This window comes from Larus michahellis, chromosome 19 (assembly GCF_964199755.1).
Source record: "Larus michahellis chromosome 19, bLarMic1.1, whole genome shotgun sequence".
NCBI lineage: Eukaryota > Metazoa > Chordata > Aves > Charadriiformes > Laridae > Larus > Larus michahellis.
In genome coordinates, this window is record NC_133914.1 from 22,943 (window position 1) to 134,672 (window position 111,730).

Here is a 111,730-nt window from a genome sequence, read left to right on the forward strand (position 1 = left end):
AATTTTACCATCTAACAAGTAGTGAAGAGTGAGAGCGACCCTTGCTAGAAAAAGCATCATCTGCTCCTCCCATTGCATCAACGGTGTGTCCAGGGGAGCAGTTAGAGAGAGGTGAGACAGAAAAAAAATAAACATCAGACTTATCTCTACGGGAAAGTGGCTTATTCAATGCAATGGTAACATTATTATTAAAATTTATGTACTTGAGTGTCCTTCAAAACAAAAAAAATACAAACCCAGACACAATCTGTTACTACGGGGTCGTTCCTCATTTCTAGCGAGAGCGTGTGCACTAACGACCTTCTGCCAGAACCCCTTTCTGGATGGGAGCGAATAACAAAACAGAACCAGATTCTAGGAGAAAACTTCCTCAAAAACATCTTCCCCTGTGAAATAAGTTATTTATTGTAAACTGCTGGCAATTTAAAGTCATATTGATAATCTCGCTTTGACTTTTTACACCACAGCGCTACTTGCGTCCCAAAATACAGAAAGCAACAAAAAAGCATGGAATTACAAGTCACGTGTTTCCTGAACCTGCATAAAGCACCCTAATTAACATCTCAGTAGCTAGAACAAAAACGAGTTTATACACATAAACTCATATTTTACAATATCTGTAAAAATGAGAAAATCTTCTTTATTTCAATGCCTCACGCCCATATAGACAGGTTTTATTCTATTTTTAAACACACATTCCCCCCATGAATTTTCAGGCATTTTTGGGGGGGACCCAGTGTGACACCCCACACACCCCCTCCGGAAAAGGTCGTCTTTTGACTTAGAAATACCATCTGGAGTACAATTGCCGCCTGACATCAAAAAGAAACCAAACTACACAAACATGACACCCCACACAAAGCGGCTTTAACATCTCGGAGACGCAGTCTGCGTCACTACTGCGGAACAGCCCCTCCCACACAGCTCTGCTCATCCCAAAAAACCCCTTAATTAAAGAGCTGCCCACACCACCTGCTGGTGGCTCCTTGATGGGAGTTGACTGTGCCACCTTGGCCTCAACAGTCTCGTTCCGTCAACGTATTACCCATAGAGTCCTGCTGCTCTTCCCCCTGCCCCTGACTCTACGCGACCGGGCAGAGCAGCTTCGAGCCCAACACGCACAAGCACAGACCAACGCTACACACAACGCCACAAACAACGCACCTCGCGGATCAGAGAAAACTCCCAGCAAGAAGGATGACACCCCGACGACGTAAGGGATTGTCAGGCAAGAAGACCTGCGGGCCCATGGCGGTGACGTGAGAAGGCTCGAGGGAAAGCCCAGGAAATGACGACAACGCAACGGCCCGGGACAACGAGTGACTCTCAGACTGAGGAGGTGTATGCGCGGGAAGCCGGTCTTCAAGACCGAAGAACTTAAGGATGCAGGGAAGAAGTCGCAGTCACTGAAAAGGGGTGGCTAGAGAACAGGGCTGCTCCCGCAGCCAGGAACAACGCCGCAGATGAGGACCGTCCAGAAACTTCTGAGTTTCTAAAGACCCAGCCACGCTTTAAGCTTATGATGCAAGAAAAGCAGCCCCCGACTGGGGCAATGCCAATGGGGACAGGCATTTGAGGCTCTAGGGATGGTGCCTGAAGTACAGACCGCGCTCCTCAAGTGGAAAGAGGACACTGAGTCCCAAGGAAGGTTTAAGACACAGAAAACACACCACACAAACAACACAACAGACGCGGGCCAGAACTGCCCTGCCCAGCACACGCTACCTTTGTGCTGAAGAGTAACCCGCCCCCTTTACCTGCGCAGAGGACACTGCTCCTGGATACGCCTCTGCTCTACCCTGACTTGAAAACTCCTCCCTGAAACTGCCAACCTTGGCCCCCTCCAGCGCCTGTCCCTCTACTTCGCTTTCGGAGGGCCAGTGGCCTGAATTCATCCTTGACGAAAAAAACCCACAACAAACAGCTAACTGAGGCGTTCCTGCAGTCACCACGTTCCTCTTCATCGGCAAAACAAAGAGAAAGCACAGCTCCAGCAGCGACCGCCATGACAGTAGATGTCAACCTCTTCCACAACACCCTCGTCCTCAGAGGTGCCACGGCAATCCGCTCACCTGCGTCGCGTCGATTCCAGAGTCGGAGGCTGCCGCAACAATTATTTATGGCACCGATGATACCAACAAACACAAAATTACCATTGCGTTTCTGCGACATCACCAGTCCCGCACTCCTCCTCCACACCGTCCAGCTCGCCTCAACTGCAAGAGACTAGAACAGACCGGACCCCGTCGACACCCAGATCCAAAGGCAAAACCGACACGACAGAGACTGACGAACCCAGTTTGCTGCCAGCTGCAAACACGCGAGGGACACCGTGGCACTCCGCGGGCAATGGGGGAAGGTGACGAGCCACGCCACACCCTGAGCGACGCTACGCCTTACGTCCCTGCTGCTTTCTTGAGAAACGCTAGTGCCATATGCAGCCGCATACAAAACGCTCGCCGTAACCCCTACAAGATAATCTCGTCGTCAGCCCAATTAAGAGAAACAATATCAGCAATTCACACAGCCTACTGCAAAACCGGTGAAAAACCCACAGTTCCATCTTCAAAGAAGTCAGGAATTCTAGGAAAACGCGGTGCTCCTAGAACAAAGCAAAGCAAAGCACGCTGTTAAACCATCCGGGCACCCCCCAAACACACATCACGAAGTCACTGACCTGAGAAAAAGGAAACAAAAAAGCAGCAGACCAGCCAACTTTCTGCCGTACAGGCGGCTGGAGGTTTACTGCTCCCGAAGGCCTCAGCTCAGCCCTTCTCACCCCCGCCCCCCGAAACGCCAAAACGCGCCTCCCCAGACAGCTGAGCCCGCCCCAGAGCTGCCGCCAACCGAAGGCCCAGCAGAGCACCGACCCCCCGGGGCCCAGCAGCAGAACGAGCTCCTGAGCCCGGGCGGGGGCTCACGTACCCCGGGCCCCGCCCACCGCCCTCGGGCCCCGCCCACCGCCCTTCCCACAATCCCCTGGGAAAGGGGCAGGGCCGACCCCCAGGAGACGCGAAGGCGGCCGCAGGAGCAGCAGCTGCTTTTCCCCTGCCTTAAGTTCCCCGCAGGCGAAGCACCACCCCTTTTTCTGTCCCTTTGGGACTCACCTCTGGTGATTCTCTCACCGCCTTGGGTTGATTTCTGTCCAGTCGTTGCTGTGGAGAAGAGAGTTCCGCAGGGGTCGCTTTGTTTTTGCGATCTTCGGATATTTTTGTGGTTAACTGTTCATCGCGCTTTGCGGTCTGGGAAGAGTGCTGGAATCATGGGATTCCCAGAAGACTGATGGGCATTTCCGGGCTCCCGGAGGACTAAAGTACCACGGAGACGCGCGTCGGCTGCCTGAGGGGGCCCCTGGAGGACTAAACTGCCATAGAGACGCACGTCGGCTGCCTGAGGGGGCCCCTGGAGGACTAAACTGCCATAGAGACGCGTGCCAGCTGACTGAGGGGGCACTTCCGAGTTTCTGGAGGACTAAACTGCCATAGAGACGCGCGTCGGCTGACTGAGGGGGCACTTCCGAGTTTCTGGAGGACTAAACTGCCATAGAGACGCGCGTCGGCTGACTGAGGGGGCACTTCCGGGTTCACGGAGGACTAAAGTGCCATAGAGACGCGCGTCGGCTGACTGAGAGGGCACTTCCGGGTTTCTGGAGGACTAAAGTGCCATAGAGATGCGCGTCGGCTGACTGAGGGGGCACTTCCGGGGTCCTGGAGGACTAAAATGCCATAGAGATGCGCGTCGGCTGACTGAAGGGACCCCTGGAGGACTAAACTGCCATAGAGACGCGCATCGGCTGACTGAGGGGGCACTTCCGGGTTCCCGGAGGACTAAACTGCCATAGAGACGCGCGTCGGCTGACTGAAGGGACCCCTGGAGGACTAAAGTGCGATAGAGACGCGCGTCGGCTGACTGAGGGGGCACTTCCGGGGTCCTTGAGGACCGCGGGGCCATGGAGATGGACGCCCGGAAAAATGCCGGGCACCGCCGGGGGCGCGTTAACGCGTTAAGAGCCGATTACTGGAGGGCCGACGGCCGCTCTCGGGGCCGGGCGGGCGGCACCGATGCCGCTCCAGGCGGCGCGGAGCTCGCCGGTGCCCCGGCGGTCCCGGTTCGGCCTCCAGCCGCCGCTCTCTCGGGACAGGCGCCGGACCGGGCAGCCGCGAAGCCGCGCATGCGCACGAGCTGCGGAGCCGAGGGGCGGGGCCGAGGGGCGCGGGGGGCGTGGCCGGGGCTGCCAGGGGCGGGGCCGGGGAGGGCGGGAGGCGGGGCCACAGCGCACGCGCCGCTCCCCCCGCCCCCCCCCCCCCCGCAGGACCCGCCCTCGGTCCCGCCGCTCCCCCGCGCCGCCGCCGCCCGCGGCCCCTCAGCGCTGCCGGGCCCCGCGGCCTCTCTGCAGCCGCCGCCGCCGCGCCCCGGACCCGCCCAGCGCGGCCTTGCCCCCCGCAACCAGCCCCGGGGACGCGGCATCGCCCCGCGTGGGGCGGCGGGGCCGGAGGGGGGGGGGGGCGGGGGGGGCCTCGTCCGCCGGAACGGGAGAATCGGGGATTTGGGCCTTTTCCCGCATGAATTATGGGGGTTTTTTCCCCATTTTTTTTTTTGTTTTCCTTTCCGGCTGCACGAGCCCAGCTGCAGCCCCGGCCCCCGCAGTCGCGCCGCCCTTTACACAAACGTTAATCTGTGTTTTATACATATATTATATCTGTATTTTACACAAACGTTACATCTATATTTTACACAAACGCTGTATCTGTATTTTACACAAACGTTATATCTGTAATTTCTGTTTTCTGTTCACTCTTACGCGGAGAATCTGCCTAAACACGTACGTCCGCGCAGGCCGCCGGCTCACCCGTCTGTTCTGACACTAAAACCTTTCTGTAAATGCATTTTTTAAGTACTTTTATATTCTGGAACCTTTTGTGTAACGCAGAAGCACAGAATCAGCGAGTCCTCAGAGACGGAGGTTTTTATTTTGAACTTATTTCACACCCACCAACGAATATTATTTCTCAATACACACATTCCTTACGTATAAATGAGAGATTTCGGTCTGTCCCGACGCCTCACGCCCGCAGTTAAAGGTTTTCCCATTTTTTTAACGCATCCCGAGAATTAGAGAGAATTAGAGAAATAGAGCCACGGCCCTACCGGAAAATGCTTCGCAGGCTGGCGCGGTGGCGCCAGGTGGGCACCGGTGGTGCCGAGGCTGACGGCCGCCGCAAAGCCCGCAGCCCCACGGGCTGTGGGGCCACGCGAGCGGCTGCCAAAGAGCTTTCCAACGAGGCACGGCTTTCCCTCCTGGCTCTTCGGGCGTGGGAGCTGTCGCCAGAGCCGCGGTCCTACCGGAAAATGCTTCGCAGGCTGGCGCGGCGGCGCCACGTGGGCGACGGTGTCGCCGAGGCTGACGGCCGCCGGAAAGCCCGCAGCCCCACGGGCTGTGGGGCCACGCGAGCGGCTGCCAAAGAGCTTTCCAACGAGGCACGGCTTTCCCTCCTGGCTCTTCGGGCGTGGGAGCTGTGGCCAGAGCCGCAGCCCTACCGGAAAATGCTTCAGGGGCTGGCGCGGCGGCGCCAGGTGGGCGCCGGTGGCGCCGAGGCTGACGGCCGCCGCAAAGCCCGCAGCCCCACGGACTGTGGGGCCACGCGAGCGGCTGCCAAAGAGCTTTCCAACGAGGCACGGCTTTCCCTCCTGGCTCTTCGGGCGTGGGAGCTGTGGCCAGAGCCGCGGCCCTACCGGAAAATGCTTCGGGGGCTGGCGCGGCGGGGCCAGGTGGGTGCCGGTGGCGCCGAGGCTGACGGCCGCCGGAAAGCCCGCAGCCCCACGGGTTGTGGGGCCACGCGAGCGGCTGCCAAAGAGCTTTCCAACGAGGCACGGCTTTCCCTCCTGGCTCTTTGGGCGTGGGAGCTGTGGCCAGAGCAGCGGCCCTACCGGAAAATGCTTCGCAGGCTGGCGCAGCGGCACCACGTGGGCGCCGGTGGCGCCGAGGCTGACGGCCGCCGCAAAGCCCGCAGCCCCACGGGCTGTGGGGCCACGCGAGCGGCTGCCAAAGAGCTTTCCAACGAGGCACGGCTTTCCCTCCTGGCTCTTCGGGCGTGGGAGCTGTCGCCAGAGCCGCGGCCCTACCGGAAAATGCTTCGGGGGCTGGCACGGCGGCGCCAGGTGGGCGCCGGTGGCGCCGAGGCTGACGGCCGCCGGAAAGCCCGCAGCCCCACGGGCTGTGGGGCCACGCGAGCGGCTGCCAAAGAGATTTCCAACGAGGCACGGCTTTCCCTGCTGGCTCTTCGGGCGTGGGAGCTGTCGCCAGAGCCGCGGCCCTACCGGAAAATGCTTCGCAGGCTGGCGCAGCGGCGCCAGGTGGGCGCCGGTGGCGCTGAGGCTGACGGCCGCCGGAAAGCCCGCAGCCCCACGGGCTGTGGGGCTACGCGAGCGTCTGCCAAAGAGATTTCCAACGAGGCACGGCTTTCCCTCCTGGCTCTTCGGGCGTGGGAGCTGTGGCCAGAGCCGCGGCCCTACGGGAAAATGCTTCGCAGGCTGGCGCGGCGGCGCCACGTGGGCGCCCGTGGCGCCTAGGCTGACGGCCGCCGGAAAGCCCGCAGCCCCACGGTGTGTGGGGCCACGCGAGCGGCTGCCAAAGAGCTTTCCAACGAGGCACGGCTTTCCCTCCTGGCTCTTTGGGCGTGGGAGCTGTGGCCAGAGCCGCGGCCCTACCGGAAAATGCTTCGCAGGCTGGCGCGGCGGCGCCAGGTGGGCGCCGGTGGCGCCGAGGCTGACGGCCGCCGGAAAGCCCGCAGCCCCACGGGCTGTGGGGCCACGCGAGTGGCTGCCAAAGAGCTTTCCAACGAGGCACAGCTTTCCCTCCTGGCTCTTCGGGCGTGGGAGCTGTGGCCAGAGCCGCGGCCCTACCGGAAAATGCTTCGCAGGCTGGCGCAGCGGCGCCAGATGGGCGCCGGTGGCGCCGAGGCTGACGGCCGCCGGAAAGCCCGCAGCCCCACGGGCTGTGGGGCCACGCGAGCGGCTGCCAAAGAGCTTTCCAACGTGGCACGGCTTTCCCTCCTGGCTCTTCAGGCGTGGGAGCTGTGGCCAGAGCAGCGGCCCTACCGGAAAATGCTTCGCAGGCTGGCGCAGCGGCACCACGTGGGCGCCGGTGGCGCCGAGGCTGACGGCCGCCGCAAAGCCCGCAGCCCCACGGGCTGTGGGGCCTCGCGAGCGGCTGCCAAAGAGCTTTCCAATGAGGCACGGCTTTCCCTCCTTGCTCTTCGGGCATGGGAGCTGTGGCCAGAGACGCGGCCCTACCGGAAAATGCTTCGCAGGCTGGCGCGGCGGCGCCACGTGGGCGCCGGTGGCGCCGAGGCTGACGGCCGCCAGAAAGCCCGCAGCCCCACGGGCTGTGGGGCCACGCGAGCGGCTGCCAAAGAGCTTTCCAATGAGGCACAGCTTTCCCTCCTGGCTCTTCGGGGGTGGGAGCTGTGGCCAGAGCTGCGGCCCTACCGGAAAATGCTTCGCAGGCTGGCGCGGCGGCGCCAAGGATGACGGCCGCCAGAAAGCCCGCAGCCCCGCGGGCTGTGGGGCCACGCGAGCGGCTGCCAAAGAGCTTTCCAACGAGGCACGGCTTTCCCTCCTCGCTCTTCGGGCGTGGGAGCTGTGGCCAGAGCCGCGGCCCTACCGGAAAATGTTTCGCAGGCTGGCGCGGCGGCGCCACGTGGGCGCCGGTGGCGCCGAGGCTGACGGCCGCCGCAAAGCCCGCAGCCCCACGGGCTGTGGGGCCACGCGAGCGGCTGCCAAAGAGCTTTCCAACGAGGCACGGCTTTCCCTCCTGGCTCTTCGGGCGTGGGAGCTGTCGCCAGAGCCGCGGCCCTACCGGAAAATGCTTCGGGGGCTGGCACGGCGGCGCCAGGTGGGCGCCGGTGGCGCCGAGGCTGACGGCCGCCGGAAAGCCCGCAGCCCCACGGGCTGTGGGGCCACGCGAGCGGCTGCCAAAGAGATTTCCAACGAGGCACGGCTTTCCCTGCTGGCTCTTCGGGCGTGGGAGCTGTCGCCAGAGCCGCGGCCCTACCGGAAAATGCTTCGCAGGCTGGCGCAGCGGCGCCAGGTGGGCGCCGGTGGCGCTGAGGCTGACGGCCGCCGGAAAGCCCGCAGCCCCACGGGCTGTGGGGCTACGCGAGCGTCTGCCAAAGAGATTTCCAACGAGGCACGGCTTTCCCTCCTGGCTCTTCGGGCGTGGGAGCTGTGGCCAGAGCCGCGGCCCTACGGGAAAATGCTTCGCAGGCTGGCGCGGCGGCGCCACGTGGGCGCCCGTGGCGCCTAGGCTGACGGCCGCCGGAAAGCCCGCAGCCCCACGGTGTGTGGGGCCACGCGAGCGGCTGCCAAAGAGCTTTCCAACGAGGCACGGCTTTCCCTCCTGGCTCTTTGGGCGTGGGAGCTGTGGCCAGAGCCGCAGCCCTACCGGAAAATGCTTCGCAGGCTGGCGCGGCGGCGCCAGGTGGGCGCCGGTGGCGCCGAGGCTGACGGCCGCCGGAAAGCCCGCAGCCCCACGGGCTGTGGGGCCACGCGAGTGGCTGCCAAAGAGCTTTCCAACGAGGCACAGCTTTCCCTCCTGGCTCTTCGGGCGTGGGAGCTGTGGCCAGAGCCGCGGCCCTACCGGAAAATGCTTCGCAGGCTGGCGCAGCGGCGCCAGATGGGCGCCGGTGGCGCCGAGGCTGACGGCCGCCGGAAAGCCCGCAGCCCCACGGGCTGTGGGGCCACGCGAGCGGCTGCCAAAGAGCTTTCCAACGTGGCACGGCTTTCCCTCCTGGCTCTTCAGGCGTGGGAGCTGTGGCCAGAGCCGCGGCCCTACCGGAAAATGCTTCGCAGGCTGGCGCGGCAGCGCCAGGTGGGCGCCGGTGGCGCCGAGGCTGACGGCCGCCGCAAAGCGCGCAGCCCCACGGGCTGTGGGGCCACGCGAGTAGCTGCCAAAGAGCTTTCCAACGAGGCACGGCTTTCCCTCCTGGCTCTTCGGGGGTGGGAGCTGTGGCCAGAGCCGCGGCCCTACCAGAAAATGCTTCGCAGGCTGGCGCGGCGGCGCTAGGTGGGCGCCGGTGGGGCCGAGGCTGACGGCCACCGCAAAGCCCGCAGCCCCACGGGCTGTGGGGCCACGCGAGCGGCTGCCAAAGAGCTTTCCAACGAGGCACGGCTTTCCCTCCTGGCTCTTCGGGCGTGGGAGCTGTGGCCAGAGCCGCAGCCCTACCGGAAAATGCTTCGCAGGCTGGTGCGGCGGTGCCACGTGGGCGCCGGTGGCGCTGAGGCTGACGGCCGCCGCAAAGCCCGCAGCCCCATGGGCTGTGGGGCCACGCGAGCGGCTGCCAAAGAGCTTTCCAACGAGGCACGGCTTTCCCTCCTGGCTCTTCGGGCGTGGGAGCTGTGGCCAGAGCCGCGGCCCTACCGCAAAATGCTTCGGGGGCTGGCGCGGCGGCGCCAGGTGGGCGCCGGTGGCGCAGAGGCTGACGGCCGCCGCAAAGCCCGCAGCCCCACGGGCTGTGGGGCCACGCGAGCGGCTGCCAAAGAGCTTTCCAACGAGGCACGGCTTTCCCTCCTGGCTCTTCGGGCGTGGGAGCTGTCGCCAGAGCCGCGGCCCTACCGGAAAATGCTTCGCAGGCTGGTGCGGCGGCGCCAGGTGGGCGCCGGTGGCGCCGAGGCTGACGGCCGCCGGAAAGCCCGCAGCCCCACGGGCTGTGGGACCACGCGAGCGCCTGCCAAAGAGCTTTCCAATGAGGCACGGCTTTCCCTCCTGGCTCTTTGGGCGTGGGAGCTGTGGCCAGAGCCGCGGCCCTACCGGAAAATGCTTCGCAGGCTGGCGCAGCGGCGCCAGGTGGGCGCCGGTGGCGCCGAGGCTGACGGCTGACAGAAAGCCCGCAGCCCCACGGGCTGTGGGGCCACGCGAGCGGCTGCCAAAGAGCTTTCCAACGAGGCACGGCTTTCCCTCCTGGCTCTTTGGGCATGGGAGCTGTGGCCAGAGCCGCGGCCCTACCGGAAAATGCTTCGCAGGCTGGCGCGGCGGAGCCAGGTGGGCGCCGGTGGCGCTGAGGCTGACGGCCGCCGCAAAGCCCGCAGCCCCACGGGCTGTGGGGCCACGCGAGCGGCTGCCAAAGAGATTTCCAACGAGGCACGGCTTTCCCTCCTGGCTCTTTGGGCGTGGGAGCTGTGGCCAGAGCCGCGGCCCTACCGGAAAATGCTTCGCAGGCTGGCGCAGCGGCGCCAGGTGGGCGCCGGTGGCGCCGAGGCTGACGGCTGACAGAAAGCCCGCAGCCCCACGGGCTGTGGGGCCACGTGAGTGGCTGCCAAAGAGATTTCCAACGAGGCACGGCTTTCCCTCCTGGCTCTTTGGGCGTGGGAGCTGTCGCCAGAGCCGCGGCCCTACCGGAAAATGCTTTGCAGGCTGGCGCGGCGGTGCCAGGTGGGCGCCGGTGGCGCTGAGGCTGACGGCCGCCGCAAAGCCCGCAGCCCCACGGGCTGTGGGACCACGCGAGCGCCTGCCAAAGAGCTTTCCAATGAGGCACGGCTTTCCCTCCTGGCTCTTTGGGCGTGGGAGCTGTGGCCAGAGCCGCGGCCCTACCGGAAAATGCTTCGCAGGCTGGCGCAGCGGCGCCAGGTGGGCGCCGGTGGCGCTGAGGCTGACGGCCGCCGCAAAGCCCGCAGCCCCACGGGCTGTGGGGCCACGTGAGTGGCTGCCAAAGAGCTTTCCAATGAGGCACGGCTTTCCCTCCTGGCTCTTTGGGCGTGGGAGCTGTCGCCAGAGCCGCGGCCCTACCGGAAAATGCTTTGCAGGCTGGCGCGGCGGTGCCAGCTGGGCGCCGGTGGCGCTGAGGCTGACGGCCGCCGCAAAGCCCGCAGCCCCACGGGCTGTGGGGCCACGCGAGCGGCTGCCAAAGAGATTTCCAACGAGGCACGGCTTTCCCTCCTGGCTCTTCGAGCATGGGAGCTGTGGCCAGAGCCGCGGCCCTACCGGAAAATGCTTCGCAGGCTGGCGCGGCGGCGCCACGTGCGCGCCGGTGGCGCTGAGGCTGACGGCCGCCAGAAAGACCGCAGCCCCACGGGGTGTGGGGCCACGCGAGCGGCTGCCAAAGAGCTTTCCAATGAGGCACGGCTTTCCCTCCTGGCTCTTCGGGCGTGGGAGCTGTGGCCAGAGCCGCGGCCCTACCGCAAAATGCTTCGCAGGCTGGCGCGGCGGCGCCAGGTGAGCGCCGGTGGCGCAGAGGCTGACGGCAGCCGGAAAGCCCGCAGCCCCACGGTCTTTGGGGCCACGCGAGCGGCTGCCAAAGAGCTTTCCAACGAGGCACAGCTTTCCCTCCTGGCTCTTTGGGCGTGGGAGCTGTCGCCAGAGCCGCGGCCCTACCGGAAAATGCTTCGCAGGCTGGCGCGGCAGCGCCAGGTGGGCGCCTATGGCGCCGAGGCTGACGGCCACCGCAAAGCCCGCAGCCCCACGGGGTGTGGGGCCACGTGAGCGGCTGCCAAAGAGCTTTGCAACGAGGCACGGCTTTCCCTGCTGGCTCTTCGGGCGTGGGAGCTGTGGCCAGAGCCGCGGCCCTACCGGAAAATGCTTCGCAGGCTGGTGCGGCGGTGCCACGTGGGCGCCGGTGGCGCTGAGGCTGACGGCCGCCGCAAAGCCCGCAGCCCCATGGGCTGTGGGGCCACGCGAGCGGCTGCCAAAGAGCTTTCCAACGAGGCACGGCTTTCCCTCCTGGCTCTTCGGGCGTGGGAGCTGTGGCCAGAGCCGCGGCCCTACCGCAAAATGCTTCGGGGGCTGGCGCGGCGGCGCCAGGTGGGCGCCGGTGGCGCAGAGGCTGACGGCCGCCGCAAAGCCCGCAGCCCCACGGGCTGTGGGGCCACGCGAGCGGCTGCCAAAGAGCTTTCCAACGAGGCACGGCTTTCCCTCCTGGCTCTTCGGGCGTGGGAGCTGTCGCCAGAGCCGCGGCCCTACCGGAAAATGCTTCGCAGGCTGGGGCGGCGGCGCCAGGTGGGCGCCGGTGGCGCCGAGGCTGACGGCCGCCGGAAAGCCCGCAGCCCCACGGGCTGTGGGACCACGCGAGCGCCTGCCAAAGAGCTTTCCAATGAGGCACGGCTTTCCCTCCTGGCTCTTTGGGCGTGGGAGCTGTGGCCAGAGCCGCGGCCCTACCGGAAAATGCTTCGCAGGCTGGCGCAGCGGCGCCAGGTGGGCGCCGGTGGCGCCGAGGCTGACGGCTGACAGAAAGCCCGCAGCCCCACGGGCTGTGGGGCCACGCGAGCGGCTGCCAAAGAGCTTTCCAACGAGGCACGGCTTTCCCTCCTGGCTCTTTGGGCATGGGAGCTGTGGCCAGAGCCGCGGCCCTACCGGAAAATGCTTCGCAGGCTGGCGCGGCGGAGCCAGGTGGGCGCCGGTGGCGCTGAGGCTGACGGCCGCCGCAAAGCCCGCAGCCCCACGGGCTGTGGGGCCACGCGAGCGGCTGCCAAAGAGATTTCCAACGAGGCACGGCTTTCCCTCCTGGCTCTTTGGGCGTGGGAGCTGTGGCCAGAGCCGCGGCCCTACCGGAAAATGCTTCGCAGGCTGGCGCAGCGGCGCCAGGTGGGCGCCGGTGGCGCCGAGGCTGACGGCTGACAGAAAGCCCGCAGCCCCACGGGCTGTGGGGCCACGTGAGTGGCTGCCAAAGAGATTTCCAACGAGGCACGGCTTTCCCTCCTGGCTCTTTGGGCGTGGGAGCTGTCGCCAGAGCCGCGGCCCTACCGGAAAATGCTTTGCAGGCTGGCGCGGCGGTGCCAGGTGGGCGCCGGTGGCGCTGAGGCTGACGGCCGCCGCAAAGCCCGCAGCCCCACGGGCTGTGGGACCACGCGAGCGCCTGCCAAAGAGCTTTCCAATGAGGCACGGCTTTCCCTCCTGGCTCTTTGGGCGTGGGAGCTGTGGCCAGAGCCGCGGCCCTACCGGAAAATGCTTCGCAGGCTGGCGCAGCGGCGCCAGGTGGGCGCCGGTGGCGCTGAGGCTGACGGCCGCCGCAAAGCCCGCAGCCCCACGGGCTGTGGGGCCACGTGAGTGGCTGCCAAAGAGCTTTCCAATGAGGCACGGCTTTCCCTCCTGGCTCTTTGGGCGTGGGAGCTGTCGCCAGAGCCGCGGCCCTACCGGAAAATGCTTTGCAGGCTGGCGCGGCGGTGCCAGCTGGGCGCCGGTGGCGCTGAGGCTGACGGCCGCCGCAAAGCCCGCAGCCCCACGGGCTGTGGGGCCACGCGAGCGGCTGCCAAAGAGATTTCCAACGAGGCACGGCTTTCCCTCCTGGCTCTTCGAGCATGGGAGCTGTGGCCAGAGCCGCGGCCCTACCGGAAAATGCTTCGCAGGCTGGCGCGGCGGCGCCACGTGCGCGCCGGTGGCGCTGAGGCTGACGGCCGCCAGAAAGACCGCAGCCCCACGGGGTGTGGGGCCACGCGAGCGGCTGCCAAAGAGCTTTCCAATGAGGCACGGCTTTCCCTCCTGGCTCTTCGGGCGTGGGAGCTGTGGCCAGAGCCGCGGCCCTACCGCAAAATGCTTCGCAGGCTGGCGCGGCGGCGCCAGGTGAGCGCCGGTGGCGCAGAGGCTGACGGCAGCCGGAAAGCCCGCAGCCCCACGGTCTTTGGGGCCACGCGAGCGGCTGCCAAAGAGCTTTCCAACGAGGCACGGCTTTCCCTCCTGGCTCTTTGGGCGTGGGAGCTGTCGCCAGAGCCGCGGCCCTACCGGAAAATGCTTCGCAGGCTGGCGCGGCAGCGCCAGGTGGGCGCCTATGGCGCCGAGGCTGACGGCCACCGCAAAGCCCGCAGCCCCACGGGGTGTGGGGCCACGTGAGCGGCTGCCAAAGAGCTTTCCAACGAGGCACGGCTTTCCCTGCTGGCTCTTCGGGCGTGGGAGCTGTGGCCAGAGCCGCGGCCCTACCGGAAAATGCTTCGCCGGCTGGCGCGGCGGCGCCACGTGGGCGCCTGTCGCGCTGAGGCTGACGGCCGCCGGAAAGCCCGCAGCCCCACGGGCTGTGGGGCCACGCGAGCGGCTGCCAAAGAGCTTTCCAACGAGGCACGGCTTTCCCTCCTGGCTCTTCGGGCGTGGGAGCTGTGGCCAGAGCCGCGGCCCTACCGGAAAATGCTTCGCCGGCTGGCGCGGCGGCGCCACGTGGGCGCCTGTCGCGCTGAGGCTGACGGCCGCCGGAAAGCCCGCAGCCCCACGGGCTGTGGGGCCACGCGAGCGGCTGCCAAAGAGCTTTCCAACGAGGCACGGCTTTCCCTCCTGGCTCTTCGGGCGTGGGAGCTGTGGCCAGAGCCGCGGCCCTACCGGAAAATGCTTCGCAGGCTGGCGCGGCGGCGCCACGTGCGCGCCGGTGGCGCTGAGGCTGACGGCCGCCAGAAAGACCGCAGACCCACGGGCTGTGGGGCCACGCGAGCGGCTGCCAAAGAGCTTTCCAACGAGGCACGGCTTTCCCTCCTGGCTCTTCGGGCGTGGGAGCTGTCGCCAGAGCCGCGGCCCTACCGCAAAATGCTTCGCAGGCTGGCGCGGCAGCGCCACGTGGGCGCCGGTGGCGCAGAGGCTGACGGCCGCCGCAAAGCCCGCAGCCCCACGGTCTTTGGGGCCACGTGAGCGGCTGCCAAAGAGCTTTCCAACGAGGCACAGCTTTCCCTCCTGGCTCTTCGGGGCGTGGGAGCTGTGGCCAGAGCCGCGGCCCTACCGGAAAATGCTTCGCAGGCTGGCGCGGCAGCGCCAGGTGGGCGCCTATGGCGCCGAGGCTGACGGCCGCTGGAAAGCCCGCAGCCCCACGGGCTGTGGGGCCACGCGAGCGGCTGCCAAAGAGCTTTCCAACGAGGCACGGCTTTCCCTCCTGGCTCTTCGGGCGTGGGAGCTGTCGCCAGAGCCGCGGCCCTACCGGAAAATGCTTCGCAGGCTGGCGCGGCAGCGCCAGGTGGGCGCCGGTGGCGCCGAGGCTGACGGCCGCCGCAAAGCCCGCAGCCCCACGGGCTGTGGGGCCACGCGAGCGGCTGCCAAAGAGCTTTCCAACGAGGCACGGCTTTCCCTCCTGGCTCTTCGGGCGTGGGAGCTGTGGCCAGAGCCGCGGCCCTACCGCAAAATGCTTCGCAGGCTGGCGCGGCGGCGCCACGTGGGTGCCGGTGGCGCCGAGGCTGACGGCCGCCGCAAAGCCCTCAGCCCCACGGGCTGTGGGGCCACGTGAGCGGCTGCCAAAGAGCTTTCCAACGAGGCACGGCTTTCCCTCCTGGCTCTTCGGGCGTGGGAGCTGTCGCCAGAGCCGCGGCCCTACCGGAAAATGCTTGGCAGGCTGCGGCGGCGGCGCCACGTGGGCGCCGGTGGCGCCGAGGCTGACGGCCGCCGCAAAGCCCGCAGCCCCACGGGCTGTGGGGCCACGCGAGCGGCTGCCAAAGAGCTTTCCAACGAGGCACGGCTTTCCCTCCTGGCTCTTCGGGCGTGGGAGCTGTCGCCAGAGCCGCGGCCCTACCGGAAAATGCTTCGCAGGCTGGCACGGCAGCGCCAGATGTGCGCCGGTGGCGCAGAGGCTGACGGCCGCCAGAAAGCCCGCAGCCCCACGGGCTGTGGGGCCACGTGAGCGGCTGCCAAAGAGCTTTCCAACGAGGCACGGCTTTCCCTGCTGGCTCTTCAGGCGTGGGAGCTGTGGCCAGAGCCGCGGCCCTACCAGAAAATGCTTCGCAGGCTGGCGCAGCGGCGCCAGGTGTTCGCCGGTGGGGCCGAGGCTGACGGCCGCCGCAAAGCCCGCAGCCCCACGGGCTGTGGGGCCATGCGAGCGGCTGCCAAAGAGCTTTCCAACGAGGCACGGCTTTCCCTCCTGGCTCTTCGGGCGTGGGAGCTGTGGCCAGAGCCGCGGCCCTACCGGAAAATGCTTCACAGGCTGGCGCGGCGGCGCCTGGTGGGCGCCGGTGGCGCCGAGGCTGACGGCCGCCGCAAAGCCCGCAGCCCCACGGGCTGTGGGGCCACGCGAGCGGCTGCCAAAGAGCTTTCCAACGAGGCACGGCTTTCCCTCCTGGCTCTTCGGGCGTGGGAGCTGTGGCCAGAGACGCGGCCCTACCACAAAATGCTTCGCAGGCTGGCGCGGCGGCACCACGTGGGCGCCAGTGGTGCCGAGGCTGACGGCCACCGGAAAGCCCGCAGCCCCACGGGCTGTGGGGCCACGCGAGCGGCTGCCAAAGAGCTTTCCAACGAGGCACGGCTTTCCCTCCTGGCTCTTCGGGCGTGGGAGCTGTGGCCAGAGCCGCGGCCCTACCGGAAAATGCTTCGCAGGCTGGCGCGGCGGAGCCAGGTGGGCGCCTGTGGCGCTGAGGCTGACGGCCGCCGCAAAGCCCGCAGCCCCACGGGCTGTGGGGCCACGCGAGCGGCTGCCAAAGAGCTTTCCAACGAGGCACAGCTTTCCCTCCTGGCTCTTCGGGCGTGGGAGCTGTCGCCAGAGCCGCGGCCCTACCGGAAAATGCTTCGCAGGCTGGCGCGGCGGCGCCAGGTGGGCGCCGGTGGCGCCGAGGCTGACGGCCGCCGCAAAGCCCTCAGCCCCACGGGCTGTGGGGCCACGTGAGCGGCTGCCAAAGAGCTTTCCAACGAGGCACGGCTTTCCCTCCTGGCTCTTTGGGCGTGGGAGCTGTGGCCAGAGCCGCGGCCCTACCGGAAAATGCTTCGCAGGCTGGCACAGCGGCGCCAGGTGGGCGCCGGTGGCACCGAGGCTGAGGGCCGCCGGAAAGCCCGCAGCCCCACGGGCTGTGGGGCCACGCGAGCGGCTGCCAAAGAGCTTTCCAACGAGGCACGGCTTTCCCTCCTGGCTCTTCGGGCGTGGGAACTGTCGCCAGAGCTGCGGCCCTACCCGAAAATGGTTCGGAGGCTGGTGTGACGGCGCCACTTCGGCGCCGGTGGCGCTGAGGCTGACGGCCGGAAGGCTGGGGAAACTGCTGGGGCTCTGTTTTATCGTCGTATATGGGGGAGTGACCTTGCCATTCTCTGGCAAGGTCCTCAGTGCTTCGCGCGCCAACTCTGCAGACTGTTGTAAGATAGTGACATCTAGCCGTGTTTGTAGCTGAGCATCAGTGAAAGGACCTGTTCCTGATAACATCTCCATAGTCGCCAACCGTAACGGATCCCCCTCTGCTCTACTCAAATTTGCTACAACCACACGTTGTACACCATCCTCCCACCTTGATCTCCACATTAGTTCTTGCATTGGTGTGAGGATAAGGGACATCAGTGTCCGGCTATCAAAAGGAGTCATAATATTAGTAGTGAAAATATTGTTAAGAAACAACTGAGTGTAGGGAGAATTAAGACCAAAGTCATGCACCGATTTTCTCGCTTCCTTTACGATCGGCCAAGGAAGACCCTCCCACCTACTGGGATTCTTTCGACCTCCCGTAGTTCCCCCCAGTATCACCGGAAATGCTGTTCATAACATTACACCCTCTATCAAGGCATTTTGAATAATTCCTTTCCAATGCAATCGCGGATCTGGCAGCTCCCCTGAGCCCGTGGTCACACCCCCCAACTCTCCTCCCGCGTTCCCGTTACCGGCACCCCAATGCCCTCGTGTATTCGGCAGCTCCCCTGAGCCCGCAGTTGCACCCCCCAACTCCCCTCCCACGCTCCCATTACCGCCACCCCAAGCCCCCCCGCTTTCACCCCTCAGTCACCTCTCCATATTTCGTATCGCTTGCTCCTCCTCTAGTTTCCATCGATTCTGCCGTTCTCTCTCTAGCTGTTCCAATTTCTGTTGCAGCGTTTTTGCCTCCACGCATGCACCTTGCAGCAGTTCTTGTTCAGCAGGAGAGAGGGGTGACGGTGGAAGCGGCGAGTACAATGATGGATCAAAAGGTTGTCTGGGGCGCACATCAACACGCTGCCGTGGAGACTTAGGTGGACCTTTGTAAAGCCCAGTTCTAGGATTGTACCATTCTGGTGGAGGTGCCGTTGGTCTCACTTCCAAGGGTGGTGGTAGTGGCCTGGGAACGTCCTCCTCCATCGGTTCTTCTTTCTCTGGAACTTCCTCAGGTGGAGCAGAGGGGATCGGCAGGGGATCTTCCCAAACCTTCGGACCTGGTCTGTTCGATCCTCCCCCCGTGGGTTGTAATGCTGCAAAAGCCCCGGCCGTCGCAGCTCGCTCTGCTTCTATATCTTGTAAGGTCGAATACACCAACTGCCACGTTGTTGCTAACGGTGATGCCTCTTTATCTCCGTTGCTTATCACTTCCCACAGTTTTTCCCCAACAGCCTCCTATATTTCTGGTCTAAAAGCTGTCTGGGGCTCTGGTGCAAATCCGCTCTCTCTGCACCAGGTTAACAGCCTTCTGAGCATACGCTCATCATATTTCACCCCTCTTTTAGAGAGGATATGCAGGAGAAGTTTTAACATAACCCCTTTTTCTTTTGTTACTTGCTGCCCCATCTCCTGCCCCAGCTGCTCACCTCTCTCTGGGTGTCCGTGGCCACGTTGTCTGTTTCCTCTATTCCGGATTGCCGCCCAATCCGCCCGGTCTCAGTCCAGCTGAGCCATCCTCCAGCCGGTGGATCTCCTTCTGGGTCTTCCGCCCCTCGAAGACTACAAGGCTACAAGGCTCAGTGCCCAAAGGCAGCAGGACAGAGGGACAAAAGGGAAGAAAAAAGAAAAAAAAACACAAGAGAGAGAAATAAAGGAGACAGACGGGGACCAGGGGAGAGAGGTGGAAGTAACCAGCAGGATAAGACGAGACAACACACAGGAGCAGGGGAAAAGAAATATGATCAAGAAATACAAAATAGAAACAGGGACCCTGGCAGAAGTACACATTGAAAGAAAATTTTGAGAAGCAACAGGGTACAAGAAACATAAGCAAGAAAGTGACAGGCAGATGCAGAAAAAAAATGAAAAAAGTTACAGTGTGCTGAAAATAGAGGGGAGAATTGGGAATTATAGGCAGGGAGATGTCTAGGAGGAGATATAGACACTAAATTTTGAAAGGCATAGGATATGAGAATCCTAACAGAGACTTAAAAGTTAGGTATGCAGAAGTGCATAGAAAGAGATCGAGTAAGAGAATTATGAAAAGCGACAGGCTACAAGAACATGGGAAAGAAATTAAAATTAATTCGGGGAGACAGAGAGAGGGAAAAGTAGCAAGAAAATTTTAAAACGAACTGGGTTCAACAAACCTAACCAAGAATTTAAAAGAAAGGGATGGAAAGAGAGAAATAAAGTTTCAAAAGAGATTGGGTAAGAGAAACATAGTCAAGCATTAAAACACAAGGACACAAAGCTTAATAGAAGTAATCTGTGGTGGATTGACCTTGGCTGGCCCCTGGGTACCCACCCAGCCTCTCCATCATTGCCCTTCCTCAACGAGACAAGGGGAGAAGTTAAAATAAAAAAGCTTGTAGGTTGAGACAAGGACAAAGAGATTGCTCATAGTCACAAGAACAACAGACTCAACTTGGGGAAATTCACTTATTGTCAATCAAATAACAAGAAATAAGAACGAATTTAAAAAAAAAAAAAACCTTCCCACCACCTCTCTCTTTTTCTGGGATCATCTTCACTCATGACTTCTCTACATCGTACCCCCGGACAATGGAGGTGTCAGGGAGTCGGGATTGTGGTCAGTTCATCTCGCATTGTCTCTGCTGCTGCTTCCTCCTCACACTCTTTTTCCACTCCAACAGCAGGGCCGACACGTGTTGCAGGGACTCTCTGCTCCACTCCTGGCCAGTGTTGCTGATGGGCTCAGCTTTGACCAGCAGCAGGTCCCCCTCTGAGCTGGCTGTGCCCAACATGAGGGGAGCTTCTGGTGTCTTCTCACAGAACCCACCCCTGCAGCCCCTGCCCCCCACAACTCAGCCAACAAAACCTTGTCACTTAAACCCAATGCAATAGCAATCTACTACAGGGCAGAGAAGGGGTGGGGGGGTGGGGGGGAAAAACAGGGAAAGGGAGCCACAGGGGAAAGAAAACAGCTATGGGCTATGGATCAGACAGGAGGAAGCAACAGGGAGCGAGACAGAGAGAGAACTATGAAGGCAAAAATTGGCTATGGGACAGATCTTTTAATACGATAACATCCTTTATATAATATAGTAGATACAGGTTTTTGTTTTTAACTCCTTTTTATATACATACACTCATATTTTTCAATATGTATAAAAATGAGAAATTGTTCTTTATTTCAATGCCTCATACCCATATATACAGCTTTTATTTTATTTTTTTAAACACACATTCCCCACATGAATTTTCAGGCATTTTTGGGGCTGTGAACTGCATCTTTTAGGGGGAACCCCATGGACACGCACACACCCTCAAAAAGGTCTTGTTTTGCCTTAGAAATACCATCTGGAGTACAATTACAGTCTGACAAAAAAAAAAAAACACACAACATACAAATATTACACCCCACACAAAGCAGCCTTAGCATCTTCGTGATGCAGTTTGCTTCACTACTGCTGAACAGCCCCTCCCACATAGCTCTGCTCATCCCAAAACAACCCCATTAATTAAAGAGCTGCCCACACAACCTGCTGATGGCTACTTGATGGGAGCTGACTGTACCACCTTTGCCTCAACAGCCTAGGTAGATCAACAAACTAACCATAGACTCCTATTGATGTTCCACCTACCCCAGAGTTTACATGACCGGGCAGAGCAGCTCCGAGCCAAACACACACAAGCACAGACCGACATTACACAGAACACTACAAACAATGCACCTCACAAATGAGGGAAAACTCTCAGCAAGAAGGATGACACCAACATAAGTGACTGTCAGGCAAGAAGACCTGCAAGACCACAATGGTGACACAAGAAGGCTCTAGGGAAACCCCAATAAATGAGTACAATGTAATGGTCCAGGAAAACAAGTGACTCAAACTGAGATGTACGTGCAGGAAGCCTGGCTTCAAGACCTAAGAACTTAAGGATGCAGGGAAGAAGTCCCAGTCACTGAAAATGGATGGCTAGAGAACAGAGCTGCTCACGCAGCCAGGAACAATGCTGCAGTTGAGGACCACCCAGAAACTTCCCAGATGCAAGGCCGATCCACTGTTTAAGCTTATAATGCAAGAAAAGTGGGGCCTGACTGGGGCAGTGCCAGTGAGTACTGGCATTCAAGACTCTTGGGATGGTGTCTGAAGTACAGGCTGTGCTCCTCAAGTGTAAAGAGAGCATCGAGACCCAAGGAAGGTTTAGGACACAGAAGACAGACCACACAAACAACACAACAGATGCAGGCTGGAACCGCCCTGCCTGGCTTATGCTAGCATTGTGCTGAAGACTAATCCGCTCCCTTTACCTGCCCAAAGGGGATGGCTCCAGGACAGCCCTCTGCCCTTCTCTAACTTTAAGATGCCTCCCTGCAAATCACAAACTTTTCCCCTTCCAGCCCCTCCCCAGCCCTGGCCACTAAACTTAGCTTTCAGAGGGCTGGAGGTCTTAAATCCAATGTCGACAGAAAAAAAAAAAAAAAAACCACAGCACATCAACTATCTGGGACATTCCTATAGTCACCAGGTTCATCATCTACAATTAAAGAAAACCAAACAGTGACAGCAGGAAGTTTCAGAGAGGCCATCGCCAACCTCTTCCACAATTTCCCCTTCCTCAAAAGCACAATGGGATTCCACTCACCTGCTCCTTCCAGAGTCAAATGCTGTGGCCATCATTGCTTGAGATACCAAGAAACAAAATTTCTGTTGCACATGTGAGAAATCACCAGCCACAAGCTCCTCCTCACTGCTGCCTCGGCTCACCTCTAATGCTCATCCACTTCCAAAGATGGCTCACAGGGCACCTGCAAAACCAGAAGATAAATAATTAACCAGGTTGCCGTATAATACTTCACTATTAAGACACCAATGTGGCCCACAACCGCCTCACCTTCTCAGCATGCGGCTTAGTCCCTCTGAGCCTGCGTCCTGCACCTGAAAAAAAAAAAAGCCAACCAAAAGACATATGCTGACATACTGCCCGACACCTCAGCCTGCCTACAGCCATTCCTGTCTCCTGCTCATTTACCCTGGCCTCTCGCCCACCTGCCCTCCATGGTTTTGGGCTGCTGCTTTGAGGCTTACAGACTACCTGTAAAACAGACACAAAGGACACTAAAAGCTTCACCCACAATATAACATCTGAGAAGAATTGCTGCTTCAGCCCACTATTCATTGACCACCTTGCCCAAGAGTCACATCCGGTGCCAATATCCTGCTTTACTCATCACTTCATACCTTCAAAATGAAAAAAAAACGCCCACACCCCACCACCAAGCCATAACATAATGACATAGCCACCAGTCACATCTTCCCTCCAGCACCGTGAGCTGACCCACCTTCTTACAGGGTCCCGCTTGCCTTCTCCATGACTCTTTGGTGCACATCTTGTCCCTCTGCATCTGAAAAAAAAAAAAATCAGTAAACAAGTCACCCAGATGCTGATCAGTAGCTGAACTATTCCAGGGGTCTTGTTTCCATTTAGGAATATCATCTAGGCTCCAACTACAGCCTGCCATTAAAAAAAATTGGACCAAGCGTTAATCCCCACATATACAAGCCTTAACACCTTCAATCTGCTTCACTACTGCCAAACAGGCCCTCCCAGGAGGCTCCAATCATCCCCATAAAACACTATGGAAATGACTGTCCCTGCCAATGGCTGCTTGATCCCAGATGACTGTACAACCTTTGGCTAAACAGTCTTGGCAGATCAACATATTACCCATAGACTGTTATTGCTGTTCCACCTACCCCTGACTCTACACCCCCAGGCAGGGCAGCTCCACGCCAAACACACCCACGTGCAGCCCAACACCACACAGCACTATAGACAACAACGTGACTCCAAGATGAGAGAAAACTCTCCACAAGAAGAATGACTTTCAGACAAGAGACGCTGTTGGGCAAGAAGACCGATGGCCACAGCACAGACGTGAGGAGGCTCTGTGGCAAAGTCCTAAAAATCATAAAAGAGTCAAATGTAACAGCCCATTCCAAGAAGTTCCTGTCCAAATGGAGATGACATATGTGCAGGAAGCCTGGCTTCAAGACCTGAGAATGTAAGGATGCAGGGAAGAAATCCCAGTTCATAAAAGCAGATGGCTAGAGCTGCTATAGCTCAGAGAACAGAGCTGCTCATGCAGCCATGAACGATGCTGCAGAAGAGGACCATCCAGAAACTTCCAAGAGGCAAGTCCGATCTGCACTTTAAAATTGTTATGCAAGAAGTGCCCATTGGGCGCTCTGCCAATTAGCACAGGCATTCGAGACTCTACAGGGGCTGCCCAAGGCACATGCTGTGCCCCTTGAGTGCAAAGAGAAACGAGGATATCAAAACCTAAGGAAAGTCCAAGACACAGAAGACAGAGCACACAAACTACACAACAACAGACACAGGCCAGAACTGCCCTGCCCAGCACACACTAGCTTTGTGCTGAAGAGTAACCCACTCCCTTTACCTACTCAGAGGAGACTCCTCCTGGATAGCCCTCTGCTCTACCCTGACTTGAAAACTCCTCCCTGAAACTGTCAACCTTGGCCCCCCTCCAGCACCTGTGCCTCTACTTAGTTTTCAGACAGCCAGGGGTCTGAATTCATCTTTGACAAAAAACCCACAACAAACAGCTAACTGATGTGTTCCTGCAGTCACCAGGTTCCTCTTCATCTGTAAAACAAAAAGAAACCATGGCTCCAGCAGTGACCACCCTGATAGTAGAGGCCAACCTCTTCTACAGCACCCTCCTCCTCAGAGGTGCCATGGCAATCCGCTCACCTGTTTCACGCTGATTCCAGAGTCAGAGGCTGCAGCAACAATTATTTGTGACACCTAAGATACCAACAAACACAAAATTACCATTGCATTTCTGTGAAATCACCAGTCCCATGCTCTTCCTCAATACTATCCAGCTCACCTCAAATGCAAGGGACTAGAACAGACCAGACCCTCTTGACACCCAAATCCAAATGCAAAACCGGTATGACAAAGACTGATGAACCTGCCTCCATTTCCTAGCCAACCCCCAGCACCAAAACTTTTAGAAACCTCTTCTCCTCAACTGTCAGGGAAGGACCCCTGCTTCTTCTTGACAGCTCCCATTCTATGTTTGCAACCCTGAAACCCCTGTGTCAGCCACTCCTCAGGAGCTGCTCTTCTGAGCCATGCCCTGTGTTCAGCAGGCACCTCCTATCTTCTGTCTTCCCACAGACTCTGGGCTCTGCTATAGACCCACAAAATAAGTAATGCCCTGACATGATCTATGAGGGGCCTGCTGCAAGCTGCAAAAACTCTAGGGACACCACGGCACTATTTGGGCAATGGGGAAAGGTGATGAGCCATGCCATACCCTGAATGACACTATGCCTTACATCCCTGCTGCTTTCTTGAGAAGTGCTGAAGTACAATATGCAGATGCATACAAAATCCTCACCCTAACCCCTACAACATAATCTCATCATCAACCCAATTAAGAGAAACAAGATCAGCAACTCACACAGCATACTGCAAAACCGGTGGAAAAAAACCACAGGCCCATCTTCAATAAAGTCAGGAATTCTAGGAAAATGCAGCACTCCTAGAATAAAGAAAAGCACACAATTAAACCATCTGGACATCCCCTAAACACTCATCACAAAGTTACTGACCTGAAAAAAAAGGAAACAAAAAAGCTGCATACCAGTCAACTTTCTACTATACAGGTGGCAGGATGTGTACTGGTCCTGAAGGTCTTAACTCAGCCTTCTTACCTCTGCCTCCCTAAATACCAAAACATGCCCGCCCCAAAGCTGCAGCCAAGTGAAGGACCGGCAGAGCACTGACCCCAGAGGAGCCCAGCAGCAGAACAAGCTCCTGAGCCGAGCCTGTGGCTCATATACCCCGGGCCCCGCCCACTGCCATCGGGCCCCGCCCACCGCCCTTCCCACAATCCCCTGGAGAAAGGGGCGGGGACAACGCCCCAGAAGACAAAAAGGTGGCCACAGGAGCAGCAGCTCCTTTTCTTATGCCTTAAGTTCCCAGCAGGCAAAGCAACAGCCATTTTTATTTCTATTAGGCACTTGCCTCTGGTGATTCTCTTACCGCTGTTAAGTTCTGTCTACTTGTTGCTGTAGAGAAGAGAGTTCTGCAGGCATTACATTATTTTTGCGATCTTCAGATATTTTCGTGGTTAATTGTTAATTGCGTTTTATGGTTTTAGAAGAGTGCTGGAAGCAGGTGATTTCCAGAAGACTGATGAGCACTTCCTGGATCCTGGAGGACTAAATCGCCATGGAGAGGCGCCTCGGCCGACTGAGGGGCATCCTGGAGGACTAAAGTGCCATAGAGAGGCGCGTGGGAGGACTGAGAGGGTTCCTGGAGGACTAAAGTGCTATAGAGACACGCGTGGGAGGACTGAGCGGGCACTTCCGGGCTCCTGGAGGACTAAAGTGCCATAGAGAGGCGCGTCGGCTGACTGAGCGGCGCCCTGGAGGACTGAAGTGCCATAGAGAGGCGCGTCGGCTGACTGAGCGGCGCCCTGGAGGACTGAAGTGCCATAGAGAGGCGCGTCGGCGGACTGAGCGGCCTCCTGGAGGACTGAAGTGCCATAGAGAGGCGCGTCGGCTGACTGAGCGGCCTCCTGGAGGACTGAAGTGCCATAGAGAGGCGCGTCGGCTGACTGAGCGGCGCCCTGGAGGACTGAAGTGCCATAGAGAGGCGCGTCGGCGGACTGAGCGGCATCTTGGAGGACTAAAGTGCCATAGAGAGGCGCGTCGGCTGACTGAGCGGCCTCCTGGAGGACTGAAGTGCCATAGAGAGGCGCGTCGGCTGACTGAGCGGCGTCCTGGAGGACTAAAGTGCCATAGAGAGGCGCGTCGGCTGACTGAGCGGCATCTTGGAGGACTAAAGTGCCATAGAGAGGCGCGTCGGCTGACTGAGCGGCGTCCTGGAGGACTGAAGTGCCATAGAGAGGCGCGTCGGCTGACTGAGCGGCGTCCTGGAGGACTGAAGTGCCATAGAGACGCGGGTCGGCTGACTGAGCGGCGCACTGGAGGACTAAAGTGCCATAGAGAGGCGCGTCGGCGGACTGAGGGGCCATGGAAATGGACACCCGGAAAACTGCCGGGCACAGACGGGGGCGCGGTAATGCGTAGGAGCCGATACTGGAGCGCCGACGGCCGCTCTCGAGGCCGGGCGGGCTGCACCGATCCCGCTCAAGGCGGCGGGCAGCTCGGCGGAGTCCCGGCGGTCCTGGTTCGCCCTCCGGCCGCGGCGCTCTGGAGCCCGGTCTGCGCGAAGCCGCGCATGCGCACGAGCTGCGGAAGCAACGCACAGCGCCGCCGCGGGCGGGGCCACAGCGCACGGAGGAGCGCACACCTGCAGGACCCGCCTCCAGCCGCCGGGCGGCAGCACCCCCTTAATGATTTGCACATTATATAGGGAATTTATATCACCTGTTTCACTTATATAGAAAATCTGCTTAGACTTATACATTAACATTTATGATACAGAATATCTATTTAGACTGTCTGCTTACACATCTATTTTGACACTAATATCTCTTTATAAATACATTTTTTAAAATATTTGTATATTCTAGGATCTTTTGTATAACACAGAAGCACAGAATCATAGAATCCTTAGACATAGAGGTTTTTATTTTGAACTTATTTTACATACATAACATTATTTCTCAATATATACTTTTCTCATATATAAATGAGAGACTGTTCTCTATTTCAATGCCTCACGCCCATAGTTACAGGTTTTCACCTTTTTTAATGCATCCCCAGATTTTCAGACGTTTTGGGGCTGTGAACCACCTCTTTTGGGAGACCCTCACATAACCCCACGTCCCCCACTCACCTGCTCCTCCGCTGCATCATCGCTGCCCCAATGACATCGAGGTACCCCCAAATGACATCATCGCAACCCTGAGACACACAGACATCCTTCTATTCACCCCAAAAAAATGCCCAAAACACCCAGACCCAGGGCTGGCCCCTTCCCCTCAGGGAGGCTCCGCCACCGGCTGCAAACCTGGGCTGGGGCATCTCTCGAGCAGCACGAGGCGCCTACGACGAGGCACCTGGAAAACAAAAATCCCCAATTATAGCTCAGCATTTTAAAAAATAGCCCGGAAGGGAGTAGAGGAATTCCGTCAGAGGGACAGGACAGGAGCTGAGCTACAGGAGGATTCTGGGGACGCAGCTCAGCTCCAAACACAGCACAGCCTGCAAAAGCCAGCGCCAGCTCAACTCTTGAAGTCAGGATTAAGTCTAATTGCTACCATTTTGAATACATTCTTAGTGCAACAGTAAACCTTCTCACTGGTGTTGGGAAATGCCTTGTCCCTTCCCTTTTGTTGAAAAGGTGAGTGTTAGGTTTATATACACCAAATAAAAACACTTACGCTATAAAAGTATTTGACTTTGCTCTGGCACTAATTTCACTTGCACAGCTGTGAATTGATACCATAACACTCTCCCTCTCCAAAGTATATAGTTATAATTGGACTACAAGGTTTTCTGTGTGTTACGCAATGAGGAGGGACATCTGGCCAGTGGCACTGCCTGAGAGAGATGCCACTGGGCTGCCGGGGAAACGCGCCACTGAAAGCCAGACAGAAATAAAGTACTTCAGAGCACGCCGTCTAAATATTGGGGAGGGGGGTGGGGGGGGTGGAACCTGTTACATTCAGTTGCCTCTTTTTAAAGCTTTAGAGCAAATACCTTCCTCCATCGCCAGGGCACCTTGTGGCACTTCATCTCCCTTCCCCTCTCTCGTCCCATCAAAGCCCCTGTCGGTCTCTGCTCCGCAGCTCCTTTATCCTCCTCTCCGCATCCAGGGGGTCCCTGCTCGGTTCCTCTCTCACTCACTCATCTCCCCTTTGCTGAGATGCTCTGTCGGGCTCCGGTGCTCCCAGAGCATTTGGCAGGAGCTAGTGTCCCCTGGGTGGGGGAAGCAGGTGTCATGGGGGTCCCAGTGGGATGTGGGGGGGACCAGGGGGGACTCCAGGGGGTCCCAGAGGGTTCTGGGGTGTCCTGGGGGGAGCCAGGGGACTCTGGAGTGTTCTGGGGGGTGTGTGTGAGGGTCCCAGGGGGAACGTAGTGGGTCCCAGAAGGCTCCAGAGAGTCCTGGGGGAATATGAGGGGTCCATGGGGTCCTGGAGGGCTCCGGGCAGGGGGGGAGGGGGTGTAGAAGGGTTCCAGGGGGCTCCAGGGGATCCTGGAAGGCACCGGGGGCGCTCTCAGGAGGTGTGGGTGGTCCCAACGGGATGTGGCAGGTAGCGGGGGGTGCTCCAGGGGGTCTCAGAGGTCTCTGGGGCATCCTGGGGGCTTTGGGGGGGATCTGTGGGGTGCTGAAGAGGGTGTGGGAGGATCCCAGGGAATGTGGGGGGTCCCCATGAGGGTCCCAGAGAGCCCTGGTGAAAGACAAAGGGTCCCAGGGGATCCTGGAGGACTCTGAGGGGCTCTCATGGGGTTGGCAGGAGGTCACAGAAGGGTCCCAGGGGGATGTGGGAGATACCAGGGGTGGGCTCCAGTGGGTTCCAGAGGGCTCTGGGGGGCTCTAGGGGATCCTAGAGCAGGTGTCAGGGCGACCCAGAGGTCTCCAGGGGATCCTGGAGTGCTTGGAGGGGTACCAGAAGTCTCCAGGGAGCCATGGGGGGAACATGAGGGGTCCCAGGAGATCCCAGGGGGCTCCCAGGGGCTGTGGGGGGGTCCCACAGAGATGTACGGGGTACTGGGGGGAGCTCCCAGAAGGCTCTGGGGGATCCAGAGGGGCTCAGGGAGGTCCTGAAGGTTGTGGGGGAGGGTCCCAGCAGTCCTGGAGGCCTCTGGGGGGCAAGAGGGTGGTCCCAGGACAGTCCCAGGGGGACGTGGGGGGGTACTGCGGAGGAGCTCCAGGGGGTCCCAGAGGGCTCTGGGGTTTCCTGGGGGGCTCCAGGGGGGATCTGTGGGGCCCTGGAAGGGGTGTGGGATGGTCCTAGAGGGGTCCTGGGGGGGATTGTGAGGGGTCCCAGGAGGCTTCAGGGAGCCCCAGGGGGAACACGAGACGTCCTAGAGGGTCCCGGATAGTCCCAGAGGGATCCTGGGAGAACATGAAGGGTCACAGGGTGTCCTGCAGAGCTCTCAGCGGGGGCAGGGGGTCCCAGGAGATCCTAGGGGGTCCCAGGAGATCCTAGGGGGTCTCAGGCTGTCTCAGAGAGCTCCAGGGGGGGTCCCAGTATCCCCATACCTGTGACGTGGATGGCAATGGCACAGGCTCCCAGGGAACAGCTGGTGTGGAGGAGGCAGCCTGTGCTGGGGGCGAAACGTGGCAGTGACGGGGCACACTCCCTTGAAGCTGAAGACAGTGACCTTGGAAGGGTCGCTGAGCCCCTCGCAGACCCTCAGGGCCCCCTCGGCCCCCCAGATCCCCCTCAGCCCCCTCATTCCCCCCCAAAGTGTCCCTCCAGCCCCCACCATCATCCCTCAGTCCCCCTCGGGGAACCCTCAGGACCCCCCAGCCCCTCTCAAGGCCTCCCCAGTACCCTCAGGAGCCCCGTTCCCCTCTCAGACACCCCCCAGGGCCACCTCAGCCCCCCCGTTCCCCCTCAGCTCCCCCCCCACCAGCTTCCCCTTCCGCCCCATCCTCCATAAGAGCCTCCTCAGGACCCCCACCCGCCCCGTTCCCCCTCAGGACCCCCGTCCCCCCCCCCAGCTTCCATCAGAGCCCCCTTAGCCACCCCTCAAACCCTCCCGTTCCACCTCAGGGCGCCCGTGTCCCCCCCTCAGCTCCCTCCACCACCCCTCGGGGCCCCCACAGCCCCCCCATTCCCCCCAGCCTCCCTCAAGTCCCACCCTCAGCCCCCCCAGGCCCCTTCGGGATCCCCTCAGCCATCCCCATCATCCCTCAAGGCACCCTCAAGTCCCCCACCGCTCCCCGCCATGTTCACCACCGCCGCCCCCCGCTCACCTTGACGCGGTCCAGATGCCTCACGACGTGCTCGCGGCGGCTCCGCGGGCCCGGCCAGACCGAGCACCCGCCCGCCGAGCCCCGCTTTCCACGCGGGCCGCCCCACTGCGACTTCGAGCTGGCCGCCATTTCCTCCCGGCACCCTCCGCTTCCGGAGCGCCCCGGGTCAGCCTGCCCACGACGCGCACACACTGGCCATAGCCCCGCCGCCCGCCCCCCTACTTGCATAGTTCCGTTCCATTGGTCCGTCGCCGCCGTCAACCCCCACCGCGCCCCACCCCCGACAAGGCGATCAGACCAATGGGAGCGCGGCTCCCACGGCCTGATTGGCCTACCCTCCCGCCCGTCTGCCTGGGAGCTGTTGCCATGGTGAAGACGCCCCAGCGGGGGCGGGGTACCGTCGCCGTGGCAACGGGGCCGTGCGGCCAGGCCCGGCGGGGGGAAATTCACCCAAACCCGTCTTTTTCTCCTTAAAAACTTTATGGAGTTGTGTGCGACAGCACAAAATAAACCCGTTGCGCGGCCCGCGCTCCCCCGTAGCGCTTCCTGGGGTCCGGCATTTCTAGGGCGAGCCGGGCTCCCGCAGCTTGGGGGTGGCACCGGTCGCTGCGGCCGCCTGTGGGCCAGTACCTACGCGGTGGTGCGGGATGCGATGGCGGTGTGGCGGGGAGGGGGGACCAAGGGGGCAGGAGGCAGTTCGGGGAAGGGCCGGCAGGTGAGTCTGAGCGGGACGGCTCAGCCCTCTCGAGCTGCAGTACCAGCTTTTGGTCAAAAAGTCTCGAGCTGGGACGACCAGTACCCCCAGTGCACGGCGGTACTGAGCTGGCTGCCGTGTCCTTGCGGACAGTGCGGTACTGCAGGCGGGGATCGCGCATGCGCAGGACAGCAGTACGGCGGGCGGAGGGGCCGCGCATGCGCAGTACGGGGGGGAACGGCCCGGCGAGCAGAGGCCGGTACTCCATCTCGGGGCGGGAGGCGGGGCCGAGGAGGGTCCTATTTACCCCAAATTGTTTTCCGGCTGCAGAAATCGCGGTGGATTTGGCTTTCACGGGAGCCCGAAATTGGCTTTTTTTTTTTTTTTGGCCTTCCCCCGCCGCCGGGGATGGAGCCCGGCCACCGCCCGGGGCCGGCGCTGCAGCACCGCGCTTGAGCCACGGGGTGGGTCCAGGGGAGGGCAGGGGGCGCGGCCAAATAGGATGGGGGGTTGGGTGGGTGGGGGGGTGTGCGTGCGTGCGTGCGTGCGTGCGGGTGTGTCAAGTGGGGCGGGGGCGTGGTCCATGCGCTCAGGGGGTGTGGTCAAGCAGAAGCGGGGGCGTGGCCATGATGGGCAGGAGGCGGGGTCGATACGGGCAGTGGGCGTGGTTAGAGAGAGCCTGGAGGTGGGGCCCAGGGGGCGGGAGGCGTGGCCGATACGGGCAGTGGGCGTGGCCAGGGAGGGCCGAGACACGTAGTCAGGGTGGAGGCGGGGTCACGGCGCATGCGCGGCTCCCCACCTGCAGGAGTGGCCTTTGGCCTTCGGGCGGCAGCACCTCCTGAATGATCCCGCTCTCAGTGCTCATCAGGGTGATGAGCAGTGACCGATCTCAGCCCGCTTTAGTCCAGCCAGGGACCGTAACGCGGGGCTCCCCTGTGGGTGCCCTGTCTGCACTTGCAGCTCAGGCAGCGACAGCAAGCGCCTCTCCACCAAGAACCTGCGGAACAGGGTGTTTTGCCCCAGAACAAGCCCCAGGGAGGCTGCATCACTCCACGCGGGCCCCAGTGGCCAGGGGGGCAACAGCAGCAAGTCTGCCGGATACTAGGGAGGGAGGCAGGGGGGGCACCTTATCCACAACATAAAAATTGGTGATTTTTGCTTTCCTGCATGAAAACGGGTGGTTTTTTCTCCTTTCCAGCTGCACAAGTCCCTGTGGATTTAGCTTTCTTGGGAGCCCCAAATTGGGATATTTCCCCCCAAAAAAATTAGGGGGAGCCCCCCAGTGCAGGCCCAGAATCAGGGAACTGAGGGTACTTCTGTGCTGTGGCGGCAGCTCCCGCTCGGCCCATGCGGCCCTGCAGCAGAAAGTCCCCGCTTTGGGGGAAATCAGCCCCGAAGTGGGATGGGAAAAGGAGAAGGGGGGGGCGTTGGAAAGCGCTTTGACATCTCCAAGAGAGACTAGAAGGGAGGGCAAGTTTCTAAATCCTTTCTATAAACAGCCTTTCTTTGCATTTTAGAAACCTCATATAGCATAGACGTTTACACTGCTGTATCTATTTACATACACTTAGAGAATACATATTATCTATTTACACTTCTATAGAATATCTGTTAAGAGTTAGATCTATTTAGACAGATATTAGCACTTATATAGAACATTTAATTAGACTAGCTATCTGTTTAGACATACATTTTGACACATGAATAGCTCTTCATAAATAAATCTTTTAAAAATCTTTTCATTGTCTAAACTTTATATCGTATAGAATCCTTAGAGACAGAGGTTTTTATTTTGAACTCCTTTTATATACAGAAATGAATATTATTTTTCAACAGATATAAAAATGAGAGATTGTTCTCTATTTCAATGCCTCGCACCCACGGTTACAGGTTTCAACACTTTTTAATCACCACACACACCAAATTTTCAGACATTTTGGGGCCATGACTGGCCTCTTTTGGGGGCAACTCCATGTAACCCCCCACATCCCCCACTCACCTGCTCCTCCGCCGCATCATCGCTGCCCCAGTGACATTGCAGTGTCCCAAATGACATCATAACCCCCCAGACACACCACACCCCTTTTTTTAGTCACCCAAAAAAAATGACCAAAACAACTAGACCAAGGGCTAGGGGGCTGCACCACCGGCAGGCAAACCTGGGCTGGGGCATCTCTCGAGCAGCACGAGACACGTACAACAAGGCACCTGGAAAACAAAAATCACTAATTATAGTTCAGCGTGCTAGAAGAATAGCACAGACGAGAGTAGAGGAATTCCATCAGACTGAGGGATGGGACAGCAGCTGAGCTACAGGAGGATTCTAGGGAAACACCTCAGCTCCAAATACAGCACAGCCTTCAAAAGCCAGCGCCAGCTCAATTCTTAAAGCCAGGATTAAGTCTAATTGCTACCATTTTGAACACATTCTTAGCTAACAGCAAACCCTCCAGCCAGTGTTGGGAAACGCCTGGTCCCTTCCTCCCAGCGCGGCCGCAGGGAGATCACCCTGCGGGGCAGTAGGACCAGGCTGGGCCATAACACCAGAATCGATGCTGATGGACACGCCGCGGCAGCTACAGCCCTCACACGGCTGCTGCTGCCGCTGCCCACCTCGCTCGCTGGGTCGATGCAGCCGAGAGGGAAGGGTAAAACCGTGAAGAGCAAAAGGAACAATAAAGAGCAAAGCTCCGTCATTCACTTTATGCTGAAAAGGTGTGCCTATGTTTATATACATTCAGTAAAAATACTTCCACTATAAAAGTATTTGACTTTCCTCTGGCACTAATTCAGCTTGCACAGCTGTGAATTGAAACCATGACACACACTCCAAAATACACAGCTATAATTTGACTAGGGTTTTTTTTGTGTGCTACACAAGGAGGAGGGACATCTGTCCATCTGCACTGCCCAAAAGAGATGCTACTGGGCTGCCAGGGAAACATGGCACTGAAAGCCAGACAGAAATAAAGTACTTCAGAGCACACCATCCAAACATCAGGGAAAAAAAAAAAAGTTAAATTCAGTTGCCTCTCTTTTTTAAAGCTTTAGAGCAAAACCCTTCTTTGATCTCTGCAGCACCTTGTAGCGCTTCATCTCCCTTTCCTTCTCTCATCCTGTCAGAGCTCCCATCAGTCTCTGCTCTGCAGCTCCTTCATCCTTCTCTCCACCATCTGGGGGTCCCCGCTTGGTTCCTCTCTCGCTCATCTCTCCTTTGCCAAGATGCTCCATCAGGCTGCGGCGCTCACAGAGAATTTGGCAGGAGCTGGTGTCCCCTGGGAGGGGGAAGCAGGTGTAATAGGTGTCCCAGGGGTCCCAGTGGGATGTGGGGGGTACGGGGCGGGGTACGGGATGGATGACTCCAGGGGGTCCAGGGAGGGCTCTGGAGAGGGTGTGTGAGGGTCCCAGAGGGGCACTGAGGGGAATGTGGGTGTTCCCAGAAGGCTCCAGGCTGTCCTGGGGAAACATGAGGGGTCCCAGGTGGACCTTGAGGGTCCAAGGATGGTCCCAGGGGTATGTAGGGAGTACCTGGGAGGCTCCAGGGGGCCCCAGAGGGCTCTGGGATGTTCTGGGGGGCTCCAGGGGGTCCTGGAGTGGGTGTGGGAGGGTCCCTGGAGGGTCTAAGGGGAGTCACGGGGAGATGTGAGGTGTACTGGGTGGGGGGGAAGTCCCAGAGGGGTCCTGCGAGGCTCCGGAGGGCACTTCAGAGTCCTGAAGGGGGTGTTGGAGCATTCCAGAGGGCCCCAGGGGGTCCTGGGGTGAATGTGAGGGGGCCCAGAAGGCTCCAGGGACTCCTGGGGGAACATGAGGATTCCCAGGGGCTCCTGCAGGGCTTTGGGAGGGTACCAGGAGAATGTGAGGAGTACCCGGGGGGAGGGAGGGAGGGTCAGTCCCAGGGGGTTCCAGGCAGTCCCAGAGGGCTCAAGAGCGTTCTGGGGGGTTCCAGGGAGCTCTGGGGGAGTCCTGGGGTGCTCCAGGTGGTTCCAGATGATCCTAGAGGACACTGGGGGCACTCTCAGGAGATGTGGGGGGTCCCAATGGTATGCAGACAAGTTTATCATCCCCACTTCAAAAATAGAACATAGTTTACCCATCAAGATCACCAAACAGGTTCACTTACCTCTCTGCCTCTGGGGAAACCAGCACCAGCTTCTTCCACCCAGCTAAGCATTTCCTTGCAAAGTCTGCAACAAGCTCATGTTTCCGTAAACCGGTCACGGTCTTCACAACACCCGTCTCCTTCAGGAGAGAGCCCAGACAACAATTCGTCTCAGCAAAACACGCAGCATTCTCACCTCTGCTGAAATTCCTACAGAGTGAATAAAGTTAACCCACTGCCTATCCCATGATCTAACGGCGAAGATGGCCCATGTAATACGTTATGATTTCAGTGGCCATTATAGCATTTACTACAGTTCTGCAAAACAAAGACGACTTAACTCTGCCTTAGGCAAACATTAATTATTTATAACAATAACCCAAGTTAGCATTTACCATGACTGTGGGTAAGTTTGAAGACAGAAATCACTAATAATTGTCAGGATCAGCACTTCTTAATTTTATCTCGATTCTATTAGCATCAGGAACTGCTCCGACTCTGATCTCAGTCAAGCGTGAAGCTTCTGGAAGAAGCGAGGACGACAAACAGTCCTCCAAGGCTTCTCACTCGCTCTGACACGCTCCGTCCCCGTGCCTTTTACCTCTAGAACCGCATTGCAATTGTGCCTGTGACACCGGGCTGTAGCAGGTGGCCGAGGCAACAGGCCCCATCCCCGCCCAGGAAAGCAGCGTTGCCGGGGCAAACAGTTATCCTGTGACTTGAGCGACACGAGGGAAGTGGGAGAGATTTCCCAGCTCTTACCACAAAAGCATCCACTATGATGGACAGCCTCTTCAGACACTTCTGTTCACCAGAAACCACTGCCCCATCTCCATTATATTTAGGAATTCGTTTCCATGACTAAAGGTTTTGGTTGTCTTGTTTGTTTTGGAAGAGCAAAACACAGATACCGACAGTAATGGTGTGTTTCATTAACTTGAGCTGTACGTCCAGGCTGCCACTCTGCTGCCTTGCCCCCTCCTCTCAGCACGGCACCACGGCCCCACACCCTAATCCAAGTGGGGTTTAGGAGCAAACAGCCATGTTTGCTCCCTTGAGGTGTAGGAGGAGCAGCTTCCCTCACGCCTGTGGCAAGTGGGCCAGCAACACACTGACACTGGGACCAGGAGCAGGGGATGCAACATTCTGCACCCCAAAAAAGCCCTGGGGTGCAGGCCAGGCCAACAACTCCCCTGGCTCCAGGGAGATGGGTTTCAGACGAGAGCTCTCACCTGACAAGGGCAGGAGGGAGCCACGGAGGCAAATCCTACTCTGGGCAGCTTTGAAATGGAAGGGAAGGAACTGCCCTCTGCTAACAACTTCCTAAAATTGGGTGGCAGGGCAGCAGACTGGATACAGTGCGGCGCCTGCGCTCGGGAGGAGCGGTCCCCCACAACCCCCAGGCCCCTGGGTCCACATGGTACTTGGTGGGGTACTCCAGCTCCCCCATCGGATCCTGGTTCAGGCTGAACATCTGCTCCAGTTCCCTGGCTGTGTCAGAGGACATGTGAAGAATGTTCCTGAACCTGGGAAGAGAGGGAGGAAGCCCAGGAAGTTATTAACACGTAGGTCAGCTCATTGGTTTCCTCCCCAGTCATTCACACTACCTGCACTCCTCTTAATGAGAAACTGGATTTGCACTGTTTTCCAAGGGAGAAAATATCAACAAATGCACTCACAAAGCATCATCGTGTTCCAGATACCCAACACCCTGAAGAAAGAAGGAAAAGCAGGGAACCAAGCTGGGGAGATAGAGATCTCTGCATGCTCAAGTACTGAAGGAACCCAGACCCCAGTACACTGGAGACCAAGGAAAAGAGGGGCTCGAAAAAGGTGTATTTCTTTCTGCACAAGCAGGAACTGCAGAACACTCAGTACTCACTGATTTAAAACAAAACAAAACACACAAAACAAAGACACACTATTCATGGGGATCTCCCTCCCTTCAGGAGCTAAAACAGATATGAGAATTGCTGCTCTCGTTAGCTATCATCCAATCACCACCGCAGCGCCCGCAGGGCCCTACCCAGAGCATCTTCAGCAGTTCTTGCCCAGAGACAGAAGAACAAGCAGACACGCTCCAGTGTTTGGCTTTTATTGAGACACGATTTTCCTCTTCTCATAGAACTTATCTCATTAAAATATTCATCTTAGTTACCACAAAAAACGGAACATAGAAAATTGTCTGTACACAGTTGGGGATCAAAGTCCCCCCTGCCAGCCCCCGTTGCTCCCCACCTGCCCAGCTTCCTCATCCCACCAACCTTGGGGCAGCCACGGGGGCAGAGGCAGCTCTGCCCAGCTCCTTTGGCTGCAGTGCAGCAGGGACACATGGAACACGCATCACCCCTAGCCCCAAGCGAGCACTGTGTCCCTAGGCTGTGCTCAGTCTGTGTCCTCTGCTTGTCCCCGCCGAGGACTGGGGCCCAGCTCGTCCCTCAGCACAATTCCAGTGTTGGAGCCCAAGGAAGGGGAGGGAAGGGAGAGCGGTGGCATCGATCCCAGCACCAGCGTGACCCACCCAGTGCAGAGCGGAGCCCATTCAAAACTCTGACCCTCTCGGTACTCCCTTCCTGCTACCCAGCTCTGCTAAAATACAAACATAGGTGGCAAAGCCTGGAGCAAAGAGGTTGCGCAGGGAAGCAAAGTAAATGACCCTGTAACAGCAATGCTGTGGGGAATACCCACACTCAAGTACGTGGCTGTAGGATTAACTAAGGGGCAGTTGAGCAGTGCCCAAGATGGTTCTCGGGTCTCACCCAGACCCTTTGCTCAAGGCTCCACTGGGGCCTGAACACGATGCCAGACTCCCCTTCCCTCCCCTCTGCCCCAAGTACAGAGGAGAAATAAAGGGTGGCACAATGCTCAGCAGAAAATAATATATTGTTATCTAATTAAAAATACAGCTAAATTAAATACAGAAAAAATGCAAGAGTAAGGAGCCATTATTTTACAGTACAACACACACCGAAATGCTGCACGGTAACATGAAAGCATCCGGGACTGGAACAAACTTACAGCACATCAAAGTCTGAGAACATTTGTCCAAGACCTTCAAAAGAAGGCAAGAACAGACCAAATAAACAACAGAGAGGTGTTCAGAATGGGTGGAAAGAAAGAAGAGGAGAAAAAGAAAGAAACCCACAGAAAGCAGCAACCTACAGGGATTTTTCTCGAGCCTAGAGCAGCCAATATGGCTTGCAGCAGGAGAACGTCTCCCCTTTACGACCCAGCCGGACCTCTGAGCGCTAACAGAGAGCCCGGTTCCCTCAGCACACGGCCTGGCTCTGCCCAGGCCTGTCCTCTCCTGGCACCACCTCTGGATGAGTTCCCTTTTGAGGCAGATGTGACCTGCAGGCCCAAACGCTCATCACAACAAAGCTTCACACTGAACAGAGAGTGTATCGTGGTGCCGGCTCCCCACTCTTGGCTGCGGCCTCAGCAACTCCACCTGAAATCACACCCCTCGGCCAGCACTTGGTCTTCCGACCTCCCCAGTGGAGCTGTGCTCCAGGGCACCTCCTCACACTTCCACCAACCCCATCAGCCCCAGCCACTGGGCCACATCACACGCTCTTTCAGACCTCCACTTCTGCAGACACCAAGCACAACCCAGCTTTTTGAATTCCTGCAATGTAGTACGCGCATGTTAAAAACAAACCACATTCCCTTATTCGCTTCCCTCCAACGGCAGTCAATTGGTTTCAGGTTCAAAGACTAAAATCCTTGCTTTTTCCAAAGATGGGGCAGAGGAAAACGTACAAGGAAGAGACAGAATTTAAGCACCAGCTTCCAAACTGGAAGTAATTCCTTCCCAATTCCACACAGAAAACAAGATAAAAGGATTCCTTCTTTCCCCCAAGAGAGGCAAACCAATGCCTCCATTGATATCATAGAATACCAGGTTGGAAGGAACCTCAAGGATCATCTGATCCAACCTTTGGACGTGAGGGCGATCTGGCTGCAACATCTGTCACACCATGGATCGCCAGCATTGATTCGGCTGATCTGGCTGGCGAGGGGGGTGTCCTCTTCCTCCCTCCCCGCTCCATGTGTACCCCTTCTGAACCTGCATGCGCAGTCCAAGATGACCTTCCCTGACAGAGACGTACCAAGGGTCAAGGGTACAGGGAAGCTGTGCTCTCCAGCTAGAGCCTCCAAACAATTGATATTTAAAAACTGTTTTGAATTTCAGCGGCGGACAAAGTCCCCTCTCTCAAAAAAAAAAAAAAAGTTAAAATTTGACTTGGTGCACAGTAAGATTTCTCCAAAACCCCTTGGAGTCTTATTCCCGGTAGCCAGCAGAAGACAACAGCAGCAGAGAACAAGTCCCCAGTGGCTCCTGGCATCCCTGCATAACAACGTAAGCATCTGTACAAGATCTACAGTAACAGCAGAGAGAAGGTCAAGAGCTAAGATTTTATGAACATACACGAGGAGAGCACAAAGCCTCAGGACTTGATGCACTTGCCAAAGGATCAATGAGCAGACGGGCCACTGGTCCAACCTGTCCCAGAGGGTCCAGGTGGGACTTTGGGCCCAGCAGGTACCAGATCACAAGGAAAGAGTCCCATGACACCCAGTGTCCACTCAGACACGTGGGTTCCTGACAGCTCCAGTCACAGACAGGCCGGCCCTCATACTGCATTGTGAGGGGAGAGCCTACTGGGAGCAACATAAATAATACCAGTGGGATAGAGGGGCAAAATATTAATTAAAACCATTTTATAATTTATTAAGAGGTTAAATAGTAAATAGTCTCTAGATCTTCCACTCTCAGCAGGTGCCAAGACTTCACATTTTCTTGTGTCGAGAGATTCTGTACACTCTTCTTTTGATGGATGACAAAGCTAGAAACAGGATGTTAAGGGTGGGGCAAAAGAGGAGGGCTTGACATTGAGAAAGGGACCAGAATAAAAGATAAAATACTGTGCTGTCATCTTGTGCAGATCAAAGCTTCTCCCAGCAGCCGCAGCCTCCAAAGAGTCCAAATAAAAGGGCTGTTTGGGGACCTTCTCCCCCTGCAGTGCCACTTGCCCCCGAGAGGGAAAGTCCCAGGTCTGCACTGCAAACTTATCTTCGAGAGAACCTGTTTTTGAAAGCTTTGATAGTCTTTGCCATCATGGGTGCAATTTCTGCAACAGAAAAAGAAAAAAGAAAATCAATTAAAAACCCCTCATGTGAAAGCAGCAGCCACTGACTAGAGGAGCAGAGAGCAATTCCAAGCCGCAGCCCTGGCAAAGCAGAAGCAAGCCAGGTGTAAGCATGTGCTCTCTGGTCACAGCCTATCGTATTCTCAGGTCACAGACCAGGGAGAGCCCACTCAGCTTTCTGCACGGCAAGAACACAGATCTCTGGTGAAACTCTCCCTGCTTCCTTCCCAAGGGAGGTGCAGGACAATTTCGTGGTTCCCAACAGCTGGACAGACACAGGACAGCAGGAGGGAAAAGGCAGGGTTCCTGCCTCACCCATACCATTAGGACAGGCTGAGACAGTCGGCACTGAGCAGGCAGCTGGATCGGCTGTTTCCCTCTGCTTTTTCTTGTGTGAGGACTTTGAACAGCCTTTAGCCTCTCCTTAGGGAGAGGAGAGAGGCTGCCAACATCACCCCTCCTGCAGAGACAGGATTTCTCTTGCAGCAGAAACAGCAGATTCAGGCGTTTGCAAAGGAGGAGCTCTAGGAGACGAGACAGATGTTCTGCAGTTTGTACTTACTCTTCACCGGTGGTTTCCTGGGGTCACAGGAGGAGAAGGTGCTAGCTGAAGATGGGACAGAGTGGGCACTGCTGGTGCTGGGCCCATCATAGGACTGCTCCTCACTCACACGAGCGTGGCTTTTGCTGGATGTATATAGGACTGGTTTTATTCTGAAACACAGACGGGACAGACTCTGCATCAACATTTCATGAAAATTGCATCACCATTTCAGGAAAGGATTCACTGTGGTTTGATCCAATTCTTCAGATAGAAGCCACATTTGTTAACAGCAGCATGGCTGAGACCACATGGAACCATCAGTGACCAGGATCTCCATGATTCCCAGCAAGACAGAGGCTATTACAGTTAAAAGTTTCCCTGTAAGAGGACCTCCCGGACACACGGTATCTGATCCTGCCAGGACACAGAGCTTCACAGGGAACTGGCAGGAGTCCAAAGGAAAAGAGGCCCTGAACAGCAAGCCCTCCTGAGAAACACTCACTTGGTCTTCTCTGGCAGAAGAGCTCCTCCAGTTCCAAACTTCTCTTGCCTCCTTCGTACGTCCCGAGGGGGCTTTGCTGCAGAGTTCACAAATGCCATTTTGGCAACTCGACCTGTAGGAGACCAAAAGGAAACATTGCTTAGATCCAGCTTATGATAAAGGAGGCTCCTCGGTGCTTGTCTTATTACAGCAAGGTCCAACTACCTCTCCCCAGTCCATCCATTTCAAAGCTCAGGCAACGGCCTCCTCCCTAAGGCTTGCAGTCAATACATGAGTTGTGAGAAATCACACTGATCAGGTCAGCAGTTCTCATTACTCTCGCCAAAAGAGCGGGAATGCTTCTCCCCACCCCAGTGTTCTTCAACCCCAGCACAGAGAAGCCACTCAAGCAGAAGAGGAGGTGCCTCTGCAGCCCTACACATTCTTGCTGTAAAATACTGCTGTGGCTAGTTTGCATCAACAGCACTACGCATGAAGTCTAGAGCCTGGTAAGCCAAGAAGCAGAGGCCACCACATAAAGAACAGAATGTCAAGCAACTCCTAAATTGGACTAGATTTAAACCAGCCACTCCAGAAGTCCTTCCCCACACAAAGATGTCCCCGAGGCAGCATTCCCAGACCCCTCTCTCATCATTCAGCCCTACCTTACCTTTGGGTTTGTTGGCGTGAGCTGAGCCAATGTTCCGTGCTAACATGAGCAGCCGCTGCTCTCGTGCGTCGTGAAGGCGAAGGTACATCTCCCGCCAGGACTCAAATTCTTCTGGCTTCTCGTTCTTGAAGTCTCGGAGACAGTGGTTGTGCCATAGTTGATCCGTATCCTCAACGAGGACCTGAAACAAACCCACGCGTAAGCTGGGATCCCCCCTGACACCGTCATTTCTCTCTCTCTCCCTCAGCACCGCCTAGCACCAGTGGCACTAGAATACCACCGAGGGCAAGGCAGCTTTGGGACCAACTTGCAGCAAGAGAGGGGCAGACGGCAACTGCAGGAACTCAGGACTAGCAAAGGCCAACTCTTGTTCTAAAGAGCACTGTTCTTGACTATTCAGGTATTGCAGGTGAGGCCAGAATGTTACTCCCACGTGTCACCAGCCCTTCCCCAGGCCCAGAAACTCACATGATTACATTCTTCAATGCGATACAACTGCTCTGGGGTGCATCTCTCCAATACTGGCTCCAGCACTGAGAAAGGGACACCGCCAACTTCATAGATCGCTAGAGAGAAGCGAAATGCAGAGTATTTTTCCTGCTCCTTCTACACCAAGGAAAGGCCTTGACTCCTTGAATGCAGTGGAAAGCACCGCAGTGCTACACACCACTACACAAGACGAGGGGAAGGAGAAAGGAACCGTAGGTGCCATAGCTCTAGTGAGTCATCAGGCACCAGTCTCTACAAGCGAAGCAGCGCCTGCACAAGGCTCCATTTACCACTATTTCCAGTCCTTGAGCCCTCCCTGAAAGCATGCTAGCTGCCGATGCTGCAGCACCTGAGCTTTCAGGGAGATCTGCCCCATATTAGTTAGATTGCCTTGCGACAAGGGGGCAACTAACCATTCACATGCTCCCAGCCCAATGCTGCTGGGATAGATAAAAAACAAAGTACCAAGACGGCAGTATATCTGCATGGCAACGTTGACTTTAAGACAGATGAGGAAGGGTACTTACAGTCAATGTTGTTACTGAGGACTCGGATACACTGCTGATACAGAGACATCATCTTTGGGAGGTAGGCAGTTTTAGAGCCTGAATACACCTGCATCTTTGAATTCAACCGACGGCCTGTGAAGCCTGCTTCACTCTCTTCAACTGGTGAGGACACTGCTGTAAAGTGAAAGACTTGGAGTAAGAAGGGAATAGAGGAAAGAAGAGCCCAGCCTCAGGAATGGCACAGGAGACACAAATCAGAGTCCCCCACAAGCAACCTAAAGGGCCGAGGCTTCTCCAAGAGACCCACAACCTAGTTTGGGAAGGGCAAGTCCAAAGCCCAAGCCTCCAACAGGGTCAGCAAGGATCTTCCTCATTTCTGCTACAGCACGTGGGAGAGAAGCCACCGCTTGTCTGAAGCCCAGGCTCTGGGCATCACAGGCAGGACGCCAGACCACAACAGAAAGACTTGAACCCAGCCACCATCCCCTCCCTCCCACAAACAGTGGCTGCAGCCCATTTCAGACCTATTTGCCTGCCCAACACACCTTTCCTTTTCGTCTGGGAGTAGGTGATGGACTCGATCGAAGGAAGAGGACGGTAGTTGGCCTGGATTGGCGGCAGTGGGATGTCTGGTAACGTTGGGACCACATCTAAAAGTATCTGGAAGGAGACAATGTGCATGGAAGTAAGATGAGAAAGTTACATCCTGCCAGCGTACAAACAGTGCTGAACTGCATTTTGTTTGATATTTTGAAGAAGCTGCTCAACGCTGATCAGCTCACACCAGGAAATAGCCTCAGCGAGAGCCTGCCCTTCTGCCACATTACTGTGGCTCTGTCTAAGCTTTCAATATAAAGCCAAAATTTGGGATCAGAATCACTCAGCTCCCTCCAGTAAGAGCCATCCACGTCTCTAACCTACAAGGTTCAGCGCTGAAGGCCTCCAGCAAGAACCCAAGGCAAATTAACAATGCAAAGAACTCATTTACTCAAACACTCATTTACTCCTTCTGCCTCTTGTCCTCCTCCTCACCTCTTACAAAAAGCTCTGCAGTGGTGGTGGAGAGAGAAACCTCCCAAACTGGGGGAAATCTGAAACTTGGATATGAGGCACTTATTAGAATGCATGGCAAAGCAGGATTTTAAAAGGCTGCTAAGATTATAAAAAACATTTTTTAAGGAGCAAAGTGCTTCAAAGTTGAGGAAAAAGATTCAGCAGTCAAAGTTTTACATATTAGCCCCTATTTAGACACAACACCCTGGCACACATGTGGCAATCAATATATAGAGAAACAGTGCTCGTTTTTCAAGCTTTCACAAAAGGTCTGTCTTCTCAAATAAGTTGCATTTTAACACCAATTCTCCCTTTTCTCACCCATTTCTGGAGTCCAACAGATTTAGTTAACAAAACTGCAGTACAGATACAGTAAAAAAAGGTACGCTTTAGAGACACATAAATACTCGATAGGAGAGATATGTGAACCTTACTAGCAGGTGGAGATGCACTGCCTATTAAGCTGGATTCTAAATTGACTCACATCTAAAGATATTCTGCGTGATAACATGTCATGTCCATGTCCAATATGTCCATGTCATGTCCAATATGCTTTCATACACATATTAGCCGAAGGTGTTCTCTTTTACCAGTTTTGAATAAATTGGGTTTTGTCTATTGCATTTCTTCCCCCACCACGCCCCCACTTTTCCAGCAGACTTACACTTGAACAGCACAAAGAGACGCCTGCAGCACAGGCCATGTGAAACACACAGTGTCTCCCAGCAGGAACCAGGAGTCACAGACCTAGATACCAGTGAGACACAGCAAGCGCAGCCTGATGCGGAACACAGCCAGCACCTCCAAGGGGAAAACCAAGAAGCCCCAGATCGCAGAGGACCGAGAGCAGTTGATCCCACCTTCTTGGTTCACCTTCAGAACCTTACCCTCTTTGGTTTAGGAGCCTCTGGTGGTTCCTTCTCTGCCTTTTTCTCACTTGTTCGCTTGTGGCTTAGACTCTTCTGACTCGAGCTTGAGCTGTTGGTACTGGCTTTGGATCCATTCTGTTTGCTGTGCCCTTGGTCTTTCTCCCCAGCTGACACAGACGGTTTGACCGCTTTCTTTTTCTTTTTCTGGGGCTGGTCATAGCTGAGGTAGGACTCAAAGGACATTGTAGGTTGTTCAAATTCATCCTCTGCTTCCCCCTCCCCAAAATTGGAGGAAAAGCCCATCGATTTTTTCTCCACATCAGAGAACTTGCGCTTCCCCTCTGTAGATTTTGAGCTCCCAGAAGCCCCCTTTTCTTTAATCCTATTGGATGAGTCACTGTCAGCTTTCCGTTTCTCCCGCTCTGTGCTAGAGGTCTCCAGGCTCGGCTTGGCCTTTTCCACTTTGCCTCTTTCAGAGTCCCGATGTTTTTGCTTCTTAACATGGTTGTCCGAAGACTCTTCCACGTGTGGCAACATGTGCGACTTCTCCTTTCTGGAGATGCCACTTTCTCGGTTCTTCTCCCTCTTGGTGCCATCTGACATCCTCTGCTTCTCCTTGCTGCTTCCTGCCATGGGGGTTTCTCGGAGCTGCTCTTTAAAAGAGGTCTTGTGCAATCTTTCTGGGCTGAAGGCAGACGTCCTGTCCTCTCCTCTGCCATCAAGTTGCTGCTTCTTGTGAGAAGGCTTGTGCTCTTTGCTTTGACTCACGTTCCCTTTGTCATAGAACTCACCAGAGTTCCTCTCTCGGCCTGCCCCCAGCTTCTCCTGAAGACTGTGGCCTTTACTGGCTTTCCGACGAAATACTGTCGGTTCTTCCTGCTCCTCAGAGGCATAAGGGTCTGTGTACATATCCTGAGGGCTCTCATTTGGCTCAGGTGACACAGCTTGTCCATAGTCTGAGTACTCCTGATCTGAAGAGAGCACTGGGGACGATCTGCCCCAACCCTTCCCCTCCTGGCTGCTATAGCCATAAGTCTCGTGGGCTCTCTCAGGCCTAGGATACCTTTTGGACTTCTTTTCCCTATGAGCTGGGCTATAGGACTGGCTGCAAGATGGCTGGAAGGCTTCTGAATACTCCTGGTCAGGTTCCTCATCCTCTCTGAGGGAGGCTTCTTGATGTCTTTTGCTTGAGCTGCTCCTCTCATAGTCACGGTCCTCAGAATCTAGGTTATTTCTGAAGAGAACAAAACAAAAAAAAAAGAAAAAAAAAGGAAAGTAGTTAGACTAAAACTTCCCAATATGAATGAAAAAGAGCTCCTGGCCATGGATCTCCTGGATGGGAACCACTTACAGAAGACTAAGGTTGTATTTGGCAGTTTTGTGGCAAGAATACCACTAATGCTCTCAGACACAGCAACATTCAGGGATTTAGAAACTGCACTTTCAGTGCAGGAATTCATTAAGCATTTTTATTTGGACTAGAGATTTCACAGTTCACTGGGAAGTGGAGACAGATGTGCACAGAGACTTCTCCATGCCTACACGCTCCTGGCTGCGTGGTGCCTATGGGAAACATATCTAAATGATCTCATTGCTGCCTTCAACACAGCTTTGTTACTGCAACATGCTGTCTAGCATTAACTTTCAGTTGCTGTAGGATTTTTGCACATAAAAGCCTTCTTTGAAAGCAAGCCACTTCCTTTACTTAGGCCTACAAGTTCCTCTCTTCAGCATCATAACATGGGAAGCAAGCAGACTGCATCTCTTGCATTATTGAAGGCACTCTGCTGGCCTCTGCTGTTGATCTCTTCATCAAACTGCATGTTCTTGAAAATCGGCCCCTACTTTCACGCAAAACTGTGGCCATCAGCAGGCCAACGCTCTGCAGCCAGAGGCAGAAAGTTTCTGCCAAACCAAGGCAAAAATGCCACGCAGAGTTAGCATGCTTGTCTCACTAGCGTTCCCAGAGCCTTCACTTTTATTACCTTCTTCAGAGAAGCTTATCACCCCCACTTCAAAAATAGAACATAGTTTACCCATCAAGATCACCAAACAGGTTCACTTACCTCTCTGCCTCTTGGGACACTGGCACCAGCTTCTTCCACCTGGCTACAAGATTCTTCGCAAAGTCTCCTACCAGCTCGTGTTTCCGTAAGCTGTTCACAGTCTTCCCAACACCCGTCTCCTTCAGGAAAGAGCCCAGACATGACATCTTAGCAAAACACACAGCATTCTCACCTCTGATGAAATTCCTACAGAGTGAATAAAGTTAACCTGCTGCCTATCCCTGCCACCTAGAAATAAACTGCCTCGATCTAACAGCAAAGATATCCCATATAATACATTACATTTTCAGTAGCCATTATAGCATTTACTACAGTTCTGCAAAACAAAGACGACTTAACTCTGCCTTAGGCAAATATTAATTATTTATAACAATAACCCAAGTTAGCATTTAACCATGACTGTGGGTAAGTTTGAAGACAGAAATCACTAGTAATTGTCAGGATCAGCACTTCTTAATTTTATCTCGATTTTATTAGCATCAGGAACTGCTCCGACTCTGATCTCAGTCAAGCGTGAAGCTTCTGGAAGAAGCGAGGACGACAAACAGTCCTCCAAGGCTTCTCACTCGCTCTGACACGCTCCGTCCCTGTGCCTTTTTTCCTCTAGAACCGCATTGCAATTGTGCCTGTGACACCGGGCTGTAGCAGGTGGCCGAGGCAACAGGCCCCATCCCCGCCCAGGAAAGCAGCGTTGCCGGGGCAAACAGTTATCCTGTGACTTGAGCGACACGAGGGAAGTGGGAGAGATTTCCCAGCTCTTACCACAAGAACGTCAACTGTGATGGGCAACTCGGAAAGCCTCTTCAGACTTCTCAGCAGCTGCAGAGACAAGAAGGAAAGTCATACTGAACCACAGACTGTGATTAGAAAGGAAGAAAATACTGCATGGCGTGAGAGCTTGTTAGAAAGATCCGAGTGGCAGATAGCTGCTGTCTTGCTCCTAATCAAGTTCCTGAGAATCTGAACATGAGAGACAACTGTAAGGAAATTATCACCTCTTTGCCTACAAGGGCCCATCTAAGAATCTTAAAACGCATTCAATTATTAGTGCTTTCTTCAGAGAGGACTGCAACTTGCCTTTGGCTTAAAGTATCAGGAACAGACACACACAACTCTGTTGCACAGCAAGTGGAAGAAAGGACTCAGAAGCTTGAGAGTCTCAGAAGCTGGTGCCGAGAATTGCAGCACTTGTTGAGAAAAGGGGGAAAAAGGATATTAAAAGACCTTTCTGAAGTTCTGCAAGCTAGACACAGAGGGAAGAAAGGTTTCTAGATGCTCTTAAAGATGTAAGAGGGAACCCATATCTCCCCTGCAGAACCTACATTCTGTCAGTGCTGCTGACAGTCTCTCTCCTTTCAACTACAGTCTGTGCTGAAAAGGCAACTGATCCCTTCCACAACCACTGCTTCTCACCCCACTCTTTTCACTTCTGTTCACCATATACCAGTGAAAAGTGTTGTTTTACTCCACAAACATGCTGCCAAGCAAGGCCCTGCCAGAGCATACAGCTGCTCCACAGGCCAGGGAGGGAAGAGGAGCCCTCTCCGACTTGCACCCAGTGAGGGGCTGTGGGTGAAGCGGATGTACTTGTATCTCTGTCACGCAGGTGGTTTGGGGCAGCGCGTCACCAAGATGTCTACAGACTTCTTAGTTACAGTGCAGGGCAGCACACATCCAACAACACCGCTGCCCCTCACATTATTTCCCACAGCTCAGCTATAGCACAGACCAGCCTCGTCAGCGTTCCCATTATTATAGCCCCTATACAGCCCGGGCTTTGTTCAGCACTGCTGTGCTATATGCCATACAAAGGGCTGTCCCTCGTCCAGATCTGCTCTTTAAAGCATGGTACTCATGCTCAAGTCAGCACTGTCGGCCTAAGCTATTCCAATCGCCCTCAACTTCCACCGTGCAAGGATCAAAGAGGATTGGAGGTTTCCTTCCTTTTGAAGGAAATAAGTTCTTTTAACCTATTGGAAGAGTGCTATTATTTTCAGAGAGAAAATACTCCTCAACACAGAGACAAGGGTTCATCTAGCTTACGCAGAACCACAAGACAGTTTTTGTTCACCAAAAACCACTTTCCCACCTTCATTATATATAGGAATTCATTGCCATGACTGAAGGTTTTGGAAGAGCAAAACACTGATACCAACAGTAACAGTGTGTTTCAGCGCTCTTGAGACCGGCTGTGGAGGGGGAATGCAATAGCTCTGGCTGTGCTGTAACCACAGCTAACCGGGTCTGCAAGCCCTCTGTCCCGGCAACTCCAGGCTCACATTAATGCAGAGTCTACCCCGGGATTCACGGGGTCTGGGGCAGGTAACATGCTCCACCACCTACCTCAATCAACGGGGAAACAAAACGGGGGAAAAAGAGAATTGAGCTAAAAATGCCAACATCCTCTCAGTTTCTAGAACCACTGTTACTTCACCAGCACTGCAGCTCAAGAAGGCCACTGGCAAGCGCAGTCATTGACTAGAAGCAGCAGAGGTAGAGACACAGACCACCTCTTCTGCCTCCCCTCCCACTGCCACGGCAAGGCATGCCAGAGCTCTCAGGTCAGGATCCCACCGGGAATGCCAAGATCCTTCAGGCATTGATAATGCAGGGGCTGGGACTAGTGTGCGTGAAAGCACTGTTTGGGAGAGGGCAGGAAGGGAGGGGAAGAAGGATGGATCTTGTACTGGACAGAAAAAGAGTAAAACAGGGTAATATTAAAACAACGGCGTCTCTGTTAGCTGATTACCTTCCCAGAGAGACTATTTCGCAGCTTACAAATCCCACCGTGAGAGTAAGAACCAAGGGAAAACTCATTAGCCTGTCCTTAAAGCCTCCCAATCATTTTCGAGCTACACCCCACTGGAGCATCTTCAACAGCTCTTTTTCCTCTTTTGTTATTTGTTGCCTTCAGGGCTGAATTCCAAGAAGAAAAGCCCTATTCTCTGCAGCTCGTCTCAGGATTTTGTATCACCAGGGGAAGCATGGTTTCAGACCAGGGGATCCACACATTTGACCCAAAACATGTCCCACGGGGAACTGGCTTATTCCACACCCACTGCAGTCCATGGCTGGAAAACTTCACACATCTTAACAAAAAACAAGAGCTGTCTTTTCAAGAGGTCACCAAACACATACCTTTGCCTAAATGTCACTTTACTAAGCTTTGACACCTGCACCTTCTTTAGAAATGCTAACAGTTTGAGGTCAGCAGACTTCCCAACCACGTTGTAAATCTCAAAATGATGCTGTCAGGAAACACGGCATTTTTGTTACCTGCCTCATTAGTAATGCACTTATCTGACAATCTAAGACATCTAAACCTGTGCTTATCAATGCTGTCCACGGGGCACACAGCCTGGCAACATGTGAGTATGAATATATTTGGGAGCTGTGTTTGTACAACACAGCAAAACCACGCTTCATAGAATGGTTCGCGTTGGAAGGGACCTTAAAGATCGTCTAGTTCCAACCCCCCTGCCATGGGCTGGGACACCTCCCACCAGACCAGGGTGCCCAAAGTCCCGTCCAGCCTGACCTCGACCACTTCACTTGCAACCTTTGCGGACCGAGACAAGTCTGATGCAGTGAGGCTTAAGAACTGGTACTAATCTGTATTTCCTATGGAAACAAGCTGATGCCATACTCCCCACTGCCTTCAGCCGAAATCAGCCAAGCAGACTCAAATCTGGCAGCTTAGCGCAGAAACAACTGAGATCCTACAAGTTTGACGAGAAAAGGGGAATCAGGTAGAAGACAGGAAACACAAGGCTTGTAACTTACTAGACACCAGATGAAATACATACCAGAAAGCTTTTCTAAAACCCCCCAGCGTAGGGCAGAGTTTCAGTCAATCAGCCACAAAGCATAAAAACTTTGCTTATTTCCAGCTACAATACAGTTTTAAGATGGGTGGATGGTTTTCTTTTTCTAAAAGAAGTCAGCCAGACTGTTACCACGCTAACAACACACGTTAATATCAAATTACTACAGCACAGCCTGGCCCCATCCTCTCCGTGAAGACGCTCTCCTGTTCATGTTTTCCTTACCCTCTGTTTTCCTCCAGTCCTGCAGCAGAGTTTGTATCTTCTCTGCTGGAGAAAAAAAGACCGTTTCCAAACCATTACAGGGGTGTCCATAGTTTCACTCATGCATGTCTGGGCCAGCAGCCCAATTTTCAACCCCAGAAAATATTAATACTTGACACCTTTCAGCAAGGCAATATAGAGTTGTACATGACACTGGCCAAATATTTTTCTTTCACATTACTGATAAACATTTCAAAAGGACAAGGCAAGAAAACCAAAGACTGGAAATGGTGCAACATATGGGTAGCACCCAAAGGTGCTGGGGATTTGTCCTGCTGACAGGGTAAAGCTGTAGCTGCTACAGAACTGTAGTGGAAACAGTTAGAGCAGAAAAGCCAAAAGCCATTTTCTGAGATAGGGAGGTGCTCAGAAGATTCACAATCTATCAAGATGATGGAAAGGCAACTAAATTCAAGCCTAGAAACACTAACACTGCCACGGATATTGTTGAGAAGGTATCAGAAATAGGAAGAGCACATGTCATGGCATCTTTCTGCTGGGGAAGGAGAAAGTTTTAAAGTCACTACCCTAGCTAGGAACAGCCTGCGAATGCTTCCCACCTCTCCCTCCCCTTGCAAAAACTGCATAGGATGAACAGAGAAAGAAAGGACTGAACATTGCAAGGTTATTGGAGAAGAAGTCAGCCTGTGCAACCAGTGCCTGACAACTTACGATGACCAAGACGCACAGACAAGAGCTATTGCCCCAAGCTAAGGCAAGGGTCAGGAAATGAGAGCACTAATTCTCTGTGCGCAGCATGCTGAGCTGGGAAGTCTTGCATGTACTCCCAGCACCATGGAGACCCTGGAATTGACTCTTCAGCTGTCCCTCAGCTCTATTTTGGGCCCACAGGTTAAACCCTGCTCTGGTCTTGGCTGAGAGGGAGAAAAAAGGAACCAGAGCCCCCACCACTTCTCCCCAGCCAGGCCAGAGCTGGGCACAGGGGCCTCCCTTTCAGAGGGCCAGCACTTGAACACTTCGGGACCCATCCCTCCTCATGGGCAGTGCATGGTCTTGGAAAATGAGCGGTTCTGTGGGTGTTTGCTTCAGTTAAACAAAACTAACTGAGTGCAGAGAGGCTGCACATCCCTCACTGCCTCCTCTGAGTGAAGTGAAACATGAAAAAAACACCTGGAAATATAACAGACACTCTCTCTATAAAACATGACAGCCTAGAGAGTGAAATAACAGTACGTGGCGGGCCCACACCTCAGCTCAACCCTCATTCCAAATTTCAGCTGAAAAACCAGCTCAGAGCCCTGGTGCCCAGCAGGAGAGTTGCTGCCAGCAACAGGCGCAGCCGAATGTCCCCGAACAGACCCGAGCACCAGCGCAGATCAGCGCAGTGCGCACATGGCAGCCACTCAGCCACAGCTGCCACGGCCAGCAGATTCAACAGCCACCACGTTCCCTCCTGGAGACGGGTGAGAAGCATCAAGCACCTTCCCCAAGGCCACAGGGGGAACCCACGCCAGGGGCCGAGTTAAAACTCAGCAACTTCTTACCCCAAACCCAACTCCCCAGCGATCCTGGTGGCCTTGCCACGGTCCCAGGGCAGGATTGTGCCTGACACCTCCCCGCCCAGGCCCACACCGGGGACTGCGGCTCCTCCACCACGAACACGTCACCAGGGTAAGACTCTTCCGGCAAGTTCTCCCACTGCCCGCTTGCCTGACTCTCACACCAGACCCCATCGAGGTGACACGGTGGGGCCTCCAGGGGCCTACGAACCCAGGCTGGCAGCAGCGCGCAGGGTCTCCCACGCTGCTGCCAGCCTGGGCTCATAGGCCCCGGCTGCCCCCGGAAAGCCCCCACCGGGGACAAGCCCCGGGCCTGCCCTGCTGCTGCGGCTCGGAGCCAGCCTCGCCTCACGGACCGCGGCCCCGGCCGGGCAAGAAACTTCAGGGGAGACCCGGCGGAGACCAGACCAGCCCAGACCAGGCCCGGCCCGCCCCGGCCCCGCTCCCCTCATAGGGTGGCCCGGGCCCTCCCGACGCCAGGCTCCGCCGCACCGTCCGCATCGGGAAAGGGGGAAGCCCCGGTCGCCCCGCCACCCCCGTCACCTTCTTGGGCTCCGAGCTGCCCGCCAGCCGCGACTGCAGCTTGCCCACAACTTCCAGCACCGACTCCGCCATTTTTACTGCTGGACAGGCCGCGGCGGCGGAAGCGGCTTCACCGCCCCCTCGCCACACGGCGCTTCGCCGCCGCAGCCGCCATCTTGGATGAGGGCAGGAGGAAACGGAAGCGGCGCTGACGTTACCCCGCGCGGTGACGGCCATAGCGGATGAGGGCAGAAGTCAGTGGACGCCATTTTGGGGCCGGGCAGCGGCGGCGGGCAGCGCCATCTTGCGTGCTGGCAAGGCGCTGCCGGGGGGAGTGCGGCCGCCATGGACGTCCCCCACTGGGGCAGTGGTGGCATTTCCGGCCCCACTGTGGTCAGGACAGCCTTTCCTGAGACAAATGTCTCTTCATAACCCTTCCCGTTGCCTCCCAATGGCCAACGGCTCTACCGTGGCTGTTGCAAGTGGGTGTAAAGCAGGTTTATAGATTCATTTGTGGCCAAAGGCAAATTGAGTGGGGCCGCAGCTGCCCAGGCCGGGGCTCCTCAGGCTTGGGGGCTCGAAACTGCTGCCCCTTCTGCTCACTCAGGGTAGTGGGGAAGGCATCAGGAGGGCGATTAACCCCCAGCTCTTCCCCAAATGCCCTCGTGAGCCCCTCTGGAGTAGAGCCAGGCCTTTGGTTGCCTCCTTGTTGCCTCTCCCTTAACAGTGGCCATGCCCAGCCCTTGGTTTACTGCCTCCTCTTGTCGCTGGCTGTGACGATGTACTTGGCCGGAGCAGTGCTACCTGAATCCAGCCCTTTCCATGTCTCTCGGGACTCGGCTGAGGGCGACTGTCCTCACATCACCCCAAAAGCCTGCTGTATATGTAGAAGTGATGAGAGCAGTCAGCTGGCTGGAAGGGGAGAGGAGGGAGGAGGATGTTGCGTGGAGAAAGTTGAGGGTCTCTGTCTCTCAATCTACAGAGCCCTGTGCTGGTCAGAGCTTCCCCTTGGACTAACTGGCCTTAACAGCAAGGTAAGGAGCAGACCCAGGCGGTAGATGAGTCATGGAGCACCAGGGCTCACCAAGCAGGATTTGAGGAGACCTTGCACGGGGCACGGGAACTGCTGAATAATGGAAATAGCGGCATGGGGAGCGACTTTGTTGTTTTCTAATATGGGGCTGGAGGAATTATTGGCAACAAAATAGTGCCCAGAGCTGCAGTGTCCAGGTAGTTTTCCAGGCTAGTTCGATGTTTGCTGTGACTCAGACCCTGCTTGAACTCAGGGCTGGGGGCACCGGTAGGTGAAGGAGAGGGACTCAGTCTGCTTGGTTAGATATTAAAATAAGCCTGCCATAACTTCCTGAAGACACAGTATTAACCAGTATAGGTCCTGCTTTGCTCTCGTCTCAGTAATATGGTGCAGGGCTGAGATTAGCAGCACTGAAAGGATGTGAGGACAACTATGGTCTTTTAAGAGAAGTTTAAACAGCTAGAAAAAAGCCCTGTCTTCCCTCCTTTCTGTCTGGGCCCTTTGAAACCTCTTCAAACCATTCCAGCTCCCTAGATTAATCCAGGAGCCAGGATTAATCTGTAAGAAAAATATCCCTTTCAAGTCTCTACAGTGGTATTTCAGTCACAAGCAGCAACGATGTCCCATTTTAAATTAACTGCAGGTAGTAAAGGTTGCCCTGCTTTCCTGCAGCCAAACACTGGAATAAAATGAACACGTGCTTCAAATTGGAGTCTGTCAAAGGTGCCCAAAGGGAACAGGCAGGATTCCACAGACATCAATATGAGCCCAAAACTTCTCGTAACTCCATTGTACTTGTATGAAGTGTAAGGCAGTTAGAAGACCTCTGTTTTACCCCAGGACAATTGTCCCCCTTGACTCCTGAGTGGGGTGGACGGAGGATGGAGAAAGCCAGCTGCATTGCTGGGCTTTCCAGAAGGACGCAAGAAGGCTTTCAGAGATCAGCTTGCCCAAATGTGATGCTGGGCTCCATACCAGGCCCGGAGGAGCTGCTGAGCACTGGTGTCATCTCTCTAAAATGGTATCTGGAGCCCCTGAAAAGGGGTTGGCAGTTTTATGGACAGAAACAGTGGGTTGCTGCAGACACTGTGCTTGTTTCTGTAAAAAAAAGGACAAAATCAAGGCAATCTAGGGAGCAGAAGGAATCGGGCAGATCCTCAGCACAGCCCAGTGAGAGCTGACACCCAGGTCACTTATTTCACGAGGCTAAACCTCCTGCCCCAGCAGGTTGCAGACCTCGACCTAGCACCCATCCTGCTGGGACCAGTCTCAGCTTTGGGGCAGCTGGACGGCCACCTCCTTTCAGGACAGTTCCTGCTCCTTTTTGGGTTTGTTCGGCAGCAAGGAGGTTCTTGCAGCATCATATCTCAAAGAGATATAGGTCTCATCCCTTGAGGGATCTGGATAGAAGGCCTGGAAAAATGTTTTAATTTCCTGGGAAATTCCAATATTTAACTTATATTGTCACTTCAAAATCAGCTGAAAAGGCGAAACTGCAAATTTTCCTGGGGAATAGATAGACTGAACAAAATGCATGTTTGGAAACATCACAGTGTTGTTGCTCTGGAAGCGTATATCCCAGTTCCTTTTCCCAAGCCCGAGCTGGGTATCAGAAAGAGTTTCATATCCAAACACACAGAGAGAAGGGCATTTGCATTCTGATTTCAGAAGGACTGACACCTGCTCCAGGATATGACACGATGATAGATGGTCCTTCGGTGGTGTACATTGGGGTAGGCCCATGAAATGCCACAGTACCAGGGATGGCTCAAGTGCCTGGGACTTTTCTCCTGAATCCTCTTGGCTTTTGTGCAAAGCCAAAAGAGAGTAGGGTCTGTGGGTGCCTGTGTTGTCCCTGCTCCCTCAGCTCCTCCCAGCCAGCTGAGCTCAGCCAGGCCGACACTGTTGCTCTTCCCCTCGGGCTCAGCCCTGAATCCTCTTTCCTGGCAGGGACTTTTACTAAACTTTTCCCTTCTCCATATTTTTGCTGAAGTCTCATAAAGTCCCCCTTCTTCTTTGCCTGGTGCTAAATACGAGCTGATTACTCAGTTCCAAGAAACCTGATCTTTATGGCCAAGCATAATAAACAGTACCCAGATATGTGAGACAGCGCAGTAACAGCTATTTCTGGCTGGCAGATTTGTTCCCTCATATATTGGCTGCTCCGAGCTCCCTCAGAGGATCTGAGGTCACTGCTGCGTTTCAGACTGGAGTTTCAAGCTGGAATTTGGGAACATTCAAAAGATGGATTGTTGTTGTTGATTTTTTTTTTCCTCTTTCACCTGCACTCTGAACTGGTCACCCCAAAGGGCAGCTGATACCACTGGTGACCTTGCCATGCCCAAGGGGCTGAGGGGGAAATGAACACCCTTTTCTATGTGATCCTGCAGCGCTGGGGTTCATCTCCGTGTGGGATCCTCTGTCAGAGCTGCTGGGATTTGATTCACCCCATCTGACGTGCACTTGAGTCAGGTGAAACATACCCTGCGATTGCCACCTCACTCCGCCTGGAGTCCGTGTCACCCCAGACACCAGAGCTGAGCACAGCCACACACCCCAGGAACCAGTGGGTGCTCCCAGTTTCCCAAGGCAAGCACTCAAAATCCCCAGTCCTTTTTTAAAACAGCAAAGTTGCTGGTACTGGTTGAGAGTTGAGGATCCCCTCTCGCAGTCATAGCCCTCAATGCCTTTAACGGAGCTCAGAGGGATACAGGGCAGTTGCCATCCTTCCCTTGGCCTGACCCAAAGAGTATTTGAGTCAGTGGGAGTTTTTCCTTTGCTTAACTGAAATGTCTTAAAGAGAAAAAGGGCGCCTGTAGTGCTGCTAGAAGGCTTCTCACCTCTTCTTTCTCACCAGGTCCCATTCTGATCCTACCAAGATGGCATCCAAAAAGAAAACCCCCAAGAAGCCCAAGGTGAATAAAGAGGATGCATCCGTCACCGCAGTGATGGTGGAAGATGCTTTGCTAGATGTCAAAGCCCTCAATCACTTGAATAGTTTATACGATAGTGGGTCCAACGGCTTGCCCTGCACGGCCACAGAGGTTGAAGCGCCGGACCATGGAGCCAGCCTTCTGGAGGGGATGAACCAGATGCGCCAGAAGCGGTTCCTCTGTGATCTCATCATTGCCACCAAAACGAAGTCCTTCGAGGTGCATAAACTCGTCCTGGCTTCCTGCAGTGAGTACTTTCACCACCTGCTGCAGAGAGACCCTCCACTGCACCAAGTGGAGCTCCACAACGTGTCCCCACTGGGCCTGACCACCGTCATCACATACGCCTACATGGGGAAGCTGAGCCTCTCGCTGTACACCATTGGCAGCACCATCACTGCGGCCACCCAGCTGCAGGTGCCGGCGCTGCTGAACATGTGCAGCGACTTCCTCGTTCGGGAGATGGCCGTGGAGAACTGCGTATATATCGCCAACATCTCAGACACCTATGGCCTCAACCAGGTGAAAGACGCCACATGGAAATTCATCCGGGAAAATTTCCTGGAGTTCTCCAAGACTGACCAGTTCATGAAACTCCCCTTCGATCAGATCAATGAGCTGCTGATGGATGATGGCCTGCAGATACCCAGTGAGGTTGCAGCCTTCCAGATTGCTGTCAAGTGGCTGGAGTTTGACCCAAAACGGGTCCGGTATGCTGCTGACCTCCTGAGCAACATTCGATTCGGCACAATCTCAGCTCCGGACTTGGTCAATCATGTGCAACCTGTGCCACACATGATGCAAGACCCGCAGTGCCACAGGCTCCTTGTGGATGCTATGAATTACCACCTGCTCCCCCACCAGCAAAACAGCCTTCAATCTCGGAGAACCAGGATACGGGGAGGCCAGAGGGTGCTTGTCACAGTTGGAGGTCGGCCAGCTTTGACCGAGAATGCTCTTAGCAGGGAGATCAGCTACAGGGATGCAGAGGGAAACTGGAACAAGCTGACGGAGATGCCGGCGAAAAGTTTTAACCAGTGTGTGGTGGTGATGGATGGATTCATCTACATTGCAGGTGGTGAAGACCAAAATGATGCCAGGAACCAGGCCAAGCATGCTGTCAGCAGCCTGAACAGGTAAGACAGGCTCCCCCTGGCCACGCAGACCCTGGGGAGGGGTTCAGAGCTGTGCCGTGTCTGCGTGTGCCCCAGCATCCCCCAGGGGGTGAGGGACAAGCGCGTCAGAAAGGTTCCTCTTTGCTATCAGTAACCTGGAGGTAGGTCTGGCCTCTGGGATAACGCTGCCAGCGAGGGACAAACGCAGCGAGGCCCTGTACAGGGTGCTGGAGTGCGAGACACGAGACCTGGAAACCACTTCCAGAGATTTGGTTTGCTTGAGCCCAGCCTGGGCTTCCCCGAGGACTTTGGTGCCTGGGCTGTGCTGCCCACATCCTACAGCAGCGCACAGCACTGGTGCAGGATGAGGGCAGGGCAAGGCCTCTTTGAAACTGTGAGGCTCCTGGAGAAATGGGAGCCCTCATGACTTAGCAGTAACCCATTTTGTTACTCTGGGGAGCTCCCCTTTTAGCCTCTGGCTGTTCCTCCAGCCAGTGCTAGCCTCAACCCTGCCTCTGCTTTGTCTGGATTCATTTTAAGGTAGATTTACTATCTGTAGGATTACCGTTGCCCTTCAGGTTTTCTTCTCTCTGCCTCCGTTTCTCTCTTCATCATTTAAATTATGAGTTTTTTTTCCTTAATCCCCATAAATCTGTCACTGGATCGTCAAGGGATTACTATTCAAAGAAAGGAGTAGTAACCATGGCAACCTGACATGAAGTATTTTGTTTGCAAACTAAACCTGAACTTCCCGGTTGCTCTGCCACCTGAGGCTCCACATGCAATGTTGTTGGCACTGCTTGAGGCCAGCCTGTCACAGCCCCTGATCACCACCCCTCAGTTAGGAGCCGTCATTGGGCTCTGTCTCCTGCGTCAAGTGAGGTTTCAGGGACCCACTGGCAGGTCTCCTTTCTATTTCTGGTCAATATCTTATCTACCTTTCCCAGCCTGGCCTTAGTCCCTGTGGCATCGCTTTGGGGACACAGCAGTTCCAGTTCCCTTTGCCATCTTGTGGGCACACAAGGAGCCGGCTTCTTATCACATGCCTGGCTTTGGCCTGGCAGGGTGGTCAGGGAAGACCTGTCCCTAGGTCCTCTTCTACCTGCCAGGTTCCAACGTCTTGGGACAGTGATGGTGCTTGGGAACACCTCAGATTGGCAGCACTTGCCATTTCCGAGCCAGGCTGGAGCTTGTGGTGGCAGGAGCAATGGTGGGCCATCCCAAGAGTTAAGAGTGGCAACAACACCAGCAGTCACAGATAGGATCCAGTCCCGTGCAGTGCCATCATCTCCATCTGCGCTGCCTGTCCAGATGCTTTTTTACTGCTGGAGAAGACAGAGAGGCTCTTCCAGAGCATGAGTTGTCTCCTCCAAAGGTAGATGTTTGGCAGGCCCCTCTTCTCCCCATGGCTCTGATGCTAGTCCTGGATAGACAGACCTGCCCTTCATCCCCCAGGTACGACCCACGCTTCAACACCTGGCTGCACCTGGCCAGCATGCAGCACAGGAGGACACACTTCAGCCTCAGCGCCTGCAACGGGCTACTCTACGCTGTCGGAGGGCAAAATGCCGAGGGCGCATTGGCATCTGTCGAGTGCTACATCCCCACCACCAACAGCTGGCAGAGCAAGGCAAGCCTGGAGACGCCCCGCTGCTGCCATGCCACCACCATCATCGATGGCAAGCTCCTGGTCACTGGTGGCTACATCAGCCATGCCTATTCCCGCACCGTGTGCTGCTATGAGCCCAGCACTGACACCTGGAGGGAGCAGGCAAGGCTCGGCACCCCCCGGGGCTGGCACTGCGCGGCCACTGTGGCCAACTGAGTGTATGTGCTGGGTGGGAGCCAGCTGGGTCCCCAGGGTGAGCGGGTGGACGTGATGCCTGTGGAGTGCTACAGCCCACTCACAGGGCAGTGGAGTTACATGGCACACGTGCCCACAGGGGTCAGCACGGCCGGGGTGGCTCTGCTGGAGGGGCGCTTGTGCCTGGTGGGTGGCTGGAATGAGAGTGGGAAGAGGTATCAGAAATGTGTGCAGTGCTACAATCCTGATCTCAACGAGTGGGCCAAGGATGAGAACCTCCCTGAGGCCACTGTGGGTGTCTCGTGCTGCACCACCATCCTCCCACGCTCCCGGAGCTCCAGGTCCCGGGCCAGCTCTGCGGCCTCGGCAGCAGCCAGCACGTAAAGAGCCCTGGGTGCCACATGGCTTATGCCAGCAGCTGGGGAAGGAGACAGAGCTGAGGAGTGTGGGGTAGCTGGATGGGGAGGCACGCTGATGTCTGGAGTCACTGACAAGTCTCAAACGCTCTTGTTCCATCATGGCAAGTTTTGGGCTCTAGGAAAGTGTATTCTGCGCTGCGTGCACCTCCATCCCTCAGTTTAAGCAGAGATTGCTCAAAGCGGGGCAAACACTGAAGCAAGCAGGACAGAAGAGCTTTTCTCCTCAGCCTGCAGTACAGTATTGCACTGTGGACTGCAAAAAATGGAAAAAAAAAAAAAGAAGGAAAAAACCCCAGAATAATGTAGGAGAAATTCTACTGTAGGAATAGCATCGTGAGACACTTTCAAAACACAAGTATTGGTATTAGGTACAAGAAACTGACAGGTCTAGAACAGACCCTGTTGCTCGTGTAGCATTTGTTCAAGGGAAAGGCATTTAATATTTACTCACTGAAGCTAGATACTTTCAGACCAGGAATAATGTGATTCTTGATAGCAAGGAAGAGAACTATTGGAGCAACTGACCAAGATCTCTTGCTCTCCCTCTAGTTCAAGCAGAAGGAATCAGGGAAGCGCCTAAGGATGCTATGAGTCTCCAGATTTCAGAGGCAAATGGTGCCCTGAAAATAAGTATCAGCTGGAACAGAAGCCCTTCACATCCAAACCAAGGAGCTCTCATAGATATATTCCTAGCCAGGTTCTGTTACTCACACCATCAAGCTGACAGCTTGGTTTTGAACTCAATTCAGTGCTTCCCCATTACTGTAAAAGCAGTGTCTGACCTGTAAAAGGAGAAATGATTAGGAAACTTGAGTTTCCAGGGGCAAGCACTTGCTCACTGCCCAGGGTCCCTCCCTGTCACTGCATTTGAGTGAGACAGGAGACAGTTACCAGTCTTTATTAAAACCCTGGCTGCCCTTTCAGAGGGCACAGGGACTGCAGACTCCCCCTTAGAGCACTGCAGAGCAGACCCGGGCTTTTGGGCTGAATGCATCAGGACAAACCACACCACAAAACTCCAAACCCTGCCCTGGCAGATCCAAGATACAGTGAGGACCTGTGATGAGCAGGAGGCAAGAGAAGGTGGTGGTTATTTCCTCATCTCCAGCCCATGGCCATTACCAGACATCACACGATAGTCACAAGCTGAGGCCAGCATCTCCTGGTAACAGATCCTGTTACTGGAGCACATTTACACGTGATCTTAGATGGGCTCATCACCTGCATCTCAGGCCACGGCAGCTACGAGCTGCCAAGCATCTAAGCAAGCACTCTCGGTTTTCTTCTAGTCTTTTTTGCACAACACAGTGAAATTGCACTCAGGAAGACCCTGAGCCCCTCGAGGGAAACCCAACATGCCATGAAGATGCCAAGAGCTTCAGCAAAGCAGGCTGGTTTTCACTTCCTTTCACAACTCAGCAAAACTGAGCAGCTTGCAGTAGTTAAGAGTTCACATAAAGGTATTGATTTTTCTCCCAGAATTCACTATCTCAGTTAGGAGTTCACATCAAGCATAAAGCTATACCAAAGCAGAACATCGTTTCTGTTCAAATTCTACTTTCCTCTGTGCATTTTAGCACACGCAATACATGCTGCCCTGTGCATTTTGGAGTGGGCTCCATCCTGAACAGCACTGGCAACCTCCCCTGATTTACAATTCCAACCTGCTTGACAAGGGAACGGTGTATGAGACAACACTGCACAATCACTAATGGAGCATGTACAGATTTGGATGAAAGTGAGTTTGTTCCTTGATTTTTTTATTATATTTTTTTACTGTAAGATGCAGGAGAGGATGGAACACTAGAGGCAGAGGTGTTGCTGAACTCCACTTTTGTGAGCCGTGTTCTCCCACAAAGAATTTTCTCTTTTTAACAATAAACACCATTCTTCTGCAGGGCAAAACTGTCTGGCTGTGTAATTACAACAGGGTAAATTCACACTCCTGAAACCTTTTAAACAAACCAGTCAAGATTCATCCTCTACATTCTAAGCACATCCAATATAATTGCTTCAGGATTTGCACAGACTTTTAGAGCACCCCACAATCTGTGGCGTAGAAACAACTCTAACAGCTGCAGGTACAGGTTCTCGAGGTCACTCACACCACCCAGGGAAGTAGCATGGATCAGGGGTTTCTGCTGGCTCATCTCAGCCCTTGCCTGTGGCACCAGGTTTGAATCTCAGCTCAGGAACCTCACCAGTACCCCAGCACCAGACCCTCATCCCCTTCCAACCAGTCCTGTCACACTTGCTTCAACAAAGAACCCTCAGCCACATTTTGGCTTTATGTCTCTGCTTTATTAAGGGGATATGCTCACCGTTTCCTTTGAACTCACACTTGCACTAGTTCCTAGAGTAAAGGAATTTCTTCTAATTATTCAGAATCCCTCATTCATCAAAGAGCAGGCTGCCCTTAAGACTGCAGGTTGGTCTGTGGAGGATCAGAACCAGCAGCTGACTGACTTAATTCCCTTCAGGAAATTCTGCTTCACAACTCCAGTGGCTAAAAAGCATGTATTTTTTTTTCTTCTTTCTATGCCCACCTGCAAACTCTCATAAAACTTCCACACATTATTTGTACACTTGGACAGTACAGAAGTGGAGACTGGATCCATGTAAATCCACCACCCGCTCCTCAAGAACACCACATTCTCTTCAAGTGCACAACATCAGTCCTTGTCCTTCTGCTGCCTTTCGAGCGTGACCGACCCTTGTTCCCAGCAGCTTCCCAGGTCAGGAGGAGCCCCCACAAAATTCACAACAGAAGTCAGGGGTTAGAAAATTTTATTTGCTTTTTTGGTAACAGGAACTGCTTATTTACCAGGAAGGATGATGCCATCATACTGTAAATAAAAAAAAAAAAAAAAAGAATGAACCAAGTGAGAAAGCACTGTCAGTTAAAGGTGCCATACCACTGTGGTGGAAACAGCCATTGTGTTCATTCCAAGGCAGACAGACAACACTGAGATGAAACACCAGTTCTCCTGGGAGAGCAGCTAACTGCCTTTCTACTTTGCTGCTGTGCTGTTAACTTCCAAGCAGGGCTTTGTTCAGATAACCATTAAACTCTGCTCATCAGCCCAGCGAAACAAGAAGCCCCACCCTCCAAAAGCTGATCTGATCAGAACTACACTCATCCCTTTTACTGCCCCAGGATTTGGCCCCTGAAGGTAACTATACCACACTGAGCAGAACCAGGCATGAGGATGGGAAAGGGGCATTCAGCAGGAGCAGGCTGAAGCCTGCCCCATGCAGGTATGGCCAGTGTAGATCTAGGCAGAGTAGCTAGTAAAAAGCCTCCAGACAGACTGCCCACCCTTTCCACCTCTGAAAAAGTATCAGGAGTCCCCACATCTCTAAGCAGTTACCATCAAGCTTTCAGCATCTCAGGTTCATTATCCAGTCTGTGTCAGACAGCACTATGGACAGATAAAACCAAGAACTTATTTTATTTGGATCACTCCATCCTCCACGTCTGGCAGCTGAGCTAGGACGCTGTATTGGATAAACAAATCCTAACCCTGCCTCATCACCAGTGCTCCATGCACACAGAGCACCTCTAAAAACTGTGGGAGACAGATTTACATGAGAACTGCTCTTCAGTTCAGCACACAAAAAAAGGGGGCATGAACAGCATTCATGCCCAAACACAACTTCTACTGTCCCAGAGCAGTAAAAATCAATGATTTAGGCAGTGATCAAGATCTCCTCCTGCCCACTGATTTGTTCCTGCCCTTCCGTAGTGAAGCATTTTGCCAATACTTGCTAGGAAACTCTTGGGATACAAAAATAAAGATGGACTTCACCTTTTGCTGAAACCAGCGCATGGCTTCTTCCTTTCCAATTCTGTGCTTGGCTCCAATGTTGCCAGTCCTGCGTTTCTTGTCAGCAATGCTGAAACCAGGCCTGCCCAGCACCTGCCAGGAGAGGAAAGCAACAGCACTATGTCATTCTGGGATCTATTCGTTTTCTTAGACTTAACAGTTTTCTAGGAGGGAAGGCTAGAATTTCCACATCAGTAAGATCTCATTGTTTGAGTTGCATTGAAGACTGCAAGCATTATCTTCTACTTAGTTTTCAGTTTACATTGAGGCTCTAAATTCTGAGCAGCCAGGTAAGCTGACAGGGACAGCTCCTAGGTAGGACAATTTAGCACATACACTGACTCAGAAACCAAAATGAGTGTGGAAGACACTCTTCCATACCCAGAGGCCTCAGGTCTTGAGAAAAGATACAGCAAACAGCACTGCTAACACATATGGAACAGCTTCCCTCTATTTCAGAGATTCAGAGTGAGGCACAGCAGAATGGAACGACTCAAACACACCAGCCACCACCACTGCTACACGACCCATCTCCAGGCCTCTAAACGCAGGGAGAACCTTCCAGCAATGCAACCCCTCTTGCAGTCTGCATTCCTGAAGCCCCTGCTGCTCCTTCCTTCCCCAAACCCAGCACAGCTGTTTCACTGTTATCCCATGAGTACCAGTAAAAGCAACAGTATTTGTTTCTGAAGAAGCTTTGTGAGACATGTCATAAACCAAGGATTCTACAGCAGCCCTGGGAATCTCAGTTTAGACTTTGATTTTGTTGGCATTTTTCTATCTTCCAGCACTGTTAATGTGAGCCAGTTATCCTTCTAGGTTCCTTCTAGAGCTTTCACACAAGCCCAGGAGCTGCAAGGACGCAGGGAATACGCACCACGTAGAAGTCCAAGCCGTAGATACCAATACTGGGATCGTATTTAATCCCCAGATCAATGTGCTCCTGGATTCCAAAGCCAAAGTTCCCAGTGTCTGAGAAGTTGTTTTTTCTCAACTCGTATTCTCGCACCTGAAACATTGGTTGCCAGTCACCATTTAATTATTGACAACAAACAGAGGATGTGTTCTACCAACTATTACCAGACCCACAACTCACACATGACTAAAAATCGTTAGCCCTAAGATTTTGCTCCCAGACCCTGCTCATAAATCACAGCACCAAAGACAGAATCTCAAAGACAAAACCTCAAAAACAAAACTGCACCCACTAGCTCTCAAGTAAGGATGAAACAGCAACCAGAGAGAGAAACGGTGCAAACACAGCAGCCTGTGTATCAGACAGATCTGCTACCCCAACCCTTAACATCCACTACTAACCTGTAACTAGATCAGGTGCAACATTTCAAAGCACACATCTTTTCAGATTAAGTTTTCTTCTTTCACAAATCTAAGATTCAGACCAGCCAAATTCTCACCTTCAACCCCTTCTCCAGAATCTCCTCTGCTTTGGCCCCGCGAACTGTGCAATGAACAGCAATCTTCTCGTTTCTCCTGATTCCGAAGGATCTTACAGTGTATCGTGCTGTAGGCAGCAATAATCACATTTAGAGGCTATTCAAAGAATTCCCACCTGGGGGATTCAGAGCTTGCTTAAGACCAAAGAAGTTACTTTAAAGAAAAAAACAAAGAACCAAGGGAACCACGTGTCCCCTCCTTGGGGATGAGGGCAGAGCAGCAGTCCAAGCATGGAGGCAGAACTGAACTGACAAAAACGACAACCAGCACCCGAATATTTAAGACCCCCAATTCTCACACCGCATGGGAGCAGACCTCCCCACACTGGCTCTGACAAGGAACCTCTTCCCGGGCAGCCACACTGCTGCTTTCCCCTCTGAGTGCTCAGGAAAGAATGGAAAACAACCACTGCTGAAGGCAGAAAACAAACCCTCCCCTCACCTTTGGAGAAGACGGGGGTCTGGCCCGTCAGCTGCTCCAGCACTTTGGCAGCTCTGGTGAGCCTGTCCCCGCTCTCCCCAACGCAGATGTTGAGGCAGAGCTTGCGGATGCGCAGCTCTCGCATGGGGTTCTCCTTTTCACCTTGGTCTTGCTGCGGAGAAACGACACGGAGGGAGGGGGGCTAACGAGGGGCTCCCGGGAGACGGCCCACCGCTCGCCCCGGCGGCCGGACAAGGCTCCGCCACGCCGCTATCGCAGCCGGAACCAAGCTCCGCTCCGCCCCGTGGACGAACCCCAGCCCCGCAGCCGCCTTTCAAGTGCCGCCGCGGCGGCGGCGGCTCAGCCACCAGGCAGGCCGCGGCCTGTCATAGCAGTCGCTTCCCCAGGGCGGCCCACCGGCTCCTCCCCGCCCACATCGGCCCCGTAGCTCTCCCTCCCGGCCTCCCCTGCTCCCGCCCGCACAGGCCGCGGCCCGGCCGGGCCCCGCCGAGGGCGGATGGCGGCGGATAGAGACGACACAGCCGGGCCGCAGCCCACAGCCGCCGCTACTTACCGCCATGACGGAGGCGGGGAAGAGACCAGCCGGCCGCCGCCGCGGGGTCTTATGGGAGGGCGCGGCGCGAGCGGCGGCGCCCCCTGGCGGCCGGAGGGCGGAGGGGAGCGGCGGCCGGTTGCCGGGGCAACCGCGGACGGGCGGCCGCCATTTTGTGCCCCGGGCCCGTAGGGACGGCGATGCGTGGGGGCCGCCGGCCCTGCTCACCCTTACGCCCTGCCCCGCAGCCAGGTCCCGGCCTGCACCACCGTGTGCTGCTGCCTCTGCCGCGGGGCCCGCTCCGAACAGCGCTGGGGCAGATGCTGGCGGAGGGGGCTGGGGTCCTGCCTGGAGCCCTGCCTGCTGCGGAGGCCAGGGGGGATGAACCGCAGTGGTTTTGCTGGGAGACGCTGCACCAGGTGGCGTTGGCGCATCTCCACTGCCAAGCGGCAATGGGTGTAGCTTACTGGATTTTCTCCTGTCCCTACACCCCCGAGTTCCTTGAACCAGACCTGGAAACATATTTCAATTTCAACTTCACTTATTCAGCGAAGTGTTTGTGGGTTTCAGATCTGTGCCTCGGATCTGGATCCTCTTTTTGCATCATTTTGACTTAGTCTGGAGGAAGGGTTCAAGGCCAGGCTGGACGGGGCATTCAGTAACCTGGTCTAGTGGGAAGTGTCCCTGCCCATGGCAGGGGGTTGGAACTGGATGATCTTTAAGGTCCTTTCCAACCCAAATGATTCTGTGATTCTATAAAGGGAGGATTCGCAGCCCACGCCCCCGGGAGCAGAGCATAATACAGCTTCTTCAGGAAGGGGGGCAAGCCAAATTCACACCCTTTTTTGCATCCAAACATCTCCTTCAGTGGCCACGTCCTGAGCTGAATACTTGCGATGAGTCTCTCACTCTGTAAGGATGACACTGGCTTATCCCCTTCCCCGCCTCCCAGGGACCGTGCTCAGGGCTGCCAGGTTGAACTCTGTAATGCCCTCACTTATTTTTTGCTCCAGTTGCTTCTAAAAGGGGATGAAGGATGAATGAACAATCAGCTTGTCTCATTAACAAGAGAAAAAAAGTGTTAGGAGTCCCTGGGCAGAGGGCATGAGAAGCCAGTAGTTAAGAAGTAACATTACGCTACTATTTCGTTATTGATTTACTTCACCTAAGAACAGCTTTGCTGGAAATAGCCACAGGCTCCTTACAGAGCTCAGCTGACAGCCAGCTTTACCAGGTCTCTGTGGTTGCCATTTAGGATCTGTCCATGCTGCAGCGTTCCTTCTTGCGGGCAAAGGCTGAAGGCAGGGTTAAATGCACAGCAGGCAATGTGGGTCACTGCCTCCCCAGGGCAGTAGATTGGGATCAGAAGGTGGACAGAGCAGGGTCAAGGTGACGGGCACTTCAAGAGTCAGAGTGCAGGCAGGGCTGCGTAGCTTGAGCCATCACCCGAGGATGCTGCCAGGGCCCCAGGAGCAGGCAGGAACACACGGCTGAGCTTTGCTGCACAGGCAAGGGTAGTACAGGGGGCTCCTGCCCGACCCCATTTGCAGCCCATTCCCTTGTGTACCTTCCCATGCTCGTGGCTCTCATTGCACAGCAGTGTCCTCTGTAGCCCAGTCTTGGATGGTCCCGCTGCCAAAGGCTAGGTAGAAGATCAGCCCAAACAGGTTGAGGGCTGCAGATACAAAGAAGGCATTCCTCCAGCCAGTCTGGGGATCCTGGGGGACCAAGAACAGATCACAATGGTATCACCCTTCCTTTTATCTCCATGTAGTGATTGCCCAACTACTGCCACCCCGTTCACTGGCATTAAACTCATCTCCATCCTCTGCTTGCTACTAATACCAACAACAGAAGAGCTTTGCTCAACTCAAGGCATATGCCAGACTGCCTCTTGTTGGAGATGTATTTCCTGCCTTGGCATTTTTGGAAACACTGTGTACTGTGCCGAATTCAGGAAGCTTTCCTGCCTGGCACAGAGCTTCCCCCTCACCCCACTCCCTCAACCCTCTCCCCATCTCTAAGTACATCCAGATGGGGGCCATGTGGAGCTCTTCCTGCTTTCTGAGTCATCCCCGTGTCCTCAAAATGGGCTGGAGCTCTGTTTGAATGGGTGCTACATCACATGTGCTCGTTGGGAGAGAAGGTTGGCCTGGAGTAATTTTTTGATTCAGTGCAAAGAAAGGAATCCATTTCTGAGAGGAGATCTGTGTTTTCTTCCAGGGATGTGCTTGTGGTTTCTGGCCCCAAAGTACCTGGCCAACGAGAAGTCCAACTGCAGAAGGAGCAATAATTCCTGCAGCTATGCCAAAGGCATTTGTGATTCCCAGCAGGAACCCTGCATATCTGGGGAGAGGAAGCAAAGATTTCCTGAGTGAGGCAGAGAGGAAACTGTCACAAGAAGGGAAAGGAGTAGGTGCTGCCAGTCCCTTTCCTCATCTGCATGAATACCGCCTGTCGTGGTAAGCAACACTAGGATTTTCCCTGCAGGACTGTGGGGATTTTAAGCTTTTATTTTACTCCTTAGCTTGTACTGCCACCAGCTACAGAAGGGAAGGGAAGGGAGAGTAGGAGTTGCAGAAGTCTTGGGGGACTGGGAACAGGAAGGATGCAGAGCCAGGGAGGGCACAGAGGTCAGACCCACTTACCTGGGGGCTATATCGATGTGGTTAATATTGATGCCTGCCCCTGTCATGCTGATTACTGTCAAGGCCAGTGTTAGAAGGACCACAACAACCGTGGAACAGCAGCCAATGTACGGCACAGCCACCAGGAAGATGGCTGGGAGCAGCATCCCTTGGGATGAAAAGGGGATGTGTTTTACCACAGGCCACACAAGCGTGTTGGAAAGGCTGGATGGCAGATGAAAGCTTGTCCTTACCAAGTGCTGAGAAGAGCTTCCTGACGGCTGCTGTGCCAAGCACTCGCCTGGCCAGGAGGAAATCAGCCAGCAGCCCAGCCAGGATGTGCCCCAGCCCATTCCCAACATAAGGCAAGGAGGAGAGAAGCCCATTCTGCAGAGCAGAGAACGAGACATTGTCATGTCCATGGCACAAAGCAACAGTGCCAAGAGCTCCAAGACTGTGGCTGCCTTGGTCCCAGAGCCACCACCCTTCAGGAAGAGATATCGCTGGGGATCCTCCATGTTCCCAGCCTACAGAGGGACCAAATCCCATCGCTGTTGCAGGGACCAGCCTTAGCTGGAGGGCAGCACTCACCTCTCTGAGGTCAAAGTGGAGGATGTTGCTCAAGAACGTGGGCATGGAGGTCAGCAGCAAGTAGAACATCCAGTCTGTGCAGAAGCAGGCAACGGTGATTGCCCAAAGAGGCAGTGATTTAGCCATGGCCACAAGTGGGAGGGAGCAGCCATGAGAGCTGCCCTGGAAGGAATAAAACATCAGTTAGTGACACTGTTCCTGTCTCCCATCCCCTGGGCAGAGTGTCCAGGCTTTCCTCGGCCTCTCCATCTGCTGCTGCAAAGACTGGGACTAGCCCTGGCCACTGCATAAGGAGCCCAGCTGAACTGCCTCAGAGCAATCCCTTTGCTATGGTGTCTGCAGTGTGCTCAGTTGCGGGTAAAAGGTTTGTGTGTACCTGGTGAGCCAGAGATGACATGATGTACTCCTGCTCCCTGGCACTAATCCATGGGTGATGTGCAGGGTCCTCGTACACGAGGAGGAACCAGCAGAAGCACCAGGCACAGCCAACGCCACCTGCAAGGAGTGGGGATCTCAGTGCCAGCTCCTCTTACTGCAGCAGAGCTGAGAGCCTGTGAGATGGAGGCTGGTGCTAGCAAAATGATGAATGCAGGAAGATGGAAAGGGAGAACTCCCCTTAACCCGTTGCTCACAGTGGAAGGGGCTAGGTTGATGGCATGAAAGGTTCAGCAAAGGCACATTCCCTAATAGTATCCCAGCAAAATGGCTTCATCCTGGCCTGGCAGGTGAGAGGGAAGCCCAGAGCTCTGTGTGGGACCAGTAAGGACAGAGCTAGTCCCGCGGGGCTCTGATGGGGAGCCTCTGGGAGCTCTGCCAGCAAATGGTCTGCAGAGAGACATGATGGGCTATTACTCACCAAAGATATAGAAGACAAAAGGCCACCCCAGACTCTGGCAGATGATCCCAGCCAGGAAGAGAGCAAAGAAAGTCCCAAAAGTGCATCCTAGGGATCAGAAACCATAAGAGTCATTTTAATGGGACTTTGGTACCCAAGTACCTTTGTGTGACCAGCAGCGAGTGGGACAGACCTACAGCCTCCAGCCTGGTTCACAATGGGAAAATGTGGTGGTGCAAATGAAGCGCCTGTGCAAACAAGCACTTTTGTATCCACGTTTGCTCCCTTCGGTGTCTGGATTCCCTCTTCTGCCTCAGGCTGACCTGAGCCAAGGAGACAGAGAAGACACAGGATGGGAGGAGGAGAGGCGGAAAAGCTGAATGCTGCTAGCACTTCTTTGCCGAGGACCCACAGCCTTGAACTTGAGGCTGCTATGAGGACTGGCTTGGACAGAAGGGGGTGAGGGGAGGTCCTGCACTTACTGAGTCAGTGATAGGTAAAAGGCCCCGTGTCTTACCAGCATCAGCGATGTTCACGAGCCTGCTGCGTTCCAGCGGAGGGGCCCACTTTGCCCAGAGTGTGTACTGAGCTGGAAATATCACTCCCTGCAATGATAACAGGGAGCGTGGAGGGAAGGAACATGGGGAGCACAACCATGGCCGACCAGAGCAAGTTCAGTAGCCTGGCAGTGCCTGGAGCCACAACTGACCTCAGCCAAGCCCAGCAGCACCTGCAGCCCAATGAGGAAGCTCAAGCCGAGCTCTGCTGCTGGTGGCACGAGGAGGGTGAGCACGGAGGAGAGCAGGAGCCCACTGCCCAGGATGGGTTTTCCCCCAAACAGCCCTGAGCAGTACCCGCCCAGCACCTGCGTGAGGCCGTAGCCATAGAAGAAGGAGCTGAGGACGATTCCTTGAGTCTCAGCACTCCAGTTGTACACAGGGGCCTGGAGGAGACAGAACATGTCTATCAGACAGAGATCTCTCTTTTCCAGGCACAGACTCCTCCAGAAGGGGAGAAGCAACCAGGAAACACAGCCCAGAGGACAACAAACCAAGCTGGCTGCTCCTTCACCTCCTGGTCCTCAAGGCTTTTCTCTGCTGCTTCCGGCTCTGTCCTTATGCAAAAGCAAGAGCAGACTGAGCCCGGGAAGCATCTTTCAGTTATCTGCATCTGCTTTCCACTTACATCCTGAGCAAATCCTGGGTAGGAGCCATGGGGAGCGCTGCCGGACCAGCCGTGGGGGTGGCTGCTGTTGGTCATGGCGACGATGGTGATGCTGAGGCTGACCCGCAGTGCGTACGCCACAAAGAGAGAGACATGCAGGGCTAGGGCCAGGCCAGAGCGAGCGGAGCAGAGCCCTGCGGAGGGGGAGAGCCCACAAATCAGGGCTGGTTGGAGAGGCCGTGGGTTAGCTCTCACCCCCTCCTACAGATCCCTGTTGCCAGGCGATCACCTTACTGCAGCAACGAATGGCTCTTCCCAGGTACCCTCCAGACATCTACTGCTCCTTTGCAGCGGTGGCAGTTTGTGTCTCCAGAAGGAGAATGGAGGGGCAGGAAGGCAAGGAGACTTGCCCAAGGGTGGAGGGGACATATAGAAGCCTGAAGCGTCTGGCTCCCAGTCTGTGCTGAGGCAGCACTTCAGCTCGCTCCTCCCCAGGGAGCGGATTTACCTGTGCGAGAGGAGAGATGCTGGGCAAGCAGAGGGGCTTCATCCTGCTTTGCCTCCGGCCTGTCCCCTGCCTGCGTGTTGTCCACGTGGCACTGCATCCTCTCCTGCCTGTAATGCTGCTGCCTGCTGCTTCTCCTCAAGAAAATGGCCAGCCCTGTTGGGAAGGGAATCGCAAATGTCAACAAACATGGGAGCGGGCGGGCAGTGATCCCTGGCATTTCCTCCCAACGCCATTACTGGCACAGCAAGAGCGGAGCAGGCTGCTGGTCGCACCACCAGTGCAAGCGTTTTGTGAGCACAGTGATTTACAGCAGCCTCAAACCTCCCCGGGACAGCCTTATTTGCACCCGTGGTTTATAACTCCCAATCACGACAGCCTGGCAGGGCAGCGGGGTCTCTTGCACCCCGGGGTGCTTCCGCAGACACCCCAGGGGTAGGCGCTGCCCTCCCTTGGCTAGTGCCAAGGGAGCCTCCTTCCCCGCCCCGTCCCGTTCCCCCCAGGGTGGCTCACGTACGGGGAGAGGTGTCTCCTCCAGCCCAGAGGGGACCGGCGGGGACGCGCGTTTCCTTGCTCCGCGCCCCAGGGCGGGGATTTGGGATTTCGGGGACCTGGGTGTGGAAGGGAGGAACGCTGGGGCTCGAACCGGCAGTCCAGGGTGAGCCCCCACGGGGCCACGCCCCGCCGCCTCTAGGCCACGCCCCTTACGGCGAGCTCCGCCCTCCACCACAGACCCCGCCCCCCACCGCGGGTCCCGCCCCCGCCGCCTGGCCCGTGCGGCGCGCGCGTCATGTGCCCAGTCAAGATGGCGGCGATCAGGGCGGCGGTGCTGGTGCTTCTGGGGCTCTGCCTGGGCGGCGCGGCTGCCGCCATCCCCTTAGTTATCTGGCACGGCATGGGTGAGCCGGGACCGGCAACGGGGGGCGGGGCCGATCTCCGGTAACGGTTCTGTGGGCGGGGCGGCAGGGCTTAGTTGGGCCGGCCCGCTGACGGGACTGTGCTGCGACCCGAGCAGGCACGAAGGGATCTCGCAGGCTGACCCCGGCCCCGCTCCCCTTCCTCCGGGCCGCGGGTTTCCGCGGAGGCCGGGAGGTGCTGACCCTCCTCCCCCGGTCCCCTGTGTGCGTTGGCAGCTCGTGGCCCCGTTGCAGCGGGGAGGTCCTGGTATGTTGGTGGAGGCGAGGTGAGGGACGGGGTGGTGGCGTGACGGTGTGTCGTCTGGTTCCCTTTTGCAGGAGACAGTTGCTGTAATCCACAAAGCATGGGCTACATTAAAAAAATAGTGGAGAATAAAATACCAGGGATATATGTTCTGTCTCTCAAGATTGGAAACAACCTGATACAGGTAGCTAACTCTGCTGTCACTCGCGTTTCTGTTTGGCAGGGTGGTGGCTAGCGTGTGGATCTGAAGGTGCGATAGTTGTTGCAGTCTGTTATTAACATGGTTCCACAAGGATTCTTGTAGTGCTTTCACTGCTGTTTTTTTTTTTTCTTTGTGAAGTAAACAGCTTTGATAGATAGAAACGAATAAAGTCTTATATAATACCTGCAGAAAAGAACAGGGGGAAAAACAAATTCCTAGTCTAAATTGTATTAATATGCAAATCCAGCGATTAGCACTCTCTCACCACTCCGGTTTATATGAAGACCTGTGATAAGATGCTGTGCTAAAGCAGAGCTTTGCTCCTTGCCATCGTTTTTGATTTACAACTGTTTATTCACTATACATCTTCCATATAAACATAGAGACTTCTGCGCCTTTGTGGTTTTTGTCAATTTTGGGTAGCCCTACGGAATTTCTTTAAATAGTCTCTCAAGATAATGTGCAATGTATGTTATTTTTGGGGTTCTGGAAAAGATGGGTAAAGTTTGATTATTATTTTTTTAAAATTTTATACATATACACAGAATCTGAAAGGACTCAAATTGTCAAGAAGTTTGGGCAAATGTCACTGTTCTGTATGCGACAGTTTTCCCAGGCAGAGTAGGAACAAAGATTTGGTGAAGGGAAGTCTCAAAACTTGAATTTCATTTCTGTCATATTGAGAAAGTTAAGGTCCTCTTTCAAAAGCAGAACTGTTAGTGACCTATTTGCAGAGATTATAATAGCATAAACCATTGTAAAGGTACAAGTTACACATTTTAATCTGGGTAATCCACCAGGATATGGAGAACAGCTTCTTTATGAATGTGAATGATCAAGTGAGAGAGGTGTGCAGCCAGCTCGCAAAGGACCCTCATCTGAAAGGAGGCTACAACGCAATGGGCTTCTCCCAAGGAGGCCAGTTCCTGTAAGTTTACACCTCTGTTCCATTTCCAGTGATTTCTCTTGGGTTTACCTTCTGATTTAAAACTCTTTTGAAATGTTAAGCAGATGTAAATGGACAAACCCCTTTGTAAAAGTAGGAGCACTGTAAAAGAGGCAAGAATGTGTTTCCCTGTAGCCTTCCTCTACCAGGAGGAGTTAATTCTCTTTGCAAATGTTACCCAAGTGCCTGAGCCCACTCAGTGGCAAGCTGAGAGCTGCCTATGAACCAGCATTGGTGGCCTGGGCACATTGAGCTCAGCTCCTTCATCTTTCTCCACAGGAGGGCGGTGGCCCAGAGGTGCCCTTCTCCTCCCATGCTCAATTTGATCTCCGTTGGGGGACAGCATCAAGGTAGTGTCCTCTTCAGCTATCACACCTCCTAACCACCTTGGAGGGTGGGGGGCTTCTGTCAGCAGGAGAAATTTTTTTTTTTTTTTTTTTTTTTTTTTTTTTTTTGACTCTTCCTAAAATCTGACCATTTTCCTATGAATTAAACTGTCCCTTTGTTCCTGTCCGAATCTGCTGATCTGCTTTGGCCCGGTTGTTAGCTGACTACGGTATCTTCTATCTTGGTCTTGCTTAACTGGCAATGAGAAGGGACTTTTGTAAACAGACAACTTATTGTCTGGGTAGAATTCTTACATACTTTGGAAGCACTTGGGACTAGTTGTTTCAGAAGAAAGTTCTTACTACAGAGCAAAGTCTTTATGAAACTAAACCTTCTGGGTCACAAGGACATTTTATATAGGCATCTGGAAGGCTAAATGCCAAGGAAAGGGAGGTGCTTTTTGCAGTAAATTGAAGAGGCAGTATAAAATGGAATTTAAAAGGTGTACAGTTAAGAGTGGTGGCAATGAATTTCACATACTCTCCCCTGAGAAGTTCCATGGCTTGAGTCTATTTCTTTGTAGTGTAGTAGGAAGTTTCATAGGGAACCATCCTGAGGCCTCCTGGGAACACACCAGGCCAGCTGGACGGTATTCTGCTTGTCTGCGTGCCCCATTCTCCGGAGCAATACCCTCAGCTCAAGAACATCATCCATTATCTTTGTGTGTAATAGTGCCCAGGGGCAGGAGGGCTGTCTAATGAGATTGCAGGATTAAAGACCGCCTGATTCCCTGGGTAATTCTTGCCACTGCTCTGTAAGAGGCTGGTTCTTTACCAGCAGAGGGATTAAGGGATTTCAGTTTGTCTCACTGAGTTGTTATGTGTCTCCGTACCCCAGGCGTATACGGCTTTCCACGCTGTCCTGGGGAGAGCTCCCATATCTGTGACTGGATCCGAAAGATGCTGGATCTGGGTGCCTACACGCAAGCTGTTCAAGAGCAGTGAGTACATTCATCAGGCTGCAGCAACAGGGGCCGGGCCTGCATGAGCAGCTCTGGGCTTCTGGTCTGATCTTTGGTTTTTCTTTTCTCCAGCTTGGTACAAGCAGAATATTGGCATGACCCTCTAAAGGAGGAGGACTACAGGAAAAACAGCATCTTTTTGGCTGACATAAATCAGGAGAGGGTAAGGACCTGGCTGATGATTAAATGCCAGCAGGAGAACAGAAGCCTTATCAGTGAGTTCCTTCATGTTAGCTCTCTCTGGCAATAGTTTTGCTGGAGTTCGAAGGGGAGCATATTTTGCCTGCATCCCAGGAGTGTACAAACTGTTTTTGCTGGTAGATTTATGAATGAGACTTGTCCGTGGCAGAGCATTTGCTGTGTCACTGCACTCTTTTGGAGTGGTTGATATAGATACGCCATGTGCTCAGGCCACCCATCACCTTTCGAGTAGGCAAATTCTGTCCCTCCCCAGGGGAGACCCATCCTCTCTTTACAGCCTGGAGATGAGGCTGAATGCCATAGGCACAGACAAGGGAGGCTGTTGACGGAAGTGCGCATTCCTGCCTCCCAGGCTGGTGCTCTCCAGGGTTTCTTTTGCAGGTGCAGGGCAAGTTGGAGCAGTTTCCCCAACCTGTCTCAATGGGCTTTCCAGTGACTTGGATCTGTTCTCTGCTGCTTTCATCCAGGGCATCAATGAGACATACAAGAAAAACCTGATGGCTCTGAAAAAGTTTGTGATGGTTAAATTTCTCAATGATACCATGGTCGACCCTCCAATCTCTGAGGTGAGGCAGGCAGGACGGGTGCTGCTTTTGAGTGGTGTTTTGGTTCTTGCTTGCTCGTTTCTGGTCTGTCCTTTGGTGGCAGAACTTCAGGTTGGTGAGGAGCAGGCTGAGGACAAACAGGCCTGATACTGCACCGTCTCCAGCAGAAGCTGGTGAAAGCCTTCTTATCTCCTGGGAGCCCTTCTGCAACTGTTTCCTTGTTTTTATTCTGACAGTGGTTTGGGTTTTACAAAAGCGGCCAAGCCAAGGAGACCATCCCGCTGAAGGAGACCTCGCTGTACCTAGAGGTATGCTCTACTGAGGGGTTTCTGCTGTTTCCGTTCTAAAGTGTCCCTGGGCCCTTGAGTTCTAAACCCCACAGCTCTACTCTGCTTGCCATCTCTGCTGTTCCCGGGGCATGTTTTCCTCTTGCCAGTAGCTGTTTGGGAGGGCATTTTTCTCCAGGCCAGTTCTGGCACTGGGAATTACAGTGGTGGTCTCATGCCTGGCTCAAGATACCCTTCAGCATGAACTTAATTAGCTCTGCTCTTTTAAAAGCCTTGTTTTAAGAGTCACCCAAAATGCCGTTTTTCCCTTCCATGAGGAGAAGCTTTGAAGAGCAGAGGCGGAACCCCCTCTAGCTGCAACAAGGATATCTGACCAGCACTTTTCTCCGTGCTGGGTTCCCCAGCCACTGCCAGCGTTTGGCCGTGGCAGGGCTCCAGGAAGCTATGGTCTCGCTTCTCTCTGCAGGATCGCCTGGGGCTGCAGGAGATGGACAAAGCAGGGAAGCTGGTGTTCCTGGGGGTGAAAGGGGATCACCTGCACTTCTCGGAGGAGTGGTTTTACAGTACTATTCTCCCCTTCCTCCAGTGAAGCTAAGGGGAGGCATGCTGAGAGAGCACTGGGGAGGGTCTACCACTGTAGTTAATGCAGCTGCTACTGTGCAACAGCACTTTCTGCGTACAAGCCTGTGGGGATCTGGGGAAGGGGAAGAAGAGGGGGATTTAGCTCAGCAGCGCCACAGTGTGCAGAGGCGGCACCTCTAACACTGCAGTAAGAGACCGGGATTTGTTTGGATGTAATGACGCTCCAATACGGCTGGACTGAGCCTTGCACTAACTTTGAAACACTCGATCCTGCACAGGCCCTGGTAAGTCTACTTCAGTTGTCGGGGCTGGGGCTGTGCTAGTCACTTGGTGATGGCAAAACGATTTGCTGTGCGAGAGGTTTGTTTTCTCTCTTGCCTGTTCCTCGCAGGATGCAATGGCAGTATTAACCAAAATGACTAGTGTTAAGAATGTTGATCTCTTAAGGGGATCAGCAAGTAGGCTTACATGGCTGTATGCAGAGGAAAGATATTACACGTCCTTCAAGATGGGGGGAAAGGGGCCAAATTTAGGGGTTTCTGCTTAAAAAGGAGGGTTTTGAATTAAGCGAGTATTAACAGCTTGAACAGTTTTCAACTAATGGCTTGTTTTATGGACTTTTGTACAGCAACTGAAATCAATAAAGAACTTTAAACAACTAAAATAAAAGAGTGAGATTTGACAACTACTGACAAATTAATTCAAGGGGAGTTGAGGAAAGCCTGTTCTTTCTCGTGGGGAAAGTATTCAGAGCAGCCTAGGCAGGGTTAGGCAGCAAAGGTCATCTTGTCCTACCTGAGTTCATGTGTGCCCCGAAAGAGTAAACAAGAGCCTCTGTAATGAGCAAGTTGGCATTAACTTTATTCTATCTTCTGTATAATTTTAAGTACATAAGAAAGGTTTTTTCACAAGCCTCAGGAGAAGACGAGTACAAGTCACAGGACAGTCTCAAAATAAAAAAATTGCATATTTTTTTGTAAGTTTTGTCCTAGAGAAAAAGAACATTGACACTTTACAGAGGAAATGCATTTAAGATATGCTTATGCCACCCGAGGCATTGGAAAAATGAAGATCAAAGCACGTGCAGCTCCCTTTATGGGTCAGTACAGTACTGTGTCTTAGATCCATCGTTCTGCTCCAGGGCCCTGGAACAGAGGCTACAAGCTTCCACCAAAGTAAAGAGCCAAGCAACGGGGAAAGGGGAGGCTGAGAGGATTCACTTTATGGGGACTGATTGTGGATGAGGAAGAGAGTGAGGAACGAACTTGATCCAACTTGGGTATTTACAATACTGCACTACTGACCCTGGAATGAAGGAGACCCTTCCTCTGCAGAAGGGAACAGGTTCAGAAGAACTGTCCTGGAAGACTGAACCTGAGTTCAGCTGCTCAGAGAAGGAAGCCCTGGGGCAAAGATTCCCTTGCGAGGGTGGAGGGCCATGGGAGTAAGAGGTGCTCAGCTCCAAGCTACCCGCCAGACTGCGGCGGCTGGGGGGGCCTAACCGCAGTTACTCCACTGCAGCCTTCTCGTGGCACTGGTTAACATAAAACCTCCTGTCATGGCACAATCAGAAATACACTGAGCTAGTAGGAATGATGGAAGAGAAATCAGGGTGGAATGCTACGGCCCAAGTCCTCAACCTTTGGTCCAACAAAGCCATTCCCATGTTCTGTAATGCCACCAACTAGTACATAGAGCTGGAATTAGCAGCTTCCAGGACCTTGAGCCATCTGCCGCAGCAACTGGGTACTCAGGACCCCGACATAAACCATTATTTGTTCAAAAGGGGACAACATTCCTCTCTCACATGAACAGTTTGCTTAAAGGCAATACAAAAACAAACCCGAACAACACTCTGAAAGCCAACTGCCAGTACTGGCTGTGAAGTTCACCAAAAATCTGACTTGATCAATTGGTGCAGTTAGATCGAACAAGGGGAGAAAAAAATACACCTTCCTGCTAATAGATGTGGACGATAACTGACCCGCCACCTACACAAAACCCCAGCCAGAGGTATTTCAGTGACAGCAGGTAGCTGTGTCTCTCGGGTAGAAGAGAAGCAGTTTGAGAGCAGAAAGGTACAAGAAATCTAAGAGAATCATCTGAAAGCAGATTTGTCCCACAGCAGGGCCAGGGGAGGGCGTGAGCCTTGGAGCTTTTCTGCTTAACCAGCAATTTCTGTCACAGTGGTAACCAACTTCTGACCGTTCCACACTGTCTTGAACTGTTCTGGGACAGGGAATTCAGTCTGGAGGGCAAAAATAGAAATTTGTTGTCAAAAAACAGTTTATGACTGAGACCAGTAACTACTCCCACCGCTTTAGGCATTTCTTTTCTTAGATACACGCTATGCCCCCTCCTGTATCACAAACAGTGCCTGTTCTGCTCCTGAAGAAGAAATTCTCACAAAACAGCAAGTGTCTTACTGTAGAGACAAACAACTTGATCTGCTGGTTTTAGCAGCTGATCATCATTCACAACCTCCAAGTCTAGAGTCTAGAATTGTCCTTCCAGCCCTCACTGTAACTGTGACATCCCCTGCAGGGCTCAAAATACGAAACCTGCCGTGCATTACCCCGACCCCAGGTAGACCACAGTGACTTCAAAACTTGACACTTACAAAGTCACCACCCTCTGTGGGAATAAGGACATTCATCTCTGATGACTTGGCACTGACGATTTCACAGTCTAGGGAGTTCTTGCTCAGATACACGTGGCAACCGTCTGTCTTGTTGATGGAAATCGTTGGCACTTTACCCATTACCTAGCAGGGTGGTCAAAGCAGCAGTTAAGAGGAGCATTAGCTTGAACTGGGCAATCACAACATTTTTCTTCTGCGTTTGCATTCAAGGCAAGAGGTGTGACTCCAGCCCCCATGCTGGATTCAAGTACTCCCACCTTTGGCAAAAATCCAACGTTATTTCTTGTTTTGATCTCTTTAGAACAAAACTACAGTGAATGCTGGGCAAATTGACCATCCCAAATCAGATACCAAACTGGAATTGGAGTAGATTCTACTGCTGGCCTCCTCACAGAAACTAATTTTTTATCTAGAGCCCTGAAGCTGATCTTCAGTGAGGCAAATTTCAGCCCTTTCCCAAGGGCTGGGCAGAGCAGTAGGACAGATGGCGTTTCAGGAGTGTTCTCCACAGGTGCACATTCCTGTTCTGGAAATACAGAACTCAAAGAAGCAGATACTACAGACACCCTGTTGTACAGTGCAGCAGTCACACTCCAGACAGAGAACAGGTCGCAGACACTCACCTGAACTTTAACGTCCCTGCTGTTTATGATCTCTACGATGCCCACCACGTCATCGAACACCAGCCCTAGCTTCTTACAGTTATCTGCAAAGAAAAGACAGAGTAGCTCACAGAAAGGTTTTGGAGATTCAGCCTTCTGCAAACAGACCAGCGTGCAGAAGCAGTTTTCAGGGTTTCTCCACTTACCGAGGGTGATGGAATTGATCTTGCCTTTGATTTGGAGCGTACTATTTGTGCACTTGAAAACATATGCTACCTGCTTCAACTCTGTGTCACTGATTACCAGGTTACTGGCATTCTCCTGGTTTTCCTGAAAAGGCAGGGAAAACACACTTTATTTTTGGAATGCAGACCAATTAATCCATGTGAACAGCAGGGTAGTGCTGTCCCTCTAAAAGCAAACTGCTTTCTTACAAGAAAGGTCTTCAGGAGACCCTCCTTCCCTGCTGCGAAGCTCCCATCCCTCCAACCCACTCATGCCGACGCTAGGCACTCACCACTCTCCACTTTTTGCCCTCTAATTCTAGCAACGCAGGTGCCTTTGGAGAGGTTTTTGGGGAGGGATTATTAGCATTACAGGATGGTTTGGGAGCAGTGAAAGGTTTGGGTCCACTTCTCACAGGACCCCCTTGGTTCTTCAATGCTGGATTCTTGTGGGTCTTCATGTCATCTGAAACATGTCTTAAGCCTGCAAGAGAAGTCAAACCTGAGCTCCAGCTCCAAGAATGCAGCTTCACAAACACCAGGTATCAGTGATCACAGCAATCATCATGGTAACATTTTTCAAAATACAAATAAATTATTGCAACTGGGCCTAAGTTAAGCCCAAGCACAAGTGACAGCAAGTGAAAGAGAGAGCAAGGAACGGTTGACACAATATTGACAAGAACACAAGATGTACTGCAGAACCAGAAGGTGCCAGCTCTTCCACTCTGCAGCTGGAAAAAGCCCCAAGCTAAGCACCTCACTTTTGTTTCACATGTGTCTTGATACACTCACCAAGTAACACACAAAAGGGATATCACAGAATGGTAGGGGTTGGAATGGACCTCTGGAGATCATCCCGTCCAACCCCCTGCCAGAGCAGGGTCACCCAGAGCAGGTGGCACAGGAACGCGTCCAGGCGGGGTTGGGATGTCTCCAGAGACGGAGACTCCACCACCTCTCTGGGCAGCCTGTGCCAGGGCTCTGCCACCCTCAAAGCAAAGAAGTTCCTTCTCATGTTTAGGTGGAACTTCCTATGTTCAAGTTTGTGCCCATTGCCTCTTGTCCTGTTGCCGGGCACCATTGAAAAGAGCCTGGCCCCATCCTCCTGATACCCACCCTTTAAGTATTTATAAGCGTTGATAAGGTCCCCCCTCAGTCATCTTTCTTCCAGACTGAAGAGACCCAAATCCCTCGGCCTTTCTTCCTAAGAGAGCTGTTCCAGTCCCTCATCATCTTGGTAGGCCTTTGTTGTCCCCTCTCCAGCAGTTCCCTGTCCTTCTTGAACCGGAGAGCCCAGCAATGGACACAGCACTCCAGATATGGCCTCCCCAGGGCAGAGCAGAGGGGGAGGATGACCTCCCTCCACCTGCTGGCCACGCTCTTCTTGATGCACCCCAGGATGCCATTGGCCTTTTTGGCCACAAGGGCACATTGCTGGCTCATGGTCATCCCATTGTCCACCAGGACTCCCAGCTCTCTCTCCACAGAGCTGCTCTCCAGCAGGTCACCCCCAACCTGTCCTGGTGCATGGGGTTATTCCTCCCCAGGGGCAGCACCCTGCACTTGCCCTTGTTGAATTTCATAAGGTTCCTCTCTGCCCAACTCTCCAACCTGTCCAGGTCTCTCTGTATGGTGGCACAGCCTTCTGCTGCGTCAGCCACCTGCCTCAGCTTTGTGTCATGAGCAAACTTGCTAAGGGTGCACTGCATCCCTTCATCCAGGTCACTGATGAATATATTGAAGAGGACTGGACCCAGTACCGACCCCTGGGGAACACCACTCGTCACTGACCTCCAACTGGACTCTGTGCTCTGTCACGACCCTCTGAGCTCTGTCTTTCAACCAGTTTTCAATCCACCCCGCTGTCCATTCATCTAACCCACACTTTCTAAGCTTCCTTAAGAGGATGCTGTGGGAGACTGTGTCAAATGCCTTGCTGAAGTCAAGGTAGACAACATTCACTGCCCTCCCCTCATCTATCCATCCAGTCATTCCATCATAGAAGGCCATCAGATTAGTCAGACATGATTTCCCCTTGGTGAATCCATGTTGAGTACTTCTGATAGCTTTCTTTTCCTCCACATGCCTTGAGATGACGCCCAGAAGGAGCTGTTTCATCATCTTTCCAGGGATGGAGGTGAGGCTGATGTGAATAGGTGCAAAATTGCACCTCGTGTACGTGAGACACACAGGCAACCAAAAGGCTCCCTCTCTCTCTTCCAGCTAGAGATTAATTTCTTGCTACACCTGACAGATGAGGCTGAGAATTCTAGCTCGGATGTGCTCCCTTTGTCCCTGTGAACTGCCTCAGGGCTGCTTCGGGCTCCCAGCCTCATCCTCAGGCCTTTTGTTACTGCAAGCACACTTTCTAAGCAGGTGTATCGAGGGACGGCAGCAAAACAAGGATTTGCAGCACAACAGCACTCCCGCTCGCGGCTGCCCCCTGCTTCACTACCTATTTCCACGTACCGGAGGTGATGCCTTCTCCCCGATTGATCTGGGCGAAGAGCGCGGAGCGGGAGGCAGAGTCATCTGTACTGGAGCTTGTAGGGGCAGGAGCAGGTGGGGGAGGAGGGCCTGGTGGGGGAGGTGCAGCCCCGGCTTGGGGAGCGGATGGTGATTTAGACCCTTCTGTTGCTACAGGACCCTGTAAGAGGCCAGCAAGAGGAAAGGCAATTGCACAAGCTCCATATCTGCTGCAATAATCATGCAACGGTCATCTAAGAAGCTTCTGCAGATGTAGCCAGCACTCACCGTTTTGCTCCAAGTCAGCCCTGTGGTGTGATACTCTTTGATATAGGCCTGCAGCTCTGTCCAGATACTCAGATAAGCTTTCACCCAGTCCACGTGCTTTTTATCTCTGAGGACACAAGGAGATCATGAGGAGTGAGCAGGTGCATTTGCCATTAAAACGCAAGAACTACAAACAGTTCTTTACATCTCTCCACCTCTCAGCCTACAAGCAAGATGCAGCTGGACCAGCACAGTGGCCTCGCACCTCCAGCACCACATTCTAGCTTCAGCATTAATCTGGCACCTGCAGGCAGAAGGGCACAGGCCTGCTCTGCGCTGTTACCCATTTTAATTGAGGAGCCTGGTACTTCCAACAAGACCCATTCCCGAGACACAACTTGCTGCCCTGGCACACAGTTCAGCCACCAGATGATGCTGAGACAAGAGCAGCAATACACTTGCTACCAGGGATTCCAGCTGCAACATGAATGCAAGGAATCCAGTCCCTAAAGATCAGGAAAGAACAGCTAAGTGAAGCTTTATAACTACACCCTGCCTTTAAAAGGAAGACTGAATTAAAGACCAAGGCGACCGTGGTTAGATACTGGAACAGTCCCTACACACCCTGTTTGCTGCATTCAATGACACCTTTACGAGATAAGGTGAACTTACACATCCTTGTACTCCTTGAGGATCCGGTTGGTATAAAACATGGCAGCATCAGTCATTTCCTTCACGTATGGAGCAGGCTTTGGAGCCTAAAGAAGAAAGAACACATTGGCGTGGAGCAGTTGACCAGGGAACCAGACTTTTCCCAGCAGCCCACAGAAACCACTTCCCACCGGAGTTCTTACCATGGCCACCCAGCCCAGGGCTGGGATGCTCTCGCTGACTGCTGATAGGTGATTGAAGAGTTTGCTACCACGGTTCTTCTCCCTGAAATTCTGCACCACCTGGATTTGCTCTGAAATCGGTTTCAGAAGTGATGAAAATGCATTCTGTGGGACAAGAGGGATGATAACAGTTAAGAACATTAGTACTGCTCTGGAATGGCTGCACATCTTCACGGGCAGCTCTGCTGAGATGATCGTCACTCAGAGGAAGACTCCAACTGGCACAAGTGACTGCTACAGCTCCCGTCCAGGCTTGGCCCTCCCTGCAAGCCGAGCTCAGTCCCACAGCCTGGCTCCTCCGGGGCTGAAGTCATAGCTCCCAACTGGATTGGTACTATGGGAGTACGCCAAGAACTGTGACTCATGTTCAATCCAAGAGACACTGACAAAGCTTGTTAGTAACGAGGACAGAAATAGCATTTGCCTTTCCTGGATTCTTTTGCTCCAAGACAGTTTGTCAAATTTTTTCTGTCCTTTATAAACTCTCAGAGAAAGGGGGTGCTAAGCAGGTTTTTGCAGTTTGGGATCTACAGCCTGCGTTACAAGTGGAATCGCAGCAAGTTCTCAACTCACCCTACCAAGCTGAACTTCAGAATTCAAGTTACTTCTCAAGTCAATCCAAGCCTTTAATATTTGAATGATAAAAATTGTTTCTGTGTATTGTTCACTTGGAATGGTGACTGAAAGTGCTTAGAAGCCTTCTGAGGTCAAAGCAAAGCAGCCAATAAACAGTTCCAGAGGTGCCTCTTCGGCAACTTTTCTTTCCTCTAAAATCAGAAATTCTCCTGCTGGTGGCAGCAGTGAGAGACAAATTTGGGCAAAGCTTGCTTTTCAAAGCCTCTGCATTTCTATCCCTTCTTCTAAATGAAAACAGAGAGGTTCCAAGGACCAACAGCCAGGCTACGCTTCCAGAAGCTCCAGCCTAGTGCCACTGTCAAGTAACAGGATGTGGAAATTCTTCACCACATGCAATTAGAGTTCATACATTTTGCATTTTCAACTGTCTTCTCCAGAACTGACTAGACTCCTGCAAGAAAACCTGCACAAAGACCTGCACTAGATTAAGGTTGTTGTTTGTTCATAATCCTTTATTTAAATAACGTGTCAGTGGAATTTGTAAGCAGATTCTCACACTAGAGGCTATGCAGAGCAGCATCCCAGCAAGCCTGGTGAAAGATAAACAACCCTCCAATGCTGAGTCTGGGGGGAAAAGATGCAGATATATTTTGCAGTGAATAGGAAAGTAGCGCAGAAATGCAGCTAGCACAATGTAACAGTAGAAGCCATGACTAAGCCAGATAATAACTGCAAAGAGAAGCAAAGTGGGATCCTGTTGCTCAGGAAAAACAGTTCTCAGCAGGGAAAAGCCAATGCATTCAGGATCAGATCTCAGTCACACATCCTGCTGAGAAGCAGCAGCCTAGGGTAAAGTGTTAAATTACTTGCTAAGGACAAATCAATCCTAAAAGCCTAGCTATTATTCAGAGGCCATTCAATAGAGACAAGTGTCTGTTATACTTCAGAAGGAGTTTAATGCCCGAAAGTCTATAAGCATCACATAATGAAAAGCGCGTTCTACGCAAATCCCACTGTGGCTCCTGTCTCAGACAAGTTCCTGTCTGCAGGTTGCATCTGAGGGAACAGTGATTGTGCAGTGCTGGTGCCAGGTGAAACTCGAGACAGAAGCTGTGAGATGACACTCAAGCTGCTCTGACAGCTACAGAAAACTTGTTGCTCTAAAGACTGGAAATTGCCAGTTCTGCAGCTCTAAGAATCAACCTCCATAATTCTGCCTGGTATTGGGTGACCACTCACAACAGTTCACGCTTTCAGCAAGTGCCTTCTCATAAATGCAAGTGTCTCCAGTCCTCTCCTGGTTCCTCTTTTGGAGCAACTGTAATGGCCTAGATTCCCCTAGACTCGCGGTCATCCCTGACTCTGAGGCAAGGGCATAAAAGGTTTCTGATGAGTGGTTTCCCAAACTTACCTCTGCTGGCTGTTGATGTTGAGATGCCATCACCAGAAGAGCCCTCTCACTCATCAAGCCTGCATGAACCATCTCAGCCTAAGAACAGAGAGAAACATGAGAGAGCTTCCCTTGTACCCAGCATAACGCTGACAGCCGTTAAAGGTCCCTCCGCCCGCAGTTCCTAGTCTATAAGAAAGCAGCTGTGCTGATCTCAAAGCATGTATTCTTTTAGACACCCATCCTCAAAGAAAACTTACAAGAGTGTAACAGCTCTTGGGCTTGGTAGTTTCCAGGTCTCCTAAAGGCATGCACCAAAGTCTGTAAAGAGAGCTAGGCACCTACCTAACTAACAAAGATTTCAAGAAGGACAGTTGATTCATAACATGTGTAGGTGGCAATCTGCTGGAGGTTATCTGGGCATCTACATCTGTTTTGAATCCTCAGGGATTATAAACATCCTAGAATACGGTGCTAAAGGAATGCAAACACTGACAGCAAACTTGGCCCTTAACAGCCCTGAAGGACAAGCAGCATCAAGAATGGAGAAAGAACATAAGTCCTTACATGCTTCTGCACATCCCCACCAACTTCTTTGCTGATCTTGATGTATTCAGCTACTGCGCCAGCCAGAAGGGCATCAAAAGCCTGCACGTACTGAGCCACTCCTGCAGAGAAGGAATCAGAACAAAGGTATCACCGAGAAGCACTGGGTGGGCTCCTGGGCTGGGAGCACTCACACACATGCACTGCGCTCCTGGGCCACACCTCCCACCCGCTCCACGCTCAACCTCCCTCCTGGCTCACATCAACCAAAGGCAGGAGGCTCGGCCCGAAGCACGCAGCTGAACACAGAAGAGGGAAGTGTTGCAGCCACAGGAAGTCCTTATCTTAGCAAGATGGTAACCGCAGGCACCTCTGCATTTGCGCAGTATCTGCTGCAAAACTCACTTCCCCTCTGTGCACAGCCAGTTCAGCTAACAGCCCTTTGCATGCCCTGCATGAGCACTGCTTGCTCTGCAAGAGCTACTGCTGATGTCCGACACCGACACATCACCCAGATGATGCTTCAAGCCCAGATACTCCCAGGGGGCGATGCTGCTGGAGAGGTGCTTTGGGCCTTACCTTTGGAAGAGCCATCTTCACACATGCCAGGTCTTTGGCACACCATCTCCAGGCGCTCCACAGCCTTCTCCAACCGTTCAACCAGTCTTTCCATATCTACCGCTGTCCACAACCTGCAGAGACAGAACACAATTATCCTCTGACAGTATGAAACTTGTACACCAAACACTGAAGAGGGTTTATCAGCTGTCTGGTACAAGCTCTACCAGTTCCAGAAGAATAATTTCTACCTAGCTCTGCACCCTGATGATGGGCAGCAGGGTACCCTCGGATTTGGATTACGCAACAGCCATGCACACAGCCACTTTCTATTGCCACAGTCAGTCCTTAATGGCCACATAGTCTTACTCCATCGTAAGGACTTCTTACACATATAAGGATACTAAAACTCACAACTTCTAACGTTGTATTGACACCACTCGATAAAACAAAGGTCTGCACAGAATCTCACTGCAGTCAGTTCTTGGCCAAAGTCCCAGCTGTGCCCATATAGCAAATCAAGCACAACTGCTTCGCTGGGAGTTCACACACTTCAGGTTAGAACTAGTGGTTTTGATTCTGCAAATGCATCCACAGGGACCTCCCGGAGCCTTGAATTCCTCCAAGGAACATCTATAACTCCAGCATCGCTACAGCACAAAGCGTCAGCCCCCCGGCACACACTAAGATGAGCTGCTGCACAAGCTAAGAAGGCATAGCTTCTTCTACAACAATGTGCCCCTGTTCATCCTCTTCCTCTACAGGCTTTGTTATCTGAACTGCAGAATCTACTCTGCAAGCACTGCACAGGAAGGTGATTTAGGCACATAAGTCATTTGAAGCGTCTCATCTGGAAAAGTCTTAAGTGTCATATAAACTTTCCATTAATTACTGCTTTGCAGAGACTCTGCACCAAGAAGCAAGACAAGTCACGCTCCAAGCACACTAATGCACAGGGAATGCAGGGAGGGAGTAGCAAATCAGCAATTGCATTTTTATCTTATCACCATTCATCAGAAGATTTTACAATGTGAATCACAATTATGGCCTGGACACAGCTTCCTTCTGATTGCAACAGCTTGCAAGAGCTCAAAATCCTGCCTGAAGAACATCCTTCCCAGAGCATTCCCCAGCATTCCCAAAAAGGGAGACAGGGTTTATCCGGCTGCATCGACGAACTGATACTAGATCTCTCTCAGAAACTAAACCTGAAGTTCTAATTAGGGTTTTGCTTTTGCTCACAAGACTTCTCAGCCCGGCTCCAAAGTGCATGTTTTCACCCAATTTCCAGAGGATGTGGGGCAGATCCAGCATTAGTCACAAGCAGCACTGATGTCACAAGACAAATAAGGCCATTTTCTAGCCCCCTTTCGGCTGCTTGCATCAGGAGAAGCAGCACTGATGTGGGGGGGGAGGGCAGGGGAGAGGCCACCCCCCTTCCAAGAGGAAGAGAGCGGTTTCCTCCTCTGTGTAAGAGTGAGCCAGAGGAGATACTGTGCATAAAACCGGACAGCAGTGACTGGATGCCTTCCAGATACAGAAAAGTTCAGAGAGGCTGAAACCCGTGGGCAGCCACCCATATAATCAACAGTAATGAATACCTCTTTTTTTATTCTGTACAATGTAGAAATCTTGACCACAGGATCGTCAGTGCTCTGCTGCAGCCCAGGACCATGCATCCAGAATGGGGCTCGCGTCTTCAAGCAGAAGTGCAGCCAAGAGCGGGGTTCTGCCTCCCTGGCTCTCAGCACACTAAAAGGGTGGGTTTTTTTCCCCAAAAGAGCCACCTGTCAAGGAAACTCTCCTATGCTTCAAGAGTGCAGCAAGACAGACAGCTGTAACGCAGGGGTTTTGGGAAGGACATCAGGGTTTACAGAGCACTGGGCAGACAAAGCTGCTGTTCTGCACCACTGATCCCCACCACATTCCACGCGAGGCTCTAATCTGATCAGCCCCATTACCGAGTCACAAACTGCATTTCAAATCAGGATTACAAACCAGAAAGTCCAGATGGAAAGCTGCTTCTGAACCCCAGCAATAAAACATGCTGTTTGCAAGGAGCATATCCCACCAGTTCTAGATATGCTGTCAGGATTAATGTCCTTTAACAAGAAAGTGTTCCTTGAGATTCAGATTCCTCCCAGTCTCATGCCGTTTGACGTGTCTTTCCTGGGTCTCAGTGGGTTTCCCCGACAGAGGCCATGAACTCACAAGTGCTCGATACCAGCTTTGAAAACCCAGTGCTATCTGGCAGATGGTGAAGTTATTTTAATTTCTGTTTAATAGGCAGCATTAGGACAACCCGTAAGATAACTCACTTGGTAAATTGGCAGCAAAATCAGAACTAAGTGCAGGCAGCACAAAGTCCTAGTGCAGGCACCCATAACCACGCAGTCCTAGTGTAGGTACCCATATCTCAGTCGCTCCCCGCTAAAACTATCTTGACTCACCCTTACTATGCTCTTTGCCCTGTGGATGCAGCTCTTTCTGCCATTTTCATACCTATCCAGAATGAAATAAAAAGATTTAGTTGTAACTAACAACAACAGCCAGAGTCTGCAATCCAGAGCGAACAGTGTTTAGTGAGGGGAAAAAAAATTAAAAAAAATAAATCACGAAGTGGACCTGCTTGGGCTACATCTAAGCAGTGTTTTGTCTATTAATCACTCTGAATGCAGAATAATTTGTCATTAAGTGACAAACTGACTTCACAGATCTCAGTAATAAAACAGGATCTCATTTGACTCTTTAAAGACGAAGCCGAGACATACAGATCATTGGAGAGTCATTTTTGTTGAGCACATCATCCCGTGCTCAGGAGAAACACGAAAGGCTTTCAAGCTACAGCGAGGGTTAGAGTTCTCCATCTGACAGAAGTGGAGTTGTGATGAAGCTCTCCCTTTTGGGACTATAATGCAGGATTTAAATCTAGGTCTTGTTTAAATTCAATTGAACTTTGATTACCAATGGAGCGGAAGCTATGGACTTGCAGCAAGCGCACATTTCACCCTGGGCCAGAAAGTTCATTCATTTTCATAGCACATTTAGTTAATCTATTAACCAGCCTTTATTCCCATCAGAGCTTGGGAACATGGTTTTGAACATGCTGTACAGCAAACAAGCTCTCATCTACAACAAGACTGTTTTGATATACTGAGCAGAGCAACAGAGGGAAGGGATTTTATTTGTAAAAACACTAGCTATCCCAAAGCCAATCCTGTACAACACCACAGCGAGAGGAGTTTCCTGTTTGGAGAATATCAAGGAGTCGGCACGTCCCAGCCAAAGGCCGGTCCTCAGAGGAGTTAGCAAGTTTTCATAAAACCAGTATAAATTAAATTCTTCTGGTTGCCTGAGACAGCACACTAACCTGAGTCCTTGCTTAGACATTCTGGAAGACACAAATGTTAGTTTTATAGCCAAAGCAAGTCAAACCTACGCCTCTGTTCAGATTCAGCTTTTGTGAAGCCCGACAAACTGCTGTCAGCAACGTGAAATTTGCATCAGCTACTTCCTGTTTCTACAGGCAAAAGGAATAAAGATGGGACAACTAAATTAAGAACATACCACAGTTTATTTCTGAGCTGACACTGGAATATCTCAGGGGATCAGCTACCAGATGACTCCCAACATTTGTATCATCCAAAAGCCTAAAGAATTTTTTTTTTAAACAGTTCAGCTCATCGAGTAAGGAACTATTTGAAGCAAGACAGGACTCAAATGCCTGATTTTAGTCAGTTGTCAGGACCAGCCACAAACACAAGACAGCTATTGCTACTCCCAGCAGCTGCCAAGACAGAGATCTCTGCTGTTTATAGTACAACAATGCTTGTTGACATTGCTCCAGAACCCATGGTGTCTACTGCTGGTATTTCAGATCTACTTTATTTAGAAAACCAAAAGTGCTTACAAAAAAAAAAATTAAAAAAATATCCATCTGGACCCTATTTAAGCTCTCCCAAATAACAAATCCTACTGAAGTTATTAAAAATGTTACTTGGCATTTTTATTCAAGCATTAAGAAACAGTTAAAGTGTCACTTTGCTCCACACTAGAGCAAGCACAAGGACTCCTTGTACATCGCAATTATATGAAATTGGAGATTTGCACTTGCCAGACTCCGTTGCTACGCTCCTCTCATTTCCATTCCCCGTCAGGGTGACGAATCCACCAGGGAAGTAACTGAGGATCTCAGATCTAAGCTAAATTGGATACAGCACCAAACTCCCTATCAGGAATTCAGAGCATCGCATCTTGTCAGCATCCCTCCCGAGCTCTGCCTGCTCAAGCAGAGGCTGCTTGGCTGAACTTTGTTACATGAATAATAGGGGGTATTTTTGGCTTTCAGAAAGCTCAGCAATATTTCGGGGACACAAGGATGGCCTCAGGAAGAGAAAGGGAGTACCACAGTTTCTCGAGATCACTGATTCCTGGTCTTTCGGCAATGTGCATCTACAGCCCAGGTCTTGGGGAATTCCAGAACCCGACGTGCAAAATCCTGTCACCTGCTGCATGAAATGCCCGTATCGTTGTTTTTTTTTTAATTTCACTATCACAAAATCCAAAGCAATCAATTACATATTTATTCCACCTTAATCGCCACCAAAATGCAAGAGAGGTCAGCAATAGGCTAAAGCCAAGAGCCACCCGCAGCCCATGGAGACAGAGAGAGTACCTGTCTGTCAGAAGCACAAACTACTGAAATATCCTCGCTTTAGGCTGCGATACATCAGTCCTATGGCGGCGAAAGCTGGATATGTCACCTGGGCACACACCCCTCCCTCCGTGAGTCACCCAGGCGCTGCCAGCCCCGGGGACCTGCCGGCCCCTCCATTCGCCACATCACGGGGGAGAGGCGGCTCTGGACAGAAAGCCGCCAGCAGATCCCGATCCCCTCCTTTTCCAGGGGACGGAGCCACAGCGGGCAGGATCTGACGCCTCTCGCCGGGGCTGTGGAGGCAAGTACCGGCCCCCAGCCCGCTCCTCCACCGACACGACGTACGAGATGGACGGCGGCGGACCAGACCCCAGTAATTTGTGTCCCGCGGGCAGAACTCGGGCGCAGAGACACACACCCCCAGCCGGGCCCCCGCCCCAAGAAGCGCCTCCGCTCCCCGCAGGAAGCCCCAGTGGGCGGTGGCGGTCCCCAGTAACAGCCGCGTCGGGGAGTTTTCACCGTTCCGTGACTAAATTAACCCGAAACCTCCACGTTTAAAAGATTTTCCCCTAGCAGCCGGGCAGAAGCCACTCTGCCTCCCTGCGCCCGCCCAGCGCTGTCCTGGCAGGCGGACGGAGCCCCCCCCACATCCCGGGCGGGGCCGACCCCTCACCGGCACCCCCCGGCCAGCCTCGAGGCCCGGCGCGGCCGCTGCCCCTCGGGAGCCTCCTCCCGCCGATACCGGCTCTGGGGCAGAGCGCGCAGCCCCGGCCGGAAGCCCGTCCCCCCCACTTCGCCCCCGGCCCCGGCACTCACCTCCCCGCCGCTCCCGCTCCGCCGCCGCCCGGCGCCGCCCAGCACCCGCCGCTTCCGGCCCCCGCCCCGCGCGCCGGAAGTGCGCACGGCACTGCGCGGCGCCGGCGGGGGAGGAGCTTCGGTCAAACACCGCCCTGCGATTGGCGGATGGGGTTAGGGGCGTGGTCGAAGAGGGCGAGGGGTGGGGTTGGAAGGGCGGGGTCTCGCCTGGGGGCGGGGACACGGAGGGGCTGGGGGCGGGGCGAGAGGCGGGATGGGGCCCTCCCCTCCGGGACCCCCGGAAAAGGGCTGGTGGGGCTCCGGGGTTCCTACAGAGGGGCTGGGGGGACTTCGGGGTCCCCAAGGTCCCCACAGAGGGGCTGGGGCGGTAGCCGGGACCCCCCCAGGGCAGGTCTCGAGGAGGGCTGCAGACCCCCCCGGGAGGGGCTGGTGGGACATTGGGGTCCTCAGAAGGTCCAGGACCCCCTGAGAGGGGTTGGGGGTGTTTTGGGATGCTGGGAGGAAGCGGGAACCGCCGGGAGAGGGGTTAGGCTGGAGGCTAGGGCCCTAGAGATGTGGCTGGGGGGTGCACCCTCGACCCCCAAGGTGGGGCTAGATGGGATAAGACCACTCTCCTGTGGAGAGGAATCGCTCCGGCCTTGCAGGGGCAGAACTTGGCTGGGGAGGGGGGCGGCCTGGGCTGGGGCTAAGAGGAGACGGAAGGGTGACATCAGGTCCTCTGGAATTGCAAATGGCTGTGTTGAGGGGGCTGAGGTCAAGGCCCCTCCGAGCTGCATGTAGTGGGTGTGGAATGGGAGAAGGGTCCCACTGGGGAACTACTGGCAATTGAAACAGTTACACCCTCACAGAGGGTAAATCCTGGGGGGCTCTGGGCCCCTGGGCCTCAGGGCCAGCGGTGGTTGTCATTGCTGGCTCTGTGTGGCAAAGACGGTTATACTTTTGGTATACTTTTTGGCTCATCCCAAACAGGAAACAATTCCTACAGGGCTCCTGTACTTCCCTGGGTACGCAGCACTTTGGAGCCTTGTCCTCACAGACCCTCTTTGACCCAAGGGTCTCAAAGCACTTGTCAGAGAGTGGATAAATATTGTTGTCCCAGATTTGTTGCTGGAGAGTCCGAGAACAGGGCAGTCAAGGGAAAAATAACTCGGAGCCAGGAAGAGGCCCCTGGAGTCAAGATGGGATTGTTCTCACAGAGGGCTCCGCTGCCTGCTTTTACCATTAAGGGAGAACTTGTTCTAAAAAGGTGTTTGCTGCTGCGGTTAGAGGAAGAGCAATTGTCCCTGCCTGCTGTGAGGGACCTGTAGCTTTGCTCTGCATCTTCGGGTCATAGCAGCCCTGGGGAGGGAGTTAAAGCTGTCCTGGGAGCTGGGGGTCTGTGCAGACAAACAAACACAGCGTCTGTACCGGTGAGGGCTGGGACATGTTGACAGGATGGGAAGGAGGAGAAAACTCAGTGAGGTCGGCTGACTTTACCACTGCTTCCTGCCCTCTGCTCCACTACCATAGATGGTCACGTCTGCCGCAGCACGGGCTGGAAGCGGGGCCCGTCCACTGATGAGCTCCCGAGCTGAGATCCGGGCTCCATCTGTGGGATCCCAGCCGGAACAGGAGGAATCGGCCAAAGGCTAGGAGCGGGATCGCTGGGAGCGTGGCTCTGCTGACATCTAGTGAGGTTGTCTCCTCTGGCTGCTTCATGCTCCCTGCAAGCTGGGGAGGCGTTCAAAAGCCTTTGAGGGGTTGATTTTTCTGAACAGCCAGTGGATAGGAGTTGTGTGTCTTCTCGGTGAAGATGCAGCTCACCGCTATCCCCCCTCCCCTCCGTACAGCCCCCCCAGCTCTCAGCTGCTGCCCTGGCAAAGCACACGGAGCCAAGTGTGACCTGCACCACCACATTGTCCTTCCTATAGAGGAAACAAGCAGCTCCCTGCAGTCACCAATGCCATTTGCCTGGATTTCTGTTTTTCTTGCCTCATTTTCCATCCTGCCAACACCTGATCTGCCTCTTGCAGCCATCTCCATCATGATCAGACACTTTAGGATCAATTGACATGATGCAAAATAGAAAATAAGATACAACCACCTCTTTTCCATGCAGCCAATGACTTATATTTTATAGCATCCTATCGTGGTCAGAGCAGCGAAGGACCAGCCACGTCCTGCCTCACTGGTGTGAGGGCAGCAGAGATCCTGGTGGGCAGCACAGGCAGGAGCTGTCCTCGGGGGCTACATCTGTGAGGAGGAAGCGAGACTGGGTAGGGGAACTTGAAATAACCGGAGACCAGGGAGAGGAAGAGCGCTGCTTGCTGGGGATATTGCAGTCCAGCCCCAGGCTGGTGTGTTTGCTTCTGGGGTGGGTCCGTTCAACTGAGTGTGGTTCCTGAAGGAACAAAGATCAAGTTCCTGGTAAGGCTGGGTCCCAGAAGAGCTGTGTGTTTACAGAAGGACTGTAAACCAGGTCAGTGCTCTGTGGGGGATCCTGGTGCCCGTAAACCATGCCAGCCTGTGCCCATCACTGTCCTGTCTCCAGGGAAAAGTTTACAGCTTCCCCATGCTGCTGCCAGGTTGTTGATGCCTTGTTCCCCCTTTCCTCAAAGCATTGTGGGGATATTTGCTCCTTTTTTTTAGCCATGAAATGGCTGAAATACCTTTGTGTCCCCTAGATGGTGCCTTTTGGCTTGTTGCAGCCGAAGGAGAGCACTTGTCCCTGCTTTGTTGTGGTGTGAGGGGGCCACTGGTCCGAGCTCCAGCCTTGTGGTGCTCAGTCACCTCCAAGTCCTCCAGAGGAGCAGACAGAGTCCTGGCAGAGGCTAAGGCAGTCCTGTGCTTTCAGATTTCCCTGAGCCATCTCTTGTTAAGGCTAAGCCTGAGTGATGGCCTGCACATGGCATTTCATTTCCCACCAAAGCAATCTAAAGTTTAATTCCTGGGAAAATGGATTATTTTTTATTGGGTAGCAGGGAACAGTCTTGCTGCCCCATCAGTTTCTGGCCACATACTGGCTGCTTACATCCTTGGAAACAGTGGTTTTGCAAAATATTAACTAAAGCCCACCAAAACAGGTCGGTAGCCTTCAATCTCTATTTGCAGATAAAGTAAGTGACCTGAGCTGGATGGCACAGACAAGGTGACCCCTGGGGACAGCTATACCCAGGAATACCTCTGCGCAGCTGGCCCTGGGTTAACTCTGCCTTCCCTAGCTGGTGACAGAGCCCAGCCTGGTCAGTGTGCCAGGGAGGTGGACCTGCTCGCCCTGACCTGCTGGCCAGCACCTCTGTCCCGAGCACAGCCCTGCTCTGGCAATCCTGCTTCTCCCCAGAGCTTCCCAGGCTGAGCTGATTTCCACCTGGATCTGTTCCCTGATCCAGCACCCCAGAGACCGTACCAGCACAGTGGGGTGGCTGTGCTGTCAGATACCCCTTTTCATGGAAGCCCATGCTTGGCTCAGCTTGACGTGTCCATGAAACCAGCCCAGAAACCCCTTGATTTCTGCTGCAGCGTGGGGCACAAAGGTCCCTCCATCCCAGGGGCCCACGGAAAACCGTCCACACCAGTTGCAGTTTGAAAGTTTCATAAATCTCTTCCTGCTGTGAGATAAACCTGGGGCTCTTTGCCCTTTCCCTGTGGATAAGGAAGGGGGTTATTCCTCACCCTCTGCAAGGAGCAACTTTTCACACTTCCACTTATCCCCGTAGGGTGAACAGGGACACCCTGAGGACTGTCCCGCTGCCTCTGTCTGCCTTGTCCGGGGAGCTGGGGGGACCTGCCTCTTGGCAAAGCTACCCGTGGTGACAAACAAAGGATGCAAATGCAAGTCCAATTTTGCAGGTTCATGTGCCGCCCTTTGGAGGACACAACTGATGTTTGCTTGATTTCGTTCCCTTCAGTCACCTACCAGGATGAGTGCCCTCCCAGGACAGCCCAGACCCCCCGTTGAGGTCTGGCTTTGCCCCAGTCCAGACCCCCTGTTGAGGTCTGGCTTTGCGCCCTCACCTCCCAGCCCCCTCTCTCCCTTCCCCCTGGCACATCCAGCCCTGATGGCATGTCACTGGCTCACCTCGGTGCTGCCCTGTGGCATTTCCTCCTGAAATGCCCCTCTGAGAGCTCTGCAAGAGCAGCAGAGCTGCCCACCAGTCTGGGCTCAGCCATGAGCACTGGGTGCTGGCACCCATCAGGTTTCCCCAGGGCTCAAGGTGAGCCTTGCAGCTTGACCCGAGGCCCTGGGAAGGGTATGGGGTGCACTAATGTACTCTGGTGAGTATGAGTGGAGAGAGGGGTGCCCACAGCAGCCTGCCCTCCCCACTGAGCAAGACCTGAGTGCTGGGATATGGGCCTGCACCCCTGCCAGGCTCTTTCTACAAAGCCCACTGCTCACATGCACCTTCACCAATGTATAATGAAAGGCTCTTTCCCTTGTGAACAAAAGGGACCAGACAACCTGGTTCCCTAAGCAGGACAGAAACCCTCTGCTCCCTTCCAGCATGGCCAGCAGTGTCCCCCAACTCAGGTGAAGGCTCCCTAAGCACCTAGCACCAGACAGGTAACTCCCTACCCCTTAGAGCCCCTCAACTGGGAATCAGGGCTGAATCCCAGCGCCCACATATGGTTTCTGGGCTGCACAACCCCAGCCCATATGCTATTACAGGCATCAGCTCAGCAGGTGCTGAGCACACAGCTGACACCCTGCATTTTCTATATTCTGGCTTTGATTTCACAGGGCCAGTGCTGCCCGTACATCAGCCCCAACGCCTCTCTGCTCCAGCCGGCATGGAGGACGCAGCAGCAATATAACTCCAGCTCTGCAGGGGAACACTTCCCAGATGCTTGGGCACATTTGCTTCATCATCAAGGTTAGCGTGGATTAAGCCGTAGCACAGCTGCTGCTGGAGGCCAGCTGTAGGTGCAGGCAGCATCTCCCCCTGCAATTCTGGCTGGGAAGACTTCCCATGCCAGAGAGGATTTCTTCATGCTTGCAGCAAAAGCCTTCTGTAATCACAACTGAAGCAAGACATGGTCTCTGCTTTAAGGCTGGAGTTTTGCCCAGGGCTCAGTGCTATCACCTCCCATGGTCATCCACCGCCACCCCCCCCCCAGCATCTATTTTCTTAAAAGCCTCAAATAGAAGAGGTGTGCTTAGCTAGGAATGTCTGGGCCCCGGTTCAAGCTCAGTGTGCTTTTAGTCTCTTGAGTTGACTGCAAAAAAACTGAACAGAGACTCCTCACAAATGCCACAGAGCCAAGAAAGAGGAGGCAAAGAATAAAATGTCCTCGATTTCTGGTGAAACTCTTTGAAAAGAAAAGCTAGCAGCAATCTTTCAAACCCTTGGAGACAGCAGCACTGCCCACGCCCCTCAGAGGCAGCCAGGTCATAGCAATGGCCAGGGTTACTCCTCGCACACCCAGCCAGGAGCAGGGCAGGGGTCAGTACCTCTGCAACAACCTCAAGCTCTGTGCTTGTGGAGCACTGCCACCCTCCTCCACCTCTTGTGGAGGGTGCAGATGGCACCCACCTGCCCTGCCACTGGCTTTGTCCCGCCCTTGTTCCTTTCACTGCAAACTCTGGCCCTGTGGGAGCAGGAAGCTCCCAGGCCAAGGCTAATACTGCTTCTTGCCCTCTGCTCAGCACAAAGCCAGCTCCCAGCCTCCTTGCGTCATCCCTTTTGCTTCTTTCCATGACCCTGCCATAGTGGCAGAGTGGGGCCCAGTCAAGCATTCCCAGCTACGGTCTAATCCCTCTGGTTATTTTTAAAACTCCATCCTCATTCCAGTCCTTTGTACCCAGCTGTGGAACAAAGGATGAGCCATCCTTCCCCCGAGCCCCACTGCGCAGAGGGGCCACTCTCGGCTCAGCCACTGACCCTACAAATTTCTTGGTGTGACAAATGTGCTGAACAAAAGGCAACAGCCCTATCCCCTAGCACAGGGGCCGTGAGGACAGAGCAGCAGAGCCAGCACAATCCACTCACACTGGGGATTTGCCCTGGCTGTATGGGTGTCTGCTTCATCTCTGGTGCATCCTCTCCCTGTGCTTACTCCAGCCTGCTTTCCACTCTCTGCGTTACACTTGTCACAGATGTGCAGTGCTCCTGCTGAGCGGGGAGGGCAGAGCTCTCCTTGTTTCTGCTGCAGAGAGGGGAATGTGAGAGCAAGGTATAAATATCCACGAAGATTAGCGCTTGCACAGCGCTCTGCCCTGGGAGAAAGTGTTGGGTGTCACCCACAGCCCGCATTCCCTTTCTCTCCACTCCCCAGCTGCTTCTCCTGTTTCCAGCCCTGGGTTCACAATCTTCGCAGCCAGCACTTTCATTTCATTCCTCCCTCCACCCCCATTCCCTCTTGAAAGAGAGAAAATAATAGAGCCTTTGTTGGTTGCTGCGGTGCAGGCACCGAGCAAGGAGCCGCACAGGGGTAAGGGGCTGCTGGGCACGGCCGCCTGCCAGGATTACGGCATTCCTGCGCCTTCGGCTCAGAAGTCAATCCTGTGCCCTGTGGCATGTAAAGGGACCCTGGGCTTGCTGACATCCACAGAAAAAGCAGCCAAATGAAAAAAATCCTCCACACCCACACTGCTGACTTCCCCCACTTTTATGTAAATTAATATTAATAGGTCCTTGAGTTCGGTTTCTGTACAGATATATACAAATAGGAAATAGTTTCATATTTACATCATTAAGTTAATTAGGCTCTATAAAAAAAGAACAGCTTTCCAAATTAGTGTCATATGTACAGACAGCAGAGGTGAGCTCACGTCCTTGGCGCGGTCACATTGACAGTGTAATGTACACTAACCATTACCCCGGGTCCCACAGGCGATCGGCCCCACGCAGGCTGGGCACAGACGGGCAGCAGGCACAAGTGCTAATGAGCAAAAGGATCCCGCTCCGGGCTCTTCTGGTCTCCGGGACCCGGCAGGGAATAGTGCTTGTTTCTCATGAGGCATACAAGTACCACAGGGTCAATTCGTGTAATGTACACTACCAGCGCTCTGTGGATCCCATGGAAGGCACAAGACCGGCACAGATCTTGTGTTCAAGTCGGTGGATGCTCTGCACAGGCACTCCTCAATGGCACACACCTACAGCGGCACGAGGCTGGTCCAGCCCTGGAAGGGCCAAGTCCTTCGGAGAGCCCCGGTGTGAGCGGATGGACCCAGCCCCGGGTCACACGATGCTGGCCAGTTCTGTGTTGTCTGACTCTGAGCTGCTGTTGCTCTCCTCCCTGCAGGCAAAGGGTTGGGGATGAGGCATCGAGTGAGCCACATAGCAAGACCTGCCTCCAAGCAGACCTCTGCCTTGGAGCATAGGAGCCTCTGAAGGGTTTGAGAGGGACGTCACCATCTTACACAGTCCCCAAACGAGTTTTCTTTAGCAACTGGGGCGGGTTCCCTGTTGATCTCAAATGCTTCACGCCATCTCTTTGGAAGTCAGAATTGGGAAAATAAGCCAGCCCTTCCCTCACCTCACCACCCACGAGTTCTGGAGGATTCCTGGACAAGTCACAGTGTGTCCCAACCCGTCTGGGCCTGATCCTGCCCCCACACCCTCCACTGGCTTGCTATCTGCATAGCACAAGCTGACGCTCACCTTAAGTCCTGTAGGGCTTTCTTGTTTTTCCTCCGCTTCTCCTCGTCAATGGGGTACAGCTTGAACAGGAGCAGGCCCAGCAGGATCAGCCCCACAGGCACAGCCGACACCAGCATCTTCAGGGTGAAGTTCACCTCGCTGGGCTGTGAGCAGCCTCGAGTCTGGTACCCTGCAAAGCTGCAGACAGAAAGGGACCTTCAGGCAAAGAAAACTGAGTTTCTAGGAGGCAAACCTGTCCCTGAAGGGAGAGGTTCAGGGCCACAACTGGATTTAGACACCACCCCCCCACCCCCCACCCCCCCGCCTTCCCCCCACCCCTCAGCTCCCATGCAAGAACTTACTCTAAGCTGAGCGTGGAAATGCCCAGGGAGACCCCAGAGGTGAACTTGGTGAAGAAGACATAGAAGGAGAAGAAGATGGCTTCATGGCCATGAGATTCAGGGTGCTGCAGCTTGAAGTCATCTATGACGTCTGGGAGCATGGACCTGTGCAAAAAGTGGAATGGTGAACACTAGGGCAGAGCCAACAAAGCATGTCCCCTCCCTACTGAGATTTCCATTCAAGAGCCCCATCTTGGGGTGAAAACACTGCAAAAAGGCCTCCCAAGGATTTCTAACCACTCCGGCAAGCCCTGGAAGCACCTTGCCCAGTTCTCAGGCTGCAGTGCCAAGAGCACCAGGACCTCGCACTCACCAGGGCAGGAGGAAAGCAGCTGCAACACTGATCCCAGCTGCAACTGCCACGATGTAGGTGACGATGAGGTTACTGTCCAGGACAGCCACCATGATGAGGAAGGGTATGGCAGACTAGATAGGGGGCAGAAAACAGGTTGTGTCAGCAGTGCCTGATCCAGACCCCTTGGCCTTTCCCCTTCCCTCCCGTGCATGCCAGCCCTCCAACCACAGGAACAGCCAGGGAAGCAGCAGTGCAGCCTTCCTCCCAGAGCCCCGCAGTGGCCATTTCTGCTGGCCTTGGCCACATCCATGACAGCACATATAACAGGATGAGGGACAGGCACCAAAATCAGCAGTAGCCCTTGCCCAGCTCCAGGCCCTCTTGGGGGGACACAGCTCTGCTCACCCCGTGTGGGAAACACCATCCTCATGTGAGCCTCTGTGCTCACGGGGACCCACTCACCGAGATGCCTATGTAGACAGCAGTCTTCTTCCCAAAGCGGGTAAGGAACCACTGCCAGAAGGGAATGGTCAAGGTGGCCGAGAGCTAAAAAAAGGGGGTTGTGGTGTCACTTGCTGGTCAGGCTCTTATCTGGGGTAAGAGCCCTTCCCAGCAAGGAGCAGCTCCTGGACACCACCTCCCCCATCACATTTCCAGCTTTTTCTAGCACCTCTGATTTCCACACGCTCCTGGGGCTGGCACACAGCCACACTGCCTACTCCTACCCTCACCCCATCCCTCAGCTGCCTACGCTCCCAGGACTGAGAGCTTGCAATTGGAGCAGATACGTGGGGCCATCTCCTCCCCACTGCACAGCACCCTGGTACCCAGCACCACTGTCCTCAGTGCACTTGGCAGATGCCAGCACACCTGCCCAAACACAGGGAGGACCCGACTCAATCCTCAGCGGTGGGAAGGGACCTGATCTTCTCACCACTGCCTGTGCAAAGCATGACCAAAAGCCAGGCTCTGTGGGGACCTTGGCACCTTGGACCTCTCTGCCCCGTCAAACAGGGAGGGTGGGAAGGGTTCCCAGGGATGAGGGAAGCTGGAAAGGGCTCTCAAAGAGCTGTTTTGCTCCATCTTCCTGGCAGTAAACACTGAGATCCTTTTCTTGAGGTGGGGGGGAAGGGAGATAAGTGGCAGGATTTGGACAAAAGGCCCCCATGGCTCCTGGTCTCCCCCGTCTCTGACTGCCTTCACATGGGAACAAAGGCCTCGCTGTTCCTGCCAACTCACCCGGCCTTTGCAGGACATTTGGCAGCTCCTTCTCCCTTCCCTTCTCTCAGGGGACCTTCGGTCACTGTCCCCACGGTGCACTATTGCAGCCCCATAGCAGCCCTCCCCTCAGACTACGGAGCACCCATCCCATGCCAGCTCCTAGGGAGGACATGGGAGGATCCCATAGTGTGTGTCCCACCACAGTCCCAGCCCTGAGGAGCTCCAGGATGGGGCTGTACGCACCATGATGGCCAGGAGGATGTTCTGGAACTCGTTGCGGAAGCCCAGGGTGTAGGTGCAGAAGAGGGCAAAGTTGCCCTCCAGCAGCTGCAGAGGAGGCAGACAGTGGTTAGTGGGGGACAGGCACCCCAGCCACCCGGAGGCACGCACTCCTCCTCGCCAGGCTGCACTCAAAGCACGAGCAGGGGAAGAAAGCAGCCATTCACCGACCCATCCAAGGGCACAAGGCCACATCCTTCTCTGCCTGGGGCAGCTCTGGCTCATTGAGCTGCCGCTTCACATGCTCCCATCCCACTGGGATCCTATTTGGGCCCTACACTGCTCATCCCCCAGCCATCTCCAAGCTGCGCTGCTGCTGCTGTTCCCTCTCCGCCATCCTCCAAGCCTAGCTGTGCTTACCATGAAGGCCAGCGAGGTGAAGAGGAAGCCAGCAATGAGCTTGATGTAGGCACCATGGTTCATCACCAGCTTCAGCCCCTGGAAGAAGGAGACAGGCTCGTCCGACTGGAGCTCAGAGGACTCTGGGGAGCAGAGCAAATCAGCCCATTGTTAGAGCTACTGAAACAGCACCCCTTGGGTGCAAGGGGGTGCAGTGCCTCATGCCTGCTGCTGAGCACCCTGCACAATTCCCGGCCCACCTAAAGCATTGCACCCCAAGGGAGTCAAGGCAATGCCTGCAGGGACCTCCCTGCCCTCACATCCCTCCGCCCCATGGAGGGGAGGGGATGGCCTGGATGATTTGCCTATGATAAAGGGGAGGGAAGGAAAGGTCACAAAGCAGAGGGAGGGAGGGAAGAACAGAAGCTATTGGGCTTGGGATATCACCTCACCCCGGGATGCCCTAGTTGGCACTAGCAACCTTGGCCAGTCAAAACTGCAAGATAACATTTATCTCTGACCATGTAGAGTGGAGAGCTAAGTCCTCAGAGCTGTGCTGTAATGTACCCTGGAGATGCTCTGGCCTCCTGCCCACAGCGCTGCCCTTCTGCAGTGCCTTCCCCAGGTCCCCATACCTCAGCTCTACCTGCATCTCTCCTCCAGTGCTTGACCCACAAACGAAGGGCCAAGAGCTCAGCTGGGCTCCTGAGGAGCCCCTGGCAGAAGCCACAGTGTTTTCATGCGTCCAGAGTATTCCATCATGTCTCAAGCCTCACCTCTCTTCTCCCGCACGCCCACTGACAGGATCACAGCGCAGAGGATATAGAGTCCCCCGATGACCCCTGCAGCGATCATGTAGGCATTTCTCTGTGCAAGAGAGGAGGGAACGGTAAGGGAGGGGGTTTGTCCCAGGAGCCAGCCCGGTCAAGAAGGCAAGCAGAGTATGGCAGGGGCTGCCAGCAGCTTACTGTGTCTGTGAGTGACCCGGTGTCATGGGTCGTGTTTAGCTCCTCCATGGCCACCGAGGAGTTGGTCTTGCCAATGAAGAGGGGGCTCTCGATGCAGGGAGTGACCACCTTGCCCACGATTTGGCCCTGGATGGCAGTGCCCAGCACGGTGCCCAGCACTTCCACTGTCATACCTGGAGGGAGAGGCCAGCGGGACTGAGCACAGCCCTTGGGCACCCAGGGCATGGGCACAAAACCCTTCTCCACAGCAGAGCCTCCCCAGCTGCAATTCATTGCCCTTCCCCATAAGAAATGAACCAGCCCAGCTCTACTACAGCTTCCTCCCAATCACCAAGTGATAAAGCCTGTGCTGCACAGGGAAGGAGAGTGTCTGCTGGGGAAACTGAGGCAGGAAGCAAGGCCAAGACTTGGTTATGCTGCTCCCAATGCTGTATGACAGAGCAGGAGCTTGGGAGCTCAGATCCCCCATCATCTGCTCCAGGCACTTGGCCATAACAAGGACCACCTCCCCATCAGCCCAGCTCTCACCAGACTAGACACGGATGTCTGCTGGAGGAGCCAGGGAAGAGTAATGGGAAGAGCTGGACCAGCTGCAATTCAAACCCTGAACGATGTCCACCACGCACTGTCCTTGGGGTGGGGTGTGATGTGATCAAATGACCCTTCCAGCAGGGCATCTGGAGGAGGATCATGCCCCAGCAAGAGCTGCAGCAAAGAAGCTGAGCACCAACTGCCCCCCAGCTATGGTGAGGAAGAGAAGGAAATACTCTTACGGTAGGCAGTGGCAGAGTCCCGCTCGCTCTGCTCCCTGCTGATGAACATGGTCAGCGCTGAGTAGGGTACATGGAAGCACTGCAATGGCATGAGAAGAATTAGCTCAGGGATGGAAACCTGCCCCTCTGCATAGCTCAGCAAGGTGAAGGCAGGGATTCATCCTCTCCATCCTCACCCACCAGCCCTGGTGTGTGCAGAGCCCAACTCACCGTCACAAGGGTCTGGAAGGTGCAGTAGAAGACGAGGTACCACATCACTTGGCCTCTGGAGATATCTGGCACAAACCAGATGAGAAAGTAGGAGATGACAGCGAATGGGGTGGAAAAAATGATCCTTTGGGAAAAACACAGTGTTAGCCTGGCAGGCACACGGCACCTAGGTAACCCCACCAGCCCGACTCTCCCTGCTGCCACATGACCAGTGGAGTTCAGGCATCTGATTTTGGGGGCTCCTGAGCTGCCCTGGGGTGACCCACCCTGCTCCATCACCTTGACAGGAGGTGGTTGCCACAGGGATGATTCAGACCGGGCTGAAGGCAGCAGCTCAGGTCTCACAGGGCAGAAAGGCGAAGAGCTGACTCAGACTTCCAAGGAAGAGCTTTATTTACAAAAACAGATATATCTGCTTCGATGGAAGTGATTGATCTGCTCCTACCTTCAGCTTCCACCCCTGGCCCCAACCTCTCCCCCAGGCTGTGAAGCAGGATGTAACCACCTCCCTCGTCCTGGCAAGGGCTGGGGAACAGCCAGGCAGCGACAGCCCCATGGGCCCAGATGATGACAAATGCCTCTCACCAGCTTGGCTTTGCCACCAGCTCCCCCCCAAGCCCTGGTCCTCGGGTCAACTCTGTTCTGCTGGCAGGGATGGGGCAAACCACCAGCCAGCAGCAGGCTGGCTCCTTCTTCCACCCCTGCCCGGCTTCCCAGAGCTGCAGGCACAGGGACACGGGATGCAAAGTGCAACAGAGGATCAGAGGGGATTGCACAAGTGCTGGGCCTTGCCAGCAGTCCCAGCAGGACCGGCCAGCGAGGGTGATTGCAGTGGGAAGCCACCCAGAGCATCTCTCTGCTTCATCCAGCAGATCTCACAACCCTTGTCCTGCTGCAACCCAGACAGCTCTACCCTGCACCAGCAGCTTGAGGACACCACAAGCACCCATGCCACCCCATCACTCGGGAGAGGAATTTCTCCTCCTGGAGGGAACTAGCCAGGTGTTGAGCTTGCATCCGCATCAGTTTAGGAGACTGATTTTGCTTGGGGATTTCCAAGCACCCTGCGCTCCACAAACTACTAGACAGAGGCTACATCCTGGAACAAAGCCAGCAAAACCGGACACGGGGCAGAGTCATGCACGGTCAGGGCTGGTCCTCTGCCGCTCCACTGCCAGGGTACAGTCAGATCTTTCCGTTCAGGCTGACGTACAGGACGCAAAGTTTAAATTTAAAGTTGGGGGGGTTGGGGGCAGGGCGGAGAAGAGCAAAAAACTGAATCTCCATGGATGGAAAGCCGGCAGAAGCACTGCACAGGACCCAGCACATGTACATTTTTCCACACGCACGTCACCCCGGCGGGGGGAGGAAAGAGGCGAGACTACTCCAGCCACTCCTCTCCCGCGCGCTTATCACCATACGCATACGTGGAGCCAAGGGAAATTTTGAATGAGTCACTGCAGCCGCGCGGCGGGAACCACGTCACACTCGCCATGGGCGCCAGCGCATGCACACCGGTCGTGCCAATCCCCCACGGGCTTGGCCCCGCACCGGCACCAGGGTGCTGAGCCCTGGCCAGGGCTGACTAGCAGCGCAAACGAGTGACTTCGAGTTACCTCTGACCGAGGCCGAGGTGATTAAGAAGCTCGGAGGAGGCCGCCGTGACGCGCTCGCCCGCTCATTGGCCACGGCTTGATGGTGTGTTTCTTTGTGCCACGGCACACACACCCCTTCCCAGCCCGGCAGTTAACTGTTTGCAATCGGCTGCTGCCCCGGAGAAGGAAGGTCAAAGCCGAAGCTTTTTGGTCACCAACACATCAAGGAAAAGTTTAGCCACTGGGAAGTCTGGGGTGGTCAAAGAAACAGGGACCTGCTCAGGGCTGGAGACAGAGCGAGGTCCCCGAGGCTGGGAGAGAGGAGGCAGCAGGCCCTGGATGAGCTGCTGGGACAAAGCATGCCCAAAAGTGTTTCAAAATGAAAGAACTGAAAGGGAGAGAGGTGATGGCGCTTGGGGAAGGTCTCTTCTCCCTTCAGAGGGCCCAGAACAGCCCCAAGCTTTAAGCTGAAGCCACTGGCAGCCTTGTGGGGCTCAGCCTCACAGATCACACCCTTCAGAGCCCAACAGAAACCTTGGACAATAAAACCTCCCACACAGGGGGTTACACAGGGTCCCCTCAGCGGTGCTGAGGGTTGGGGTCAAGGCAACAGCCTCTAAGGCCACCACCCTGCATTGCCTGCGGCTCGTGGCTCTGCACACAGGGAAACTGAGGCAGAGAGCAGCTCCACAGCCACACCAGCCTGGGGCTGTGCAGCCCCACACAGTCAGCCCCACTGTGGCCAATGAACCCTAAGTTCAGGGGGTTTTAACTCATCTCAACTCCATCCAAATTCGACTCAGCCAGTTGCCCTTGAGCCATGTACAATAGCAGCAAGCTCCTTGCAGCCAGCTGCCCCAGCACTGCTGAGGGGCCCAGCGCAAGTCAAAAGCTCTGGCTAATTTTAACGAAGCAGGAGCCGTTTGGAAGAATGCAGCCACTCCATCCCCACCCCCTGCCTCGAGGATGTGAGATTACAGAGAGCAGAGTGGCAGCGGCCATCCGAGCGTGCATGGCTATCCCACACAGCCCTGCCTGCACACCCAGGCAGCTCCGCGCAGGCAGCTCCGCTCTAATCTCTGGACCCCAGACCCCACCACACATGCAGCTGCGGAGAAGCTATTTCAGGCCATGCATGGAGCCTGGTTTTAACAACAGCCAAATGCCACTGCTCAGAGCTATTCCAGGAAAGTCCGGAAGCAGAGGGTATAATCTGTGAGGGAAAAAGGACTAATTCCGCTCCCCCTATGCCCACCCCCTTTGCTCCATTGTACTTCAGCAATTCCACAGGCACCCAGGACATGGGTTATTTTAGCACAGGACATGCCTCCATGTCCACACTTAGGCGTTAGCACCCTGCAATGTTCCTTGTCTCATGCAGGGGCTGGCATTTATAGACATCTTAAGTCTGCCCTGGGTGCAGTCACGAGCCCTTCAGGGCTTCACAAACCCCATCCAATCTGCTCCGACTCCCTTCGGCTCCCCTTCGCTCAGCCCCCTGCTCCCAAGGGCAGCAGAAGCACCCACATGCAGGCACTCAGATTTGTGATAGCTGTTTTCCTGACAGAAAAGCATCCTCGTGACGGTCAGCCGGCACTCCACCACCACACACCGGCTGTGCACACCCCCGTCACTCCTCCTCATGGGTGTGATGCCACCTGCTCTGCTGGCAACATGGCCCTCTTGCCATCCAGGGCTCAGCAACTGCTGTGGAACAAAGTCCAGCATTGGAACGTGGCATCGGGACAGCTCTTGGGGAGGCTGGAGATGCTGCAGGTCCAGTGACACAGAGGACAAAGTCACAGGCACAGACTTGAACCCTCAGCTGTCAGCAGCACCTTAGGCTTTTTGGGGCACTTGGCACCTCACTTGAGTGAGACAGGGCATCAGCACGTCCTACCCTGCAAACCTCATGCCAAGGGGCACCCCAAAGCTGAGTGGAAGCGCTGTGACATATCAGGCGGGGATGTGGGGTGCTACAGGCGGCTCTTACCAGGGCATCAGACGGCCAAAGCGGGTCCATGATGTTTTGCTGATGAAGAAGCCCACCATGGGGTCTGTGACGGCATCCCAGGCTCGCCCCACAAACAGGATGATGGAGGCAGAGAAAGGGTCCAGCTGCCAGAAGAACTTGGGTGAGGATATGCGGACCCTCATGCCCCTGGCTGCCCTTCTAGAGCTGCTCAAGACCATCCCAACCATACTGCAACCCCGTCACCATTTGGGTTCCTCAGTCTCTCCCCCATCGATCAGTGGGATTTGAGGCACAGTGACCCAGTCCCTCCTAGCACCACCCCACCATGCTCTTTCCACACCAAACTCCCGCCACTTTGGACAAGATCTCCCCAAAACCCACCCCACGGCCGGCACAAGGATGCCCCAGGGGCACTTCTCCCTCCCCATTTGGGGCGGTGAGATGGATTCCTGCACCCCGCAGGACGGGCACCACCAGCCCGTTTAACGCCTGGGGAAACCGAGGCACGGAGCCGGTGGAAACCCACGGCCCTCGGACCCGCACCCACGCAGGACCGCGGCTTCTGCATGGCCGATACCCGCTTCAAGCGGGGGCCGGGGCACCGGCAAGCCACGGCCGCGCCCGTCCACCGGGGTAAGCGGCTCCGCGGGGTCCCCCCCCGGTCCTGGTGCCCCCCTCCCCCCGGTCCCGGCCGTACCTGCGCCACGTCCAGGAGGTAGATCTGGAGGAAGAAGCCGAGGGCGCAGCCCGTGATCTGGTAAGGGGCCCCCCCGACGGCGTAGCACAGCTTGCTGCATACCGACAGCCGCTCCCGGCTCTCCTGCAACCGGGACCGGCGTTAGCGCGCCCGGGAAGCGTCCCACAACCCGTCCCGTCTCATCCCACCCCGACCCCCGCCGCTGCGTCCCATCCCGGCCGTCCCACCCGTCTCGGAGCTCACCCTGCGGCGGGGCTGGCGGCAGGCGGGCGGCAGGAGCCCCCCGGGCCGGGCCCGCTCCGCGCCGCCGCCCCCGGCCATGCCGTGCGCGATGAATGGGGCCGCGCCGCCGCCCGCCCGGGCCTTGTACCGGCAACGCCCCGCCCCGGGAGGAGCCGCGACCGCCCCGCTCCCCGCCCCCGCTCCCGCTGCCGGGGCAGCGGCCTCCTGCTCCTCCTCCTGCCCCGGCCCTTCATCCAGCCCCCAGCCCCTTCCCTCCCTCCTCCCACCCTCCGGCCCCACCCTTATTCCACATCTCCTCTGTCCCTCATCCCTCCATTCCCCCATTCCTTTTTCCCTCATCATTCCATCCCTCATCCCTCCATCCCTCATCCCCCCACTCCATCTCTTCCCTCCATCACAGCCCTTCATCCTCCCATCCGTTCCCTTCCTTCATCCCCCATTCCTGCATCGTCCCTCCCCAGGTGTCCCCATTGATGGCAGAAGCTGAGCAAAGGGGACAGGGCTGGCGGAGGCACCATCACCCTCTCTTCCATGGGTGCCCAGTGGCACCACATAGTCAGGGCTGCAGACTGCAGACCCTCAGTGCCAGCCCCAGCGTGGCCCCACTCTCAACCCCCCTCCATGTGGGCCCATCAAAAGGGTCGAGGTGAAGCAGGAACCCCTCCCAGCATCAGCTCCCATGGACCCTGGCTGCTGCACAACAGCTTCAGTGGGTGACAGTGGCTCTCAGGCCCCAGAACCTCTTCCTGGGCCACCTGCGGTGTCCTTTGTTCAGGATGGCCACAAGGACGTTGATCCTAGCACCTCTCAACTATGCTGGGTGCTGTTTACCCACTGACGGGCACACGTAACGTCTGTGCTGGTGCCGTGTCACCACAGTGACAGCCACCAACTCTGCTTGGCTCAGGCCACCAGGGTTCAAAGATCGCCCAGAGATGTGCCATGAGATGGGGCTGCACAGTGGGGCTGAGCCAGTGGGACCAGCGTGGCACCCAGTGCCATCACCTGATTGCCACTTGGAGCTGAACTTGGAGCTGCCCTTACACGGCGACAGGGAGAGGCAGGGAGGAGAGGCAGGCAGGATGAGCAGCTGGCACTAAGCAGGGACCTGGGATGCAGCAGAGCCCCAGGGGGTGCTGGGGACGAGCGGTGTGGGTGGCCCCTGGCGTGGAGTGGTGGCACAGCAGCAACACAGCAGCTCCAGGCAGCCCCCATTTTCAGGAGCACTGAGTTGGTGTCACCATTGACTCATGGTTTCCAGCCCCTCGTACGTGTGCAGCGGGTTCCCCCGGCGCTGCCACATGTCACAACTCTGCCCCCAGCCCTGTGGGGTGCTCAGGGATGCCACCCACCAGGGAAGGGGGCCCATGTGAGTCTTCAGGCTGTCCAAATTTGTTCAGTGACATAAAATAACCCTGAAGCTAAAGGGGAATGAGGTGTGGGCAGTGCCATGCGCCCAGATGCTGTGGCTGAGACCCACCTCGGGGCCCTCGGCCTGCTATGCCATGCTGGCTCAGGTCCGCCCGGCACCAGGCAGCTCCAGAGCAGACACCCTCGTGTGAGCTGGAAACTCCCCAGGTTCCCCAAGAGTAAAGAGACCGGTATCGGGGATGGGCTTGTACACCTGCTGGCACACTTGTGTAATGAGTTGGCCAGCTCTGCCCTCCCTGAGCATCAGATCTCGGGAGACTGGGATAAGTATTGTGACCCTGCACTGAAGTGAGCAGCACAAACAGTTTAAGAGGTCTGGATTTTGGGGTCTGTGCTGCCTCCTGCGCTGGGTCACCAAGAGAAGTGTGTGACAGTGCCATGTAGCTGTGATTGGCTAACTGCTGGCTCTGGGTGCCAACGCAGAGCAGAGCATCCTGGACACCTTCTTGCTGGGGATGACCACATCCCCAGGCAGCGTCAGTGCAGCCACTGGGGACATCCAGGCGAGTCTGTGTCCCTACCTGAGCCCAGACATGCACCACCCCCAAAGCACAGATTTGGGTACCCCAAAGTGCTCTGTTCCCCCGACACACATAAGCAGGGGTCTGATGGGGTTTGGGTCAACACCCACCAGGCTCCTGCTCTCTGCCTCACTTTCCCTCAAGACAGAGAAGGCTTCTTGCGCTGGAGCAGAGGGGACTCCCATAGTGGCCTTTCCCTGGCCTGGAGGGACTGGGCTCCCTGGAGACAGCATAATCTTGTCCTCAGCTCCCCATTGTGTTTGGCCCCAGCACTGTTGCTCTGCTCCCTTTGTCCCAGGGGCTCCTCAGCTCCTGATGCTTTTGACATTCCTGTCCTTGAGCAAGGCTCTGAGAAACTGCCTCCTGGGCAAATG

At 54.7% G+C, this 111,730-nt stretch overlaps 7 protein-coding genes and 1 long non-coding RNA gene across 10 annotated transcripts; 2 read left to right on the plus strand and 6 right to left on the minus strand.

The window, feature by feature from the left end:
• Nucleotides 1-26,576: 26,576 nt before the first annotated feature.
• On the minus strand, nucleotides 26,577-30,060 carry LOC141733195 (uncharacterized). Its single transcript, XR_012584239.1, has 4 exons — nucleotides 29,898-30,060; nucleotides 29,178-29,242; nucleotides 27,671-27,889; nucleotides 26,577-27,027 (listed from the first exon to the last, which is right to left on the minus strand). It is a non-coding gene; the product is annotated as an uncharacterized LOC141733195 (long non-coding RNA).
• A 6,709-nt stretch (nucleotides 30,061-36,769) lies between these two features.
• LOC141733202 (elongin-A-like) lies at nucleotides 36,770-52,834 on the minus strand. 2 transcript variants are annotated; one of them, XM_074563255.1, is made up of 11 exons: nucleotides 52,676-52,834; nucleotides 47,287-47,343; nucleotides 46,525-46,643; nucleotides 44,477-45,692; nucleotides 43,082-43,196; nucleotides 42,555-42,707; nucleotides 42,007-42,104; nucleotides 41,539-41,719; nucleotides 40,890-41,001; nucleotides 40,406-40,557; nucleotides 36,770-39,825 (listed from the first exon to the last, which is right to left on the minus strand). In XM_074563255.1, exons 1-11 carry the CDS (start codon nucleotides 52,745-52,747, stop codon nucleotides 39,764-39,766), a joined length of 2,337 nt encoding a protein of 778 aa, XP_074419356.1. In that variant the 5' UTR covers nucleotides 52,748-52,834; the 3' UTR covers nucleotides 36,770-39,763. The 2 variants fall into 2 exon arrangements, with proteins under 2 accessions (XP_074419356.1, XP_074419355.1); XM_074563254.1 differs by having other exon boundaries at nucleotides 42,555-42,710.
• On the plus strand, nucleotides 51,286-60,215 carry LOC141733235 (kelch-like protein 31). The gene is made up of 5 exons (XM_074563354.1): nucleotides 51,286-51,327; nucleotides 51,851-52,036; nucleotides 52,198-52,244; nucleotides 56,545-57,756; nucleotides 59,191-60,215. The coding sequence occupies exons 1-5, from the start codon at nucleotides 51,286-51,288 to the stop codon at nucleotides 59,558-59,560; spliced, it is 1,857 nt and encodes a 618-aa protein (XP_074419455.1). The 3' UTR covers nucleotides 59,561-60,215.
• Nucleotides 60,216-62,728: 2,513 nt separating this feature from the next.
• Nucleotides 62,729-66,649, minus strand: RPL11 (ribosomal protein L11). Its single transcript, XM_074563258.1, has 6 exons — nucleotides 66,235-66,649; nucleotides 65,682-65,832; nucleotides 65,201-65,307; nucleotides 64,663-64,794; nucleotides 63,768-63,878; nucleotides 62,729-62,804 (listed from the first exon to the last, which is right to left on the minus strand). The coding sequence occupies exons 1-6, from the start codon at nucleotides 66,238-66,240 to the stop codon at nucleotides 62,775-62,777; spliced, it is 537 nt and encodes a 178-aa protein (XP_074419359.1). The 5' UTR covers nucleotides 66,241-66,649; the 3' UTR covers nucleotides 62,729-62,774.
• A 710-nt stretch (nucleotides 66,650-67,359) lies between these two features.
• LOC141733204 (sodium-dependent phosphate transport protein 3-like) lies at nucleotides 67,360-72,621 on the minus strand. The gene is made up of 12 exons (XM_074563256.1): nucleotides 72,453-72,621; nucleotides 71,939-72,091; nucleotides 71,452-71,624; nucleotides 70,976-71,209; nucleotides 70,784-70,871; nucleotides 70,288-70,374; nucleotides 69,808-69,926; nucleotides 69,432-69,593; nucleotides 69,095-69,227; nucleotides 68,862-69,009; nucleotides 68,469-68,559; nucleotides 67,360-67,931 (listed from the first exon to the last, which is right to left on the minus strand). The coding sequence occupies exons 2-12, from the start codon at nucleotides 72,033-72,035 to the stop codon at nucleotides 67,800-67,802; spliced, it is 1,464 nt and encodes a 487-aa protein (XP_074419357.1). The 5' UTR covers nucleotides 72,036-72,091; nucleotides 72,453-72,621; the 3' UTR covers nucleotides 67,360-67,799.
• Nucleotides 72,622-72,697: 76 nt separating this feature from the next.
• Nucleotides 72,698-77,919, plus strand: PPT1 (palmitoyl-protein thioesterase 1). Its single transcript, XM_074563259.1, has 9 exons — nucleotides 72,698-72,834; nucleotides 73,171-73,280; nucleotides 74,099-74,226; nucleotides 74,524-74,594; nucleotides 75,469-75,571; nucleotides 75,665-75,755; nucleotides 76,261-76,359; nucleotides 76,575-76,646; nucleotides 77,092-77,919. The coding sequence occupies exons 1-9, from the start codon at nucleotides 72,726-72,728 to the stop codon at nucleotides 77,212-77,214; spliced, it is 906 nt and encodes a 301-aa protein (XP_074419360.1). The 5' UTR covers nucleotides 72,698-72,725; the 3' UTR covers nucleotides 77,215-77,919.
• Nucleotides 77,920-78,044: 125 nt separating this feature from the next.
• Nucleotides 78,045-92,946, minus strand: CAP1 (cyclase associated actin cytoskeleton regulatory protein 1). The gene is made up of 13 exons (XM_074563257.1): nucleotides 92,847-92,946; nucleotides 87,395-87,507; nucleotides 86,837-86,937; nucleotides 86,291-86,368; nucleotides 84,265-84,408; nucleotides 84,083-84,168; nucleotides 83,432-83,537; nucleotides 83,147-83,324; nucleotides 80,968-81,158; nucleotides 80,657-80,780; nucleotides 80,472-80,554; nucleotides 79,828-79,971; nucleotides 78,045-79,455 (listed from the first exon to the last, which is right to left on the minus strand). Exons 2-13 carry the CDS (start codon nucleotides 87,486-87,488, stop codon nucleotides 79,372-79,374), a joined length of 1,413 nt encoding a protein of 470 aa, XP_074419358.1. The 5' UTR covers nucleotides 87,489-87,507; nucleotides 92,847-92,946; the 3' UTR covers nucleotides 78,045-79,371.
• A 6,470-nt stretch (nucleotides 92,947-99,416) lies between these two features.
• MFSD2A (MFSD2 lysolipid transporter A, lysophospholipid) lies at nucleotides 99,417-109,629 on the minus strand. Of its 2 annotated transcripts, XM_074563156.1 has the most exons (14): nucleotides 109,405-109,629; nucleotides 109,162-109,284; nucleotides 108,483-108,607; nucleotides 104,895-105,018; nucleotides 104,685-104,763; nucleotides 103,912-104,084; nucleotides 103,720-103,810; nucleotides 102,965-103,086; nucleotides 102,569-102,652; nucleotides 101,567-101,650; nucleotides 101,123-101,235; nucleotides 100,771-100,914; nucleotides 100,430-100,606; nucleotides 99,417-100,064 (listed from the first exon to the last, which is right to left on the minus strand). In XM_074563156.1, exons 1-14 carry the CDS (start codon nucleotides 109,480-109,482, stop codon nucleotides 100,007-100,009), a joined length of 1,575 nt encoding a protein of 524 aa, XP_074419257.1. In that variant the 5' UTR covers nucleotides 109,483-109,629; the 3' UTR covers nucleotides 99,417-100,006. The 2 variants fall into 2 exon arrangements, with proteins under 2 accessions (XP_074419257.1, XP_074419258.1); XM_074563157.1 differs by lacking the exons at nucleotides 109,162-109,284; nucleotides 109,405-109,629 and having other exon boundaries at nucleotides 104,895-104,959; nucleotides 108,483-108,562.
• Nucleotides 109,630-111,730: the final 2,101 nt, after the last annotated feature.

Coding starts and splice junctions, on each gene's coding strand:
- LOC141733202 (XM_074563254.1), bottom strand. CDS start 52,747: ATGGCGGAGTCGGTGCTGGAAGTTGTGGGCAAGCTGCAGTCGCGGCTG. Junction 42,105..42,554: donor CCTCAGTAACAACATTGACT/GTAAGTACCCTT, acceptor GCTTCTCTCTAG/CGATCTATGAAGTTGGCGGT. Junction 39,826..40,405: donor CAGGAAACCACCGGTGAAGA/GTAAGTACAAAC, acceptor TTTCTGTTGCAG/AAATTGCACCCATGATGGCA.
- PPT1 (XM_074563259.1), top strand. CDS start 72,726: ATGTGCCCAGTCAAGATGGCGGCGATCAGGGCGGCGGTGCTGGTGCTT. Junction 74,227..74,523: donor TCCCAAGGAGGCCAGTTCCT/GTAAGTTTACAC, acceptor CTTTCTCCACAG/GAGGGCGGTGGCCCAGAGGT. Junction 76,360..76,574: donor TCGACCCTCCAATCTCTGAG/GTGAGGCAGGCA, acceptor TTATTCTGACAG/TGGTTTGGGTTTTACAAAAG.
- LOC141733235 (XM_074563354.1), top strand. CDS start 51,286: ATGACCAAGACGCACAGACAAGAGCTATTGCCCCAAGCTAAG. Junction 51,328..51,850: donor AGCTATTGCCCCAAGCTAAG/GCAAGGGTCAGG, acceptor TCCAAATTTCAG/CTGAAAAACCAGCTCAGAGC. Junction 57,757..59,190: donor GCTGTCAGCAGCCTGAACAG/GTAAGACAGGCT, acceptor TTCATCCCCCAG/GTACGACCCACGCTTCAACA.
- LOC141733204 (XM_074563256.1), bottom strand. CDS start 72,035: ATGCAGTGCCACGTGGACAACACGCAGGCAGGGGACAGGCCGGAGGCA. Junction 71,625..71,938: donor GCATCTCTCCTCTCGCACAG/GTAAATCCGCTC, acceptor CCCCCTCCGCAG/GGCTCTGCTCCGCTCGCTCT. Junction 67,932..68,468: donor TTGGACTTCTCGTTGGCCAG/GTACTTTGGGGC, acceptor TTGGTCCCCCAG/GATCCCCAGACTGGCTGGAG.
- CAP1 (XM_074563257.1), bottom strand. CDS start 87,488: ATGGAAAGACTGGTTGAACGGTTGGAGAAGGCTGTGGAGCGCCTGGAG. Junction 83,325..83,431: donor GGCTGACTTGGAGCAAAACG/GTGAGTGCTGGC, acceptor GGCCTCTTACAG/GGTCCTGTAGCAACAGAAGG. Junction 81,159..83,146: donor GGGAGAAGGCATCACCTCCG/GTACGTGGAAAT, acceptor CTTCTCTTGCAG/GCTTAAGACATGTTTCAGAT.
- MFSD2A (XM_074563156.1), bottom strand. CDS start 109,482: ATGGCCGGGGGCGGCGGCGCGGAGCGGGCCCGGCCCGGGGGGCTCCTG. Junction 104,085..104,684: donor GGACTCTGCCACTGCCTACC/GTAAGAGTATTT, acceptor CTCTCCCTCCAG/GTATGACAGTGGAAGTGCTG. Junction 100,065..100,429: donor AAAGCCCTACAGGACTTAAG/GTGAGCGTCAGC, acceptor CTTTGCCTGCAG/GGAGGAGAGCAACAGCAGCT.
- RPL11 (XM_074563258.1), bottom strand. Junction 64,795..65,200: donor TTCTGGAGAAGGGGTTGAAG/GTGAGAATTTGG, acceptor CCAATGTTTCAG/GTGCGAGAATACGAGTTGAG. Junction 63,879..64,662: donor ACGGCTTGGACTTCTACGTG/GTGCGTATTCCC, acceptor CTCTCCTGGCAG/GTGCTGGGCAGGCCTGGTTT.